Source organism: Theropithecus gelada, chromosome 9, assembly GCF_003255815.1.
Source record: "Theropithecus gelada isolate Dixy chromosome 9, Tgel_1.0, whole genome shotgun sequence".
Taxonomy (NCBI): Eukaryota; Metazoa; Chordata; class Mammalia; order Primates; family Cercopithecidae; genus Theropithecus; species Theropithecus gelada.
In genome coordinates this window covers 116148746-116276204 of record NC_037677.1, presented here as the reverse complement: position 1 = coordinate 116276204, position 127459 = coordinate 116148746, and the positions used below count along the sequence as shown (strand labels likewise).

Below are 127459 nucleotides of genomic sequence, written 5' to 3'. Positions count from 1 at the left end.
AAAAAAAAAAAAAAAAAAAAAAAAAAAAAAAAAAAAAAAAAAAAGAAGTTTAATTTTGCAGGGAGGAGAGAGATGGGGCAACAACAGGATAGAGTGGTGAGAACAACTTAAAGATATATATATATATATGGTTTTTTTGGTTTGTTTGTTTGTTTTTTGAGATGGAGCCTCACTCTGTCATCCAGGCTGGGGTGCAGTGGCGCGATCTCAGCTCACTGCAACCTCCGCCTCCCGGGTTCAAGTGATTCTCCTGCCTCAGCCTCGTGAGTCGCTGGGACTACAGGCGCCCACTACCATGTCTTGCTAAGTTTTGTACTTTTAGTAGAGATGGGGTTTCACCACATTGGTCAGGCTGGTCTTGAACTCCTGACCTCGTGATCCACCTGCCTTGGCCTCCCAAAGTGCTGGGATTCCAGGTGTGAGCCACCACGCCCGGCCTGTTAACTTAAAGATATGTTTATGTTGCTGGGGATAAATCAAGCGGAGAAGTTGGACACAAAAGAGAGCTGGGACAACTGAAAAATCAAGGTCTCAGAAGAGTGGATGGTGGGATCATCTTCGAACAGAGACTGTGAGCCCCATGTCATTGGCACCAATGCATTGGGCCCTCGGCCTCCCCAGGACAGGGTGGGTCTCCTCTCAGAGGCCTCTTCTTTTCTTACGTCCCTGGAAAGAGAGGAGCAACAGCAACTGCCGCCCTGTCTTCATCAACCCTGCCTTTCTAATCAGGCTGCTAGCAGCTTGGGTTGGATGCCTGATATTTCACTTCAAATGCCTCCCAGACTTGCTAAGTCACATCCAGGAGGCATTGACAGCTGTGTGTGATCACTTGTACTGAGACTCTTGAGCAGCACCCAGCTCTAACACAGAGCTTCAAAGGTGGAGCTGGTTATATTCTGGCTGTGTCTTCACTTTTAAGGCATACGACAGCCCCTCGTAACCTGACAGGCATGTTTCTCATTCCTTTTTTTATTTTTTATTTTTTGAGATGGAGTCTCACTCTGTTGCCCAGGCTGGGGTGCAGTGGTGTGATCTGGGCTCACTTCAAGCTCCACCTCCCGGGTTCACGCCATTCTCCTACTTTAGCCTCCCGTGTAGCTGGAACTACAGGAGTCAACCACCACCCCTGGCTAATTTTTTGTATTTTTAGTAGATACAGGGTTTCACCGTGTTAGCCAGGACGGTCTCGATCTCCTGACCTCGTGATCCGCCTGCCTTGGCCTCCCAAAGTGCTGGGATTACAGGCATGAGCCACCACGCCCAGCCAAAGCCACTGCACCTGGCCATTTCTCATTACTTCTTTGCAAACACTCTGCGCCCCAGCTCCTCCAGACAGCTCACTGTAGAACGGCTCCCCATTCCTTTTCAGTCTGCCCTACTAAAGATCCCTGAGCAATTTGCGGGGAAGGACTGAGTCTTGTTCATCGAGGTACATCAAACTCCTAGCACAGTGCCAGGTATAGAGTAGCATTCAGTAATACCTGGGGCATACAATTTTCCCTGAATGCACATCATGCTTTCGCACCTGCAGGCTTTTGTTCATGATACTCCTGCTCCCCAGAAGATCCTCTTCCCATTTCAGACTCTTAACTAGATTCTCCTAATCTACTGTCTCTCTCTCTCCCCTCCAGCACCTGATTACTCTTCATCTTCTTAGCCCGTTGTGCTCTGTCCTGAGTTACCCCAGCATACTGTATTCAAACTGCTGGTTTATTCGATTCACTGCCCTTACCCCCTTACCCCATTAGGCCTGAAGACAATGGATAGGCTTTACCCATCTTTATATTCCAGTCTGAAACTCACTGTGTTTCTTTTTCTTTTTCTTTTCTTTTTCTTTCTTTCTTTTTTTTTTTTTTTTTTTTTGAGGCAGGGTCTCACTCTATGACCCAGGCCGTGGAGTGCAGTGGCACAATCATGGCTCACTGCTGCAGCCTCGAACTCCTGGGCTCAAGTGATCCTCCTACCTCAGCCTCCCAAGTAGCTGGGACTACAGGCATGCACCATCATGCCCAGCTTTTTTATTTTGTATTTTCAGGGGAGACAAGGTCGCACCGTGTTTCCCAGGTTGGTCTCCTAGGCTCAAACGACCCTCCCACTTTGCCCTCCCAAAGTACTGGGATTACAGGCATGAACCACCGCGCCCGGCCTACTCTGTTTCTTAGCAGCAATTAGAATAATGTCGGCTGTATAGTAGGTATCAATATACCTGTGTAATCCACGTAGGACAGGCTTCTCTTCTGTGTCCTGGAGTACTTCTTGCTAAAATACAACGGGGAGAGATGGGACAGGAATTAAATCAGTCTCACTCTCAATTTTGAAACTGCCTCAGACCATAGGACTCTCTAAGTTTAGTGACACCTGGTGGCACCTCCATGGCAGGGGTGGAGGGCTACAGCTCTGCTGGAGACACGCACCCACTTGATCAGAAAGTGCTTACCACCCTTTTGGCCACCTTACTAGTCCCCACTGACTGCTAAGGAGTCCACAACGAACTTGCTATGGGAAAGGGGTCCCCAAGAGAGCGTTCTTGGATCTCTCACAAGAAAGAATTCAGGGTGAGTCTGCAGGGTAAAGTGAAAGCAAGTTTATTAAGAAAGTAAAGGAATATAAGAATGGCTACTGTGGTCAGGCGCAATGGCTCATGCCTGTAATCCCAGCACTTTGGGAGGCCAAGGCGGGGCGGATCATGAGGTCAGGAGTTTGAGACCAGCCTGACCAACATGGTGAAACCCCATCTCTACTAAAAATACAAAAATAAGCCGGGCGTGGTGGCGCACGCCTGTCATCCCAGCTACTCAGGAGGCTGAGGCAGAAGAATCACTTGAACCCAGGAGGCAGAGATTGCAGTGAGCCGAGATCGCGCCACTGCACTCCAGCCTGCATGAGAGCTGATTTGTCTCAAAACAAAACAAAATAAAACAAAGCCTGGGCGTGGTGGCTCACATCTGTAATCCCAGCACTTTGGGAAGCCGAGGCGGGTGGGTCACCTGAGGTCAGGAGTTCAAGACCAGCCTGACAAGTATGGTGAAACCCTGTCTCTACTAAAAATACAAGTTAGCCAGGCATGGTGGTGCGCGCCTGTAGTCCCAGCTACTCAGAAGGCTGAGGCAGGAGAATGGCATGAACCTGGGAGGCAGAGCTTGCAGTGAGCCGAGATCGCACCACTGTACTCCAGCCTGGGCAACAGAGTGAAATTCCATCTCAAAAAAAGAGAAAAAAGAAAGAAAAAACAATCAGCTACGGCAAAGACAGAGCAACCCCAAGGGCTGCTGGTTGTCCGTTTTTATGGTTATTTCTTGATGATATGCTGAACAAGCAGTGGATTATTCATGCCTCCCCTTTTGAGACCAAATAGGGCAATTTCCTGATGTTGCCCTGGCATTTGTAAACTGTCATGGTGCTGGTGGGAGCGTAGCAGTGAGGTCACTCTCATTGCCATCTTGGTTTTGGTGGGTTTTGGCTGGCTTCACTGCAGGCTGTTTTATCAGCAAGGTCTTTGTGACCTGTATCTTGTGTTGACCTCCCGTCTCATCCTGTGACTTAGAATGCCTAACCTTCCGGGAATGCAGCCGAGTAGGTTTCAGCCTCATTCTACCCAGCTCCTATTCAAGGTGGAGTTGCTCTGGTTCACATGCCTGATAGACTGGAGGTACAGGTAGATCTCACAGAGCAGCCAGTATAGTCTGGATGAAGGAACAAAGGAAACGACGCAGTTCCCTTGTACCATTCATGCTGAAGAGGTCTTATAGAATTAGGCCTCCAGAAAGAGGGGGCCCACAAAGACCCTCCCCTTCTCTCCATTTCTCCATCTGCTCTCAATACCCCTCTTCCTGCCAACCCCTCTTTCATGCAACTAGACCCGATACCTTTCTCTTTTCCTCCAGATACTTCTCTTCGCAGTTTACCGTTACCCTAACCTTGTTTTTTTCCTGCTTAGTCCAGCATTTCCTCAGAAATGTATCTTAACATCTCCCACTATGCTTGTGGATTTGTCTATTTCTCTTTTTATTTCTGTCAACTTTGTTATGTATTTTAAAGCTTTGTTCTTTATTAGGTGCTGCACATCATGTGTGAAAAATTATAGATATCACTTGAGGCCTTAGATGATAGTAAGATTTGTTTTTGCTTGTGGAAGGCAGTTGGGGTCTGGGCAGACACCCTTAATCCAGTGGTTTTCAACCACAGGTGATTTTCCCCACCATGGGACATTTGGCAATGTCTGGAGAAAGTTTGGTTGTCAGAATTCGGGGAAGGGGAGTTGCTACTGGCATCCAGTGGTTAAAGGCCGGGAATGGTAAACATTGCATAGGATGGTCCACTGATAATGTCAATATCAGTGTCAACAGCACTGAGGTTGAGAAAGCTTGCCCTAATCCAATTATCGGAGGTGTTTGAACCAGAGTAACTCCATCTTGAGTAGGGGCTGCGTAAAATAAGGCTGAGACCTGCTGGGCTGCATTCCTGGAAGGTCAGGCATTCTAAGTCACGGGATGAGATAGGAGGTCAGCAGAAGATACAGGTCATAAAGACCTTGCTAATAAACCAGGTTGCAGTAAAGAAGCCAGCTAAAACCCACCAAGGCCAAGATAGCAACAAGAGTGACCTCTGGTTGTCCTCACTGCCACACTCCCACTTGCGCCATGACAGTTTACAAAGGCCGTGACAACGTCAGGAAGTGACCCTATATGGTCTCAAAAGGGGAGGCATGAATAATCCACCCCTTGTTTAGCATATCATCAAGAAATAACCATAAACATGGGCAAGCGGCAGCCCTTGCGGCTGCTCTATGGAGTAGCCATTCTTTTACTCCTTTACTTTCCTAATGAACTTGCTTTCACTTTATTCTATGGACTCACCCTGAATTCTTTCTTGCTCCAGATCCAGGAACCTTCTCTTGTGGTCTGGATCAGGACCCCTTTCCTGTAACACAATCAAACGTTAAGCCAATGGGAAGCTGGGTTTCAGTTTTTGTGAGGGTTTCTCTATTTTCATTCCTATTCCTTCTAAAGAGTGAGGCCCTTTGGAAGTTGAAAGCTGGCGACGACTACTCGAGCTCTTCCTTCCTTAGCATCAGACTGCTGGGCGCTTCTCTGCCTCATGAAATAGGCAAATGCCTCAAAATTCAAAGCTCTGCTAACCCTTCTTTCCAGGACCTTGACCCGCAAATCCTCACCCCCTTGGTGGCTCACCTTCAAATATGTCTTGTTTGTGTTGCCAGCTTTTCTAGCTGCTCTGGATAGGAGAGCTGATCTGCCAATGTGCCTTTAGGGGAAACAGCAAGAGATTGCCTCTCAGTCTTTTCTTGAAAGCTTTCAAATGCAGGCTTTAGGCCTATTGTGACGCTAATACACTTTCCTCTGCCCTTACTTTGCCCATTCTGCATAGAGTGGGCAGCTCTAGTCCCCCAAGCATGAAAGAAGTTGGGTACTCCTGTTTCTGATCATTACTGCCACCAGGAAGAGCTATGGGGTGAGAAGGGGGTGGATTTCTCCCTAGTTATGTAAGAAACAAGCAGGTCTCACCCTTCATTTTTCCTTTCTCATACAAGGTAAAATGCTGCAGTCTCATACGAGGAAGCATATTTTTCCCGTTAACAGTATTTTGATCCTGCTCCTTAGGAAAGAATAAGCCTGGCATTAAAGTGCGGGGAGCGTTCACCTTCCCCCCACCCCAAAGTCTGGCTTACAGTGCTGGAAAACCAAGCAAATGGTGACTGGGCCGGATCACAAATGGATGCGGTCAGCTCCCGTTATTAGGATAGAATTCTAATCAGATTGTGGATCCGATTACCTCTGACTCATAAATCTCCCTCCTTTAGAAAACAGGGATGTCTCATTTACTGGAGGAATGACAGTGTGAATGGAGGCATGGTTGCGTTCTCACCAGCCAAGATAAACGCCAACCAGACCAGCACAGACATCCTGTACTCGCTTCCTTTACTTGGTTTTCAGATGAGGCCTTGGTGTATCACTGGTTTTGTAAGGAATACGAAATAATGACAGAAGTGATTCTTCAGGTGAGTCATTTTATTATAAAATGGAGCCCACAGTCAGGAACTGCTCCCTGAGACGGCAGGACAGGATTTCCCTGCGCGGGGAGTGAAAGCAGAAGGCGTAGTCACGATGCGCCCCCTACTGGTCAGCGAGGAGAAATCCCTCACCTCAGGTTTCAATTAGTGCGGATGAGTCCTGGTTTAAGAATCTCAGACCCGGCCGGGCGCGGTGGCTCACGCCTGTAATCCCAGCACTTTGGAAGGCCGAGGCGGGCGGATCACGAGGTCGGGAGATCGAGACCAGCCTGGCTGACACGCTGATCTACTAAAAATGCAAAAAATTAGCCGGGCGTGGCGGCGGGCACCTGTGGTCCCAGCTACTTGGGAGCCTGAGGCAGGAGAATGCCGTGAACCCGGGAGGCGGAGCTTGCAGTGAGCCGACATCACATCACTGCACTCCAGCCTGGGCGATTAGAGCGAGACTCCGTCTCAAAAAGAAAAAAAAGAACCTCAGACCTGAGGCCGGGCGCGGTGGCTCACACCTGTAGCCTCAGCACTTTGGGAGGCCGAGGTGGGTCGATCACTTGAGGTCACTTGAGGCCAGGAGTTTGAGACCAGCCTGGCCAACATGGTGAAACCCCGTCTCTGGTAAAATAACAAAAATTAGCTGGGCGTGGTGGTGCATGCCTGTAATTCCAGCTACTTGGGAGGCTGAGGCAGAGGAATCCCTTGAACCCGGGAGGCGGAGGTTACAGTGAGCCATCGCACTCCAAAGAATCACAGAACTGGCCTGGCGCGGTGGCTCACGCCTGTAATCTCAGCACTTTGGGAGGCCGAGGTGGGCGGATCACGAGGTCAGGAGGTGTAGACCAGCCTGACTAACATGGCAAAACCCCCTCTCTACCAAAAAATAAATATAAGAAAATTAGCTGGGCGTGGTGGTGTCCAACCACTGGGAAGGCTGAGGCAGGAGAATTGCTTGAACCGGGGAGGCCAACGGAGGTTGCAGTGAGCCTAAATCATGCCACTGCACTCCAGACTGGGTGACAGAGAGAAACCTTGTCTCAAAAAAAAAAAGAAAAAAAAAAGAAAAGAAAATTTACCGAGAATCCCAGAACTGAAGTGGAATTCCATGAATCCAATAGAATTACATTAAATTCCATGAGCTGGAATCCAATTCCATGAATGAAATTTCATGAATCCGATGGGATTCATGGAATTGCTAACACACGGTGAGATACTAAGGAGGTTAACACGAAGAGCCCCTGTCTCAGGACTCCAGCGCCTAATTTCACAGCCACAATCTGCTAAGGTCAGAGGTAGCCTTAACTTGTACTATACTCATAAATCAATCTCCCTGGAGATTTCAAACCTTCAAATTGCTTTCGTAAAGCCTTAACTCCTTCCAACCTGAGGAATTCGATTGAAAAAAAAAGCCTTAGCTCTAAAGAAAGATTTTGAGTTTCTCATTCCAGTGGACCACAAAAAAAAAAAAGAAAAAAAAAATCGCATTTGTGCAAAATCAACCATTTACATTTTATACTAATCAATAAGTAATTCTTGGGCCTTGTGCTTGTTTGTAAACACATGCCTTCTCTCTTTCATTCTAACCTGAAACTTCATCCTTATCTATTCTTGCAATGATTATTAAATGTAATTTTATTTTAAAACAATATATTTTCTTTTGTTAATTTCTTAGTTTTTTTTTCTTTTCTTTTCTATAGACAGAGCCTATGTCGCCCAGGCTGGAGTGCAGTGGCGCGATCTCGGCTCATTGCAACCTCTCCTTCCTGGGTTCAAGCTAGTCTCCTGCCTCAGCCTCCCAAGTAGCCGGGATTACAGGCTTGCGCCACGAAGCCTGGCTAGTATTTTTATTTATTTATTTATTTATTGTATTTTTAGTAGAGACGGGGTTTAGCCGTGTTGGCCAAGTTGGTCTCAAACTCCTGACCTCAAGTGATCCACCTGCCTCGGCCTCCCAAAGTGCTGGGATTACAGGCGCGAGTCACCGCACCTGACCTAATTTTTGAATTTCTATTGATACACTGTAGTTGTACTTATTGTGAGGATACATGTGATATTTTAATACATGTATACAATGCATAGGATCAAATCAGGGTAGCTGAGATATCCATCGCCTCTATGTATTTTCTTATATCTTGATCATTAGAGTGAAATATAAGGAACAAAACACTAAAATGGAGAAGTTACCATGTTTTTCATATTTTTAAATCCTAAGGGTTTGAAAGGTATATATTTGGGATAATGGACCTTTTTGTCTTTTTTTGTCTGGAGGAAATTTGTGACCCAATCATTAGTCAAAATTATCTCCAAAAAATGTTAATGAAACTGGACACCTTTTGGGGGACTTTTTTTTTTTTCTTTTGAGGCGGAGTCTCGCTCTGTCGCCCAGGCTGGAGTGCAGTGGCACGATCTGGGCTCAGAACCGCCTCCCGGGTTCCCGCCATTCTCCTGCCTCAGGCTCCCGAGTAGCTGGGACTACAGGACCCCGCCACCACGCCCGGCTAGTTTTTGTTATTGTTGTTGTTGTTGTTTGTATTTTTAGTAGAGACGGGGTTTCACCGTGTTAGCCAGGATGGTCTCAATCTCCTGACCTCGCGATTCGCCCGCCTCGGCCTCCCAAAGTGCTGGAATTACAGGCGTGAGCCACCGCGCCCGGCCGAAACATTTTTAAAATACGTCAGCTACTTCAATGTCAGAGGGTGGACAGAGTTGGCTGAGAACAGTCACATTTAGGCAAGAGTCTTGTGTGCACTCTTTTGGTTATGAAAATGTAGGGCAAGTAAGCACTCGTTGCCCTGAGTGAAAAGTGACAAAAACATTTTTTTAAAGGGTTGATGAAGCCTGTCCCTCCCTTAATACCTCTTGTTGGGCAAATTTCATTGTTGGACTGGGGCTCACGCCTGTAATTCCAGCACTTTGGGAGGCCAAGGCAGGCAGATGATCTGAGGTCAGGAGTTCGAGACCAGCCTGGGCAACATGGCGAAATACAAAAGTACTAAAAATACAAAAAAATACAAAAATTAGCCGGGCGTGGTGGCGGGTGCCTGTAATCCCAGCTACTTGGGATGCTAAGACGGGAGAATCACTTGAACCAGGGAGGTGGAGGTTGCTGTGAGCTGAGATTGCACCACTGTACTCCAACCTGGGCAACAAGAGTAAAATTCCATCTCAAAATAAATAAATAAATAATAAAAAATAAAAATTGAGAGACTTCACAGGAACAAATTTCTGGTCTTTCTGGAAAATTGGAAATCTCTTGTGACACTGGACCAAAGCCCCACATGACTATTGCTGCCTGGGGCTGAGCCTCAGTCTCTGGGTCTGCCCTCATCCTACATCCCACTTGTGACAGCTTGGCTCTGTCAATCCTCCACCTGGCTGGCCTTGTGAACTTTGAGATCGCACCTTGTGGAAGGCTTGTGCTGGGATAGAGCTGGCTCAGTGCTGGGGGATCCCTGAAGGGACCCCAGAATTTGAATTCCAGGTTCCTGGAGGATATCAGCTGAAGGCTCACCTTTCTGTGTGCCCTGTAGGCATAGATAAGTTTAGTGTTCAGGAGAAAGAGGGTACCAGAGCTCCAAGCTTGTTCCAGCGCTTTGGATCCATTTCCATCGGTTCTTACAGCTGCTCCTCAGACTCTAGCAGCCAAGATGGTGAAGCAAATTGAGAGCAAGTTTGCTTTTCAGGAAGCCTTGGAGGCTGCAAGTGATAAACTTGTCATAGTTGACTTCTCAGCCACGTGGTGTGGGCCTTGCAAAAAGATCAAGCTTTTCTTTCATTCCCTCTCTGAAAAGTATTCCAGCATGGTATTCTTTGAAGTACATGTGGCTGTCAGGATGTTGCTTCAGAAGTCAAATGCATGCCAATCTACCAGTGTTTGTTTGTTTGTTTGCTTGCTTGCTTGTTTTTGAGACAGAGTTTTCCTGTTGTCCCCCAGGCTGGAGTGCAATGCAAGATCACGGCTCACCGCAACCTCCACCTCCTGGGTTCAAGTGATTCTCCTGCTTCAGCCTGCCAAGTAGCTGGGATTACAGACATGCGCCACCAGGCCTGGCTAAGTTTTGTATTTTTAATAGAGAGGGGGTTTCTCCATGTTGGTCAGGCTGGTCTCGAACTCCTGACCTCAGGTGATCCACTCACCTCAGCCTCCCAAAGTGCTGGGATTACAGGTGTGAGCCACCGTGCCTGGCCCTTTCCAGTTTTTTTTTTTGGTTTTTTTGTTTTTTTTTTTTTTTGAGACGGAGTCTCGCTCTGTCGCCCAGGCTGGAGTGCTGTGGCCGGATCTCAGCTCACTGCAAGCTCCGCCTCCCGGGTTCCCGCCATTCTCCTGCCTCAGGCTCCCGAGTAGCTGGGACTACAGGCGCCCGCCACCTCGCCCGGCTAGTTTTTTGTATTTTTTAGTAGAGACGGGGTTTCACCGTGTTAGCCAGGATGGTCTCGATCTCCTGACCTCGTGATCCGCCCGTCTCGGCCTCCCAAAGTGCTGGGATTACAGGCTTGAGCCACCGCGCCCGGCCCCTTTCCAGTTTTTTAAGGGACAAAAGGTGGGTGAATTTTCTGCAGCTAATAAGGAAAAGCTTGAAGCCACCATTAATGAATTAGTCTAATCATGTTTTCTGAAAACATAACCAGCCATTGGCTATTTAAAACTTGTAATTATTTTTATTTACATAAAGTATAAAGTATAGAGACTATAAACCCAATTGCCATCTGGATGACAATAAAATATTAACTATACCCTTTTTTTTTTTTTTTTTTTGAGACAGAGTCTCACTCTGTCGCCCAGGCTGGAGTGCAGTGGCCGGATCTCAGCTCACTGCAAGCTCCACCTCCCGGGTTCATGCCATTCTCCTGCCTCAGCCTCCCGAGTAGCTGGGACTACAGACGCCCGCCACTGCGCCCGGCTAGTTTTTTGTATTTTTAGTAGAGACGGGGTTTCACCTTGTTAGCCAGGATGGTCTCAATATCCTGACCTCGTGATCCGCCCGCCTCGGCCTCCCAAAGTGCTGGGATTACAGGCTTGAGCCACCGCGCCCGGCCATTTCTACCCTTAAAAAGAAAAAAAAAGAGGGTACCAGAAACAGACCCAGAGATGACTGGGGTCTGGGAGGAGGAAGCTGGAGAACCAGTGAGTGTGAACAGTATGCGTCAGTCAGGGTTCCCCATAGAAACAAAATATACAGTGCTTGTGTGGTGGGGATGTGTATGTGTGTGTGGGTTTCATTTTTATTATAAATAGAGACTGGTTTTTGCCATGTTTCCCAAGCTGGTCTTGAACTCCTGGGCTCAAGCAATCCACTCTCCTCGGTCTCCCAAAGTGCTGGGATTACAGGCATGAGCCACCGCACCCAGCCATGTGTGTTGGGTTTTTTTTTTTTTTTTTTTTAAGAATTGGCTCACATGATTGTGGGGACAGACAAGTTGGAAAGTTGTAGGGTAGGGCAGGGCAGGGCATCAGGCTAGAAACTCAGCTGGGGCAGATGCTGTAGTCTTGAGGCAGAATTTCTTCTCCTCCGGGAGCAGTCAGCTGATGGTATATGTTAACGGAGTCTGCAGAATATGTGCTGAGCAGCATCTAGTGTTGGAGTTAAGTAGCTGGGTGCTATGGTCCAGCCAAGGTGCCGCCTGAAACACCCTCACATGGTGGGAAGAGCGCGGATGAGGAAGGAACCCTGGAGACCTTGATGTTGAAGAGAGGGCAAGGGAAGAGGGTGAGTCAGAGCCTGCTGGGGAGGAGAGCTGGAGACATTGCATAACACCGGTGACAGTGTGTCCACAGGAGTGGTTTCGGTAGGGGTGAGTGCAGGAATGGATGGCTGTGGGTGGATCAGGATGTGGGAGGTGAGGGGGCTTAGCTGACTCTCCACGACATGTGATCAGAAAGTCGGGATGGTGAGCCGGGGGCGGTGGGCCAGGCATGGTGGCTCACGACTGTAATCCCAGCACTATGGGAGGCCAAAGTGGGTGGATCACCTGAGGTCAGGAGTTCAAGACCAGCCTGGCCAACATGGTGAAACCCCATCTCTACTAAAAATACAAAATTTAGCTGAGCGTAGTGGCGCATGTCTATAATCCCAGCTACTCGGGAGGCTGAGGTGGGAGAATCGCTTGAACTTGGGAGGCGGAGGTTGCAGTGAGCTGAAATCGCACTACTTCACTCCAGCCTGGGCAACAGAGCAAGACCCTGTATCACCAAAAAAAAGTCAGGGCGGGGGTACAGTGAGGAGGAAGTGTTTCTTTTTGGTTTGTGCTTTCTGTAGGCTAAGGAGAAGAAAAGAGCCAGTGGAGAGAAAGAGATGAAGTGGAAGACAGTGAGTGAGGGGCTGGCAGGACGATTTTCCCTCTCCAAACCAGAGGAGACCTTCTTGCTCAGCCTCCACGCAGCCGGCCAGATCCTAGGGCAAAGCTCTGGCTAGAGAAGGCAAGGATAGGCAAGAGAATGTTTTAGAAAAAGACCCTTTCCATCTGGAATGCTTTTTCCAACCCCCTTCAGGCTGGCTTGCACCTTCAGGCTGGCTTCTAGTTGCACCAGGAACTCTGGGCCCACTTGTGAGGTACGGGGGTGACCTGTCCATCAGGAGGACCTGTGGCTGCCTCCTCATCCCTTCCACCAAGCACAGGATGACACCATTGCTGGCTTCTGCTGCCCTCTCTTGTGGTCCTGTACCTCCTCACCTGCTCAGGTGCTCCCCGGGGACTGATGTAGCTCTTCCTGGTCTCCACTGGTTCTTACTGGGTAGTGCCGGACAGTACCTTAGAGTACCAGGAAGGCAGGGACCTGGCCAAGTGCACATACACGAGCGGAGGAATTTTTACAAAGTGACAAAGTATAACGTGGGAATTACAGATCTTCCTTACATTTCTTTTGTTGTTTTTATTTTGAATTATGTATCGAGGGAAGCGCTACAATTTTTTCCATAGGTGGGTGTCTAGGGCTTCTCCAGCCCCGCTCTCAGCCCTCTGCACTCACACTTTTAGAGCCACAGGATGTGGAAGGGCACCAGAATCACAAAGGGTGGGTGTGCCTGCTGGAGCTTTTTTTGTGCTGCCTGAAAGTTCAAAACACGCTGAAACAGGGAAAGAAAGGTATTTGCCCAAGTGACTAAGACATGTTCCAGCATTTTCCCACAGGCTTCTGCACATCTCAAAATAACTGCAACCCTGGATCCTGTCTGTTGGCATTCGATTACATTTGTATAATGTTACAGACAGTGGGCCGGCCAGCCAGCCACACTCACACAGGGGCTTGCAGGACCGCACAGCCCATAATGGAACTCCATGCTATGCATCCTGGCTAGGCTGCCAAGGGAGAAATACCAAGGCAGAGACCACAACAGTAGCAAGTGCAGACCTGCCAGAAACATCCAGATCACCAAGAGGCAACTTGGGCAAGGCCCTCCTTTCACAGATGAGAGCAAAGGGCACAGAGAGAGGAAATAACTTACATAAATTAACTTAAATAAATTACATATCTGGGAATTATGAAAGGAAGTTGGTGAAAGAGTTGGTCCTAAACTCACATCTCCTAAAGATGGTATTTATTTGTGCAGGAGCATCAATTTAGCCTTAGAATCATAACATCTTAAGTGGAAGGGAGTTTTAAGCACCCCCTGGCCATCCAGGGTACCTCTGTGCCTGGGTCTGGACAACAACGTGGGAAGAAGGAAGTGTTGGAATGGACCTGCCACCCCTGTGGGGATTCACAGTCTTGCTGAGGAAATGACTCAGGGTGTTGAGAAAACAACTGGGTTTTGGCAAATGCACAGAAGGGTGCTGGGAGCTTTGGGAAGGGAGAGTCTGACAAGGAATGCATGGTCCAGGCCAGGAAACTTTCAACCCAAGGTGGGCCTCAGAGTGGGAAGATCTGGAGGCCAGGCATGGTGGCGCACATCTGTAATCCCAGCACTTTGGGAGGCCGAGGCGGGCAGATCACTTGAGGTCAGGAGACTAGCCTAGACTGGCCAACGTGGCAAAACCCCATCTCTACTAAAAATACAAAAATTAGGCAGGTATGGTGGTGCATGCCTATAATCCTGGCTGCTCAGGAGGCTGAGGCAGGAGAACTGCTTGAACCCAGGAGGCAGAGGTTTCAGTGAGCTGAGATTGCACCACTGCACTCCAGCCTGGGTGACAGAATGAGACTCTGTCTCAAAAAAAAAAAAAAAAAAAAAGGAGTGGGAAGATTTGGAAAAGCAGATGGGGGGGGGCCCGTGCAGGCATCGCAGGAAATAGCCCTGATGCTCGGTAGATGCTCAGTGGCTGTAGCCCCCCAATGCTTACAGGGGCCAAGACAGTTGAGTCACCAAGAGGGTGCAGCTAGCTCTATGCCCTGCTCCCCACACAAGGCCCAGGGGCCACCAACACAGGCCGGATAACTCCCGTCCTGATGCCCATGGCATGTTTCAATTTGGATGATTGAAAATATTCCAACCACATTAAAGAGCTACTTATTTGATGATGTTTAGTGATAAAAATACTATCAACCTAATTCAGTAACCATTCAAGCAGACTTAACGTCATATGAGGTCCACTGAGTCCCAAAAAGAAGTGGTCACATCAACTTTTTTGAGACCAAGCCTCACTCTGTTGCTCAGGCTGGAGTGTAGTAGCGTGATCTTGGCTCGCTGCAACCTCTGCCTCCCAGGTTCAAGCAATTCCCGTGCCTCAGTCCCCCGAGTAGCTGGGATTATAGGCGTGTGCCACCACGCCTGGCTAATTTTTGTATTTTTAGTAGAGGCGGGGTTTCACCACATTTGCCAGGCTGGTCTCGAACTCCTGACCTCAAGTAATCCACCCGCCTCGGCCTCCCAAAGTGCTGGGATTACAGGCATGAGCCACCGCACCCAGCCTGGTTCATTTTAAAAATAGTCCAGTAGGCTTTTGTTTTTTTCCTATTTACATGTTCCGAGTTTCTAGAATCAGTGGCATGTCGGCTTGTACTCCCCAAATGAGTTCACCCAGGAATGATGTTGGCAGATTCCCATGGGAATGACTTCAGCCTTCCTCAGCAGGCTAACAGTGGCAAGCACACCAGTGTGTATTTTTGTGCAGCATCGTCAGGCGCCAGTATTAAACTCCATACAGTCATGAGAAGTTCAGCTCGGGGGCTCTTAAGTCAGCACCTCACGGAGAGTTCCAAGGTCTCAGGCCTTTCTCTTTTCACTTTATTTGGCAAGCGGTTAAATAAATAAATAAAATAAAATAAAAAAGTAAAAAAATCCAGCAGATCTCCACGCTGTGGGGCTGTGGTCCCTCCCAAGCTTTAAAAAAAAAGAAAAAACCACTGACACAGCAAGAAGAATCTCCTTCTACCCAGGCCTGAGTTTTTCTGGTCCCTAACTCCAGAGGCTTCTAGGAACCCAATCCAGGAAGATAAATCTGGTCTCAGTTTGGTTTGGTGACTCACACAGTGTTAATAAAGATGACCCCAAGATTCTCAGAGCACATTTCCAACCCCCAGTGACCTAGACTCCAAGGAACACTTTGGCCAGCCTTGGGCAATAGTGGGAGCTGGCTTCCGTGAGCTTCCATTTTTAATTTTTGGAGACAGGGTCTCACTCTGTTGCCCAGGCTGGAGTGCAGTGGTGGGATCACAGCTCACGGCAGCCTTGATCTCTTAGACATCTCAGCCTCCCTGGTAGCTTGAGACTAAAGACGCATGCCACCACACCTAGCTAATTTGTTTTCTGTAGAGACAGGGTCTTGCTATGTTGCCCAGGCTGGTCTCAAACTCCTGGCCTCAAGGAATCCTCCTGCCATCGCCTCCCAAATTGCTGGGATAACAGGTGTGAGCCATTGCGCCAGGCCCTCTGGGCATTTTTGGATAGTCTCAGCCTCTTGGTGAGGCCTGAGGCCAGGTGGGCAGACATGCTACTTAAGGGGCACTTTGGCTGTTGGCTGCGTCGGTCTGAAGGGATGCAGCAGGCATATTCCCATTACCTGAGTTCACAGCCCTGAGTCTTCCCAGGTTCCTGTTGCAATCTGAGACTGAGAGGTGACCAAGACAATTTTCTCATGAGCCAGGCTATTGGAGACATCACAAAACCCAAAGCAGGCTTGTTAAATGCACCTGTCATTTATTCTGACTGAAACCAGGGACAGACAATCTCCATGTTGCTACTGCTTTCAAAGGTTTAGAAACCACAAAACCCATTTTCAGTTATATTACTTTATTTTCTTTTTTAAAATGTAGCATTAAAATCATCCAACATACAGATATTCCTATGGCTTCTGGCACATTTTACTCTCTCTAAAGTTAGGTATTTTAAATATGAGATGAAGAAAATCATCTCATTAAAATGGCAACATTTCTGATAAATGTGTTTCATATTTATGTGATGGGTAATTGACTCCCCATCGACCCCTTCAGTCCAGAGCTACAGAAGACAGCGCACAACCACAGCGAACAGGTGGAGGGTGCCCAAGGAGACAGGGCTCCAGAGTAACAAGCAACGGGGTTCAACTTCTGAAACAACAAGCAACTTCTTTATTTGTACAGAGTAAGAATATAGAAGAAAAGCTTCATTTTCCTTTTTAGCCCTTTTATTAGTGTTTTGCCTCCACCCAAGTTACTGCATACCAAGCAGCTAATAATAAAAACCAACTGACTTAAAGTCTCTGAAATGCATGCAACTTAAAATTCCCTAAAGCACACATCGGTTCTGAGTCTGATTTTTACGGGGCAGAAGCTACGGTGCTGTTGGGTTACCAGGGGTGTCTGTCGTGCTGCTGGGGTTTGAAGTTGCTGCTGCTGTGGCTTCTGGCTGCTGGGTTTCTGTGTGGGGATCTTCCCCATTTCCAGCATTTTTCTTGCCCTTGTCTGCTGCCACGGCACCCATCTCCATGATTGCCTGCAGTGGCTGATCGGCCTCAAGGTTGCTGGGCTGGAGTTCATAGACCTGGACTTGACCTGGGACATCAATGGCTTTCTGTTCAAGTTTTTCCAAGATGGTCTGAACCTTCCTGACACCGTCTCTCCTGGCCTGACGCACATCGGCTCGTCCCTCGGGGTCCACTGAATCCAGGGCCAGCAGCTCTTTGGTCAAATACTCTTCGATCATCAGGTACTTTTTGTCAGTCTTCTTGCCTTCAAAGTTGTCTACAGCCTGCTCCAGCCCCTGCACCTTCTCCAGGATGGCTTCCACTTTCAGCACTCCTGGATGTTTTGGGGGAGCCTCGGCTTCTCCTGGTTTTGGAGGTGTAGCTTCTACAGGGGCAGTGCTGGGGGCTGCCCTCTCTTCTGCAGCCACATTCTTGGGGGAAGAGGGGACAGCAGAAGGGCCAGGACTGGGAGAAGGACAAGGAACTGAAGCAGGGGGAACTTTTACCTCTACCTTCTCAGAGGGAGGTGGGGGCTTCTGGGAAACAGGTTTAGAATCCGCCTCTTTGCGGATCACTTGAATTGGGACGTGTCCAGGAGGGAGTTCTGGTCCAACTGGGCCTGGCTTACTTTCTGGTTTGTTTTCAGGCTGGGGAACAGGTGCAGATTCTCGATGGGTCATCGGCTGCTGAAAAAGAAAAAAGGACACAAAAAGATATTTTTAATAACTGACTGAAAGTCACAGAAATTGTAGCTAGTACAGATTAGAAAGAAAACTGAAAAATGGCTTTTAAAAAAAGTTTAATAGTATAAAAGATTTTCAAAGTCAATCAATGGCTGTTACAAAATAAAAACATGGTATTAATCATGTATGTAACTAAACCATTAGTCAGGCTTCCATTGATCACCCCGGGCTATTTGTCTGTTACCTCTCACTGAATTTCTCTGTAGATGGTATTCTTACGACAATGAAAAGAAACCTAACCCTACACAAAATCTTTAAAAATTAGCCAGGTGTGGGAGCTTGCACCTGTAGTCCCAGCTACTCAGAAGGCTGAGGTGGAAGAACCGCTTGAGCCCAGGAATCCAAGGCTGTAATGAGCCATCATTATGTCATTGCACTCCAGCCTGAGTGACAGAGCGAGATCCTGTCTCAAAAGAGGGAGGGAGGGAGGAAGGGAGGAAGGAAGGAGGGAAGGAGGGAGGGAAGGAGGGAGGAAAGAAGGAAAGAAGGGAGGGAGGGAGGGAGGGAAGGGAAGGACATAGCAAAAACTCATGCTGACTGCTGAACTAGGCTGACTCAGAGCAGACTCCTGAGTGACTCCAGCTCTCAGGTGATGCAGCCTTGCAGTCGCTGCCTCTGGTCCTCCTTCCTTACGCTGTGCAGACAGTCTGCTCACGATGTGATCTTCTCGTCTCCTGTTTTAGGAAAGATATGATCTTCTTTTTTTAAAACCATGACAGCCTAGTAGTTTCTGCCCAGACCAATATATTTTTTTAGAATTAGCCAAGATGCTCTAAATAGTTAACTCTAGAACAATTTTGCTTCCGGATAGCTGTGCTGTAGCCTAACATTCAGCAATGACATAGCACCTCTGTGCTAGCCTCTGGCTGCACAGATTTTCCTGTGACTGTAAACTACAGTCATACAGACATATAGAGTTTTTGGGGGGACGGGGTCTCACTCTGTTGCCCAGGCTGGAGTGCAGTGGGGTTATCACAGCTCACTGCAGCCTCAATCTTCTGGCCTCAGGTGATCCTCTCACCTTAGCTTCATGATTAGTTGGAACTACAGGCACATACCATCATGCCTGGCTAACTTTTGTATATTTTTTGTAGAGACAGGGTTTCGCCATGCTGCCTAGGCTGGTCTTGAATTTCTGAGCTCAAGCAATCTGCCCACCTTAGCCTCCCAAAGTGCTAGGATTATAGGTGTGAGCCACCATGCCTAGTAAACCATATATTTTTAAATGAGCTATGCTCAAAACAAAAATACATTGACTGTTTTTGGTTTTTTTTTTGAGGTAGAGCCTCGCTCTGTCACCCAGACTGGAGTGTGCAGTGGTGTGATCTCAGTTCACTGCAACCTCTGCCTCCTGGGTTCAAGGAATCCTCCCACCCCAGCCTCCCAAGTAGCTGGGATTACAGGCGCCCGCCACCATGCCCGGCTTTTTTTTTTTTTGTATTTTTAGTAGAGATGGGGTTTCATCATGTTGGCCAGGCTGGTCTTGAACTCCTGAGCTTAAGTGATGCACCCACCTCGGCCTCCCAAAGTGCTAGGATTACAGGTGTGAGCCACTGCGCTTGGCCTTATCTTGGCTCTTATTCACGTAAGTGAATATCCAAAACCTTTTTTAAAATCTCACCCTAATTTCATCAACTGGGAAATAACTAGACTATATTATTTCTAAACTATTCCCAGTTTACAACACTCAAGTCCACTATAATGTTCAGTGAGGTGAAATCCTGGAAAGCCTCCCGAAAGGGAACTTTGCATCAGCTCTAAAAGGGAGGTTACCACAAACATGGTTAATGGGGGTAAAAACAGGATGAGATAGTGTTTCACTGATTATGAGAAATACATGGGAATGATTTAGATAAAATATCCCTCTCTCTACAAATGGGCCCCTCCTAGGATTGCTGAATCCGAGCATGGATCTGGTGTGAGACGTAGCTGTCTACACCCCAGCAACCTCCTTTTCCATCAAATCTCTTTCGCCAATCCAGACATCCTCAGCTTTGGCCCTTACCACTCACAACCCAACCACATACCCCTCCCAGGGTCTGACAACAAGACGGCTGTGTAAGAAGTGACTTTAGAAACACTTTAGAGAGGGTGTTCCACGGCCTGTGCTCTTCAAAAACATCAAGGCTGTGAAAGTCAAGAAAGGCCGAGGAACTGTCTCAGACTGAGGGAAGACTAAAGAGAAGTTGCGTCTAAATGCAGTGCTCATGATCCTTGTTTCAATCCTGGAAGACATCCTGGAAGTGGGGACAAACTGCTATAAAAAAGATTAGAAAATGGGCTGTGCACTGGATAATAATGTTGTAAGAATGTTAAATTTCCTGAATCTTGTAAGTCTGCCACGGTTATGAATGAGAATGTCTTCCTCTTAGGAAACTATTTGCTATTCAGGGGAAAAGGGACATTACATCTACAAATAATTTTCAAACAGTTAAAACACATCACTAATACGAGAGAGAGAAGAAATGACAAGACGAATGCAGACATGTTGACAAACAGTGAACTGGATGAAGTGTATGTGGGACTCTGTATGATTCACACAACTCTTCTATCAGGTTGAAATTATTTCCAAATAAAAAAAAATTTTAAGAGGAGGGTGCTCTATTCCAGCGCCCTGGCCAGTGTGACCATTTGTAATAAAAGAATAACCCATGTTTGTTCACAAGGAGTTTTCCTCTTTAAAAACTGTAGCATTCAGCTGCTGGAGTTGCAGCCACAGGGGGCCCAGGGCTGCTGACTGTTCTGCTGCTAGGCTGCAAGCTGCTCACACTAAATGACATCCTCTTCCAGGAACCTGCACCTCGTGTCTCCACTGGAAGATAACCAGACCCCTGCCTACAACCTTCCCCAGGCCAGCACGGCTTCCAATCCGCCATAGCTGGCTGATGCCTCAGCCAGACCACATGGTACCTGATTACACAGGGAGGAGGGGCGTTAAGACATGGGCCCTGTGGTCAGGCTCAGCCCTAAGCTGAAGAGATAAAATGAACACTTCTGAAATACCCAGAATAATCACATGTTGAACTCATACAAGTTGGGAGTCTCTCATTAAGGGACTCATATGAGGCATCATGAGATGAGAAGGATGAGTAGGCTTCATGGAGGAGACAAAACTGGCTCATCCCTCGGAGGACGGAGAGAACCTGTACTGTGCAGGCATTTCAGGGAGCGGGTTCAGCATGGGCAAAGGCACAGGGGTGGGAATGAGCAGAATGGCCTGCAGAGTGGAGTGGGTAACTGAGCGGAAGGTGACGCGCTGCCTACGCCCAAGATGAGGCTGTGGCTGCAGTGTGGATGGGGGTGTGAAGAGCCCTGAAAGGGTGTGGTGGGCACTAAGGAACCTGGTCCCAGCTATGTAACTTCTTCCAAGCTGTTTCTTCTGCCCTAAGTCAGCCGCAATGCACAATGATCAGCCCAGCATAAGCTGCAGAGTACGGAGGGCCTGAGCAATTGTCCTGAATTTCTGTTAATACCTAGCAGTTTCTCAAATCTCACTTCCCTCCAGGTACACACATGTTAAATAGGCAGGGATAAAGGGGGAACCCAGGGAACCCCACGGAGTTCCTGCAGCCCTGGAGACATACCACCATAACCAGTCTGCTGACGACTAACTTCCCGTACCTGAGGCCTGTCGACCACGGTGTGCACACGGATGGGCGAGGGGGAGTGGAGTGGCGTGCTGCTCCTGGCTGGTGAGCCCTCCCGGCTCGATGCACTCTGGACAGGTGACCTGAATGGGGAAGCCGCCCGCAGGGGCCGGGGCTCCCAGTCATCCCCCTGGATCTTGTGGTATACAGGCTGGTGGGTCTGGTACTCCCCCTGCTGCGCTGGGTAGTGCGTCTTCTGGGCTTGGTGGAAGGAGGGCTGGGCTGCTGGCCGGGTAACGTTCTGCTCGTGTATCACCGGAATGGAGATGTACCCCCGTGGGAGCTGGTGACTGCCCAGGCTGCTCCTGCCGGAGGAAGGCAGGCTAGCCGAGGAGGATGAGGATGAGCAGTCGGAGGCAGCTGGAGACTGGGACCGCTGCAAGAGACACAGGGTAGAGGGCATGACCCCACGAATGAACCCCCTGCCGTGGCATCCTGACCATGCCTTCTGCTGTGCACCTCCTCAGGGCCATCCATATCGTAAGACCTCCTATCTGTAATTTTCAATTTTCAAAATGTGGGGTTAAGACTGGGAGCTTTGGCCGGGCGCGGTGGCTCAAGCCTGTAATCCCAGCACTTTGGGAGGCCAAGACTGGTGGATCACGAGGTCAGGAGATCGAGACCATCCTGGATAACACGGTAAAACCCCGTCTCTACTAAAAAATACAAAAAAAAACCTAGCCGGGCGAGGTGGCAGGCACCTGTAGTCCCAGCTACTCCAGAGGCTGAGGCAGGAGAATGGCGTAAGCCCGGAAGGCGGAGCTTGCAGTGAGCTGAGATCTGGCCACTGCACTCCAGCCTGGGCTACAGAGCGAGACTCCGTCTCAAAAAAAAAAGAAAAAAAAAAAAAAAGACTGGGAGCTTTGGGGCTGGGCGCGGTGGCTCACGCCTGTAATCCCAGCACTTTCGGAGGCCTAGGTGAGCAGACAACCTGAGATCAGGGGTTCAAGACCAGCCTGGTCAACATGGTGAAACCCCATCTCTACTAAAAATACAAAAATTAGCCGGGCGTGGTGGTGGGCGCCTGTAGTCCCAGCTACTCAGGAGGCTGACGCAGGAGAATTGCTTGAACCCAGGAGGCAGAGGTTGCAGTGAGCTGAGATCGCACCACTGCACTCCAGTCTGGGCGACAGAGAGATTCCATTTCAAAAAAAAACACACACACACAAAACAAAGACTGAAGGCTTTGGAGTCAAGGGGCCTATGTTCAAATTCCTAGTAATTCAATCATTTTCTAAGCTTCATTCAAAATATAGGAAGAGTGGGCCGGGTGCAGTGGCTCACGCCTATAATCCCAGCACTTTGGGAGGCCGAGGTGGGTGAATCACAACGTCAGGAGATAAAGACCATCCTGGCTAACACGGTGAAACCCCATCTCTACTAAAAATACAAAAAATGAGCCGGGGGTGGTGGTGCACGTCTGTCGTCCCAGCTACTTGGGAGGCTGAGGCAGGAGAATGGCTGAACCCGGGAGACGGAATTTGCAGTGAGTCGAGATCGTGCCACTGCACTCCAGCCTGGGCAACAGAGCGAGACTCTGTCTCAAAACAAAAACAAACAAACAAAAAAACAAAATATAGGAAGAGCACCCCCTCCCTCACCAGGCTGCTCTGAAGATGACGTCAGTCACCTGGGCATGTGCCTCAGCCCCAGGCCAGCACACAGGAAGCGCTCATACAGGGGATGCGTTGTCCCCATTACCCTTTCTCTGCCAATCTACAGAGAACTCAGCTGAGCAACTGGGAGCTGCAAGCATCCCCGTGTGGCCCAAGGCAGCTCAAGTCCCTTTCCCTGCTGGGCCACCTTCTATTCACCTCGAAATTGAGAGCATTTCCCTTTCTAAGTGCCTTGTTAGCTTAAACTTGCGAAGATGTCTCAGATTTACGTGTCACTTTGATTTCTTGCAGCAAAACCATTATAAATATAGGTATTACTTCTTTTTTTGTTGTTGTTGTTTTTGTTTTTCTGAGACAGTCTCGCTGTATCACCTAGGCTGGAGTGCAGTGGTGCGATCTGCAACCTCTGCCTCCTGGGTTCAAGCAATTCTCTGCCTCAACCTCCTGAGTAGCTGGGATTACAGGAATGTGCTACCCCACCTGGCTAATTTTTGCATATTTTGTAGAGACGAGGTTTCACCATGTTGGCCAGGCTAGTCTCAAATTCCTGGCCTCAAGTAATCCACCTGCCTCAGCCAGGTACTAGCTCTTTAAGAAAAGAAAAAAGCCTCTGCTATTCCACATTAACTGTAACTTTTCACTCTCAAGCAGGTGTGAAGCTGAACAGATTCAGAGGGAGCTGAGAGGCAAGTGTGACTCTGGGTGCAGATAGGACATGGGAGTTTGTGCCTAGGAACAACGCCGACACACACAAGGGGATGATCTACAGACAGGAAAATGAGAGGGCTTACTGCTCAGGAATCCTACTAGGAATGCCTCAAATCTCAGCTAAGAACCAGGTTAAATATTTTTTAGCTATTAATGCACAGAATCCATTGACATATCCCTGAGATGTTTGGCTTCAGGATTAAAATGCCGTCTTAAAGCAGTTGCCTTGCTGACTCCTTATTTCTTTTTAAACTGTGGTGCACAGTGAGGACAGGCATGGGGTCTCATTTTCCTATCAATATAGCTCCACCAGTGGTTAAGATTGATCCATAAGCATTGAACTGAACAAAACAGTACACAGTTATCTCTGTGTTTCTGAATAGAAAGCCCAGTGTGAATGAGGAGCACGGAAATTAGGAGCCAGAAGGCAGGCCAGGCTTCCGGTCCCAGCTCTGCTCCCTCCACCTGCGTGCATGTGGAGCAGGCAGGCTGTAGTGTGCCCTTCCGAGCTGTTCCTTAACTACAAAAAGAAGCCATGTGATTCCTGCCCTGCCCCACTGAAGAAAAGCCCTATGAGATGCTGGGGGATGACATGGGGCTATCACCCTGTCTTTGCTGGGTGACCTCTGATGCTGCAGGCCAGGCCTAGATGCCCTGCATGTGAACAGGTGCCTGGCCCAGGGCAGTGTCCTCGGGGACTGGGCCCGGCCTGGGAAGCACAGCAGCTCACTCCCCAGCAGGCCCGTGAGCCTGGCCTCTCCTTACCTCAGGTCCGTGAGAGGCTGGGGGCTGGGCTGCCGCCACTGCTGCCACCTGTCCACACTGTTTATCTGGCTGAGTGGTTTCTGGCATACCCCGCAGAGGTGACTGGGACCTCTGAGGAGCCGCTGGTGCCGCCTCAGTTCGGAATCGCTGCATCCCAGGCTGGGGATAGGCATGGAAAGGGTGCGCCTGCCGGTTCTCAGCGCCTTCATGGAGCACGGGAATGGGAATGTAGCCTGGTCGGAGCTGGGGATACACAGGGTGGCCTTCCCTAGCAGGTGGCAGTCTAGAGCCCTCCCGGGAAGGGCCATTGGCAGAGGATGGAGTCTCCTGAAATAAAAAGTGGAGAAACACAGGCTCGTTAGAAACCGGGAAGTGAACCCTCCTGGCGGAGAAAACAGTGTGGCACTTGGCACTGTGATCTTCCTGAGTGACTTGGGCCTCACAGCGTCAGCCAGCTCCCAGCCCCTGCACCCTCCAAACCCTCTACCCCTATAGAGCCTGCTGTCTGGCCAACAGTTTACGAACTAGGGGCATCAGGAGAAAGCCAAAAGTATCTGTTAAGCACAGGAAAGGTTCCAATTCCCCAAACTGGTAAGACAGGTTTCTTTTCTGGGTGAACGAGGGCAGCAGTGGGTGTAGGAGAGCCGCCCACGCCTGCATTTTCAGAGACCTGGATCAGAAGGTAAGCTCCAGGAGCAGGGGCCAGCTCCAACCTCTACATTACAGCAAGCATCTCTGTTTCTAAAAAGGCCCTCGCGTTTCCCAGCAACACAGAGCTTGTGCTGGGCCCAAACACAGGACACAGTTTGGGAATCTTTACAGAGAAGTGGGCTGGGGAGTGAGGGCTGCCTCCTCAGGTGTACTGTTAGAACAATCTGCAGGACGGGGAAGGACAGGGACGTAGAGGCAGCGCAGGGGGAGAGGAGCACCCAGGGTTAACTGTGCCGCCTGATGATGCCAACTGACAAAGATTCTCTGCTTGGCCAAACCTTAGGCTTCTGAAGCTTCTCCTAGGCCCATCTGTGCACTTCCTTGTAAAGTCAAGTTTTAGCAAAAGACACTGCTAAGACAGTTTAGCCAGAAGCCCCCTCCCCAGCCTCACTATCTGATCAGCTTCCTCAGCCTCCATCATCCCCAGGTGCTGTCTAATCACTCTGGCCTGTCTTCAGCAAGAATCCTGTTTGGTCAGCATAGCCAGAAACGCCCTTAGCCCTGATGCTTCCTCTTCTAATGTTCCATCCACTGACCCCCACACTGCTCCCTGACTATCAGTTCCCACGCGCCCGTGCTGTACGTGAAGTTGCACCCAGTCTCTCCCCACAATTGCGAGACCCCACTGCCGTGGTCCCTGTGCCTATCTTGATGGCCCTGAATAAATCTTCATGACTGTGCTTTAACAAGTATCACTGAAGAACTTTTTCTTCAACACAACAGAGCCTGCTTGGGCAAGGGGCAGTTGGAGTCCTTCTCTTATGCCCTCTCTTGAAGTTCTCCCTTCAGTGGCCTGGCTATTTTCAGACCCTTGAGAAGGCCAAGTTCCAGATGTACCGCAGGAAAGATCTTATTTCAGACAACAAGGCTGGCCAGTCACTCACTGGGCAGTGCCATCTCTCAGCAAGCTGGGGCTGCGCAACAGAAGTCCTAACAGTCCCCGAGCGCTGAGGGTCCTTTCCCAGGAGGGGAGCTACTGACATGTGTCACTTGCATATATCTGTGCAGGGCAACTCTTAAGAAGGGGAGTGATCTTTCCTGACAGCGGCAGCTCTCTGCACAGCAAACAAATGCCAAAGGCTAAGAATCTATGAGCTTTTAGGGGACAATCTCTACTGCTACAAAATCAATCAAAAGTTAAGGACAGATACTGAGGGCTGCTCTGCACTTTGAGTGAACAGACCATAAATTCTGTGATGTTTCTATTTGTGTGCAGGCGTGGGCACCAGGTGGCTGACCCGACCCTGGTTTAGCCCTTTCAGGCCCATCAACTGCCTCCCTCCTACTGAGACCCTGCCCTTGGAGGGCCTCCAGCACACAGGAAAGGCATGGGTGTCACTGTGTCCTTGGGGACATGGGCAGACAGGCATTCTCAGATTAGAACAGCCACGTGCTCAGGGCGGCGGCATTACATTAGCCTGCTTAACTCTCAGGTCACCCAAGAGCAGGAGCAGGTCCAGGCCTCACATTCAGAGCTGAATTCCTGCCGCGAGACGGCCCTGACAGGGAGCCAGTAAGAGGCGCTGAAGAAACCCTCTGCTACTCAGCGTTGAGTCATAACATGCCTGTGGGCATTGTGTCCACTCACTGAGGTCCTCCTCCCAGCCGAAATCGGGGCCTGCATTGGTCCTGCACTGTCATTTCTGCTGGCTGCCCAGGGGCTCATTGTTTCTTCCCAGCCATGCACAAAAGCCTCAACCATCTGCACACTCCACACAGCAGGGCCCAGCAGTGAGCAAACCCTCATCCGCCTCCTGCTCCTGGGCGAACATCCTGCCACCTGCTGAGTAGTCCTATGGGGTTATCAAACCAGCACGGCGCACTCCCTGCCAACAGGCGCTTAGAAGATGGGCTAAGGAGGCAGGAAACAAATAAGCAGCAGAATGACTTGGAAAGCACGGAGGCCCTGAGGGCTGGGGAAAGGCATGGGCCCTTCCAGGGTAGACGCTGCCCTAGGTGGGGTCTAAGTGTGATTCGTACCTCTATTCCTAACAGTTCTATGAGCTTGGGTAATTCTCTTACCTCTGTAAGCCTTCACTTCCTTTTCTAGAAAACGGAGCTAGCCAACACCTGCCTGGGAAATGTTGTGAGGTTTTATAAGGGCACATCAAGAGGAATGCCCGGAAGACTGGCAATAAATGTGAGTTTCTCCCTAAATAGGCATAAAATTATGCTCTTCAGACTCCAAAGTGTCAAAGGAATCAAAAGTGAAGGATAAGGCCAGGCGCGGTGGCTCAAGCCTGTAATTCCAGCACCTTGGGAGGCCAAGGCAGGCAGATCACCTGAGGTCAGGAGTTTGAGACCAGCCTAACCAACGTGGTGAAACCCCATCTCTACTAAAAATACAAAGATTAGCTGGGCATGGTGGTGGGCACCTGTAGTCCCCGCTATTCAGGAGGCTGAGGCAGGAGAATCGCTTGAACCCCGGAGGCAGAGGTTGCAGTGAGTTGAGATCGTGCCACTGCACTCCAGCCTGGGCAACAGAGCAAGACTTTGTCTCAAAAAGAAAAAAAAAAAGAAAAAGTAAAAGTGAAGTACAAAGTGAATCAATGTGCTAGAAACCAGAATGGTGGTCACCTCTGGAGGAGATGGTAATGGCTGGGAAGGGTCTCGAAAGAGCTTTCCGAGGTGATGGGAATATTCTCTTTTTCTGGGTGGTGGTAAATGCGTGTATAGCTATGTAAAACTCCATCAAACCCCCACACTGCCTACTCTGCCACATCCCACCCACACTCTCTGGTTTTAACTGGGAGAGCTGCTGATCCCAACCCCTTGTAGCCAGACCCTTCCAGGGTCTTCCAGACCCAAGACTCCCTTGAGGAGATGCAGCTCCTCCTGGGGGAAGCCCCTGGATCCAGAAGGCCCTGAGCCAGTCAGCCACGAGCTGAGCACCTCGTGCATCTTGCTGAGCACATCTGGCACCTCCATTGAAAGAGAAGGGGAAGAAGACAGGAGAGAGAGGAGGAAGGAAAAACAACTCTGTCTACACACAAGACGCCGACAGCAGAGACTGCTTGCTGGAAGCCAATATTCAACCTTTCCAGAGACATGGCTTAGTCCACGGGGAAGGAACGTGGTCACTGCAGGCAGGCGCAGTGGTGTCAGAAGAGCGGTGGGAAGCAGTGGCAAGGGGCAGGCTTGGGGGTCAGTGCTAAGCTGAGGGAGATCAGGCTGGAGGCCCAGGGGCCAGGCTGGAAGTGGGGGCTGAGGTTCACCCTTCTGAGTGTTCCAACCATCGCAGGAGATGCCTCAGCAAGACAGAGGGACTGGAAAGAAGCCAGGACATGCTGGGAAGTGAGGAGGGACGTCAGGGAGGAGAGTGAGGAGGTGAGCGCAAAGCAGGGCAGAGGGCCTTGAGGGGAAAGGGCATCCAGAAAGATGAGGGGCACATGGGGGGAAGGGGACCTCCACTGCATATGAGGTCCACTGAACAGGCCAAGCCTGCCGGCACAGCTGGAAAGCAGAGAAGGTCAGGACAGGCAAGGGCAGCCTGGCTGCTTCTCCAACAGTCCTGAGGTCTGTACTCCTGGGTCCAGGTGAATTAATGACCCATTTATGCCATTTAATAAAAAAAAATGTGTCTCCTTGTGAGCACTGCATCTAAAAGACATTCCAGGCTCCCTTCCACTCTGGTGGGGTTTTGTCCAAAAAAACAAAACAAAACAAAACAAAAAACCCAACCATTGCTTTAAATAAAAAACATATGAATTTCACAAAATAGGCAATTAAACACTTTTACGTGAATGAATAATTTCAACCAAAAATGAAACTCCCACCCGTAATGAGGTCTGTGCCACATTCTAATGCTCCCATCTACCATCATTAGGGTCACAACAGCAAATGCTTCCGTTTTTACTAAGTAAAAAACACTGCCTGGGCCAGGCATGGTGGCTCACACCTGTCATCTCAGCACTTTGGGAGGCTGAGGCGGGGGGGATCACCTGAGGTCAGGAGTTCGAGATCAGCCTGGCCAACATGGTGAAACCCTGTCTTCACTAAAAACAAAAAAATACAAAAGTTAGGCTAGGCGCGGTGGCTCACGCCTGTAATCCCAGCACTTTGGGAGGTCGAGGCGGGTGGATCACGAGGTCAGGAGATTGAGACCATCCTGGCTAACACGGTGAAACTCCGTCTTTACTAAAAATACAAAAAAAAAATTAGCTGGGCGTGGTGGCAGGCGCCTGTAGTCTAGGCTGAGGCAGGAGAATGGCATGAACCCAGGAGGCGGAGCTTGCAGTGAGCCGAAATCGCGCCACTGCACTCCAGCCTGGGCGACAGAGGGAGCCTCCATCTCCAAAAAAAAAAATTAGCTGGGTGGGGTGGCGGGTGCCTGTAATCCCAGTTACTCGGGAGACTGAGGCAGGAGAATCGCTTGAACCCGGGAGGCGGAGGTTGCAGTGAGCTGAGATCATGCCACTGCACTCTAGCCTGGGCTATAGGAGCGAAACTCTACCAAAAACAAACAAACAAACAAACAAAAAAACACGAAAAACAACAAACACCACCTAGAACTGCAAGAGTTAAATTGACCTTTCTCTTTTCTACAGTGTTTTCAACACAATCTAGCAAAGAGAGATATTTTGTAAATAGAAGAATCAAAAGAAAAAAATGTGTAATATTTACAATTCTCCTAGAATCTCACTAAAACATGTCTCTTCAATCTACTAAGTGTTGTCAACTTCAAGCACATCCAGATAATGGCTCTTGGTTATACCAGCATCTCTCACATAAGGCTCACTACGTGCCCCTTCATGATGCAAGCGGCAGCTCGGAATCTGCCTCCTCAGAGTTGGGGGGACAGCTCTGTGTGATCACGGGACAGGGACTGGGACGCAACCACAGTGACCAAGCAGATGACTGCTGATCCTCACGGCCACCTCGTCAGGGCCCGCCTGCAGCTCAGAGCTCATTATCCTTATCTCTGGCTAAAGACATCAGGAATACATATTATACAAAATCCAATTAGGAAAGAAGAGCCCAGGGGCTCAGTCCTGACTCTCACTGCTTATCTCACTATATTAATTTATAAAATGAATTGGTTAATTCTGCCCCCTTGTTTGTGCATTGCATTAAAAATCTGAGGCAAGTCTCAGGGTACCAAACAACTCCACGACATGGCCAAGATAGAGAGCAGGAAAAAATGACCCCAGATGAGCCAAAATGTGCCCTATTATATACAAGATATTATGATTAGAGAAAGCCTGAGGTCGGGTTCTGAGCCTTGGTGAGCTGTTGGGCTCCTTTGCTTAAGAGCAGGTCTAAACTGCACTACTGGTTTTTAGAAGCAACATGGGCGCCGAGGAACAGCAGGAGACCTGGGAAGAGGCTGCACTTGGTCCTAATGCTGGCTCTGCCCCTAAATACATGTGTTACGGAAGCGGCTCACATGCCCTCTGTGAACCTTAGTTTTCTCAGCTGCAAAATGAAGGGGAGGCCCAAAAATGTTCTAGATAGCAGTGGCTCTCCAGCACTTGGGGTATCGAAGCACCCAGGAAACGCAAAAATTACAGACTCTAAGCCAATCCAAGTAGGTCTGATTCCATAGGTGTGTGAGGAAGCCTGAAGGTCTGCACTGAGAAAAACAATGATCGAAAGTTCCTTTCAGCTCTGATACTCTGTGTGGCCTGATTTCCAAAGTCCCTTCAAGCTCTCAACAGCTATACAAAGCCCCCAAACAAGGAAAAGTTAATGTCACAGAAATCTAAAAACGACTACTCCTAACTACACTCAAATCATGTCAGAATTGCAGGAACTCAGAGCACCCCAAAGTTTCATGTCCCAGATGAAGAGGAGGGCCTGCCCAGGTACGGTGGTTCACGTCTGTAATCCCAGGACTTTGGGAGGCCGAGGTGACTTCACCTGAGGTCAGATCCAGTCCAGGAGTTTGAGATCAGCCTGTCCAAAATGGCAAAAACCCCATCTCTAGTAAAAATACAAAAATTAGCTGGCCATGGTGGCGCATGCCTGTAATCCCAGCTGCTCAGGAGGCTGATGCGCGAGAATCTTTTGAACCTGGGGGTGAGAGGTTGCAATGAGCCAAGATTGCACCACTGCACTCCAGCCTGGGCAACAGAGTGAGACTCTGTCTCAAAAAAACCAAAAACGAAAAAACAAAAAACAAAAGAAGGAGGTGGCTAACACCCAACCCTGTGCCCTAAAAGCGGGGTGGGAACGACAGCCCCTGGGCACCTGCGAGGTGTCTGCCTAGCCAGGCACACGCCGGGCACACGCAGGTTCACAAAAGAGCCGTGGAGGAGAATCCACCGTGACCCACCCACAACTGACTCCCTGTACACTGAGTGGCCACTGAACCCTGAAAATGGGCACCTTCTGTGAGCCCCAATCTTGGCTCCATAGTACAGTGCTCTTTAAAAAGTGGGTTCCACATCTACAAACCACAGCTTCCATCACTCTGGTCTGAATTAGGAGAAACAGTAACAAAGGCAACTCTTAGGGCTGTCTTGTAGCACTTCTGACTTGGCAGGTCTGGAGTATTAAGTAGGACACAGACTGTATTAACTGGGTTTTCAGGCCAGAAGAGCCTTCACGTGGGTCAGGTGAACACTTCAAAACTTCTAAAACAAAGAAAAAAAGATGGAAGAACACAGGAATCCTGGAACTCCCCATATGGGTAAGGCCTGGATCAAAATTAAGTGGCCTGGCTCGCCTCAGTCAGGCAGGAAACAAACAAAACACTTTCTTCCAAAGTGTAACTGGAGCTGGGTGTGGTAGCTCACGCCTGTAATCCCAGGACTTTGGGAGGCCGAGGTGGGCGAATCACCTGAGGTCAGGAGTTCGAGACCAGTTTTGAGGTCAGGAGTTCGAGACCAGTTTGGTCGACATGGTGAAACCCTGTCTCTACTAAAATTAAAAAAAAAAAAAAAAAAAAAAAAGTAGCCAGACAGGGTGGTGGGTGCCTGTAATCCCAGGTACTTGGGAGGATGAGGCAGGAGAATCGCTTGAACCCACAAGGCAGAGGTTGCAGTGAGCTGAGATCGTGCTTATTCCACAGATCACGCCATTGCACTCCAGCCTGGGCAAGAGAGTGAGGCTCTGAACTAAAACAAACAACGACCAAAACAAAAAACAAAGTGCAACCGGAGTCGAGCTTTAGCACCCTACCAAAGTTCTCTGCTTGCTATGATGGGATGCATGAATGAATTAAGTATTACTGCCCATTTGATACTGAAATAAACAATAAACAGCCATTCACATCCCTACAGCCAAAATCAAAATCCCTTCAGTCCCCACTGGATTGTAATATAGGGTCTCTCCCACTCCCCCAGCACTGTTTTGGGCACATAACAGACTTGGGGAAAATTCTGAATAATAAACTAAGTCCACATTCCACTTACAGCACACCTGAGGAGTTAGGCTTTGTCCAGAGACTCCTGGTAAGACAAGAGGTCTGTGCCAACCACATACCCTATAAATGATCACAAGTCACAGGCTACTGGAGGCTTTATCTAATACGCCTGTTACTAAAATATATATACATTTTATCCTGGGATAAACAGATGACTGTTCCTACGTGATTTCAATGGGAACAATTTTTTTTAGAAGATGAAACCAACATTGCTTCTCTTTGCAGCTGTGTCCAAATAAACAGGAATGAACCAGCATGAGCCTGGGTCTTCAAGTTGCCACCCTGGGTTCCAGTTCCTCCTTGACGCTTACCAGCTGTGTGACCATGGACAGGACTCCTTGCTACTAAGACTGCTTCCCCAGCTGTAAAGATCCCCACATTTCCCAGGGGTTTTTGCAAGAGTTAAGTGAAATAAGGTACAAGTCTTTGTAAACTCTGAGCTGCTCTGTGCCCTAAACAATTGGGTTTCTTTTTCTTTCTTTCTTTCTTTTTTTTTTTTTTTGAGACTGAGTCTCGCTCTGCCGCCCAGGCTGGAGTGCAATGGCACGATCTCAGCTCACTGCAGCCTCCGCCTCCCGAGTTCAAGCAATTCTCGTGCCTCAGCCTCCCCAGTAGCTGGGATTACAGGCATATGCCACCATGCCCAGCTAATTTTTGTTTTTGAGACGAGGATTCGCTCTTGTTGCCCAGACTAGAGTGCAATGGCATGATCTCGGCTCACCACAACCTCTGCCTCCCAGGTTCAAACGATTCTCCTGCCTCAGCCTCCTGAGTAGCTGAGATTACAGGCATGGGCCACCACGCCCAGCTAATTTTGTATTTTTAGTAGAGATGGGGTTTCACCATGTTGGCCAGGATGGTCTCGAACTCCTGATCTCAAGTGATCTTCCTGCCTCAGCCTCCCAAAGTGCTGGGATTACAGGTGTGAGCCACCGTGCCCAGCCACAATTGTGTTTCTTTATTCCACAAATAGTTATTGATGGACTCAGCTTTTCTTCAGCACTAGCTGGTTGGGCTTACTGTTTAAAAAGCCTAATTCTTTTTTAAAAAATATATTTATTTATTTATTTTAGAGACAAGGTCTCGCTATGGGGCCCAGGCTGCTCTGAACTCCTGCGCTCAAGTGATCTGCCTGCCTGGGCCTCCCAAAGTGCTCGGATTACAGGTGTGAGCCACCACACCCAGTTCAACAAAGCCTAATTTTTCAGTCCGTCTCACCAAGTTGGTAGTAAGATGGCCAGAATTAGAAGCCCCTTTATCTGAGAGTCTTAAGAGGACTAATTAGCAAGGATGTCACTTTCTCTGTTGAAGACTATACCTAAAGTTTCACAACCTGGAAGCAAACAGCCAAAGACAACTCTAGGGACCCGAGCCCTAAACTACCCGCCTCTCCAACAGGCCGGGCTGCTGGTCTGGGGAAGAGGCCTGCTCTGCAGACAAACTCCTGGCTGAGCAGGGCACCCAGGTGCACTGACTGTGGCTCCTTGACACACCTCCCTGAGGCCTAGAGAGAAAAGCCAGGCCAGGTTGGGGCACAGAAGGGTCTGCCTGGGAGCAGAACATCTGCTGGCATCTCCTCAACATCCTCGATGGCCCCTCACCAGGGCACACGTCAGTCATCCCCAGGCCAGGCACCATCCACAGCTGCTGGTATTTCCCCTGCTGGGGGCACTCAAGTCAGCATCCAGGCTCCCGGCAGCCCCAGCCCTGCAGCCTGTCTCACGGGTTCCATGTGGCGGAGGTAGGAACTGGAATGCGGCCCAAGGTCACACAAAAGTTAGCTTCAGGGCATGTGAGAAACTACCTACCTCTTCTTTAGGGAAAAAAAAAGAAAAGAAAAAGAGCAGAGCCACCTGCTTTAATCAATCCAAAGTCACAAATCATAGACGGAAAGTACCTGAAATTTCCATCTCAGGAAGCAAACCCTGAATTTAGACAGAGCCAAGGAGAGGGCCTCTCTCATCTGCTACATTTCCATGCTAAATGTAGTGGTCAGCCACCTGGCAAGTCCATCCTCCAGACAAGACCTACAAGTGTCTGTTAGGTCTCAGAGTACAGGACATCAGCAGATGTGTATTCTGTACAAAATACAATTTCCAAAAGAAAAACATCCTCAGTTCATCAGCCGCCGTGCAGGCAAGGGGACCCACTCTGATGGACAGTGAGACTCTTGAGTCCCAGGGGGGGCTCTGCTCCCACCTGCAGTGGCTTCTCAAGCATTTGGCCCATAGCAGCCACACCCACCAGAAGAGGGTGGTGGCACTTGGAAAACTCCTCCTTCCTTCCGTCTGCAGTGACATTTATACCTGAGAGCTGGGTCTAGACCAGCTGTGCAGGTAATCGGCCCCTCAGTAAGGTGGGCTGATGTCTCCCCTCACAGGCTGCACTCCTAGCTCCTGCCTGGTACTTTGGGGCTGCACAGACACGGCTGAGGGAGACCCTCCCCTTGAGGAGCTGGGGCAGAGTAAAGCCAGCGCTCTACACAGCACTGTGCAGGAAACAAGGCCCCAGCCTGTCTCGGGCAGAGGATGGGGAAATGCATCTACAGACACACGGGGCGGGGGCTGGCAGCCGGGTCAAGGCTCCGGAAGGCCCCACAGCTTCATCTGTTACTGTTCCTCTACATCCTCCACTCACAAGGGGCACGGGAAGCCCCAGGGAGGGCTCCGAGGGCCAGCTGGACACTAGTGGGGTGAGTCAGCTGCACTCCGTACAAAGGGGTAAGAAGAAGCCTTGCTTCTAAGAAACAAGACCCCTGGCCTGAGAGCTGAAAGGCCCACAGACAGCCAGGTCAGTCTGCTGTGTGGAGAGGTCACACGTCTATCCACAAACACACTTCCACTCCACAGAGCAGGCTGCAAATGTTTCCGGGGGTTCCACGCATGCATCAGTTCAGGTTTTGGGGAGTTCACCTCCCATGCACCATCTTCCTTGATTCTCCCAACCCTGCTGACAGGAGCATTGCTATGCCCACTTCACAGAAGGGGAGACTGACGCTCAGGGAGGGTAATGCTTTGCCTAAGATCTCTAGAACTCAGGTTTGTCTGATGGTAAGGCCAGGTAGATGCTAACCTTTCTGCTACTCCTGTCACAGCTGTACACTGTGACAATATCCATGCGTCACTAACGTCTCCAAAGCTTCACCTTCCCGGGGTAAAATGCAGCAGGAGAGAAAGGCTTGCATTTCGCCCAGCCACACTGGGCTGAGGCTCAGCCCTGGAACATTCAGTTCAAGTGTACTCTGGGTCAGGGAGCCAGCACTCCATGCTGAGTCATCGGGCCAGCCAGGCAGGGCACACGAGAGTGAGAGCACTCAGCTTAATTCTGAGTCACCACAGCCCCAAGACGGCAGGGACGCCCGGCATGGAGCGCTGTCAGAACCGGGGAAGACCCCGTCCAACCCAGGAAGGAGTGCAAACCCCGCTGGGATGCTGGGGGTCTGAACTGACCCTGAAAGGGTGGGCCAGCGAAGCGGATGGCTTTCCTTCTGCACATGGAGGCGCCTTCCCATTCTCCCACTGTGTGGATTTTTAAACGATCCATTCATTTATTCATTCATTCAATGTCAAGGAAGAATTTTTTTAAATAACTGAAAAAAATATATAATTCTACTTTAATAAACACTGACGAAGATACTTTAAAACAGGAAACGTTTGTTCTCCAACTGAATGCTAAGGAATTTTCCGTAGAAAGTCTCCCCAGTTCACTGGGGCATAGCCCTGTGCTGGGAGCTCTTGGATGGCTGAGCTGTTTACAGGCTCCTGACGCACAGAGCCGGCACTCTGCGATTCTAGGCTTTTCTGAATTGACAGTGAATAAGAAGCTTCACGTATGCTGTGTCTGATCTTACTGCCAGCCACAGGAAAAAAAATTTTAAGAGACTCCTTTCACAGTGCCAGGGGCTGCGCTCTGCGCAGCTATGGAAGCGGGGTCTGGCTGCTGCCAGCTACCAGCCTCTCCAGCCCTGCTGGAAGATGCTGTGTCATTGGGAGAAACAAAAAAGATCTTCTCCAGACCTGTAAGGATGAACTTAGGGAATCAATACTGAAGTCCTCTGTGCAGAGAAGGCCACTCACAAAGTGACGAAAAGGAGCAGGCCTCTGGGGACCTTTAGGAGCCCAGGACAACTCTGCAGTTCTTAGGAACCAATAGGAGGCTTCCCAGGACACACCTGCACCCTTTCCGAGCAGCTCTTCTGTAACTGCCTTCGCGCTCTGGGCAGGCCCGTGTTCTACCCTTCTCCGCAATCACTCTTGCGATCTTTTCTGAGCCTGTGGACCCTGCCAGGCATCAAGAGGCAGAGATGAAACACACAGACTCTGCCCCAGAACTCTTAACGGGGTGTGACCCCAAGGCAAAGCAGGAAAGTGCAGAGCTTAGGAAAAAACACTCAAATTAAAATAATATGGGGTCCAGAGGAGAGCCAGCCTGCTTCGGACCAGGGAGAGGCAGGACATGTTTTGTGGAGAACGGCCTCAAAGTGGGCAGACTTGTCCTCTATATGGCATTTAACACTGTGACTCGCACACTGTGGGCACCAGTGAATTTCAGATGGGGTGAAGGAGTGAGTAAAGTTAGTCGGGCCCATCTCCTAAATCCAGACCCAGGTTCAAGAAACAGGCCAACATTCCTGATTAACTGTACAAAGATGGACTCAAGGCTGTTTATCATCTCAAGCTGTGCCTAGGGAGTATAAAGCAGCCAGGCCCGCTAAAGGCAAGTCTGTCTGTCACCCCTTCAGGAACCCAGGTTGGGGGTAAAGCCACAGAAGTCTTTCTTTTTATCACAGGCCAGGCACACTGCCTCTCTAAGTCTGCTGTTCCATAAGTAAGACACTTCATAGTTTCTCCTTCAGAGAGCTGGTGAGGATTTAGAGATAAGGCTACCCAAAGCATCCACTCATATCTGGCACATATATATAAGTGTGTTGACAGACAGAAAAATACTACATTCATTCCTCTCTCCCCAAGTTCTTCCTAAGCTTTTGTAAGCTGCCTGGCTTCCTAAAAAGCAGCCAAGGTCCCAAAGATATATTCATCAAAATACGTGACAACTTAGTAACACCAGATATCTCATATGGTATCACATGTGCCACATGATGCATACAGATGAATCCTGCACCTGCAAAACGAGGGGCTCTGAAGCCTGCCTCAGAAGGCCAGCTGATGGGCATGGTGGCGCTCACCTCTAATCCCAGCTACTTGGGAGGCTGAGGCAGGAGAATCACTTGAACCCAGGAAGAGGAGGTTGCAATGAGCCAAGATTGCACCACTGTACTCCAGCCTGGGAGACAGAGTGTGACTCTGTCTCAGAAAAAACAAAAACAAAAAACAAAAAAAAAAACCAAGGAGGCCAGCTGAGTCTATGCTCTGAGGCAGAAGCAGATCAGGGGTGTGTACCTGATTCACAACAAAAGGGAGCCCGGGAGGGGCTGGAGAAGAACACCGTCAAGTGTGACACGGGGCTCACTCGTGTTCGTCAGTGCCAGAGGATCTCAAAGATCCTAATAAGCAAGGCCTTTGTCTTCACTTTCTTATGTAAGCTCTCTTAAACATTTAAGAGCAATATTAAAACAGCAAAACTTAAAGGAGAAAGAGTAGGTCTGGATGATGAATGGTTTTCTACTTTGGATGATAAACATCAGAACATCATTTTTAAATGTCAATATAAAGTAATAAACATGTAGAGTGGTTTATATAAGATGACTGTGTGTCATTCCAGAAACGAGGACAGGACTAAGCAAGCCTCATGGGTGGTATGAAGCTTTCTGACTCACAAGCAGCCCTGATAGCATCCAACAGTTAAGCCTTCCCAGCCCTGGCTAACGTCAAAGCTGCCGCAGGTACTGTGTGCAGGCTCCACCCTCATAAAGGGCAAATCTACCCTACAAAACGGGATAAATGATGTTCTCGGAGGTGCAGCTGGTTCTCATGTGAACAACACAGGCTGTTCTTTAGAGGGGAAAATGAAAGTCCTGGAGGAGCTGGGCTCCAAGGCACTGGCCATGCTCTTCATTCGCCCCCCAACAAATCACTTCCATGCAGTTGCACAGGAACTTGCTCAGACATAACTGCAACTTGCTGGAAATACGAAGGAGAGAATGGCCACTCACTTCCTGATTGTGCTCTGCCTCTGCTAAGAGGCATAACAGCTTGCAATCGATCTGGAAAGAGTAAAACGATCTCATCTTTAAGAAAATTCAGGAGGCTCTGCTGAACTTTAAGCAGAATAATGGGTCTCTCTATTTCAATCATAACTTGAAACATTTCCAGTGTTATCTGAAAGGATATTTCTACCTCCCTCTCACAGTGCCTGAGTATAATCTGTTAAATGATTATGGTGAGATTCTGCCAGGTGGGCAAGACAGAAAGAAAAGGCTCTGGCTTGCTTCTTCCTGGGGTCTGGGAGGGTCTCTGGACCACCTCCCCACTCTCGCACTGCCTGCCACCCTGCCAGACTTTGCACCGTGCTGTCTCTGCTCTCTTCCCATGTCACCCCCATATTCACACCTCCAGAAGCCCGGGTACCCAGGGAGTTTCCCCAGGAAGGAAAATGGAGGCTCGGGAAAATGCTCTGCAGGTTATTCAGGAGGCACTAAGCCGCAGCTCGTCCTCCCCAAAATGGGATCACTGGCCATCCGTGGCTCCCACTGCCAGTGCAGCAGAACCAGAACCACCAAAAAAGTTTTTTGGACTGAATAGTTTTCTGGGTCCTACACTGAGCAATTCAGATTTGAACATGGGGTTGGGGGCAGGGAGGTGATGAGACACAGCCTCAATCTGTGTTCTTAACAGTCCCTGGAGACTGCCAGGCTGGTAACCCACAAGATCCACAGAGCTAGAGCGGCCCCGCTCCATGAGGGAGAAAATCCCTCTCATCCCAAGGAGGCCTGGCGGGAACAGCTCTCCAGAATATCCAGCCTCTGTTGTGTTTATTCAGGGAGGAGCCTGGAGGAGTGGCTGCACCAGCACTGAATGCCAACCTCTGCCAAAAAGGGGCCTGTACTGGTATGAACTTGCCAAATTAGTGGGAAGCCCAAGTGTGCAGAAAATCAAACTCCAGGGAGACTGCAGGTGGGGAGGCCCAGCTGCTTAGAATGGGACTGGATGAAGCACAGCATCTTTGCTGGCAGCCATCCTGCTTCAGCAATGACAGAAGACACTTGCTTTCGCTCTGCCCCTCTGTGAAAACAGGGAGTTGTCCTAACCACTTCAGGAGAAGGCAGAGGATCAATTGCAAGACGGCAGTAGAAGACTAAATACAAAGGTCTAGTCTTTTCTTTCCATTTTCTTACTAACATGGTTAAATTTTAAACATCGTGAAGCTGAGTCCTCCCCCAAAGGAGATGTCGTCTCTGGAGCTCCTCATGCTCAATGAACAGCTTTTTACTGATTGACAGCATTTCCTCTTGAAAATGATGATGCTCACACGGGCCTCAGCTCAGCTCCTCCAAAGCCACCCTTTGTTTTATGCAAGGGCCCTTTTCTCATGATGCATTGAGAAGCCCATTCCAAATACAAAATGATATTCTAGGATTCTCCACTACATTTAGTCTCCAGCAAGGTGTAATTCACACAAGTGCAACCAGATATTGTGTGCGTCTAAGAACAGGGTTGAAAGCAATGAAGCACAAACAGCTAATGGGCTGAATGTGAGTTTTCTCCTTAAGTTTTGGTGCCATGCTGACAAGTCTCAAGTCATTCACTTCGTAAAGAGAACTCTTTTCTTGAGTTGATCACGTCCCATCATCAAAATCCAAGCAACCACAGCACAGAGGTCAGTGACCCAATAACTTGGTGGCCAGGAGGGCACAAAGATAATCAGGTATTCTAGCCTGCATGCTTCAGTTTCACAAAACATTCACTTCCAACTTCTAACAGACACACTACCTCTTACTAGGACTTTCCTGACATTAGTTCTCTCCCTGTAATTGGTACTAGCTGGATGACCTTCAAAGTCACACCTGAATTCTCTGGGTTTTTCAGAAAATAAGAGATCTTCTAACTAACTAAGAGATCTTCAAGGACCTTTCAACTTAAAAATTTTGACTATGAAATTTTCAAAGAAACCTTTCCAGCATCAGACTTCTGATGTAATAGTTCTTACTTTTTATTTATTGAGAAGAATAATGGCAGCTAAACCTGCTTTTCTTCTTTTAATAAGGTTTATGAAACTACAGCCTAACCCATGCACCAGGTGGGTACAGGAATATCTCAACTTGCTGGGTAAGTTTCATGCTGAGAACAAAGTGCTGGGAATGTCTATGTTCAAACTTGATCTTCACTCACAACAAAGGCTGCCAGCAGATACCACTGTCCCTATGTCCACAGGAAGAAGGCCTCAAAATAACAGTTGCAAACCACACTAAAGATCAGGTACATCCACGCAGACTCCTAAGAAAGGTGGTTTGAAATGAGTGTCAGTTTCACCCAAAAATGGGCTGAACAGACACACAAAAAGGTATATGCAACTGTGCCCACCCCAGCTAATTACAGCCTCTTGTATTAATTTTCAAGAATAAATATACAACTAATCTCTCGTAAATGTAAACTGCTGCCTGTACAGTGTCTCACTGTTGGGCACCGGAGTTTTATCAATATTGTTAAAACAAAAAGTGCATTAAAATGAAGGGAAATAATACAGGTCTTTCTTCTAAAATAATGGGTTACAAAGTATTTTTAATTTGGTGAGTTTTTAAATCTTCAAAATAATTTACCAGCTCTTTGCTGCTTTTATCTTGCCCAGACGGCAGTAACAATTACGCTTTAAGTATAACATATTTATTTTTAAAAACTTTTTATTTTGAAAGCTCAAATTTATATAAAATTGAACGAATAGTATAACTATGATTTTTGAAAATTAACAGACTCATTCCAAATTTACGTTTTCAAATTTCATGCTCTTGGGGATTAGGAATATCGTTGCATATATGTAAATGAGACATACTTCTGCTGTATTCCCAAGAGTATCATTACTCAGTTATTTGTGTACTGGTAACAAATTCTAAGTATTTTAATACCATAACAAGGCAGGAAGCGAATGCCATTATAAATATACACGTATCATTCTCTTTCTCTCCAGTGTGAGGCAATGTGGTAAGGCAATGGCCAACTGTAAGTCTCAGATCTCTAGTTTAGAAACTGCTGGGGAGAAGTGCACCCTCGTTTACATTTTACAAGTCATACTAGGATACATTCGTATTGAAAGCACTTTCAAACAATAATACAATTTTAATTTAAAATACACACACACACACACACACGCGCGCGCGCGCACATATATATGAATGTTTTGACACCAGCCTCCTGAGTCATTGGGTGCCTAAGATGGGACAGCAAACAAGATACCCCTCAACCAAGTTGGAGAACTTGAGCGGTAAAATTCCCCCCAAAAACCACCATCCGAGCTTGCGAGTGTCCTCCTCGAGTCCGCGGTCAGCGGGGTGCGCCGCGGGTCCCGGGACCGGAGGCCGAGCCGGCAGCAGGGGCCGCGGCGGGCCGGAGCCTCCGGAGCTGACCAGGCCGGCCGCTCCCTCCGAGCCCGGGAGCGCGAGGCCAGCGCCGGACACGCGGCCCTCCGCCCCGAGTCGAGCCGTGGACGGCACCGGACCCACTGCGGGGTCGCTTCCCGGGCGACCGGATCCCGGGGCCTCCTTTCGCCCCGACTCCTGTAAAGGGCGGGTCCGGAGCCGGGACTCGTCCGGGAGCACCGGGAGTGTGTGGCGGGGCGCGGAGCCGGTGTCCGCCTGCAAGGGGCCTTCGCCGACCACCGGGCCCCGCCGCCTGGCGTCCCCCCGGCCCAACCCACTCCCCGCCGCCTGCCGTCGAGGTGGCGCCGCCGACCAGGGCGGGCCGCGGGCCCAGCTCACCTTGGGGCCCTCAGAGGGCACGCGCGGGTCGTTCCACGTCGTGGTGCGGCTGTTGTGGTCCACGAAAAAGGGCCAGCCGGTCTGCGGGTCGATCTTGATCTCCCAGCCGGGGGGCAGGGGGTCGCGGTCACCGTTGCCGGACGCCACCTGCATCATGGGCGAGTGGGTGGCGGCGCTCATGCTGGGTCGGGGTCTGCCCGCCGGGGCGCGGGTGTGGGGCGCGGGCTCCGGGCGCCGAGTCTCTGGCCGGGCCGCCGCCGTGGGCCCCTCTCCGCCGCCGACGTGTCCGGGAAGCCGGCGCCGGGCACCTTTATGAATTAAAGGCGGGGGTGACGTGGCCAGAGAGGGGTGGAAGTGTCTGGAAATAGCCTCCTCGGTGCCAGAGGGGAAGGAGGCGATAAAGGGAGGTAGCAACTGGCCGGCTAGAAACTTCTGGTCCAGTCCAGAGAAGTTGGCCGCGGCCCGGGGTTGGACGCGGAGCTCCGCCCTGAGTCATCGGCTATAATCGCGACGGGCGGGGCTGAGGGGCCGGGGCGGGGCTGAGGGGCCGGGGCGGGGCCTCGGCCCGCTCGCCCCTCCCCCACCTTCTCCCGCCCCTCCCCCCGCCGTCTCGTGCGCGTGCCCGGGCCGGAGTCGCCGGGGGCGGGCGCGGGCGCGTCTTCGGGGTCCGCCTGCGGGTGGGGCTCCGGAGGAGCTGTACTGGGGGCTTACCCCGTGGCCCCGGGAGGGTTTCGGCTTTCGCACTCGCTCTCTCCCTCTCCTTTGCGCCGACTGAGTGTTCCTGGGGCTGGAGCCCGTGCTCCCCGTGCCTGCCGCCCCTCTTTCCTGTACAAAGCCATCTCGCCCACCCCCACCCCACCCCCACCCCCCAACCCCCCATATATGATAGCCGGGGACCATGAGGGCTGTCCCGGAGGAGCGCGGGGACGCTCATCTGACACCAGAAGGAAGCCAGGGAGAAAATGGAAGTTAGTGCAAACTCACCTGCCTTCCTTTGGAAACTTCAAGAAAAAAAGAGATTGTGTCAGCTGATGGCTTTTAGTCTCCTAGACTAAAAAGAAACTTTCGTTGCAGTGAACAGCTTTAAAGAAAAATCACATTTTCTTGGATTCGGATCTTTTTTATGGTAGAAGTTGGTTCTTGCTGTCTTACATCTTGACCCTCATTTGGGAAGTAAAGACCGAACCTAACCATGACATTTTTTGTTTGGTTTATTCAATTGCACTTGTAACCTGTCAAAGGAGAAAATTACAACACATTTAAAGATCTTTTCTGTTGTTGTTGTTGCTGATTCTGATTTTTTAACTTTTGTTGTTAGTTTAAAGATCTTAATTTTATTTGTGATTCTAGAATTGGGCAACACCTCCATTAAATTAGAATAAGTGCTCCCATGAGCTGAGCAGAAGAGGTTGATTTTATAGACAGAGAAGGGCTGAAGAAAGCAGAAACAAAGAACCAAGACTGGATTGGTTGTTTCAAAATTACTTTCCTTGTAAGGAGGGGACAGCGAGACAGAATCATAGAAAAATAACTGATGAGGGCTTGCCACCATGGCTCATGCCTGTAACCCCAGCACTTCGGAAGGCCAAAACTGGAGGACTTCTTGAGTCCAGGAGTTTGAGACCAGCCGGAACAATACAGTAAGACCCCCATCTCCACAAAAACAAAAAATAAGCCAGGTGCAGTGGCTTATGCCTGTAGTCCCAGCTGCTCAGGAGGCTGAGGTGGGAGGCTTATTTGAGCCCGGGAGTTTGAAGCTGCCATGAGCTGTGATTGTGCTTTTCATGCCAGCCTAAGCGACAGAGCAAGACCCTGTCTCTTTAAAAGAAAGAGAGAGAAATGACTGGTCACCACCAGGTTACATACATACAGATTACTATACAATTGACCCTTAACATGGGTTTGAACTGAGCAGGTCCACTTGTACATGGATGTTTTTCAATAAAAGTTACACCGAGTGTGCTTGCCTCTCCTGTCTCCCCTTCCATCTCCTCCACCTCTTCTGCTGCTGCCACCCCTGAGACAGCAGAATCAACCCCTCCTCTTCCTTCCCCTCCTCAGCCTCCACATGAAGATAATGAGGACGAAGATGTTTATGATGATCACTTCCACTTATTGAGTAGTAAATGTACATCTCTTCCTTATGATTTTCTTAATAACATGCTCTTTTCTCTAGCTTACTTTATTGCAAGAATACAGTGTATAATACATATAACATACAACATATGTGTTAATTGACCGTTCATGTTATTGGCAAGGCTTTCGGTCAACAGTAGGCTATTGGTAGTTTTGGGAGATTCAAAAGTATGCAGGGGCCGGGCATGGTGGCTCACACCTGTAATCCCAGCACTTTGGGATGCCAAGCGGTGGATCACTTGAGATCAGGAGTTTGACACCAGCCTGGCCAACATGGTGAAACCCCAACTCTGCTAAAAATGAGCCGGGAGTGGTGGTGGATGCCTGTAATCCAGCTGCTTGGGAGGCTGAGGCAGGAGAATCGCTTGAACCCAGGAGGCGGAGGTTGCAGTGAGTCCAAGATCATTCCACTGCACTCCAGCCTGGGCGACAGAGCCACACTCCAATTCAAAAACAAACAAACAAACAAACAAAAAAGTTTACAGGGATTTTCTTTTCTTTTCTTTTTTCTTTTTTTTTTTTTTTTGAGACAGAGTCTTGCTCTGTCTGCCAGACTAGAGTGCAGTGGCGCAATCTCAGCTCAGTGTAACCTCCACCTCCCAGGTTCAAGTGATTCTCCTGCCTCAGCCTCTCGAGTAGCTGGGATTACAGGTGTGTACCGCCACACCCAGCTAATTTTTGTATTTTTAGTAGAGACAGGGTTTTGCCATGTTGACCAGTCTGGTCTGAAACTCCTGGTCTCCAGTGATCCACCTGCCTCAGCTTCCCAAAGTGCTGGGATTACAGGCACGAGCCACCTCCCCCAGCTATGCAGGGATTTTCAACTGCACGCAGTTGGTGCCCCAACCACCTCCTGTCGCCCCCCAGCCCTCACCCCTCATTCGAAAGTAGCTTGTTTGGGAAATTAGACTATCATCTCTCCTGATGTCTCAGAAAGTCAGATTACAACTTGGTTTTGGTTTGGTGGTGTAGAACTTTAGCATGAGTGACTCCTTTCTGATTTTTAGTCGGGTCTGTTGAGGCCTAATGCAGGAGCTTAGTCCAAAACAGTGACCTCTTGTAACTTTTATTTAACAAACGTCAATGAGCACCTCAATTCCCCTGGGAAAGACAGACTGTGTTCCAGAAAGAGAGAATGTTTGGGAGGTGACATTTTAGATTTTTAGGCACCCTGACTCATTCCCTTCCCCAGAAACACTTTGAACTAATATTGGGCCTAGTTTTCAGCTCGGAATCAGAGAATATCCTCGAACCCCAGTTGATACCTCTGCCCTTTCCTGCCCTCAGATTACTCCTGGAGGAAATGCCAGAGAGGACTGCCTATCATTTCCAACGGAATGATTCTCACTTGTAAAAGTACGCTTATCGGCTCTGGAGTCCAATAACTCCGGCGGTGATTAGGCCTCTGGGACTGATGCAGGTCACCAAACATGTTAGAGACTGGTGTGTAAACCTGAATATCAATGCACTGATTTCCCATGGGAAATATTACTGTTGAAGGAACTAGACCCCCAAATTTCCTAGTCAGTGCCTGTCTTATGCTTCCTTATATCTGCAGCCCTGAACCCAGAGCCCATATTCAATAAATGTTGATGTTTATCAAAGATTGAATCCAGAGTGAAATTTTATTTATATCTTCTTCCTTGCTCACTTTGCTTTCCACTGCAGTTTATTTTTTTTTTTTTTTTTTTTTTTTTTTTTTTTTTTGAGACGGAGTCTCGCTCTGTCGCCCAGGCTGGAGTGCAGTGGCGCGATCTCGGCTCACTGCAAGCTCCACCTCCCGGGTTCACGCCATTCTCCCGCCTCAGCCTCCAAGTAGCTGGGACTACAGGCGCCCGCCACCACGCCCGGCTAGTTTTTTTGTATTTTTAGTAGAGACGGGGTTTCACCATGTTAGCCAGGATAGTCTCGATCTCCTGACCTCGTGATCCACCCGCCTCGGCCTCCCAAAGTGCTGGGATTACAGGCTTGAGCCACCGCGCCCGGCCCACTGCAGTTTAAATAACCACAGTTTAAATAAACACAGAGGCCAGGTGTGGTGGTTCATGCCTGTAATCCCAGCACTTTGGGAGGCAGAGGTGGGCGGATCACTTGAGGTAAGGAGTTCAAGACCAGCCTGGCCAACATAGAGAAACTCCGTCTGTACTAAAAATACAAAAATTAGTTGGGTGTGGTGGCAGGTGCCTATAATCCCAGGTAGTCAGGAGGCTGGGGCAGGAAAATCGCTGGAACCTGGGGGGCGGAGTTTGCAGTGAGCCGAGATCATGCCATTGCACTCCAGCCTAGGCAACAGAGTGAGACTGTGTCTCAATAAGCAAACAAACACTGAAAGTGGTGTTGGCCATTTTTCCCCTGAAAGAAGCAGCAGGGAGGAAGCAGGTTATTCTGGGACTAACATAGCTGCTTCTGACAGTTGCTCTGGAGGCTAAAGCAGCTCCATCTTGGATGCTCATCTGCCATGTTCACTTCTGACGAACCCCAGTTCCAGGAATGCCTCTAAAATTTCCATTTTCACATACTTACCCTTAGGTCAAAATAATGTTGGTGTTACTGTAAACACATACTTACTATAAATGCTGCCTGTGGCAAATTCTCTATGGTATACAAGCCCTTGGACTTGAGGGTAACAGTGCAGGGATCCGCCATCTTGTCTTGCAGCCATCCAGGACATGGCTTGTGTTTGTAAGTCCCTATTAAGTGTTTCTTTCTGAGAAATTGGATTTGTCCACCACTTTCTTCAGCTTCTCAGCTTCCTCAGCCTTTGGAGGTAGGTGTGCGTAGACCTGCTCATCACAGAACAGTTATCCTATACTAGGGACTTCCACAGGGCTTGTCTAAAACAGAGACACAAGTCTTGGAGAGCTGGCTGGAAGAAGCTGCTTCGAGCCACGTTGAATACCGAGCATAGTGTCTGGTCCTTGGTGGCTTTTTGTCTTCTCCAGGCCCTCGGACACTCCCTCTTTAGATCTCCTGGAGTTCATTTGCCCAGATCAGAAGTTTAAGCATAACCCTAAATTTCTTTTGCCCCTCACTATGTAATTATCCTTTTTTTTTTTTTTTTTTTTTTTTTTTTTTTGAGACTTGTTCTGTCTCCCAGGCCGGAGTGCAGTGGCGTGATCTCAGCTCACTGCAACCTCTGCCTTCCTGGCTCAGGCGATTCTCCTGCCTCAGCCGAGTAGCTGGGATTACAGGCACCCGCCACCATGCCCAGCTAATTTTTGCATTTTTAGTAGAGACAGGGTTTCACCATGTTGGCCAGGCTGGTCTTGAACTCCTGACCTTGGGTGATCCGCCTGCCTTGGCCTCCCAAAGTGCTGAGATTCCAGGTGTGAGCCACCACGCCTGGCCCATTTAATTATCCTTAAATCTGTGGATTCCACCTCCTAGATATTCCTTGATTGTGAACTCCTATCTGTCTTTAGTGCCACCAACCCGTCCAGGTCACCTTTGCCTGTTCTCTGGACCGTGACACGGCCTCCTGGTGGATCCCCCAGCCTCTAATCTTTGTGGATGTGTGTGTGTGTGTGTGTGTGTGTGTGTGTGTGTGTAAGCAGTTGGTCATGTAAACCAGCCTCTAATCTTGTTCATCTCCAATTCATTGCCCACATGGTAGCCAGGGCGATCTTTGAAGCACAAAACAGGCCTTGCCCCTTCTCTGCCTAGAATTCTTTAATGTCTCTCTGTTGACTCCACACTCCTTGGCTTGGTGTACACAAGACCTTTCTCCCCTCAGCCTGGTGTGCACTCTGGCTGGCCTTGCTGCACCACATCATGCAGGCACTGACACAACTTGCCCTTGCCTCTGCCCACCCTGCTTCCTCCACCTGGAGAGCCCTTCTCTCCAACACCCAGTGGCCTCCCACTCTCTTTGCCTGGCTGACCCCCCTTCATCATCAGGTACTATCTTTGGCATCACTCTTCTTCATCTTCCTGATCTGAGTCATGTGTCCCTTCTATTATGGCAAAAACTGTGATTACTTTTGCACCAACCCAATAGGTGCTCTGTAGAAAGTAAAAAGTTTCCTCTTCAAAGCTTCCCTTCTTGTTAAAGGATAAATCATAAATGTTAAAAATAATAGTTTATTTTAAAGACTAACTTCCTTCAAGCCTCCTTGCTTTGTGCTAATAACTCTTTGTTAAGCCTTGTCGTATGTAGCTATTAGATATAAAAGAATAAGTACAGTCGTCCAGGCGCGGTGGCTCACGCCTGTAATCCCAGCACTTTGGGAAGCCAAGGCAGGTGGATCACAAGGTCAGGAGATCAAGACCATCCTGGCTAACACGGTGAAAACCCGTCTGTACTGAAAATACAAAAACAAAATTAGCTGGGTGTGGTGGTAGGCGCCTGTAGTCCCAGCTACTCTGGAGGCTGAGGCAGGAGAATGGCATGAACCCGGGAGGCGGAGCTTGCAGTGAGCCAAGATCACGCCACTGCACTCCAGCCTGAGAGACAGAGCAAGACTCTGTCTCAGAAAAAAAAAGAGTAAGTACAGTCTATGTCCTTGTACTTTAACCAAGATGTTTGTGCTGGATGTACTCAAAGGCACGTTCCAGCTTGCAGCCTATGCCCCTTCCTTATTTAAAAATACTGTTACTTTTCTAAGTCCTTTCGCAAGCAACTTCATCATTTCCTTTGTTCTCTATTGCTTTCACCTATTTAAGAAAGTTTTAAATTATTAGCCAGTCGGATTTAATTTAGACTGTGAGGTCCCACTCCAGCCAATAGAGACAGGACACAGTAGCAGAGACAAACTGCATAAAGGATAAAAATTACTTCCCTCCTTTGTTCAAGTGTGCTCTTGCCATTGTTCCATTTGCAAGGAGCACCCTTTCCGCAAAAAGTAAAATTGCCTTGCTAAAAAAAACTTTTTGTCTAAATGCCAGTTTTTCCTTGCCATACCAGGGAACAAGCATTCTGTTTCTAAATAAACATTTTACTTATAACATGCTCCCTTATACATCCCGTGCCACCCTGTCAATTGCACTGCATTGCAATTGCTTGTCTGATGGTCTAATTTGTCCATGGATTGAGTTTCGTGAGGGCAGGAGCAGACTTGTCAATCACCACTGGGTCCCCAACCTCTAGCATGGTGCCTGACAGACAGTAGTTACTAAAGCAACAATAATTGTAATGGCTACCATTTATTGAACATTTACTGCATGCCAGGTACTGTGTGAAAGGCTTTGTTTGGATTACTGCATTTAATTTTTATGGGAGAGGCTGTGATGTGTGCTGCCCAGATCCACTTTCAGGGATGAAGGACTTATTCCACCTACTGTTGGGGATGCTGTAGGAAGCCCAGTCTCAGCTTTATGGGGACTGATGCAGCTGAAGAAAACTGCCTCGCCCAAGATCACACAACCCTCCAGGGACAACCTGCATCCAGTGACTGATCTACTGAGGAGGGCCTTAGAGGCTCAGTCCCTTTGGTCCAACTCAGGATAGGGCTAACGGGCTACCCCGGCTCCAGAGCGCCCTCTGGGGTTGACTGCTGCTTTCTTTGGGACTGCATCACAGCTCAGCTTCTCCCTCTGTGCAGTCCTGCTTCCTGTGTTGCTCCTAGGAGAATTCCGTAATAAAGTCCAGCTTGCTGCCTCTCATAGTCAGCTTCCTGAGGAACCAAGCCTGGAACAATCCTCTTAGCAGCCTTCTAGATAGGCGTTATTATGATTCTCCTTTTACAGATGAAGCAACTAAGGTTTGGAGACATTAACACAAGACTCTTGATTTGTGGAGGCGGGATTTGAATTGCGGCAGTTGACGCTGGATCCCACGCTATTAACCAGGCACTCAAACATGATAAGTGAATCAATGGCTTAATCCCACTTGTCACCAAGGGAAAAAATGTAAAAAGCTAGAATTGAGAAACAACGCTTTGTGCAAATGACTTTTTCTCAATGCTGAGGAAACAGGAGCCGCAGCTGACTGCTGTGGAAGATTGTAAATCAGCCCTATCAATGCTGTGCCCAGGCCTGGCTGACTCATAGCACAGGTCACAGACAGAGGACTCGAGCCCAGCTATAATGGTGAGTTTTAAATGAAAACGTCAACCACAAGATTTCAGCGTCTGGATGATTTAATCCATTTCTAATGGAACACAAGAGCCAGCCTAGGAGAACAGCCAGTTCTCCCTGATCTGTGCAAAATGCTGGTCATCCCAGGTCATTTTCGTTTGCCTTTGGGATGCTGTGAGAGATCAGCACGTGCAGTCATGCACACCTTCACTAGCCATGACCTCTCAGGGAGGCCCTTCCACTAGGGGCAGCCTAAATAAAAGGAGGCCAGGGCCATCTGGATGGAAGCCATGGCCTCTCTCTAATGTCCTGATGGTCAAGTGCATTGGGAGAGAAGGGCTACAGGCAGTAGATATTAGCACCGAGGGGGATACAAGACATCCGGCTTGGTTATACTGTGCAGACTTCTATGATAAGCTCTATAAATAGGCCCTGCTGGAGGTGGAGGGGGAAATCAATATGGCTTCACTGCAGAGTTTAGATTGCAGCACTAACTTTGCATCTGTTATTAAAAGTTAAAGTCTGTGCCTGCTTGGGCCCAGTCACCCTGTGCTCTCTGACCCTGTGTGGCAGGTATATCCTGGAACAAGCATCTAGGCCTTTAATCATAAACCATCCTGTTTAGCTATTTAACTCTCTACGTTCTTCCCTGAAAGAATGGCAGGAACCGTGGTACTGGGGACTCTAGCATCAAAAGCTAATTATTTTTTACTTTTTAGTTTTTGAGGTGGAGTCTCACTCTGTTGCCCAGGCTGGAGTGCAGTGGTGGGATCTCAGCTCACTGCAACCTCTGCCTCCTGAGTAGCTGGGATTATGGGTGTGTGGCACCACACTGGCTAATTTTTGTATTTTTAGTAGGGATGGGGTTTCACCATGTTTGCCAGGCTAGTCTCGAACTGCTGACCTCAAGTGATCCACCTGCCTTGGCCTCCCAAAGTGTTGGAATTACGGGCGAGAGTAATGGCACTCAGGTTTTGTTTTTTTTTTTTAAATATCAGGTGCTGTCCTGATCTCATTTATCTACCCAGCAACTCTAGGAAGCACAGGCTTTTATTAAACCCATTGCGTGGTTGAGGAAACAGGCTTGGAGATGTTGAATAACTTGCCTGAACTCACATAGCTAACCAGCAGGTAAAACAAGGATTTGAAGCCAGGTCTGGCTGATTCTGCAACCTGTATTTAACCACAAGGCAAAACAGCCCTCCACCTCTTGCTGCCTCTCTTTTTCAGGTGAGTCCTAGCTGAACAGCTGAATTGCATTGAATAGTATCACCGCAAGTTCACCCACAACCTCGGAATGTGACCTTACTTTGCAGATGTGATCAAATTAAGATGAGGTCATACTAGATTAGAGTGGGCCTTAATCTAATGACTGGTGTCCTCATAACAAGAGGTCACCAGTTCATAACTGTAATCCCAGGACTTTGGGAGGCCAAGGCAGACAGATCCCTGGAGTCCAGGAGTTTGAGAGCAGCCTGGGCAACATGTCGAAATCCTGTCTCTACAAAATAAGCAAACATTAGCTGGGCGTGGTGGTGCAAGCCCGTAGTCCCAGCTACTTGGGAGGCTGAGGTGGGAGGATAGCTTGAGTCCGGGAGGCAGAGGTTGCAGTGGGCCAGTATCATGCCACTGCCCTCCAGCTTGGGAGACACAGCGAGACCTATGCCTCAAAAACAAAATAAAAAGAGGGGCCGGGCACGATGGCTTATGCCTGTAATCCCAGCACTTTGGGAGGCCAAGGTGGGTGGATCATTTGAGGTCAGGAGTTCCAGACCAGCCTGACCAGCATGGTGAAACCCGATCTCTACTAAAAATACAAAAAAAAATTAGCCAGGTGTGGTGGCGCATGCCTGTAATCCCAGCTACTGGGGAGGCTGAGGCAGGAGAATCGCTTGAACCCTGGAGGTGCAGGTTGCAGTGAGCCTTGATCACGCCACTACACTTCAGCCTGGGCAACAGAGGAAGACTCTGTCTCAAAAATCAATAAATAAATAATAAGTAAATAAAAATAAAAAGAGGGAAATGTTGATACAGAGACACAGACATACAGGAAGAGGACCATGTGACAATGAAGGCAGAGATCGGAGCAATGCACCTGTAAGCCAAGGAGCACCAAGGATTGTCCGCAACCTCCAGAAGCTGAAAGAGGCAGGTAGGATTCTCGTCTAGAGTCTTCCAGAGACAACATGGCCCTGCTGCCTCCTTCATTCCTGACTTCTTTAAGGTCAGGTTTCAATTCTATCACCCTGACTAAACATAAATGAATGGATAGCTTGTCAAGCAAGAAAACCAATAAATAATGATACGAATGTAGGAGGGAAGTGAAAAATGTCTGGTTAACCATTTGTTTATTCACTCCACCAAGCATTTGATGCCAGTCTCTGGGATTACAATGATGGATGAAACAGGCTCAGCCTCTCTGCTCAGGAGTTAACGATTTTGTGGATTCAAGAACCCTGTGTACAGTTAAATTACATTACAACGTGGTAAATGCTGTTGCAGAGATACAGATAAAATGATGCGGGAGCCGAAAGGGCAGAGCAACTAACTCAGCCTAGTGAATCTGGGACGGCTTCAGGGAGACATTTGTGTTGAAAGAATTTTAAATCAATAATCAGTAATATACACACGATACAGAACTCCAGGTGCCAAAGGAGACTGCATTAGTTCACTAGGTCTGCTGGGACAAAGTACCACGAAATGAGTGGCTTAGAACAACAGACATGCATTGTCTCAGGTCTGGACTCTAGAAGTCCAAGCCAAGGTGTCAGCAAGGTTGGTGCCTTCTAAGGGCTGCAAGGGAAAACGCTGTTCCATGCCTCTCACCTAGCTTCTAGTAGTTTGCTGGGCATCATCCCAATCTGCTTTCATTTTCACATGGCATTCTCCCTGTACGCCTGCCTGGGTCCAAATTCCTCTTTTTTTTTTTTTTTTTTTTTTTTTGAGACAGAGTCTCACTCTGTCACCCAGGCTGGAGTGCAGTGGCGCGATCTCAGCTCACTGCAACCTCCGCCTCCCGCATTCAAGCAATTCTTGTGCCTCAGCCTCCCCAGTAGCTGGGATTACAGGCACCTGCCACCATGCCCGGCTAATTTTTGTATTTTTAGTAGAGACAGAATTTTGCCATATTGACCAGGCTGGTCTCAAACCCCTGACCTCAGGTGATCCACCCGCCTTGGCCTCCAGAAGTGTTGGAATTACAGGCATGAGCCACCATACCCGCTGCCTCTTTTTCTTTCTTATATAGAGATGGGGTCTCACTGTGTTACCCAAGTTGGTCTTGAACTCCTAGGCTCAACTGATTATCCTGTCTCAGCCTCCCAAAGTGCTAAGATTACAGGCATGAGCCACCGCACCTAACCTCAAATTCTCCCTTTTCAACAAGGACATTAGGGGCCCACCCTACTCCAGCATGACCTCATCTTAACTAATTACATCTGCAATGACACTATTTCCAAATACACTCACATTTTGAGGTCCTGAGGTAGGACTTCAACATATAACTTGGCGGGGGTGGGTGGCAGGGGTGGGGGAGGTTCACAGTTTACCCCGTAATGGGTACTCGGTGAAAAATAAACCTCCCGGCCAGACTTGGTGGCTCACACCTGTAATCCCTGCACTTTGCGAGGCTGAGGTGGGCTGATCACCTGAGGTCAGGAGTTCAAGACCAGCCTGCCCAACATGGTGAAACCTCATCTCTACTAAAAATACAAAAAAAAAAAAAAAAAAAAAAATTAGCCTGGCTTGGTGGCAGGCACCTGTAATCCCAGCTCCTTGGGAGGCTGAGGCAGGAGAATCACTTGAACCCAGGAGGCTGAGGCAGGAGAATCACTTGAACCCAGGAGGCTGAGGCAGAAGAATCACTTGAACCCAGGATCTTGCAGTGAGCCAAGATCATGCTACTGCACTCCAGCTTGGGTGACAGAGCAAGACTCTGTCTCCAAAAAAAAAAAAAAGAAAAGAAAAGAAAAGATAAAAGAAAGAGAAAGAAAAAGAAAAAGAAACTTCCTTTCCTCTACAGCTTCCCAGTTCCCTGCTCTAGAGGCAACGCCTCCAGCTTACTGAGTGTATTTCCAGGGGTCTCCCATTCATTTACCAACATATATGTGCACATTCTTCCTACTTGTAAAATGACAGCCATGTACATTGGCATTTGCCTTCCTCTTTTTGCTTAACAATGTTCCTGTGAAATTTTCCAAATCACTCCACACAGAGCCTCTTTACTCCTTTAAGTGACTGTACAGTACTTTCTAATTTATTGAACTGGTCTCCCATTAATAGATACTTAGTTTCCAATCTTCTGTTATTACAAACAATGCTGCAGAGTGTGTGTGTGTGTATATATATACGTGTGTGTGTGTATATATATATACGTGTGTGTGTATATATATGTGTGTATATATATACGTGTGTGTATATATACACGTGTGTATATATATACGTGTGTGTATATGTGTGTGTGTGTGTGTGTGTGTATAGAGAGAGAGAGAGGCAGACAGGGTCTCACTCTGTCACCCAGGCTGGAGTGCAGTGGCATGATCTCGGCTTACTGCAACCTCCACCTCCTGGGTTCAAGTGATTCTCGTGCCTCAGCCTCCCAAGTAGCTGGGATTACAGCATACACCACCATGCCTGGCTCATTTTTTTTTTGTATTTTTAGTAGAGATGGGTTTCGCCATTGGCCAGGCTGGTCTCAAGCTCCTGACCTCAAATGATCCACCTGCCTCAGCCTCCCAAAGTGCTGGGACTACAGGCATGAGCCACCACGCCTGGCCTGCAATGTATTTTCTTGTGCACAGGTCATTTTGCATGAAAATACGAGTAGATCTATCAATACCTGGAAGTGGAAGTGCTCCGTCATCAGGCCAATGCATTTTAAAATTTAAGTTATTTTGCCAAATTTGTCTCCAAGGAGGTCAGAGGAGGTCAGCCTCGTACCAGCAGTGTTCGGAGTGCACGTTCCCCATGATTTTTTTTTTTTTGCCACAGAACAATAGACACCTTTATTCCATGGGCAAAGACAGAAAGGATGAGGATTTATTTGCCTTTCGGGGCCTTGATTTTCCTGAGACAGAGCTCCAACTCCTTGCCCTCTGGCACATAGCCATGGGCTCGGCCACACTGTCCCGGCCTTCATGTGATGCATGCAAGAAGCTTGCCCTGCTGGAACTTCTCCTGGAGTCTCCTCCAGGAGACTGCTGATTTTGGCATTCTTTTCCCTTTCATCGTATTTCTTCTGAATTTTTTTAGATCGTTTTTTGTTTAAAGTCTTTTCTTCCTCAGGAGTCAGCTTGGCTCCCTTCTTGCAGCCCAGGGGCAGCGCACAGTGGGACTCATATCACTGGCAGTATGGTGTGCTGTCGGTGAGCATGAAGCCGTTCTTCACCAGGGTCTTGGCACAGGCCAGCTTGTTATTGGATGCATTGTAGACAACATCAATGATCCTTGTTTTGCGACTACAACACTCTGAACCCCAGGAGAAATTCCCCATGTCCAGCCTCAGGGCACCACATTTCTTGTTACCTCCCCGCGCACGGACTGTGTGGATGCGGTGGGGGCCAATCTTGGTGTTGGCAGCCAGACACCCCAACTCATATTTATGCTTCTTGTGGTAGGGCTTTCTCTTGTCCCCAGTCTTGTGGCACTTGTGCCAGTTGTCCCGAGAGATGCCCATTGCTCAGTGCTGGCTGGAAAGAAGCTCCACGATCTTGCCAGACTGTGTTAGCTAATGTTCTGATCTTTGCCAATCTGATATATCCCCCTTATGCTTTTAATTTGAATTTCTATTATGTTGAGTGTAATTGAGCATCTTTTCTTTTTTTTTTTCTTTTTTTTTTGAGACAGAGTTTTACTCTTGTTGCCCAGGCTGGAGTGCAGGGGTGCGATCTTGGCTCACTGCAACCTCTGCCTTCCGGTTTCAAGCGATTCTCCTGCCTCAGCCTCCCATGTAGCCTGGGATTACAGGCACCCACCACCACTCCCAGCTCATTTTTGTATTTTTACCAGAAACGGGATTTTGCCATGTTGATCAGGCTGGTCTCAAACTCCTGACCTCATGATCCGCCTGCCTCGGCCTCCCAGAGCGCTGGGATTATAGGTGTGAGCCACCACGCCCGGCCCTCTTCAGGGATTTCTTGAACACCTCCTGACAATAATCCTTCAGCTAGGCTCCATGGAAGGTTTCAAAGACATGGAAGAGCTGATCCATGCCTTCTAAAATGGTAGACTCTAGTTGGGGCGTTAAGGCTTCTGCGATAGTTAATTTTATGTGTCCAATTGGCCACAGTACCTAGATATTTGGTCAAACATTACACTGGATGTTTCTGTGAGGACATTTTCTGGATGGCATTTATTGACTCTTTTTTTTTTTTTTTTTTTTTTTTGAGACAGGGTCTTGCTCTGTCATCCAGACTGGAGTGCAATGGTGTGATCTTGGCTCACTGCAACCTCTGCCTGCTGGGTTCAATCAATCCTCCCACCTCAGCCTCCCAAGTAGCTGAGACTACAAGCATGCGCCACCATGTCTGGCTGATTTTTGTGTTATTATTATTTTTTTTTTTTGTAGTGATGGAGTTTCACCATGTTGGCCCAGGCTGGTCTCAGACTCTGAGTTCAAGCCATCCACCTGCCTTGAACCTCTCAAAATGCTGGAATTGCAGACATGAGCCACCGTGCCCAGCCCAAGATTGACATTTAAATCCATGGACTTTGATTCCAATGAAGGATTTATGAAGGGGGAAAAAAATCTGTGGACTTTAAGTAAAGCAGATTGACCTCCATAATATGGGTGGGCCTCATCCCATCAGTTGAAGGTCTTTAACAGAACAAAGACGAACCTCCCCTGGTAAGAAGTTCTGCCAGCAGACTGCCCCTGCCCCTTCCCTAAATCACTAGTTTGCCCACCAACCCTGCAGACTTTGGATTTGCACCTCCATAATCTCGTGAATCAAGTCCTTACAATAGATTTCTCTATTTACACATCCTCTTGGTTCTTTTTCTCTGGGAAACCCAGGCTAATATAACTCCTAATGAATTGCATGATCTTCGTGGTGATACCTGACATTACCCAAAGGAAGCCTCCAATCAGAGAGACCTTGAACAGGAACTGGAGATTTCAGCAAGATTCCAAAGCAAAGTCGAGTTTGACTAGACGGAGGAAGAAGGAAGTGCCTTCTGGGTAGGGAAACACATTTGTAAGAGCAAACATATGGAGCTAGGCCCAAGCAGGAGACCAATCTTGGGGTCACAGGTGCTCTGTTACCTTCCCCATAGCAGCTGCCACAGTTGCACCTGGACACTTGTTAGTGGCAGTATATGTTCAATGTCTATCTCTCTCCTTAGGCCATAAGCTGGTATTTGGGGCACATATACATTCCTCGTGCCTACCTAGTTCCATTCTTAATACAAGTTGGTGTTGATTAAATATTATGAAATGAATGAATTCACTTTGCCTTCCTGCTGAATTATAGTCAATGGCAGAATTAATTCCCTACCCTTTTCCAAAAGGTGTCACAAAATTGGCAATGATGGTTATGAGAATTGCTTTTTCCTAATGGGGAGTCAATTTTATTATTTTCCATTTCAAAATACATCCTTGTAAACAATTCAGATAATGCATAAAAATACAAAAAAGAATATCTGTAATCTCATTGCCCAGAGATGAGTTGAGAAATGAAATAACATTAAATTGCCACTGACTGTAAAATGTGGTGTATTGTTATTGCCACATTATCAGATCTGTCCTTGCTCCTGAACTGAGACCCTCATATTTATTGAGTGTGCTTGCTGTGCGTTAGCCAGTGTGTAGGATCTGAAATACAAAGGTAAATAAGGCAAGCATAGGGTATTCCTGGCTTCTGGAAGTGTCTAGTTAGTTATCTAGGCCAGGTAGGCATGGTGGCTCGTGCCTGTAATCCCAGTGCTCTGGAAGGCTGAGGCAGGAGAATTGCTTGAATCCAGGAGTTCAAGACCATCCTGGGCAATATAGTGAGACCTCATCTCTATAAAAAATCTTTTAGGCCAGGCACAGTGGCTCATGCCTGTAATCCCAGCACTTTGGGAGGCCAAGGTAGGTGGATGACCTGAGGTCAGGAGTTCGAGACCTGTCTGACCAATATGGTGAAACCCCATCTCTACTAAGAAATACAAAAATTAGCCAGGCATGGTGGCGGGCGCCTATAATCCCAGCTACTTGGGAGGCTGAAGCAGGAGAATCGCTTGAACCCAGGAGATGGAGGTTGCAGTGAGCCGAGATCATGCCATTGTACTCCAGCCTGGGCAACAGAGCAAGACTCCGTCTTGAAAAAAAAAAAAAGGGGGGCCAGGCACGGTGGCTCACACCTGTAATCCCAGCACTTTGGGAGGTCAAGGCAGGTGGATCACAAGGTCAGGAGATCAAGGCCATCCTGGCTAACATGGTGAAACCCTGTCTCTACTAAAAATACAAAAAATTAGCCAGGCATGGTGGCATGTGTCTGTAGTCCCAGCTACTTGGGAGGCTGTCTCAAAAAAAAAAAAAAAAAAACTTAAAAAAAATTAGCTGAGTGTGATGGTGCACAGCAGTAGCCCCAGCTACTCAGGAGCTGAGGTGGGAGGATGGCTTGAGCCCGAGAAGTGGAGGCTGCAGTCAGCCAAGATTGCACCACTGCACTCCAGCCTGGGTGACAGAGCAAGGCCCTGTCTCAAAAAAAGAGAAAATTTCCTGGAATCAAAGCTTTTTACGGACTCTGGTGTTTCTGTGTCATCTCTTGGCTGCTGGACACAGGCTCTTTTTGCTGTGCTTGAAAACACGTTTTTCTTTTCCCAAGCTGTGGTGAACAAACCCCTCAGAATATTTCCCCAAAGCCATTTCCATTTGATAGAAAATGTGTTGTTAGAGTTTTGAAGGATTCTTTTCATTACTTCCCCTGGGTCCCTCTGGAAACCTGGCCTCAGTTTAATGATTTTCTTGGTTGTTGTTGTGTCTAAAGATCACATTCTCCTACCAGGGAGCAGCTGTTTACCCTGACAGACCAAACTGGTTTAACTTTATTACTTTTCACTAATAAAAAGAAACATTGTTCTTAGTAAGTAGAAAGAATATTTAACACCATTTTCCTTATTTATGTTTGGTTTGTTTGTTTGTTTCTTTGTTTGTTTGTTTTCTAGAGACAGGGTCTCAATCTGTTGCCCATCCTGGAGTGCAGTGGTGGAATCATAACTCACTATACCTTGACCTCCTGTGCTCAAATAATCCTCCTGCCTCAGCCTCGAGTAGCTTGGACTGCAGGCGTGCACCACCACATCCAGTTGATTTTCTTATTTTTCATAGAGATGAGGTCTCACTATGTTGCTCAAGCTGGTCTCAAACTCCTGGCCTCAAGCAATAGTCCTGCCTCAGCCTCCCAAAGTGTTGGGATTACAGGCATGAGGTACCATACTCAGCCTTGTATCTTGATTTTTTAAATGTTAATAATTTTTAAGTACATAAACGATATATAAAACATATGCTTGTTAGAAAATGTATTTAAAATTTTAGGCCAGGCGCGGTGGCTCACGCCTGTAATCCCAGCACTGTGGGAGGCCAATGTGGGTGGATCACCGGAGGTCAGGAGTTCAAGACCAGCCTGGCCAACATGGTGAAACCCCATCTCTACTAAAAATACAAAACAATTTGCTAGGCATGGTGGCACACACCTGTAATCCCAGCTACTTGGGAAGCTGAGGCAGGAGAATCGCTTGAACCCAGGAGGCAGAGGTTGCAGTGAGCCGAGATCATGCCATTGCACTCCAGCCTGGGTGACAGCAAGACTTTGTCTCAAAAATTAAAAAATAAAAAATAAAATATTAAACAATTGAATAAAGGAAGCTTATCATCCAACAAGTCTTGGTCTGGCCTTTTTGTTGCTTTCTTTTTATTTTATTTTGTTTTTATTTTTTTTTTCATTGTCAATATTCAATATGATGTTGCTTTCTTTTGTTGTTGTTGTTGTTTTTGTTTTTTCGAGACAGAGTCTCACTGTGCCACCCAGGCTGGAATGCAGCAGTGAGATCTCAGCTCACTGCAACCTCTGCCTCCAGGTTCAAGTGATTGTCCTGTCTCAGTCTCCCAAGTAGCTGGAAGTACAGGTGTGTGCCACCACAACTGGCTAATTGTTGTATTTTGGGTAGAGATGGGGTTTCACCATGTTGGCCAGGCTGGTCTTTAATTCCTGACTTCAAGTGATCCACCTGCCTTGGCCTCCCAAATTGCTGGGATTATAGGCATGAGCCACCACGCTCGGCCCTTTTTGGGGTTGTTCTTACAGGGTATAGGCATGGAGCTTAATGCACTTTCACCTGGGGAAAACTTGTTATGATTTTCCAAAGTTCCTCTGTTCCAGATTAATTTCATTCAAAACCTGTGGATTACAGCTGGGTGAGGTGGCTCGTGCCTGTAATCCCAGCACTTTGGGAGACCGAGGTGGAAGGATCTCCTGAGGTCAGAAGTTTGACACCAGCCTGGCCAACATGGTGAAACCCCGTCTCAACTAAAAATACAAAAAAATCAGCCAGGCATGGCGGCGGGCGCCTGTAGTCCCAGCTACTCGGGAGACTGAGGTAGGAGAATAGCTTGAACCCCGGAGGCGGAGGTTGCAGTGAACCAAGATCGCGCCACTACACTCCAGCCTGGGCGACAGAGCAAGACTCCGTCTCAAAAAACAAAAACAAAAACAAAAACAAAACCTGTTGATTACTCATCCAGCTATTGTGTACTGTTGATTGGCCACAGGATGCCAAGACCTACTCTTGAACTGGAGTGGCAATCTTTGCCCTGGAGGACTCTATACCTGGTGAAGCAGCCCGTGCCCTCAGGGTTAGGACTGGTAGCCCCAGGACTATTTCAGGCCTCAACACTAGGCTGGTAAAGGCACATTTTGAAAACTGGGGATAGCGTTTGCTAGTTAGTGGCAGCTCACTGTATGTGCAAATGGCAGGCAGGTCCAAACGCAAAGACCAAGGTGTGCTTGTGCTGGACTCAGTCGCCAACACGATGTGGGAGAGGAGGCCAGTAATATGGTTCTTTCTCTTTTTTTGCCTTTATTGTTAACATTAAGGGCAGAGCTAGATTCTGCAGTTAGAATTTTAGAAAATGTATTGCTTTCTCTCTAGTTACAAAAGCAATTTATATATACTCTATCAAAGTTGAATGGCTGGATGTGGCAGCGCACACCTGTAACACCAACACTTTGGGAGGCCAAGGCAGGAGGATTGCTTGAGTCCAGGAGTTTGAGACCAGCCTGGGCAACCTAGGGGGAGATCCTATATTTACATAAAATAAAATTTTTGAAAAATTAGCCAGTTGGCCAGGCACGGTTGCTCACACCTATAATTCCAATACTCTGGGAGGCCAAGGTGGGCAGATCACCTGAGGTCAGGAGTTCAAGACCAGCCTGACCAATGTGGTGAAACCCCGTCTCTACTAAAAATGCAAAAAAATTAGCCAGGCGTGGTGGCACATGCCTGCTACTCAGAAGGCTGAGGTGGGAGAATCACTTGAACCTGGGAGGCGGTGGTTGCAGTGAACTGAGATCACACCACTGCACTCCAGCCTAGGTGACAGAGCAAGATTCCATCTCAAAAAAAAAAAAAAAAAAAATCAGCCAGGCATGGTGGCATGCACCTGTAGTCCCAGCTACTTGGGAGGCTGAGGCAGGAGGATCACTTAAGCCTGGGAATTCGAGGCTGCAGTAAGCCCTGATGGTGCCACTGCACTCCAGCCTTCATAACAGAGCAAGACCCTGTCTCAAATAAATAAACAAAAATTAGAAAATACAGCAGTCACAAACAAATGAAAATCTCACAAATGGGTGGGAACTCTTAAGGAGACACAACTAAGGTTGATATTGGGAAGAACTTGCTAACAAGTAGGAGTGAGCTCCTGGTCACCGGCCGTATTAACGGAGCAGAAGACTGGATTGTCTCAACCTCTACAAGGACTTGGGGCTCTGATTTTTGTGACGGGGGTGCCTATCCTCAGCCTACTGGGTTCTAAACAGCATGTCCCTTTGCCCCCATAGAGCAAGAAAGGGCAGAGTGAAGCAAGGCTGTGCAGAATGGTGTTTGCAGAGTGGGTTATAGGCCTCAGGCTGGGAATGCCACTATTTATTCATTCATTCGTTCATCCATCCACCCAATCTTTAAGTATTTATTGAGTGCCTACTGTGGGCTGGACACCACACCAAACTCTGGGGATGTTCTGTGAACAAAACAAACTCTGACACTGAAATTATACAGATGATAATTTTGGTGCAATTGTTAACACTAAGAAGGAATAGAATAAGATGCCTTGAGAAATTAAATACGGAGGGAACCCTCCAAGTCGGGAGGTCGGGAAGGCATCTTGAGGAGTCATATGTAAGCTGAAGCTTGTTGGATGAGTGGGAGTTAGCTGGGCAGGAAGAGTGTGGGGAGAAACGACGCCACTGCAGGTGTGAAGGTCTGTGCTAAGGGACCTTCAGGGAATGAGACAAGGCCATTGAGAGAGGCACATGCTGAATAGGGCTCTGGCTGATGAAGTAGGCGAGGCCCGGGGAGCCTCTATAGGGATGCGAGGATTTATCCCAAGAGTAATAGGAATCGCTTGCATTTTTTTTTTTTTTTTTTTTTTTTGAGATGGAGTCTCACTCTGTCACCCAGGCTGGAGTGCAGTGGTGCGATTTCAGTTCACTGCAATCTCCGCCTCCCGGGTTCAAGCGATTCTCTTGCCTCAGCCTCCTGAGTAGCTGGGATTACAGGTGCCCACCACTACGCCTGGCTAATTTTTGTATTTTTAGTAGAGACGGGGTTTCGCCATGTTGGCCAGGCTGGTCTTGAACTCCTGACCTCAGGTGATCTGCCTGCCTGGGCCTCCCAAAGTGCTGGGATTATAGGGGTGAGCCACTGCGCCCGGCCCACTTGCAGAATTTTAAGCAGAGGAGTGGCGTGATCAGGTTTGTGTTTTTAAAAAATCATTTGGCTGCCATGTGGAGAATGCCTTGCAGGAGGGTAACATTGGCAGCAGACTCCAGGTTCCCATATAAGTTCAAAGGCCAGAGGGCAAGGCAGAGGGGAAAAAAAGGTCAACATGAACATTTCAGGGAGAGATGATGTGGCTGGGGCAAGAATAGGTTTGATTGAATATATATTAGTGCCAGGCACTGTGCTCAGCGATTTACCTGCATGATCTCCTTCAATCCTCACAAACACCTATGAAATAGGTACTATTATGATTGTTGTTTTATAGGGACCACTGAGGCTCAGAGATGTTAAGAAACTTGCCCAAGATCACACAGCTGGTGAATGGAGAGCCAGGATTTGAACTCCTGGGGTTAATTACCACTCATAACAGCATGCCCCTTGGGCTCAGTTATCACCCATACTGGACAGAATCAGATCAACTCAAACTATACTTCAGAGTAAGAAGCAACAGGCCAGGTGCCATAGCTCACGCTTGTAATCCTAGCACTTTGGAAGGCTGAGTCGGCAGATTGCTTGATCCCAGGAGTTCGAGACCAGCCTAGGTAACATAGCAAGACCCCCATCTCTACAAAAAACACAAACATTAGCCAGGCAGGATGGCATGCACCTGTAGTCCCAGCTTCTCAGGATGCTGAGGTGGGAGGATCACCTGAGCCCAGGAAGTTGAGGCTGCAGTGAGTGCTGAACTCCAGCCTGGGTGACAAAGCAAGACCCTGTCTCAAAAAAGAAAAGAAAAGAAAAGAAAAGCAACAGAACTTGGTGCTAAATGATTAGTTCTCCCTAGTATCGTTGGGACAGCTATTTCAAAGTGAAAATTTGTTGTAGGTATACCTTAACAAGAGGAAAGTTGCAGATCAGTAAATTTACACTAAAGTAATAATAATAATAGCAAACATTTACACAGCACTTTCTCTGCACTATGTAAAGTTCTTCTAAGAGGTTAATCCTTAGAGGATTCACTTAATCCTCTCAAGAGCCCTAAGAGGGAGGTGTTATTGGTATCATCCCCATTACACAGACAAGGAAACTGAGGTACGTAGAGCTCAAGGAACTTGCCCAATGTCACACAGTAGCAAGTCTCACAGGGGTATATAAGCCCCGGCAGGCTGGCTGGCTGCAGAGGGCGGCCTTTTAACCACAGGCCATGCAGGTTCCACGGGCTCCTGCAATGTAATGGTCCTCCTACCTGAGGCCAGACCTCACCAGAGGAACTCATTTCTCTGAGTACAAGAGCCCAGGAGTGGCTGTGTGTGGTGGCTCACGCCTGTAATCCCAGCACTTTGGGAGGCCAAGGTGGGCAGATCACTTGAGGCCAGGAGTTCGAGACCAGCCTCGCCAACATGGTGAAACCCTGTCTCTACTAAAATATAAAAGTTAGCCGGGCGTGATGGTATGTGCCTGTAATCCCAGCTATTCAGGTGACTGAAGCACGAGAATCACTTGAACTCGGGCAGCAGAGGTTGCAGTGAGCCAAGATTGTGCCGCTGCACTCCACCCTGGGAGACAGTGAGACTCCACCTCAAAGGAAAAAAAAAAAAAAAGCCCAGGAGCTTGGTTTTTCCTCTGAAGTCACTCTACAAACATGGTCAGCAACATATAAAATTAGCCTTAGGAATTTTTTTTTTTTTTTTTTTTTTTTTTTTTTTGAGATAGCGTCTCGCTTAGTCACCCAGGCTGGACTGCAGTGGTGAGATCACAGCTCATGTGTTCAAGCCATCCTCCCACCTCAGCCTCTCAAGTAGCTGGGCCCACAAGTGTACATCACCATGCCTGGCTAATATTTTTATTTTTTTGTAGAGACAGGATTTCACTATGTTTCCCAGTCTGGTCTCAAACTCCTGGGCTCAAGGAATCTTCCTGCCTTGGCCCCCCAGAGTGCTGGGATTACAGCTATGAGTGCCCATGTCCAGCCCCACCTGAGAACATTTAAATCATAAACCTTCCAGACTGGCGTACTCAGCCTTCACTCTCTTAGGTAGAAATCCCGAGTCTGCTGTAAGCTGCTCTTTGGAATGGCCTGAACGGAAAAAAGGGGTTTCTTTTCCAGATGTTGTTTTCTGAATTGGCTGGGTAGGTATTTGTAGGACGATGAGGGGTTATTTGATAAGGAGTCCACAGGGAGAGTTTTCTCAGGCTTCCGATGAAATATTTTCTTTATGCAGATGTGACCAGCTTGGTGCTTAATAAAGCTTTGCTTAATTTGGATGCCTGTGGAATTATACTTAGAGCGATTGCTATTCAAGGGACCCAGTGGAGGGGCGGCTGTTAGTTCCTCACAAGCTCAGATGTCTTTTTGTAATAGAGAATACAGCTTTTCAAAAAAAATCACAGGCAGCACCTCATGAACTGGACTCTGAAGAGGGGAGGACGCTCGGGTGCCTCCGTGGATCCGGCCTCCCTTCTGAGTTGCTGTCACCCCTGGAGCCATCCACGGTGGTCGTTCCTGTTTCAGATCCTTAGAGGCCTCCCCACTGCTCTTGGGTAGAGCCCAAGCTGTTTGCTGGTCCCACCAAGCTCATCACAGCATCACCCTTCCAGCCCTGCCAGCTTTCCTCCCAGCTGTCCTGCTCCTCAGTCCCACCTACAGTGTCTCACCTCCCGCCAAAATACCCTGTGCAGGTTCCTTCCTGCCAGAAATGCCGTTCTCCCTTCTCTTCATCTGGTAAACTCCAGCTCATCCTTCAAGGCCCTGGCAGAAGTTTCTTGGGGAGACTTCTCCATGGACCCCAGGTAGAGGGAATCAACACCCATAGTGCCATGAGTGATCTAGTACAGCCTTATCATGCACAAATTGTTTGGTTATGGCCTCGCTAAACAGAGAGGCCAGGGATCAATTTATTGTCTTCAATTTTCTTTCTTTTTTTTTTTTTTTTTTTGAGACAGAGTCTTGCTCTGTCACCCAGGCTGGAGTGCAGTGGCACGATCTCAGCTCACTGCAGCTTTTGCCTCTTGGGTTCAAGCGATTCTCCTGCCTCAGTCGCCCGAGTAGCTGGGATTACAGGCACACACCACCATGCCTGGATAATTTTTGTATTTTAGTAGAGATAGAGTTTCACCATGTTGGCCAGGCTGACCTCGAACTCCTGATCCACTTGCCTTGACCTCCCAAAGTGCTAGGAATTCAAGTATGAGCCACCACGCACCCCGCCTGTTTTTCTTTCTTTGCCCTATCTGTGGCCCCTCCACCCAGCACGATGCCTGGTGAGCAGTAGCCATATGGGGGAGGCCACACTTCCCAAGCTGTGTCCACCTATTATTTCATCTTAGCAAGACTGTCCTGACCACAGCCCTGGGGTAAGGTGCCATGTTTTGGACCATGTGAACCTTGCTTCCCCTATGCCTGGGCTTAGAGTGGATCCTTGGAAGCCAACCCATAGGCTGGCATGTGACCTGTGATGACCTGAGAAAAAAAAGATGAACCATCAGATTCTGCTTTTAGGCGTGTGAACTAAGAGACAAGGGAAGAACTGGCAGGAGAAGAGAGAAGGGGTGTGGCTGAGTCACATGAAGAGGAAGGAACAGGAGGAGTGAAGACGTGGGGATGGCTGCCACTGTAGTGCCTTGAGCTGCTCTGGCTCCCGGGATGCCCTCCAGCTCTTGTCTCTGGGAAGCCTGGCTGGGCTGTAGCTACCGTTCTTGATTTCTGAGATCAGTTCCCTTTTGTGGTAGCCGGCCTCCAAGATGGTCCCATGACCATCGCCTTCTGGTATTGTAGCCTCCCACACTGAATAAGGTAGACTGGCATGACCAATAGGATATTCCAGACGAGATGGTTGTGACTTCCAAGACAAATCATAAAAGATACTGCAGATTCTGCTGTGGTCGTTGAATCACTGCCTCTGAGGAAAGCCAGTCACCATGTTGTGAAGACACTCAAGCAGCCTTGTGGAGAGGCCACATCCAGGAGGAGCTGAGGCCCTCACCGACAATCAGCACCAGCTTACCACGCGTGTGCGTGAGCCACTGTGGAAGTGGATCCTCCCGCCCCAGTCAAGCTAAAACCACTCAGCAAGCTGCTCCCAAATTCCTGACCCACAGAAACTCTGTGAGATGATGTTTGCTGTTTCCTGCAGCTAACTTTTGGAGTAAAGTATTAGGCAGCAATAGATAACTAATATACTTTTTTGTTTCTTTTCAACAAAAATTCTTTGTATTTGCTTGTGTATAAGCACTTGCTAGTTGCTTACTGCTGACGTGTGGTTGGAGGCCCGACTACATACTAGGGGCAGTTTATGCCCTGGAATTAGCAGCTGCTCCACTAGAAGCATAGAAGAAGAAATCCCTCTCTCTCTCTCTCTCTCTCTATATATATATATATATATACACACACACACACAATATATATATATAGTATACTATATATATAAAATACATGTATATTATATAAACCAGTAACACATTACCTAGCTTTGCTGTGTTACCATTTTTTATTTATTTATTTTTTTTTGAGATGGGGTCTCAGTCTGTTGCCCAGGCTGGAGTGCAGTGGTGCGATCTCGGCTCGCTGTGACCTCCGCCTCCTGGGTTCAAGCGATTCTCCTGCCTCAGCCTCCCAAGTAGCTGGGATTACAGGCATGTGCTACCACGCACAGCTAGCTTTTTTATATTTTTAGTAGAGATGGAGTTTCACCATGTTGGCAAGGCTTGTCTCAAACTCCTGACCTCAAGTGATCCACCTGTCTTGGCCTCCCAAAGTGCTGAGATTACAGGTGTGAGTGACTGTGCCTGGCTGTATGTTAACATTTTTTTTTTTTTTTTTTTTTTGAGATGAAGTCTCACTCTGTCACCCAGGCCAGAGTACAGTGGCATGATCTTGGCTCACTGCAACCTCCCTTCCCGGGTTCAAGCAATTCTCTGCCTCAGCCTCCTAAGTAGCTGGGATTACAGGCACCTGCCACCACATCCGACTAATTTTTATACTTTTAGTAGAGACAGGGTTTCACTATCTTGGCCAGGCTGGTCTTGAACTCCTAACCTTGTGATCCATCTGCCTCGGCCTCCCAAAGTGCTGGGATTACAGGCGTGAACCACAGCGCCTGGCCCTATGTCACACATCTCATTTGACCCTCTTAGCAACTGACATAGATATATTATTCTAGATCTCAGATATAGTTACAGCTACAGATTATCTTTATCTTGAGAACTTTTGCATTAATGCCTAGATAAAGCATATTTTGCAGTTTTTTTCACTTAAATATAGGATCAATATGTTCATTTATGCAACAAATATTTACTGAGTTCCTACCATGTATAAGAAATGTGAAGACATAGAAAGGAAGCAAACATTAATCTTGCCTTCAGGGAATTTATAATCTAGTAGGAGCATTAAAACATGTACATAAATATCACCTCTGTTGTGAGGCTATAGAAAAAAAAACCAAGATATACAGAAATAACTAAAACTATGCAGAAACTTCTAAAGCTCTAACCCCTGGGACTGGGCAGTGGCCTTGTCCTGGGTGTTGTACTAAAAGCTTGTTGTTTTTTTTTTTTTGGAGATGGAGTTTCACTTTTGTCACCCAGACTGGAGTCCAGTGGTGCAATCTCAGCTCACTGCAACCTCCGCCTCCTGGGTTCAAGTGATTCTCCTCCTCAGCTTCCCGAGTAGCTGGGATTACAGGCATGCACCACCACGCTTGGCTAATTTTTTATGTCTTTTTAGTAGAGAGGGGTTTTCATCATGTTGGCCAGGCTGGTCTTGAACTCCTGACCTTGTGATCCACCCACCTCGGCCTCCCAAAGTGTTGGGATTACAGATGTGAGCCACGGCGCCCAGCCCATAATCCCCATTTTACAGATAAAGAAATGGAGGCTGGGAGATATTCATTAAGCCATTCCCATGCTTTTAACTGTATCACTCTATTATCTGCAAAAAAGATAGTAAAGAAAGGCAAAGATTGGTGTCCATGTATTTTCTGTTTTTTAGTATCGTACTTTATTAAATACAAAAATATGCCACAAAGCCGGGCGCGGTGGCTCACGCCTGTAATCCCAGCACTTTGGGAGGCTGAGGCGGGTGGATCACAAGGTCAGGAGATCGAGACCACGGTGAAACCCCGTCTCTACTAAAAATACAAAAAATTAGCAGGGCGAGGTGGCGGGCGCCTGTAGTCCCAGCTACTCGGGAGGCTGAGGCAGGAGAATGGCGTGAACCCGGGAGGCGGAGCTTGCAGTGAGCCGAGATCGCGCCACTGCACTCCAGCCTGGGCGACACAGCGAGACTCCGTCTCAAAAAAAAAAAAAAAAAAAAGCCACAAAATGTATTTGGTGACGACTACCAGAAAAGTACAAAATCATTTAATAACTGGTTTTCTACACTTTGATTTGTCAAGAAACTCATAAGTAAATGGAAGGTATCTAATAAGTACTTACTGCAGTTACTTACTGGAGTGAACAGTTTTGAGAACAAGAAGAAAACCTGGCCGGGCGCGGTGGCTCAAGCCTGTAATCCCAGCACTTTGGGAGGCCGAGACGGGTGGATCACCAGGTCAGGAGTTTGAGACCAGCCTGGCTAACACGGTGAAACCCCGTCTCTACTAAAAAATACAAAAAACTAGCCGGGCGAGGTGGCGGGCGCCTGTAGTCCCAGCTACTTGGGAGGCTGAGGCAGGAGAATGGCGTGAACCCGGGAGGCGGAGCTTGCAGTGAGCTGAGATCTGGCCACTACACTCCAGCCTGGGCGACAGAGCGAGACTCCGTCTCAAAAAAAAAAAAAAAAAAGAAAAAAAAAGAAAACCTGTAACTCTGAAAATGGTTTTTTGTTTCTTTCTTTTTTTTTTTTTTTTTTTTGAGAATGGGTCTCTCTCTGTTGCCTAGGCTGGAATGCAGTGGCGCGATCTTGGCTCACTGCAACCTCCACCTCCCAGGTTCAAGCAATTCTCCTGCCTCAGCCTCCCGGGTAGCTGAGACTACAGGCATGCACCAGCACACCCTGCAAATTTTTTTATTTTTAGTAGAGATGAGTTTTCACCATGTTGGCCAGGCCGGTCTCGAACTCCTGACCTCAGGCAATCTGCCTGTCTTGGCCTCCCAAAGCACTGGGATTACAGGCATGAGCCACTGCACCCGGCCTGAAAATTATTTTACATCCCATTCATAGATCTCTTCAAAAGGTCTACTTTAAAAATAAATCACATAAAGAATTGTTTAGACTTGTTTGATGATGCCTCAACTTCAGAACATTTGCAAAGAAATCACAGGTAAAAGCAATCATCTCAATACAATTAAATGTTAGTTTAAAAAAAAGTTTCCTTTAAAACAGTGGTTCCCAAAATTTAGCATGCGTCAGAATCTCCTGAGGGAAGCTTGTTAAAATATAGAATGCTGGCCTCCTCCCCAGAGTTTGCTACAAGTTTGCAGGTGGTTCTGATGCTGGTGTGGGCACAACACTTTGAGAAGCACTGCTTTAAGACTTAGTCTGTAGAATTCAAACTAATAAGCAGTGCCCATATGCCTTTGCTTTTTCTAATAGTAAATAAATAAAAGAACATTTCAGGTAGCTCCATCAAACTTGAAGTCTTTAGACCCTTGAAATGTTCTACTGAAATAGAACATATAATTTATTAATCTTGGCTCACAGTCGTTCCCATGAGTTCAAAAGACAGAACTACAGGACAGTCCTGAATAATCTATGACTACATGAAAACATTTATTTACACGTCCTCTACAAAATGTATTAACAAAACACATAGCAACTATTAGGGTACACGGACTTTGTTTCTATTTTCGCCATGCTTCTTCTCTGTAGGAAATCCAATATGAAATTATAAAGAGTACTGTACTGAAGTCTGGGCGCGGTGGCTCACGCCTGTAATACCAGCACATCGGGAGGCCGAGGTGGGTGGATCACCTGAGGTCAGGAGTTCAAGACCAGCCTGGCCAACATGGTGAAACCTCATCTCTACTAAAATATAAAAATTAGCCAGGCACCGTGGCGGACGCCTGTAATCCCAGCTACTTGGGAGGCTGAGGCAGGAGAATCGCTTGAACCTGGGAGGCGGAGGTTGCAGTGAGCCAAGATCGCATCACTGCACTCCAGCCTGGGGGACAGAGTGAGACTCCGTCTCAAAAAAAAGAAAGAAAAAAAAAGTACTGTACTCAGAATGAGAACTTCATCTATCAATACACACATAAATAACAGTGAATTGTCATACTCGAGACTCAGATTCAAGAACGTCTTCATCAGGGGAGCAGTCATATTCCACAAAATATATTGGTCCATCTTCATTTCTAATCATATACTGTAATGAAAGGAAGCCTTGGTTATCTGTCCGAATAGATACCTGACAAGACAGGACTAATGCCTTTGTAGAGGGTTTCAGTAAGTAAATCTTGTATCTGTTGACTTGGGTCTGATGATAATGAAATGCTTCCATCAAATCAGAATCTTTGGGGCAGTCAAGGTGGGAACTTCCTACATTTCCAAAAGTAGATAACCTGAAACAAGGCTTGTCAGGAGACATGGTAATTTGTAGGACCTCACTCGTCATATCCAATTCAGAAAAAGCTTCATGGAGCCCCTCTGACTGCAGAATTTTATCAGTAACGTTGGTGCTGTAGAAATTAAAGTCCAGGTCCCTTCAGGCTCCTGTGTGTTGATTTTGCAGACTGCCGCCGCTCCTCCTTCCTCCAGGAACAGCATCAAAGGGCCGCCATAACTTGCTAACACATCCGAAGTGCAGTTCAAGTCTCTGGCATAGGACTTGATCCAAAAATAGATAAACAGTCTAAAAGGACAATTAAATTAATTCGAAAAGCAACAGACTCTTCCTGAACTTTAAGCTCTTGAAATATTCCAGCCTGAATAAAAGCATTTGCTTGCACACATTTTGCATTTTCCATTGTTACTTTGATTCCATTTTTAGTTGCGAAATGTGTGCCACATTTTCGGAAATGACTAGCTTTTAAGATAGTGGAGAGATTCCTAACGTTGTCAAGGCTGGCCACAAGGCTGTACTGATCATTCTCGTCTTGGATCTGTTGGGTCAGGAGGGGCATCGCCCACTGCACATTCAGCCCTGAGGGATGCTCCTGGGGCCTGCTCCTGAAGATCGCAAAACACCTTTGCAGAGGGGTCTGGACGCTGGAGAGCCCCTCCCGGCAAATTCCCTGAGGAGGGGCAAGAGCTCCAGGAAACCACAGAGGAAGTGAAGCAGCTCCTGCCACTCTTCGGATCAGCCTTCCACCTCCCGTTCAAGCATTTTCTTGTAAAGATAATGAAGAGTTAGTTCATCCAAAGATAATGATCAAATTAGTGGAGGGCCTCTTGAAAACAATCTGTTCTAAACTGAAGTCAACTGGGTTCTAGCCACAAGTTGCTTTTACTACTCCTCCCCTCAGACAGTTGGTGGTTTTTGCCAGAGAAGCCCCACTGTTCTCTGTTGGTGCAGTCATTTTTGCACGACTCACCAGGCAGTTTTTAGCACAATTTAGAAACACCAGGGATAGCAGGATTACTAATCATGCTGTCTGCTGATGTAAACTCTATTTGGATACAATAATGTTTTTTAAATAACCTCAAATACAATTACCACCCTGAGGATGGGGCTGGTTGAATGACTACAGAAATATCATTCAGATAGTTCATTAACTAATTACAGAGCAGCACAAACAGAGCCTGCTGCCAGGGAGGAGCCATGGGGATGATTCACAGGGCTGAGCTCAGGGGCCAGAGCGATGTTCAGTTCTTTTCTGGTGCTGGCATCACAAGGTGGCACTCTTGACTGAGACAGAGAGGCTCTTTCCTCCTCTCCTGTCTCTCTAGCATCTGTGGGAAGGTGCTACGGGAGGCACAGAAATACATGCCAGGGTCACACGGCTTCAAAAAGCTCTCTTCCTTTCCCTCATCACTCACTGCACGTGTAACTGAAGACAAAGTCTCAGGCCGGGTGCGGTAGCTCCCGTCTGTAATCTCAGCACTTTGGAAGGCCAAGGCGGGTGGATCACCTGAGGTCAGGGGTCAAGACCAGCCTGGCCAACATGGTGAAACCTCATCTCTACTAAAATACAAAAATTAGCCAGGCATGGTGGCGGGCGCCTATAGCCCCAGCTACTCGGGAGGCTGAGGCAGGAGAATTGCTTGAACCCGGGAGGTGGAGGTTGCAGTGAGCCAAGACTGTGCCACTGCACTCCAGCATGGGTGACACAGCGAGACTCGGTCTCAGAAAAAAAAACAAAAAAACAAAGTCTCAGAGAGCTCTGGGCAGGCAGGTTGCTGATCGCCTATTTAGTTACTGAAGCTGTTGTCTTTTGCTTTCTTGAGGGGTTTGAGCACTGCATGGAAGAAACGTTTATTAGGGACAAATGGGCCCCACTGCCGTGCTGCCTGGGAGCACTTGCCAGAGGATCTTGGGTCTTCACTACACAGGACAGGAATGACCACCCGCCAGCTGGGCTGGTTGTAGTGCCAGCACATGGTGGGGTTAAAAAAAATCATTTAAAGTTATAGAAGTGTTTGCAAAGCATATGGGAGCCCTGCTACTTTGGGCAAGCCTCTCTTTGAATCTTGGTTTCTTCAAATGTAAATGGGGTTAGTAGTAGTGGTATCCACCTCAAAGAGTTATTGGGTCAAACGATATAAAAAATGTGAAGTGCTTAGTATAATGTTTGGCAAGAAGCCAGGGCTCAGTAAATGTGTAGGCCCTTCTTCTCATTGTCATTTGGCTTCATGTGCACTTACATATGGCCTTCAGAGGAGAACAGATTCAGATCTCTGTTCCTTAGCCCCAAGCATGCACCTGTCAGCATTCAGGCCCATGGTTATTTGGCCAGCCTTGTAATGATACTAAAGACTGACTATTCAGAATGTTTCTTCTGAACTTTCAAAATCAATGACAGTTGCACACTATCTCCTTTGGAGCAAATGTCCCCCCAGCAGACCCTCTCCCCACCTTGTTTTGAAAAAAAGCATTATTTAAGGGAACTATAACTGAGTTGGCTGGCTGTACTACTTTATTTTTCTATTTCCCTCCAAAGTGAATGCCAGACATTTCTAGGCCAAAGACAGGATTAACATTTCTCAGCCTAGTAAACACACCCATCTGGATTCAACACGGGGAGCACCAGCACTCCAACCGTTTCCTGTAATCGGCTTGAAGGATCCAGGGTATAAGCTTGAAAATTAAATTCTAGAAGTGATATTTCCATCCTGGAAGCTGTTTCAATTACAGCTTCTTGCAGATGAACCTCAGATAAGCGGCAAACTTACAAGTCCTGGCGCGGATGTAATGAGTCTGCATGATGGGAACCTGGCCATGCTACAAGGAAGAGGCTGCCTGGAGGCTGAGAACACAATCACTGGACAGAACGACAAACCTGCACTGAGCACCTGTGGCGCTGCAGACATCCGGTGAGACTCTGAGAACAACAGGGAGCCAAACGTGGGCCCCATCCTCAGAGACTTTTGGTCCAGTGGAGAAGATGTATTACCAGGCCATTTCTATGTAATCGGCTAGGATGGTGCTCAACCCTGGTGCTGTGAAAACATTAGCCCAGCTTGGGGTTGAGGAAGTGATCCCTGAGCTGAATCTCCATAATTAAGTAACAGTCAGTTGTGTGCAGTAAGGTGGAAAGGATATTTGAAGCAGGGGTAAGAGCAAGCAGAGACCCAATAATATGGAACAGGTGTGTGTGTGTGTGTGCGTGCGTGTCCATGCATGTGTATCTGAGTCTAGCCAGCCCAGTATTCAAGAACAAGAAAGGGAGTACCCAGGGATTAGCTGGGTATACCTTTGTCCTTCACCATCATTTTTAGCATCAGAAAGTCCTTCAGAAACTGCCCCAAAATCTTGGGTTCAAGACACCAGATTTCTTTTTTTTTTTTTTTTTGAGATGGAGTTTCACTCTTGTTGCCCAGGCTGGAGTGCAATGGTGCAATCTTGGCTCACTGCAACCTCCGCCTCCCGGGTTCAAGCGATTCTCCTGCCTCCGCCTCCCTAGTAGCTGGGATTACAGGCATGTGCCACCACGCCTGGCTAATTTTGTATTTTTAGTAGAGACGGGGTTTCTCCATGTTGGTCAGGCTGGTCTCGAACTCCTGACCTCAGGTGATCCGCCCACCTCGGCCTCCCAAAGTTCTGGGATTACAGGCATGAGCCACTGGACCCGGCAAGACACCAGAGTTCTAGGGTGTAAGATTCAGAGCCCAGTGAGTCTTCCCAAGGTTTGCAGAGGTCAATCTTTTGCACTTCTAATCTTTAGATTATAGTGGGGTTGCAGTATTACTAATAGAATTAGGGTTCAGTAGGTGTCCAAACAGCCAGTCCATGGAAGCTGAGGAACCTGAGCCCAGAGGGAAACTTCAGGACACACAGCAATCAATCCTGGAACGTCTCTGAGTTTCAGGGCAGTTTTGGAGGTCATTAGGGAGGTAGCAGTGGGCTGATCTGATAACAGATGCCACCTTACTGACTGTTCTTCCAGTGTGAAAATGACTTGGGAGCACAACGGAGGCTCCTTTTGAAGGCTGGTCCATGAAGCAGAAGCCTCTGTTCTTTTTTCTTTTTCAGAGACAGGATCTTGCTCTGTCACCCAGGTTGGAGTGCAGTGGTATGATTGCAGCTCACTGAGGCCTTGAACTCCGCAGCTCCTGTGATCTTTCTGCCTCAGCCTCCTGAGTAGCTGGGACTACAGACATGTACCACCACACTCAGCCAATTTCTTTTTTTTTTTTTTTTTTTGAGACGGAGTCTTGCTCTGTAGCCCGGGCTGGAGTGCAGTGGCCGGATCTCGGCTCACTGCAAGCTCCGCCTCCCAGTTTTACGCCATTCTCCTGCCTCAGCCTCCCGAGTAGCTGGGACTACAGGTGCCCGCCACCTCGCCCCTCTAGTTTTTTGTATTTTTTTTTTAGTAGAGACGGGGTTTCACCGTGTTAGCCAGGATGGTCTCGATCTCCTGACCTCGTGATCTGCCCGTCTCGGCCTCCCAAAGTGCTGGGATTACAGGCTGTTCATTTTTTATATGTTGCACAGTATATTATTCCTTTTTTACACTATTGATAAAAACATACCTGAGACTGGGAAGAAAAGGGGGTTTAATTTGACTTACAGTTTCACATGGCTGGGTTGGTCTCATAATCATGGCGGAGGGCGAAGGGCACTTCTTACATGGCAGCAGCAAGAGAGAATGAGGAAGAAGCAAATGCGGAAACCGCTGATCAAACCATCAGATCTCGTGAGACTTATTCACTGTCATGAGAACAGCACCGAAAAGACAAGCCTCCATGATTCAATTACCTCCCCCTGGGTCTCTCCCACAACACATGGGAATTCTGGGAGGTACAGTTGAAGTTGAGATTTGAATGGGGACACAGTCAAGTCATATCACACAGTTTGGGTGAAGGATGCTTAATAAGGGAGGGTGCGACATGCAAAAACTGTGACATCTGGCTGCCATCAGCTCCTCCGCCAGCGCCCCAGCATGGGAATTAGTGGAGCGCCAGACAGTCCTGAGTTCAAGTCAGTCCTAACCTTGCAGTTGTTTGTGAGACTTATACCACTTAATTTCACAAAGTGCCAAATTCCTTGCTGTTTAAATGGGGACAGTCAAGCTTATGGGTAGTTGTGGGTGTCAAATGAATGTACATATGAGGTCTGGCATCACAATGAGTATTTTAATGGATTTTATCCAGATGCCTCCAGATGCTGTTGGATAAAAGGTTCAGCTAACAACTGACCTTGATTTTTCTGGTTACTTGGGGGTCAGTGTTGCCCTTCAGTTTGGAGGCTCCCCTTAGTGTCACCATGGTGGACAGTGGGGTCAGCCCATCCATAATTACACTCAGAAAACCAGAGGCAGCAGTACCTGAGGGCCTCCAACTTGACCTTTCCTACTCCTGCTTCTACTGAGCTCTGCCTATGAGGCTTCTCAACCACCTCTCAACACCAAACTGTGAGAAAAAGGGCGCCTGCCTAGAAGTGACACAACTTGAGTTTCTTCTTCTTCTTCTTTTTTTTTTTTTTTTTGTGAGACAGGATCTTGCTCTGTTGCCCAGGCTGGAATGCAGTGGCATTATCACAACTTGCCGCAGCCTCCATCTCCCAGGCTCAAGTGATCCTCCCATCTCATTCACCTCAGTAGCTGGGACAACAGGTGTGTGCCACCACATCCACCTAATTTTTCATTTTTTGTAAAGACAGAGTCTCACCATGTTGCCCAGGCTTGTCTCAAACTGCTGAACTCAAGTGAAGCTCCTGCTTCAGCCTCCCAAAGTGCTGGGGTTATAGGCGTGAGCCACTGGCCCACTGTACCTAGCACAACCTGGGTTTTCATTCGCTGCTACAATAGAACTTGGCACTGAACACTTCTATTGCCCCTCTTGGTTTCAAAAATCCCAGAAGAGGGGAAGATTTTAAAATATTTAATAGTGTTATTTTTATTTTAGAAGTAATGCAGATTCATTTAAAAAAGGAAAACCCACCACGAATAGTATAGAATGCTGAAAGTGAGTCACTTGACTTCTCCTGGCCTCAGTTTCCTAATCTATAAATGGAAGATAATAGTAATACCTTCCTGGCCGGGCGCGGTGGCTCAAGCCTGTAATCCCAGCACTTTGGGAGGCCGAGACGGGCGGATCACGAGGTCGGGAGATCGAGACCATCCTGGCTAACACGGTGAAACCCCGTCTCTACTAAAAAAATACAAAAAACTAGCCGGGCGAGGTGGCGGGCGCCTGTAGTCCCAGCTACTCGGGAGGCTGAGGCAGGAGAATGGCGTGAACCCGGGAGGCGGAGCTTGCAGTGAGCTGAGATCCGGCCACTGCACTCCAGCCTGGGCAACAGAGCGAGACTCTGTCTAAAAAAAAAAAAAAAAAAAAAAACCTTCCTCTCGGGGTTATTATGTAGATTAAGTGGAGGGTAGGAAAGGCACTTGGTGCAATGCCTGGCACAGAACAAACATCTGATATATGTTAGCGACTACCATTATAGCGATTGTACATCCAGAGATGACTTAGAGTCTCTTTCCAAAAATAACCCATGTTTACAACAAACACATTTGCACAGAACACTCATAAACAGAGAGATGTTATACTTAATGCTCTGCAACTTGCTGTTTTCACTTAACAATAATCTTGAGCATGTTAATGCCTATTAATTCCCCATAGTCTTAAAATAACTGGGCAGTATTTTGTTGAATGGATATACCGTAATTTATATGACCAAAGGGGAACATTTAAAATACATAATAATTACATATTTGCTCAGAGGTTTTATAGTTGAAAATACAGGCAAACAACCATTTGAATAACTCAAACACATTTTCAAAATTTACAAATGTTACAAACTGGACCCACGTTATGTACAAATAGCACTGCTGAGAGACAGACTGGAACCTCGAATCAAAAGCACCATGGGCCAAAATGGACAAATCTAATGGGGCAGGTTAAAAGCAGTATAAGTTACTATACTTATTCCAGATTCATTTGGAACAGAATGGAACATTAAAGGAGGTGTAATAGTTGTTTGTTCAAGCTCTTAACTACAATATAAAGGGACCAGTAATTTCACTATTATATTTTCCAACTGGCTTCCCAGCACCTCAAATTCAATCTGTGTCCTGCTGTGCAGAGGTTTTGAAATGCGCCAAGTTTTAATTGAAGTGGAAGTGCATGAAACCAGAGTTAATACCAGGAGCAACAGGGAGTCGAATTTATGGAGGTGAACTGTTGCTAGCTCTGCATTTCCACTCCTTTTGGCTGCTGGGGTCAGTTGAAATTGTGACTGTAGACTGGATGGTTGGGAGCTGAGCCCCACTGGGTCACAGGTACAGCTGTGGTAATTCTGCCTGGCTTTGGGTTTTCACAAAGAGGCATGCTACAGGGTCCAGCGGCCTAGGCCGAATAGCACCTGGCATGCCTTTCACCGGTTACTATGATGCCTACTGGATGCACCAGGTACTGTGCTGGGACCTAGAGGTACAATGGACAACAGGAGACTGGTGGAGCTTAGATTTTAGTTGGGGAGACTGACACAAACAAGCAAGCAAACAAAATAGATAGAGCTTATGTATGTGTCCATTTTCACACTGCTATGAAGACACTACCTGAGACTGGGTAATTTACAAACAAAAAAGTTTAACTGACTCACAGTTCCGCATGGCTGGGGAAGCTTACAATCATGGCAGATTGTAATGATTGATCCTCCCATCTCATTCACCTCAGTAGCTGGGACAACAGATGTGTACCACCACACCCAACTAATTTTTTTATTTTTTTGTAAAGACAGAGTCTCACCATGTTGCCCGGGCTTGTCTCAAACTGCTGAACTCAAGTGAAGCTCCTGCTTCAGCCCCCCAAAGTGCTGGGGTTACAGGCGTGAGCCACTGGCCCACTTCAGCACTTCAGATGTGTTGAAGGGAAAGCAGACACATCTTACTATGGCAAAGCAGGAGAGAGAGCTCAGGGGAAAATGCCACTTTTTTTTTCTTCTTTGAGACGGAGTTTCTTTCTTGTTGCCCAGGCTGGAGTGCAACAGCACGATCTTCTCTAACCATAACCTCCGCCTCCAAGGTTCAAGCGATTCTCCTGCCTCAGCCTCCCCAGCAGCTGGGATTACAGGCATGCACCACCATGCCCGGCTAATTGGGAAACTGCCACTTTTAAAACCATCAGATCTCATGAGAAGTCCCTCACTATCACGAGAACAGCAAGGAGGAAACCACCCCCATGATCCAATCACCTCCCACCAGGTTCCTCCCTTGACATGTGAGAATTACAGTTCGAGATGAGATTTGGGTGGGGACACAGAGCCAAACCATGTCAGTTTATAATTAGCACTGTGAAAGAAATAACCAGTGATGAAATAGAGAGTAACAAGGGGAATAAGGGGAATCCACTTCCCATAGGAGATGAGGAAGGTGACCGCTGAGCAGTGACTTGATAGATGAGAACAGCCCAGCTCTGGGAAAGGAAAGCAGAAAGAACAAGGGCAAAGGCTTTGGGGTGGGAAAGAGCTTTGTATATTTGATGAACTGGGAAAAAAAAAAAACCCGGGAGGCTAAATCAGAGTGGAGAAAAGGAGAAGAAACTAAGGCAATAGGCCATATCCTGCAGGGTTGTGTAGACCACAGCAAGGAGTTTGGATTTCATTCTGAATGCTATGGGAGGCCACAGAAGACATTAAGAAAACAGTGGCATAGCCTGATTCCTATTTTTTCAAAAGGATCACTTGACTGCTGTGTGGAGAATGCATTGAAAGGAGGGAGACCAATGGAGAAGACTGCAGTTTCCCTTGCAAAAGATGATGCTGGTGGAGGCAGAGGCTGCAGCAGCAGATGTACAGCTGTTATCAGTCGCCTCCGGCAGGGCAGAGCCTTCGGTAGGCTTCTCTGGTAGGCTCCAGGACACAAAGGTTCTCCAGGGGTTCCCAACTAACTCACTCCCCAATGATCTCTCAGGCAACTGCCCGGTGCAGAGGCAAATGTCTGGTGCAATAGGGGTTATGGGACACATTAAGACAGACACCTGTCTCACTGGAGAGAACAAACATCCCCACATGAGGAATTAAATTATAAAATGCCAGGCCTCCGGCATTGGTGACCAAGAGCACTAGAGTTAGAGGAAGCAGAGATGACTTGTCATCACTGCCGACACCTGTCTTTGGAACCCTTGGCAAAACTATGAACTCTGTATAATCACCTGGTATAGGAAAGGTCTATACCACCTTTCTTTTCCCCAGCCAGGAATACAGACCAATGCCATCTCCCACACTGAATATACCCAGACCCCTTTGGCAGCTTTAGCTACCCCCAACACACATCTGTTTTTGTTTGTTTGTTTGTTTGTTTTGAGACAGAGCCTGGCTCTGTCGCCCAGGCTGGAGTGCAGTGGCGCAATCTCTGCTCACTGCAACCTCTACCTCCCAGGTTCAAGCAATCCCCCTGCCTCAGCCTCCCGAGTAGCTGGGATTACAGGCGCCCCCCACCTGTAATCCCAGCTACCATGCCTAGCTGATTTTTGTATTTTTAGTAGAGGCGGGGTTCCATCATGTTGGCCAGGCTCAAGACCACCAGGCTGGTCTGGAACTCCTGACCTCAAGTGATCTGCCTGTCTCGGCCTCCCAAACTGCTGGGATGACAGCCATGAGCCACCGTGTCTGGCCTACACCTGCTTTTTAAAGAGGTGCTAAAACCCAAATGGATTTTTTTTTTTTTAAAGACAGAATCTCCCTCTGTCGCCCAGGCTGGAGTACAGTGGCATGATCTCTACTCACCACAACCTCCACCTCCCAGGTTCAAGCGATTCTCCCACCTCAGCCTCCAGAGTAGCTGGGATTACAGGCATGTGCCACCACATCCAGTCCCAAATGGATTTTTAATGTTTGGCCTATGGTAGAATAGATATTTAAGGTCCAGCTCTACCTGGTGATTTTTGCCAGCAACCCTCTGATGCAGGAGAACAGAACGCCTACATCACAGGCTCGGGACTAAACAAGTGCTATGTAAATTCAGAGAAGACAAACCCCTGGACAAAGCACCTTGGAGAGGCAGGCCTGGGGCTGAGCTTTGACATATGTTTTAGAAGCTGGATTTGAGGATGCAGGGCATCCAACACATGAAAAAAAACCGCACACACACACACTCAGGAGTGTTCAGGAAACAGTACTGGATCAACCTGGATGGAGTCAGAAGCTTATGTCTTTCACAAGGGGAAAAGGGGTAGAGCTGTGGTATCAAAAAAATAAAAAATCACCTGGGCACAGTGGCTCAAGCCTGTAATCCCAGCACTTTGGGAGGCCGAGGCAGGTGGATCATGAGGTCAGGAGATTGAGACCATCCTGGCTAACACAGTGAAACCCCGTCTCTACTAAAAATACAAAAAAATTAGCTGGGCGTAGTGGTGGGCACCTGTAATCCCAGCTACCTGGGAGACTGAGGCAGGAGAATGGCATGAACCTGGGAGGCAGAGCTTGCAGTGAGCCGAGATCGTGCCACTGCACTCTAGCCCGGGTGACAGAGCAATAGCAATACTCTGTCTCAAAATAAATAAATAAATAAATGAATAAATAAATGCCAGTGTGATTATTTGAAATATAGGTGGTTGGGGGCACCAGGCACAATGGCTTGCACCTATAATCTCACTACTTTGGGACGCTGAGATGGGAGAATCACTTGAGCCCAGAAGTTCAAGACCAGCCTCAGCAACGTAGCAAGACCCTGTCTCTACAAAGAATTTTTAAAAATTAGCCAAGCATGGTGGCATGTGCCTATAATCCCAGCTACCTGGGGGGCTGAGGTAAGAGGATTGACTGAGACTGCAGTGAGCTATGATTATGTCACTGCACTCCAGCCTGGGGAACAGAATAGGACCTGTCTCAAAAAAAAAAAAAAAAAAAAAAAAGGCTAGGTGTGATGACCCACACCTGTAATCCCAGCACTTTGGGAGGCTGAGGCAGGTGGATCATTTGAGGTCAGGAGTTTGAGACCAGCCTGGCCAACATGGTGAAACCCCATCTGTACTAAAAATACAAGAAAAATTAGCCAGGCATGGTAGCAGGTACCTGTAATCCCAGCTACTCAGGAGGCTGAGGTAGGAGAATTGCTTAAACTGGGGAGGCAGAGGTTGCAGAAAGCCCATATTGCACCATTGCACACCAGCCTGGGTGACACAGTGAGACTCTGTCTCAAAAAAAAAAAAAAAAAAAAAGAAAAGAAAAAAGAAAAAGAAAGAAAGAAATATATGTGGTGGGTAGGGAGCCATTCCACTGTTAAGCAGGGTGTGACTTTTCTCTCGGATTGTTTTGAAGACCTTCTCTTTGTCTTTGATGTTCTCTGGCTTTACTATATTGTGTTGGGTGTGGATTTCTTTTTATCTATTTCACCTAGTATGTATTTTTATTCCTATTGTTATGGGCTGAATTGAGAATTGTGTTCCCCTCCCACCACCAAATTCACCTATTGAAGTCCTAACCCCATGGCCTCAGAATGTGGTTGCATTTGGAGGTAGGGTCTTTAAAGAGGTAATTAGATTAAATGAGGTCAGTAGGCTGAGTCCTAATCCAACATGACTGGTGTCCTTATAGAAAGAGATTAAGGCACAAACCTACACAGAGGGGAGAACACGTGAAGACACAGGGAGAAGACGGCCACCTGCAAGCCAAGGAGAGAGATTCAGAAGAAACCAACCCTGCTGACACCCTGACCTGAGACTTCTAGACTCCCGAGTGGTAGGAAAATTAATTTCTGTTGTTCAAGCCACCTAGTCTGTGGTGCTTTGTTAGTTCAGTGCTGGCAAATGGATACCCTGATATCTAAGGATGCATGTCTTTTACATTCTGGAAAATTCTCAGCTGTTTCTCTTTGGCTATATTTCCTCTTCAGCTGTTTGGCTCTTGTTCTTTTTCTCTGCCCTCTCCTAGCCTGCAATCTAATGAATATTAAACGTATTCTCTCCTCCCTGCCCCGTGACCTCTTCTGTGTTTCCCACCTCCTTCCTGTCCCCATTGCAGGCAGGGCGATTTCTTCAGACCTCTCCTCCAGTTCACTCATCTTCTCAATATCTGCATCAAATTTGGTGTTTGTTTGTTTGTTTAAACAATTGTTTTACATTTTTAAAGTTTCGTTTCTTTTTCAAATCTTACCTTTGGCCAAGTGAAATGGCTATGCCTAATTCCAGCACTTTGGGAGGCTGAGGTGGGAGGATTACTTGAGGCCAGGAGTTTGAGACCACCCTGGGCAATACGGTGAAATTCCCCATAGCTATAGAAAATTAGCCAGGTGGTTGGGTGCGGTGGCTGACACCTGTAATCCCAGCGCTTTGAGAGTCTGAGGCAGGCAGATCATCTGAGGTCAGGAGTTTGAGACCAGCCTGACCATGGTGAAACCCCATCTCTACTAAAAATACAAACAAATTAGCTGGGTGTGGTAGCGCCTGCCTATAGTCCCAGCTACTTGGGAGACTGAGGCAGAATTACTTGAACCCAGGAAGCAAAGATTGCAGTGAACCAAGATCACGCCATTGCACTCCAGCCTGGGCAACAGAACGAGATTCTGTCTCAAAAGAAAATAAAAAGTGTTCATGTAATTAAAGAATAAATACAATTGTTTGGGCATAACGGCTCATGCCTGTAATTCCAGCACTTTGGGAAGCCAAGGGCAGAAGGACTGCAGGCAGTTTGAGACCAGCTTGGGTAACATGGCAAGACCCCCATCTCTGAAAAAAAAAAAAAAAATAGCTGGGCGTGGTGACACGCACCTGTAATCCCAGCTACTGGAGGGCTGAGATGGGAGGATCACCTGAGCCAAGGAGGTGAAGATTGCAGAGAGCCATGATTGTACCACTGCACTCCAGCTTGGGCATCAGAGCGAGACCCTGTCTCAAAATAAATAAATATAATTGCGATAAAGTAGTATTTTAAATAAGAAAATAATAGAAGCACAAACTCAGAACCTCTGGTGGCGAAACAGAAGAGAGAGAAGGAACATATAGATATCAAGTGTGGGTGATACATTCATTCTTAGGTTGGGTGGTGAATTCCTAAGAATTCAATTTATTCTTGACAATGTCATATGTTTTATATGTATATATATAATGAGTAACATATTACATCTTGTTTTGAAACAGCATTTTGTTTAGGGGAATCAGAAAGGCCCATATTCAGTTAGACACAGTGGCTCATGCCTGTAATCCCAGCACTTTGGGAGGCTGAGGTGGGCAGTTCACTTGAGGTCAGAAGTTTGAGACCAGCCTGGCCATCATGGTGAAACCCCGTCTCTACTAAAAATACAAAAATTAGCTGGGTGTGGTGGCTCACACCTGTAGTCCCAGCTACATGGGAGGCGGAGATAGGAGAATCACTTGAACCCAGGAGGCAGAGGTTGCAGTGAGCCAAGATTGTGCCATTGCATTCCAGCCTGGGTGACAAGAGTGAAACTCCATCTCAAAGAATAAAAAGAAAGAAAGAGAAAGAAAGAAAGGAAGGGACATATTCTACCTCTGGCCAATCACATCTACCTAGACCTAGTTCCAAAGCAGGCAATGGAGGGTAAATGGAAGGCCAGCCAAGGGATTGTGGAATGTTCCTCCAAACCCTACTGGAGAGAGTGGATAGGCTGGGCTGGACCCACAGCTGCCCGCTGTGCCTGAGTTGATCAAGCTGTGAGGACTGTGTACAGGTTCCAAGGTTGAGGGTTTACTTCCCTGATGCTCAGATTTGAGTCTCAGATGCTGGTCTGTGATATGGGACAAGTCAGTTTTACAGGGATCCGCCATCGTTTGGAAGAATGGATGCAGAGAGCAAGACCAAGAACAACACATCCCCTGGAGCCAAGGCAGAGCTGGTGCAGGTCTTGGGAGGAGAAGGGAGAAGGAGGACGCTCACTCTCGAGCGAGGGTGCCGGCTGCCCTTCAGTGTTCCTGTGAGGTGGCATCAGGGGATCCAGGGAGGAGAGCCACACCCTCATCCGAGGTCCCTTTTACTCAGTAACTGTCAGGTGGCCAGTGTAGCCCACTTCAGAGGAACTCCCCTTAACTTGAAATCAGGCATAGAGTGGGAGGAGGACAGGAAAGGGCCCTGTATTCCTGCTCCTGGAGGACAGCCTGCTTCAAACAAAGCAGTTCCCGTTTAACATTTTAAAAATCAAATTAACACAGTTCCTGGAGCCTATAATACATGCTTCCTTACTTCCTTTCCCTTCCCCTCAAGGAGCCTACCTTCTCTAGGATGAAGAGCTTACCTAAACTTTTTGATCACGACGGGTGTTGAGGTGCCCTTATTCCCTGCTGGGCCAGTAGGCTGGAGGCTGTCTCCTTAGGGACAGAGCTCCCTCTGCTGGCTCACCCGTCACAGCCTTCAGGATGCAGAACAGAGCCCGTCCCCCAGCAACATCAGCTTCAAATAATTGTCATCATAACCTGTGACTATCTGCTTCTCATAGAGGACAAATGTCTGTTGATATGTAGCTTAATAGTGATAATATGGAGTATGGCAAAGGCGGGAGAGTCAGCCAGGGCCCGGTGCAGCAGTGACCTTTGGCGTGCTTCTTAATTTCCTTGAGCCTCACTCTTCTTGTCTTTAAAGAGGATATAATGGATCCGTATTATCATTCAGGGTACAGTGAGGAAAACAGAAATTATGCTACAGATGCTCCTCAGCTTATGGGTTTATCGGGATGCTCCACCTCCCGATAAACCCATTGAACATTGAACATATGCTATATAGGAATTCAACTTTCAGTATTTTCGACTGGGTTTATCTCATATAACCCCATTGTAAGCTGAGGTGTGTCCTGAATGCTATTGCTTTTGCATCATCATAAAGTCGAAGAATCATAAGTAGGGCACTGTGTGTAGTTGTTTTTTTGTTTTGTTTTGTTTGTTTGTTTTTTTGAGATGGAGTCTCGCTCTGTCGCTAGGCTGGAGTACAGTGGCGCAATCTCGGCTTACGGCAACCTCCACCTCCTGGGTTCAAGCGATTCTTGTGCCTCAGCCTCCCAGGTAGCTAGGATTACAGGCATGCGCCACCACACCCAGATAATTTTTGTATTTTTCGTGGAGATGGGATTTCACCATGTTGGCCAGGATGGTCTCAAATTCCTGACCTCAGGTGATCTGCCTGCCTTGGCCTTCCAAAGTGCTGGGATTACAGATGTGAGCCGCCGCACGCGGCCGTGTAGTTTATATAACAGACAGAATGAGTGGGAAACCGTTGAACATATGTTGGGGGACTGGGGAAACAAATGGGTATTTGGGGGTTACAGAGAACAACTACAGGAAGACTGGATGACTCAGAGTGCAGTTTTTGCCATGGGTGCAGAGGGGAAAGGAAGGAATGAGGTCCTGAGAACAGTTTTTTCCTGTCCCAAAGGAGATAATAGTGACCCCCAATGGGCAGAAAGGAAGGCTCAGAGGGACTTACCTGGATCTGATAGGTTGGGCCTGTGAGGGAGGCCTCACACTCTACCCCTCTTGAGGAGCTACGAGGGTGTGTATACAGATTGCTGTGCTCCTTACACAGTGTGTAAGGAGAGGAGCGACCTTACATTAGTTTGTTCTGACGCTGCTAAAAAAGACATACCCAAGACTGGGTAATTTATAAAGGAAAGAGGTTTAATGGACTCACAGTTCCACATGGCTGGGGAGGCCTCACAATCACGGCAGAAGGCGAATGAAGGGCAAAGTCACATCTTACATGTGGCAGGCAAGAGAACTTGTGCAGGGGAACTCCCGTTTATAAAACCATCAGATCTCGTGAGACATATTAACTATCACGAGAAGAATATGGGGGAAACCATGATCTAATTATCTCCACCTGGCCCTGCCCTTGACACATAGGGATTATTACAATTCAAGGTTTGGGTGGGGACACAGAGCCAGACCACAGCAGAGCTACACGTCCATCTCAAAAGCCGGGAAGAGCCTCGTCTAGCAGGACACAGACAGCACACTCAGACTGGGGAACTGAAAAGAATGTAATCAAGGGTCTATTTACCAAAGTGCAGGCAGGCCAGCAACAAGGGAGGGCTGGCCCAGCACTCTGAGATTAGTAAGAGCTGGAGCTGTTAACTACCACTCTTAGTTACATCACATATTCCATGGTGTGAACAATACATAAGACTGTTTCTGGTTTTATGCTATTATGGATCGTGTTGCTGTGAACATTAAATATTTATTTTACTAATCCCTTTCCTGAAAATCTTTTGTTATCACTATTGTCTACAGGATAAAACTCAGTATGACTTATTTGGCTGCATCCTATAGATTGCTAAATATTATTCCATTGTTTAGATGATGTACCACAGTCACTTTTTGTTTTTGTTTTTGTTTTTCTGAGACAGGGCCTCACTCTGTCTCCCAGGCTGGAGAGCAGTGGCGTGATATGGTTCACTGCAGTTGCAACCTTCCCAGCTCAAACAATTCTCCTACCTCAGCCTCCTGAGCAACCGGGACCACAGCCAAGTGCCAATACACCTGGCTGATTTTTTTTTCTTTTTCTTTTTCTTTTTCCTTTTCTTTTTCTTTTTCTTTTCTTTTCTTTTTTTTTTTTTTTTTTTTTTGAGACGGGGTCTTGCTCTGTCACCCAGGCTGGAGTGCCGTGGCCGGATCTCAGCTCACTGCAAGCTCCGCCTCCTGGGTTCACGCCATTCTCCTGCCTCAGCCTCCCGAGTAGCTGGGACTACAGGCGCCCGCCACTTCGCCCGGCTAGTTTTTTGTATTTTTTAGTAGAGACGGGGTTTCACCGGGTTAGCCAGGATGGTCTCGATCTCCTGACCTTGTGATCCGCCCGTCTCGGCCTCCCAAAGTGCTGGGATTACAGGCTTGAGCCACCGCGCCCGGCTTTTTTTTTTTTTTGAGATGGAGTCTCGCTCTGTCACCCAGGCTGGAGTGCAGTGGCACGATCTCGGCTCACTGCAAGCTCCACCTCCTGGGTTCCCACCATTCTCCTGCCTCAGCCTCCTGAGTAGCTGGGACTACAGGCGCCCGCCACCACACCCGGCTAATTCTTTTGCATTTTTAGTAGAGACGGAGTTTCACCGTGTTAGCCAGGATGGTCTGGATCTGACCTCATGATCCGCCCACCTCGGCCTCCCAAAGTGCTGGGATTACAGGCGCGAGCCACTGTGCCCAGCCTTTTCTTTTTCTATAGAGACAGGGAAGGGAAGGACCTTCCTAGAACATGGTGAGCTGTATAATGGCGGCTGCAGGGGCTGTGACATGGGTGCCCTGCCAGCCCACTGTGGCCACCCAGCAGGCAGGAAGCTGGGGGAATAAATACTGTCCTCTCTCTTTTCCCTCCTTCTTGCCAGTACTCGAACAGCCAGGTTACATAGAAAATACTTACGCTAAAAAAAAAAAAAAAAATGCTTGTTGTTTTTCCACAATTCAGATTGAATTGGGAGTCCTGTGTCTCTCTGGCAAGCCTAGCCAGTCCTCCTCATTGGCTGGACCCAGACAGAAGCCACAGCATGAGAGAACCTATAGGTGCAGCCAAATAAGTCACATTGAGTTTTATTCTACAGGCGATAGAGATAATCAAAGATTTTCAGGAAAGGGATTAATAAAATAAATACTTTATTATACTTTATGTAATATTCACAGCATCATTTTTTTTTTTTTTTTTTTTTGAGGCGGAGTCTTCACTCTGTCCCCCAGGCTGGAGTGCAGTGGCACCATCTCGGCTCACTGCAAGCTCCGTCTCCCGGGTTCGCGCCATTCTCCTGCCTCAGCCTCCCGAGTAGCTGGGACTACAGGCGCCCGCCACCGCGCCCGGCTAATTTTTTTTTGTATTTTAGTAGAGACGGGGTTTCACCTTGTTAGCCAGGATGGTCTCGATCTCCTGACCTCGTGATCCGCCCGCCTCGGCCTCCCAAAGTGCAGGGATTACAGGCGTGAGCCACCGCGCCCGGCCTATTCACAGCATCATTATTCATAATAGCATGAAACTGGAAATAATCCGATGTACTTAGAACCACAGCCACATGCAATAACATGAATTTTTTTATTGTTTTTATTATTTATCAAGAAGGAAGAGACATTTTTTTTTAAAGATGGGATCTTGCTCTGTTGCCCGGTGATATGGGTTGGTTGTGTCCCCACCCAAAATCGCATCTAGAACTGTAATCCCCACAATCCCCACATGTCAAGGGCGGGACCAGGTGGAGGTATCTGGATCATGGGGGCGGTTTCCCCATGCTGTTCTAGTGATAGTGAGTGAGTCTCAGAAGATCTGATGGTTTTATAAGCATCTGGCATTTCCCCGCTGACTCTTATCCTCTCTCCTGCTGTCCTGGGAAGAGATGCCTTCCGCCATGGTTGTAAGTTTCCTGAGGCCTCCCTAGCCATGCGGAACTGTGAGTCAATTAAACTTCTTTTCTTTAAAAATTACTCAGTCTCTCTGGGCATGGTTGTTCACGCCTATAATACCAGAACGTTGGGAGGCCGAGGCGAGTGGGTCACCTGAGGTCAGGAGTTTGAGACCAGCCTGGCCAACATGGCGAAACCCCATCTCTACTAAAAATACAAAAATTAGCTGGGTGTGGTGGCTTACACCTGTAGTCCCAGCTACTTGGAAGGCTGAGGCAGGAGAATGTCGTGAACCCAGGAGGCGGAGGTTGCAGTGAGCCGAGATCGTGCCACTGCACTCCATCCTGGGTGACAGAGCAAGACTCTGTCTCAGGAAAAAACAAACAGAAAAACCACCAGAGTTCCATCCATAAGTTACCCAAACAAATCACCTTTTAGCAACAAACTGGATTTGTCTGCCTTGTTCTTTGGTATCTCTGCTCCGTCTGTGTTCGGGGGTCACTTTGAATATACAGTCGCCTTCATGGAACAGTTGTTTGTTTTTCATTAAAACATGAATGAAGTTAAAAAAGGGCCACACATGGACTAATGATGACAGTATGTTGCAATCCAAGGATTGTGATAAAACCAATTTTGTGCACCTGCAGTCCATTTTTTTTTAAGGGAAAAGGAGAGAAAGACTAGTGGCAATATGGATTCTATTTTGGAATGGGAAGAGAATAATGGCATGGCCAAGCGTGGTGGCTCATGCCTGTAATCTCAGCACTTTGGGAGGTGGAGGTGGGAGGAACACTTGAGGTCAGGAGTTCGAGACTGGCCTGGCCAACACGGTGGAACCCCATCTCTACTAAAAATACAAAAATAAGCTAGGTGTGGTGACATGCGCCTGTAGTCCCAGTTACTCGGGAGGCTGAAGCAGGAGAATCACTCAAGCTCAGGAAATGGAGGTTGCAGTGAGCCAAGATTGCACCACTGCACTCCAGCCTGGGCAACAGAGTGAGACCCCTGTCACAGAAAAAAAAAAAAAAAAGAATAATGGCATGAAGAACCAGGAAAGAAAGGCATTCCAATAATCAGTGAAAATTATAGACCAGTAGATCAGGGTAGTAAAAGTAAAGATGGAGAGTGGACAGATTTATCTGACAAACGAGAGGGGACATGGGCAGGACTTTGTGATGAAATGAATGTAGGGAAGAAGGCAGATGGTGGAGACGGCTGGTATTTCTAGTTTGTGAGAATGATGTCTCATTCATCAATCTAGGGAATGCCTGGGCAGAACTTTGAGGGGGCTAAACAGCCCAGGGGGACTATTCAAAATTCAAGTATGGAGCTCAAGAAATGGAGAGAAAGGCCAGCCGCGGTGGCTCACGCCTGTAATCGCAGCACTTTGGGAGGGCGAGGCAGGCAGATTACAAGGTCAGGAGATCGAGACCATCCTGGCTAACACGGTGAAACCCTGTCTCTACTGAAAATACAAAAAAAAATTAGCTGGGCGTGGTGGCGGGTGCCTGTAGTCCCAGCTACTCGGGAGGCTGAGGCAGGAGAATGGTGTGAACCTGGGAGGTGGAGCTTGCAGTGAGCTGAGATGGTGCCATTGCACTCCAGCCTGGGCGACACAGGGAGACTTTGTCTCAAAATAATAATAATAATAATAATAATAATAAAAATAAAAGAAATGGAGAGATAAAGACTAGAGAACAATTTGTGTGTAATACTGATATCCACTCTGTCCCTGTACCAGACCCTGGACCAAGCATATTATTCCACTGAATTTTTACAACAATCCTATGATGCCATTATATATGTGACAGAGGAGGAGACTGACTGACTAAAGAAACACTGAACCGTATTTCTTAAGCTGAAGGGTCCGGGTGAGATCAGAAACTCTTAGGTTTGTAATGGTGCCAGTTGGCAAGGTTACCCAATTTTTCTCTGGCAGTTCTTGACAGCCAGTGCAAAGGAGTGAACAACAACAACAACAACAAGAAACCCTAAAAACTAAGGTTAGGGATTTGTGGTAAAGGATAAGGAGGTGAGAAACCAAGGTAGCCAGTGAGAGTTTCTTTTTTTTTTTTTTTTTTTTGTTTGTTTGAGACAGAGTTTTGCTCTGTCACCCAGGCTGGAGTGCAGTGGCACGATCTTGGCTCACTGCAACCTCTGCTTCCCAGATTCAAGTGATTCTCCCCTTCTCAACCTCCCAAGTGGCTGGGATTACATGTATGCACCACCATGCCCAGTTAATTTTTGTATTTGTAGTAGAGATGGGGTTTCGCCATATTGGCCAGGCTGATCCTAAACTCCTAACCTCGGGTGATCCACCTGCCTCAGCCTCTCGAAGTGCTGAGATTACAAAGTGCTGAGATTACAGGCATGAGCCACTGTGCCCAGCCCAGTGAGATTTTCTTTTTTTTTTTTTTTTTTTTTTTTTGAGACGGAGTCTCGCTCAGTCGCCCAGGCTGGAGTGCAGTGGCCGATCTCGGCTCACTGCAAGCTGCGCCTCCCGGGTTCACGCCATTCTCCTGTCTCAGCCTGTCAAGTAGCTGGGACTACAGGTGCCTGCCGCCACGCCCGGCTAATTTTTTGCATTTTTAGTAGAGACAGGGGTTCACCGTGTGAGCCAGGATGGTCTCGATCTCCTGACCTCGTGATCCGCCCGCCTCGGCCTCCCAAAGTGCTGGGATTACAGGCTTGAGCCACCGCGCAGGGTCGAGAGTTTTTTGACTGATGATGCTGTTAGGTTCCTGGTCTAACAGACTGAAATCAGAGAGCAGTTGAAGGACCATAGGAAGGAGCCCATTAAGACCTTTTAAGGATTTAGCAGATTTCCAGTCCCCGATCATCACAGACCACAGATGTGGGGATTCTGCTTGTCACGTAGATCAGAAATTTGTGATTTTTCTAAACCATTCAAAACGACTTGAATACTACAGCCTCTGACAGCAGAAGCTGAGACTGCTATAGGCTGTGCTTCCAACATGTCTATGATGCTCACTTTTCTTATTTAAAATTTAGACCCGCCTTTCGCCATTTGTGTTTCAGTTGCCTGAGTTTTTGAAAGGGGGGCCAGCATGAAGCACGGTATGACAGGAGGAGTTAGTTTTCCCACCAATGCAGCCATGTTGACACTTCTCCTTTTTTTAGATTACTTTTAATTTTATCAGGTCTATGTACCTAGTTTAAAGAATCAAGTAGGCCGGGCGCGGTGGCTCAAGCCTGTAATCCCAGCACTTTGGGAGGCTGAGACGGGCGGATCACGAGGTCAGGAGATCGAGACCATCCTGGCTAACACGGTGAAACCCCGTCTCTACTAAGAAATACAAAAAACTAGCCGGGCGAGGTGGCGGGCGCCTGTAGTCCCAGCTACTCGGGAGCCTGAGGCCGGAGAATGGCTTGAACCCGGGAGGCGGAGCTTGCAGTGAGCTGAGATCCGGCCACTGCACTCCAGCCTGGGCTACAGAGCGAGACTCCGTCTCAAAAAAAAAAAAAAAAAAAAAAAAGAATCAAGTAGATCTATAGGGCTTTGTTAGGGGAACCAGAAATTCTTTTCCTGGAACCTCTTCCATTTCCTGTTTCCTGTTCCCTAGAGTAATCTACTCTCAACTATTTTTCTTTTCTTTTTTTTTTTTTGAGACGGGGTTCTAACTATGTTGCCCAGGCTGGAGCGCAGTGGCATGATCATGGCTCCCTGCGCCCTCAAACTCTTGGGCTCAAATGATCCTCCCACCTCAACCTCCTGAGTAGCTGGGACTACAGGCACATGCCATTGTGCCCAGCTAATTTTTTTTTTTTCATTATTATCTGTAGAGACCAGGTCTCACTATGTTACTCAGGCTGGTCTTGAACTCCTGGGCTCAAGTAATACTCCAGCCTTGACCTCCCAAAGTGCTGGGATGATAGGCTTGAGCCATGCTGCCTGGCTACTACTCTCAACTCTTAACTGGATTTTTAGTGTACATCTTCCTATCTTTAAATAATTGCCACAACTTGATTTCTCAACCTTAGGTATTATTGACTTCCCATCATAAAAGACAAGAATTTCTCTCTCTCTCATTCCTCATCTACCACACGAACTCACACTCCTTGTCCACCCATCCTCCAGTGTGTGCCACTTTACAATTTTGATTAGCTCAATGGTCCATGCGTGTTTTTTTTGTTTTTGTTTTTGAAACAAGAGTCTCACTCTGCCGCCCAGGATGGAGTGCAGTGGCATGATCTGGGCTCACTTCAACCTCCACCTCCTGAGTTCAAGAGATTCTCGTGCCTCAGTCTCCCGAGTAGCTGGGATTACAAGCGCCCACCACCATGCATGGCTAATTTTAGTATTTTTAGCAGAGACAGGTTTTTGCCATGTTGGCCAGGCTGGCCTCAAACTCCTGACCTCAAGTGATTGGCCTGCCCTGGCCTCGTGTGTATGTTATTATGACTCTGTAAGTGCTATCCACAGCTAAGCCAAATAATGCAACACAATTACTTTTCCTTTCCTATATAACTTTCATCTTAAAGAGTTAGTAAACTTCGGCTGGGGGCGGTGGCTCACACCTGTAATCCCAGCACTTTGGGAGGCCGAGGTGGGCAGATCACAAGGTCAGGAGATCAAGACCATCCTGGTCAACACGGTGAAACCCCATCTCTACTAAAAAAAATACAAAAAATTAGCTGGGCGTGGTGGTGGGCGCCTGTAGTCTCAGCTACTCAGGAGGCTGAGGCAGGAGAATGGTGTGAACCTGGGAAGTGGAGCTTGCAGTGAGCTGAGATCCGGCCACTGCACTCCAGCCGGGGCGACGGAGCAAGACTCTGTCTCAAAAAAAAAAAAAAAAAAAAAGGCCGGGCACAGTGGCTCACGCCTGTAATCCCAGCACTTTGGGAGGCCGAGGTGGGTGGATCACCAGCGAGACTCCGCCTCCAAAAAAAAAAACTCCAAGGGACCAAGAATAGCCAGGACACTTCTAAAGAAGAGCAAGAAGGAGACATACCCTACCAGGATGAGAACTTATTATGAAGCTATAGTTTGGTATTGCCACAGGCATAGACAAGTTGGCCAATGGACTAGAACAGAGTCCATAATAATAATAAACTCAGTATATATGAAACTCTGGTATCCCTCATGGCTATGAAGCTGTGCTGCTCAGACCTCCCTCCAAGAGAACCTGTTGCAAGGAGTGTAGTTAGTGGACAGCCTCCAAGTGCTGCGTCTTCATGTCCATGGCAGTATTCAGGTGACTACTCTCCCACAGCAGGCTCTCCCAGAACTGCTTTCAGCCAATGACTGATATTGTGGAGGTAACTGGAGCTAGAATCTGTGGGACTCCTCTAGGGGGCAGTCTTTGCTCTGGGCTCCCCACTGGGCTAGCCAGGGCTTTCTCAAAGCCACACCAAGTCTGAGACAACTCCCATTCAGCCCTCCTTCCTGCCTTCTCTCTTTTCACAGGTGTCCAACCTGACCTATGGGCATCCTGACTATTCCATTTCCCTCCTCCTTTCATTTCTTTACAAGATTTTCCTTCAGTCCATCTCTTACACATCTAATTTCTTGTGATCTTCTTCTTAAAGGACTCAAATTGCACAATAACACAGGAAGCATGTTATATCAACTTAGTAGAGGGTGTTCCATAGAGCTTGAAAATAATGCTTATCCATATAGAGAAAATTTAAATTGGATCCCTACCCTACACATATGCAAAATTTAACTCCAGGTAGATTAATGACTCAAAATATCAAAGTTTTATTTTATTTTTTGAGACGGGGTCTCATTCTGTCACCCAGGCTGGAGGGCAGTGGTGTGATCTGGGCTCACTGCAACCTCCACCTCCCAGGTTCAAGCAATTCTCGTGCCTCAGTCTCCTGGGTAGCTGGGACTACAGGTGTGTGCCACCATGCCTGGCTAATGTTTATATTTTCAGTAGAGATGGAGTTTTGCCATGCTGGCCAGGCTGGTCTTGAACTCCTGATCTCAAGTGATCCATCTGCCTCAGCCTCCCAAAGTACTGGGATTACAGGTGTGAGCCATCACACCCAGCTCAAAGTTGCATTTTTTTATTTATATATTTTTTATCCTCCTGGGCTCCCTGAAAATATCAAAGTTTTAAAACTCTTAGTTTCTATGGATGAGTATATTTTATAATGTATAATTTAGACCTTGAGGTAGGGAAACATTTCTTAAACAAAGACACACATACACTCAAGATAAAGAGACCTGACCATTTTAAAATTAAAAGCTTTTGTTCATCAAAACCATTTTATTTTCTGTATTTATTTTGAGATGGAGTCTTGCTCTGTCACCCAGGCTGGAGTGCAGTGGAGCGATCTTGGCTCACTGTAACCTCTGCCTCCCAGGTTCAAGCAATTCTCCCACCTCAGCCCCCAAGTAGCTGGGATTACAGGCACATGCCACCACTCCTGGCTGAGTTTTGTAGAGACGGGGTTTCACCATATTGGCCAGGCTGGTCTTGAACTCCTGACCTCAGGTGATCCACCTGCCTCAGCCTCCCAAAGTGCTGGGATTACAGGTGTGAGCCACCATGCCTGGCATCAAAAGCATTTTAAAAAGAGAGGGACAAGTTACAAGCTAGGAGAAGATATTTGTAATATACATATGTAACAAAGAATTAGCATCAAAAATTCCTAAAAATCGAGAAAAGCACATATAACCTAATAGAAAAATAGGCAAAAGATATCAACGGGCATGTTTCAGAAGAGGAAACACATATGGTTAACAGAATATGAAGAGATGTTCAACTTTATTAAGTAAAAATTAAGACCACATTGAGCTAATACTTCGATTGTCAGACTACAAAACTAAGTATTGAAGAAAATGTGAATCTGCTCACAGAGCCTCCTAAACGATGCTGATGGGAATACAAATTTGTGTATTCACTTTGGGAAAAATGTTTGACGTTACCCACCAAAATTGAGTGTTCATATACCCTGTTACCTGACAATTTCACTTTTAGGTATAGATCCGAATAGATCAAACAAAAGCTCTTGCACTCCCTGGTGGTCTAATGGCTGAGGGGTGAAAGGCTCTTCCACATCTATCACAGGAGACACGTACAAGAATGTTCACAGCTGGCCGGGCGCGGTGGCTCACGCCTGTAATCCCAGCACTTTGGGAGGCCGAGGTGGGTGGATCACCTGAGGTCAGGAGTTCGAGACCACCCTGGCCAACATGGTGAAACCTTGTCTCTACTAAAAATACAAAAATTAGCTGGGTGTGGTGATGGGCGCCTGTAATCCCAGCTACTCAGGAGGCTGAGGCAGGAGAATAGCTTGAATGCGGGAGGCGGAGGTTGCAGTGAGCCGAGATTGTACTACTGCACTCCAGCCTGGATGACAGAGCAAGACTCCATCTCAAAAATAAAAATAATAAAATAAAAAAAGAAAGAAAGGTTAAAAAGAAAAAGAATGTTCATAGCAGCATTATCCACAGTAGTAAAAACCTGGAAGCAACCCAAATATCCATTAATGAGAAATCAGACAAATGCAGTATATTTACACACTGGAATATCATATAATAGTCTAAATGAATGAATGATATCCATAAAACATGGCTGAATCTTACGTATGGTACATTAAATGAAAAGCAGTCTCAAAAGATTACAAGGACATAATTTTTTCCTTTGTAATAGACTTTACTTTTTAGAACAGTTTTAGGTTTATAGAAGAATTGTGCATGAAGTACAGAGTTCCCATGTGCCCTCTCCATTACAAACATGGTTTCCCCTGTTATTACCGTTTTATATTAGTGCTAACAAGTGTATCAATTGATAATTGATACATAGACTTCAGTTAATCATAATGTATCAATATTGGTTCATCAATTCCAACAAATGTACAACTGAGGAACCACTATTGATACATTATGATTAACTGAAGTCCATAGTTTACATTAGGACTCACTTTATGTGGCACAGTTCTATGGGTTTTGACAAATGAATAAGGTCATGTATCCACTGTTAGAGTCCCATAGTGAATAATTTCACTACCAGTAAAAATGCCCTGTGCTTCACCTAATCATCCCTCTCCTTCCCGGATCCCCTGGCAACCACTGAGTTTTGCCTTTTCCAGAGTGTCATATAGTTACAGTTGTAGAGTATACAGCCTTTTCCAACGGGCTTCTCTTGCGATATACATTTAACATTCCTCCATGTCTTTGTGTAGCTTGATAGCTGTATTAGTCTGTTTTCACAGTGCTGATAAAGACATATGCCAGACTGGGAAGAAAAAGAGGTTTAATCGCACTTAGAGCTCCACATGGCTGGGAAAGCCTCAGAATCATGGCAGCAGCAAGAGAAAATGAGGAAGATGCAAAAGCGGAAACCCCTGGTAAAACTACCAGATCTCGTGAGACTTATTCATTACCACATGAACAGTATGGGGGGACTGCCCCCATGATTCAAATTATCTCGCCCCCCAGGTCTCTCCCACAGCATGTGGTAATTATGAGAGAACAATTTAAGATGAGATCGGGTGTGGATACAGAGCCAAACCATATCAATAGCTCTTTTTAAAAAAATCATTAAACAATATTTCATTGCATGGATGTACCACCTTGTAGGACAGTTTATCCATTCACTTATGTCAAGGACATTTTAGTTGTTTTCAATTTGGGATGATTACAAACAAAGCTGCTGTAAACATTGGTGGACAGGTTGTTTTCAGCTCATTTGGGTAAGTACCTAGGTATTATGTTTAGTTTTGTAAGGAACTGACAAACTGTCCTCCAAAGGGGCTATAACATTTTGCAGTCCTACCCACAAAGAATGACAGTTCCTGTTGCTTTACATACTCATCAGCACTTGGTGGTGTTAGTGCTTTGGATTTTAACCATAACAATTTCACTACCAGTAAACATGCCCATTTTAACCATTCTAGTGTGTAGTGGGCATATTCTTTTTATTAAGTTAAAAAACAACTCAAATATACATGTATATACATATGATTTTTAGGACTATATACATGTGGAATAAAACCTTGTAGAAGGAAACCAAGAAATAGTAAAGACAGGATTCAGAAAGATGGTTACCCCAAGCGAAGGCAGGGGTGTGTGTTAGTGTGTGTAGGAGGCATGGCATAGACACAGATATAAACTCGTGTCATTATAACTTTTGAGTGTGGTGGGTTTGTGGCTACAATTAAACTAAATTAATAAAGGTGGGTGAGGTAAACTGAATAATTGTCCACCAAAGATTTCTATGTCCTAATTCCCAGAATTTGGGAATGTTATGCTAAAAGAGACTTTGCAGATGTGATTAAGAACCTTGAGATGAGATCATCTTGGCCCAAAGTAATCACAGAAGGTTCTTGTAAATGAAAAGGGGTGGCAGGAGAATCACAGTCAAGACAGACGATGTAAGCACAGAAACAGAGAGGAGAGAAGATACTATGCTTCTTTCCTTGAAGATGGAGGATGGGGCCAAGAGCCGAGGAAAGCAGGCAGCCTTTGGAAGCTGGAAAAGGCAAGGAACCAGACCTGCCAACACCTTGATTTTAGTCCAGTGTAACTGATTTTGGACTTCTGACTTCCAGAATTGTAAGATAATAAATTCTTGTTGTTTTAAGTATCTAAATTTGCAGTAATTTGTTACAGCATCAACAGGAAACTATGACAGTGGGCCAGGCATGGGTTAATGAATTGGATTATAATTAAATACAGTTCTACACCTAGGTCCAATTAAAAAAATAGACAAAACCTTTGAGTGGCTCCTCACTGCCTGGAAGAGAAAGCTCAAATTCCTCAGCATGAAACAGATTCCTGACAACACAGTTCTACAAGGTCCCCTCTAGCTTGAGTTCCCTCCTCCCAACCCCAACCCATACATTTTAGCCATGGGTCCTGGCATCTGAGCCCTTTTATTGGTCCCGTGGACTCTCATGCGGCTCAACTCCTTTGCCGTGTCTCTATGAAGTCTTTCAGGTTGAAATTTCCTCCCCTGAAAATTGACAACATAAGGGCTTGCTGCATGGTTGATTCGGCTTTCAAGATTAGGACACAGTGGCACGTACAGGCACCGCCACTTGCAGAGGTCGACATGCACTTAGTACATGTTGGCAGAAGCAACTCTTAAGCTATTACTAACAGGGACAGTTAAGTTCTGGCAATGGACTGAAAGATCTTTCTTCATCGCCACTCTTCACTAAGCTACAAGACCAAGTACTTTCTCCTGAAGGTACTTAGAGGAGGAAAAAAGCACACCAGGAACTGTTGTAGGGGGTGAGAAGACAAATTCTACAGGGCTGCAGAGCTAGTGTGAACATGGTTTCCCTCATCTTCATCCAAAACTGCGTTCCTAGCCCACATGACTGATGTCTGTGCACGTCTCTGCCCAGTGATTTTTTTTTTCAACTCCAAGAATACGGGGGGAGTTGGGCAAGTTATTATAATAGAGGACTGCTCTTCTTGCCCCATTATCCGATGAGATACTGGATAGGGAAGCCTCTGAAACTTGTAAAGCAATTTGCAAGCAGGCCACCTGCTTGTATTTAACAAACAGGCTAGAAATACCTATGTGTGGGGAAAACGCGTCCCAAAACACCCCAGCCCCTCCGGGTCCCCGCCAGCCCAGCCTCTCTCCTGACTGTCGCGCGAAGCGGCGGTTGACTAATCAGCCGTTCTGATGAACACAGGAGGGCCGGACGGGCCTGCTGGCTCGGACACCACGCGGAGGCAGAGCGCTCCCTGAGCCGCAGTTGAAGAAACCGCTCTCGGGCTGGACGAAGGCGGAGCAGCAGCTCAGACTGGGCCAACAGAAGAGCCTTACAATGCCTGGAGCAGTCCGAGGACAGCCCCCGGCGCGAGGCACTCTGGGACTTGTAGTTCGCTTCCCAGACAGCGCTTTTTCCCACTTGGTCTCCCCGCCTTTCAATGTCGCTTTTATTCTTCCCTTCACCTCCCAGCCCGCCGACTTCCTGGTCGTCGCACGTCCTCACGTATGACTACACTACCCAGAAGTCTCCTCTTCGTGTCCCAGCGCGGGCGGTCGCCGGCGGTTCCTCTGGACTACAGGTTCCAGCAGTCCTATGCAGAAGTGCTTCCCTTTCTCATTTCCAGGACCACAATTCCCAGAGACTTCGGCTTCACGGCGTTTCTCTTTTTGCCCGATCTCTCCTGGAGCTGGCTGGGCTTCGGCCGGCCAGAGGCCCACAGCGACGACGTGATCCGTCGTGAGCGGGTCCCAGAGTTTCCTCGGCGGCCCTTTTTTCTCTCCCCTCGGTCGTCCCCCTTGCCGGCTGTCGCGGCTGGCCTGAGCAGTGACCTGGCGGGTCGCGCCTGCGCTCTGCCCTGTTTCCTGCCTGGCTGGTGGCGGCGGCCATTTTGTTCATCCTCCTCCTCCTCCTGCTCCTCCTGGTTGGAGCGCAGTGTCCGGAGCGGGCTGGGGGGAGAGAGCCCGAGAGCAGGGTTCGGTACCTTTTCCTCTGTCCCCAGCCGGTGCCCAGAGCCCCCCTCCCCTTCCTCCCCACCCCCTCCCCTCCCCAGCCCTGCCCTCCCCCTTGTCCCGGGATCGCTCCGTCGCACCCACCATGATGGAAGACGACGGGCAGCCCCGGACTCTGTGAGTACCCGAGACGAGGGGTGCCAGGCGCCAAGAGGCCCGGGCACCGCGGGACGCTAAGGGAGGGAGCAGGAGAGACTGGGTCGAAGCCGGGACTCTAGGCGGCTCCCTGACCAGGGCGGCGTGGACGCGAAGTGCATTCCTCATCTGTCCCCTTTTCCTTGGGAAGGAAATCCTCCCTTCCCCCAAACACAGTCACTTCCTGGGGTCTGGGGCTTGTCTCGACCTTGTTCTCTGGCGCCCTTCTTTGCATGCCCTCCCTAGGCCGGGTTTCTGCACGGCTGAGGCTGTCAGGCCCAGGAGAACTCCTGCACCCCCTGCGCGTTGGGCACCCTGGGCTGGGCCTGGAGCTGCCGGTGCCCACGGGGAAAGGGCCTGGCGGGGGTGGGATTGGGGGTGGGCCCCGCGGGCCCCGAGAAATTAGTACTCACCCCTTACACGTTCTCAGCTCTAGTCGCTCCCGGCTCTTCTCCCCAGCTAAGCTCTCGGAGGAAGCAGGACACTCTTTTACCACTCAAGCCCCTTCTCTCTTTATGCCCCACGTGCCCCCGCCCACGCTGTCAGAAACACCCGCCTAGCGCCCGCTACTTTTGAAGTGCATAAGGGATACCTTTTGCTGCCCGAGCATCTTTCCCTTCTTGGATAAAGAAGTTTACTTTGAGCGCTCCCTACGCTAAACTGACAACCAGTTGTTAAACTCCTTTTGCTCTCTAGGTGTTGCCTCTTCCTAATCTGTTTGTGCGTCGAAACCTTCAGAGTTGGCTAAAATTATGTCTTCATCCGCTATTTGATGTGTGTCTTCTGAACGCTTTTTCTCCTCTCTCGCTGTTGCTTTTTACCTGAAGCCCAATCTAATGAATGAATTCTATCTTACAACCACTTAATTCTGGTTTCCTTCCTTTCCCAATGAAGAGTGATGACTCAGCATTTGCATTCCTTTCTGAGTAGTGTGGCACTCCTTTCTTCTGCATCTTTTTGTTTGTTTGTTTTTTAAGTCTGACTAGTTTTTAATTAAATGTTTAAGTTGGGCACCCTAATTTCCCGGCCTTTCCAGGTTCAGCACTCCTACCTTGAGTACCAAGGAGTCAGATCGCTGCTTTGTTTCTCTTGCCTCTCCTGGTATTGATAGGATCATAGTCCACTTGGCTCTGCTGTCTGATGGGGAAATTACTTTTTGGGGAATAGATAAGGTGGATGGGCACTCGAGAAGTTTGACTAGCTTCACATGTCTTCACTCCTACCAAAGAAAGGATGCTCAGTAAAGAAGACAGATGTTCAATATTGATAGAGATTTCTTTGTGTGTGGCCTTGTACAGGAATAAATGTGTTCTCTAACGTCTCACTAAAGAATCCATCCCGTTTTGAGAATCTGAGGCCTACTGAAGCACATCAAATGCTTCAATGAAATGCTTGTTTAGTAGAACGTCTTTGTGTTTTGTGTTGCCTTCCATTTCTGCCTTCTCTCCCTAGAAGAAAGAATTGGGACACACTTAAAATTTGTCCTTCAGGCCAGGCGCGGTGGCTCACACCTGTAATCCCAGCACTTTGGGAGGCCGAGGCGGGCAGATCACGAGGTCAAGAGATCGAGACTATCCTGGCCAACATGGTGAAACTACGTCTCTACTAAAAATACAAAAATTAGCTGGGCGTGGTGGTGCGCGCCTGTAGTCTCTGCTACTCAGGAGGCTGAGGCAGGAGAATCGCTTGAACCCTGGAGGTGGAGGTTGCGGTGAGCCAAGATCGCACCACTGCACTCCAGACCGGCGACAGAGCGAGACTCTGTCTAAACAATTAAAAAAAAAAAAGAAAGAAAGAAATTTGTCCTTCAACATCTGTTGAAGCCAAGACTTGGTGTTGAGTTACAGTGTGTACTTTGATATAAGCATCTGGGAAAGCTAGACTTAAAGACTAGCTAACATGTATTTAACAAAGATAAAAGTTACATCGTATCTAAAAATCTGAAGTGTCATCATCACACACTGAATGATTGATAAATACTCATGGTAGGGGTCTCATTTACTGTATCTGTCTGTTCCTTACCAAGAGGAATGTCTGGTTTTGTAGTGCTCAAGAATGTGCTTTTTTGATGTCTTTTATTTATCTTTGCATCTGCCTTGTCTTCATCCCTATCAGAGTTTCTCCTTGAGACTAATAAGCTAACTTCTTTGTCACTTATTTCCTTCCTCTACCTTCTCTAATCTCTTGTTCTTTCTTTGAAACAGTTAAGTTGTCTATGTTTACAGTTCTCTAAAACTGTGACATGTGTTCATATGAATAAATAGACATCTTAAGCTCTGTTGTTTTGTATGTCAGTACGTGTTTACTATTCTGTCTTCCTTTTTACTTCTCCCACCCTTTCCCATGGGGACTTTTTCTTTTTCTTTCTTTTTTTTTTTTTTTTTTTTTAAGAGAAGGACTACTACATCTTCCTAGGTCTTATCCCTGCAGCACTTAGTTCACTGCCTGGAACATAAGAGGTACTCAGTGTTTCTACAATGATTGTACTTCTTTCATTAAATTAGTATTAAGTTCTTTTTTAAAAGTCCTGGTTGAACTAAGATTGTAGGCAGACATTACTGTCACACGTGGTGCAGTCTGTTGACTTTTATATATTTTTTAAAACCTTCAAATGTAAAATCTTGAGATAAAAACAAATGTTTCACAATTGGGATTTTTATTAGAGTTTAATACAAATAATGCATAGTAGTTTTTCCAAGAGTACGTTTTACATATTCTCAAAGGGTTCTATTAGATATAAGTAACATGATGAAAACTTTGAACATGATTTTAGACGTTGGTATCTAGTAGGGTTTTATTTTGTTTATGGAGATCTTATATTTTACATTGTGAGCTATGGATTAGGTTTTTCAAGTGGCCAGTATGTTTTAAAAGAATGTGTTCTTAACAAAGCTTATCTTAAATTGTTTCCTTAAGATGCCTGTGTGTTACTAGTGAGGTTTTTTTCCTGCAGACACACACAAGCTAAGACATATGGTTCTATCTTCAGAAAACAATATGGTGTTTAGAGCCTAGGTAGGTCTTTAAATATTCATTACCTACAGTATTACTAATTTATTTGATGGTATTTAAAGTGGCATAGAATTGCTTTGATGTTGAGCCTAAATTTCTATTTGTCATATAGTTGCTTTAAAGGTCTGTTTTCTGATGTTCTTCATTCTCATTTGACATTTATTTTGGGGTATTATGCATTGAGTAACTTGTGATCTAAAAAAACAAACAAGATCATGCTGTGTAATACTGGTGTTGGAACTGGACTGTCTGACACCTGCCTTGTGGGACACACGTTTCAGGCTTGGGTTGTGTGTAGCTTTGTAGTGCAGTGATTTGATCCATGGTATATCTGAATCTACAATATGACACTAAATTGTAATAGTGTTTTATTGTAGCTTATTTTCTTCGTTTATCTGATGCACCAAAATTGCTAGGAATTCATGTAATACCATGTTATGCAATCCCTTCCTTTAAGGCAATTCTTTCTTCCTGGAAATAAGCTAATGATTTAGAGTATAATCTGAATAAGAGCAAAGCAGAAGAAAATTCTATAAAATATTACAAAATTGACTGGCTATACCATGGATTTGTCTATACTGTTGCTATAATCAAGCCCCTCATTCAAATTCAACTTAATCATATTCTTTGTTTCTTTAAAGTAAGAGTGAGTGTGTGTGTGTGTGTGTGTGTGTAAATGTGAATATCTCATATATATAGTTGGTCAATTTAGTTGTACCTCCTGCAACTCTCTTCCATCATACCTTCTTTCTAAAATGAAATACTGTACTGACGAACAATTAATTAGAGATCTACTGAAGAATATTATTGCAAAATCTCTTCTTGTATAGGACTTGTCAAGAACAAAAGCAGAACTGTTACGGAAATTTAGGTATAGTGTTTTGTGTGAAAATGCTGATAATTTCAGCCTTGGTAGGGCTACTCTTTTCAGAGTGAGAGCACATTCAGTGTTGAAAAGTGTCATTAGTCTTCTGAAAGGCATGATATTCTTAACTTAAAATTCTGCCCAGTCAGACACAAGTAGTAGTTTGGCAATGTGAACTTCTGCCTACTGTGAAAGTTTCTAGCCTCAAATTGGATTTTAACCCTGATGCTAGGGATAAAGGTGTCATTTTCAGTTTTTAATGCTTCAGTTCCTACAGTTCCTGTTCTTAGAAGACAAAATAGACTCTAAGGTATGCCTCTTTTAAATTTTTTCCTAATCATTCTGGTATTTCCTAAGTGTTTACTCTTTGAATTGACCTCTCAATACAAAAATTGGAGCCATTTGTCTTTTTTCTGTTATTTCGTATATGTTCTTTAGGTAGAAATTATATATTTAAAGACTTGGAACTTTAGGTTGACTACTTCATAACCAGAGCAGAAAGAAAGTGAAGTGTAGAAGCTGTAATTTGGAAAGAATAAAGATATCATTTCAATGAACTACCAAGAGATGATCTTACTAGGTCAGGCATTGAACTTTGTCTTAAATATTTTTGTTAGTATTCACTTTGGGACAGATTATTTTATGATAATGTAAAGGTACTTAAAACAGAATAGAACAGTACTTTAAAAGCTATACAATAATGTCTCAAGTGTTATGATGCATAAAGGCAAATGTAAATGAAAAAGCAATCTGAAATTTGGGTACAAGAACTCAGTAAAAGAAAAGGCAGTCTGAAATTTGGGTAAAGTTTAGGTGAAATTATATAATGAATCATGGCCTTTTAATCCTGGTAAATTAAGATATTGTGTGTGTTGTTATGGAAGGCCTTTCATGTTAGTTTTTGAAATTGAGTTTGCTGCTTAACACTTAACTTTGAGTGAAGATAATTTGAAAAATAGGAAACCTTAACACTGGATCTTTTAATAAATATTTCATGACATTCTAAACTTAGATATTAACATTTTCATCTTTGCCTTCAGTGCTAGAAATGTAAATTAATGTATCTAAATATGCCTCTAGAAATTCTTTAAGATCTGTAACTGACAGGAAATAGGTTGACTTGGAATAAGGATTTATTTTTGTTTTTCAGATGAAGTTTCGCTCTTGTTATCCAGGCTGGAGTGCAATGGCATGATCTCAGCCCACTGCAACCTCCGCCTCCCGGATTCAAGCGATTCTCCTGCGTCAGCCTCTCCCAAGTAGCTGGGATTGCAGGCGCCTGCCACCACGCCTGGCTAATTTTTTGTATTTTTAGTAGAGACGGGGTTTCACCATGTTGGCCAGGCTGGTCTTGAACTCCTGACCTCAAGTGATCCACTCTGCCATGGCTTCCCAGAGTGTTAGGATTACAGGTGTGAGCCACCGCACCTGGCGGAATAAAGATCTTATTAAGCAGTGACAGCTTTTATTGTGACTATTAGATACAGAAGGTAACTAATGCCCATACAGTTTTTCCTGAAGAAATCGATGTTTATACAGTAATGGAAATAGAAAACTATTTAAAATGTGTTATATTAAAGTGATAATTCTATTTTAATTTTATTATTAGCTAGCTTCAATACGTGAAATTGAGTTTTATCCATCCGTCTTTTCTCTTAGAAATGAGCCAACTAGCCTTTTAGGCAAGGAACCTAATGTTTAGAAGCTCAAGATCGCTTGTTCGTTTTTCTTTCTTTTTTTGGAGATGGAGTCTCACTGTGTCCCCCGGGCTGGAGTGCAGTGATGAGATCTTGGCTCACTGCAACCTCCGCCTCCCAGGTTCAAGCGATTCTCCTACCTCAGCCTCCCGAGTAGCTGGGATTATAGGTGTGCGCCACCACACCCGGCTAATTTTTGTATTTTTAGTAGAGATGGGGTTTCACCATGTTGGTCAGGCTGGTCTCAAACTCCTGACCTCATGATCCGCCCGCCTTAGCCTCCCAAAGTGCTGGGATTACAGGCATGAGCCACCGTGCCCGGTCAATTGTTCATTTTTCTTACAGGTAGGTCTACTCTGTACAAAAAGAAATCATTTCAGAGATACAGGCTTACAAACGCCTACGAGTTAAGAAGGGGCAAGCAGTCTATGGCTGGCTCATAACCCAATAACCTTTTACTCCTGCTGGAAAAAGTGTGTCACTACATTTGCCTGCTGATGGATCGGCTCTTTAATTAGGAGGAAAAGGTGGCACAGTGAACGTAAACCAGTTTGTCACTTGTTTAGTCCTCTATTTAAGTAATATTGGATGTGTGTTTCAATTTTAGAGCAGGTACACTAAGGTTATTAGTACTCATTGCAATAAAATTCTTAACTGGAAAATTGCTACTAATTCTTAATTGGATCTTTTCAGTTTTTTACTTAACCTAAACTTTCTCAGTCTATTTTTCCCTTTGAGTATTCCATTTTAAAGCATATTGTGTATTTAATGTGGCAACTATGTTGCAAGTCTTATTTTGGTCTTAATACTCAGTTTCCAGATGTAATATATTACAAGTAGAAAAAGAAATTTACTTTCCAGAATGAACTTTGTTAAATTTTACAGATATTGTTTGGTTTATGAGGTTGTTCATAATGGATGCGAATTTGAGGAATTATGCATAGAATACCAGAAAGACTTAAGTGTTTGGCAATTTATTGAGATAAATTAAGATAAATCGATAGAACAAGACATAAACCAAGGTGGTCATCTCTGCGTGGTGAAGTAGCATTTTTTTCTTTTCTTTTTTAAACTTTCCTGTATTTAAAATCTTTTACACAAAACACATACATTCAATTTGTAATTAGAAAAAAAAAACCCAAATTTTTAAGTGTCCATAGTCAAAAATATACCTGGATTTGTCTTAATTTTTCTCTGAATTTCTTAAGAAATCTTTGTATTTGCTTTTTTATCTACATTAAGATACATTTTGTTGGCTGGGCATGGTGGCTCACTCCTGTAAATCCCAGCATTTTGGGAGGCCCAGGCGGGTGGATCACTTGAGGTCAGGAGTTTGAGACTAGCCAGGCCAACATGGTGAAACCCCGTCTCTACTAAAAATACAAAAATTAGACGGGCGTGGTGGTGGGCGCCTGTAGTCCCAGCTACCTGGGAGGCTGAGGCAGGAGAATTGCTTGAACCTGGGAGGAGGAGGTTGCAGTGAGCCAAGATTGCACCACTGCACTCCAGCCTGGGCGACAGAGTGAGACTCCATCTCAAAAAAATGCATATATATTTTGTTGATTCTGATGCATTTTAGACTAGGAAATTTTATATTTTTCCCTGCTCTCCTAAAATGAAGTAGTGAAGACATCATTGCAAGTAACCTTACTTAGCCAAAAACAAAACAACAAAAACCCTCCACCCTCTGTATGTTTTACTATAACTTTACTCTAATTCTGTTCTTTGTTCATGTAATTGCTTTGGTTGGGAGTCTAAGATAAACTCACTTTATGTTTAATATCCTATTACAATCAGGTGTTTTAATGAATTAGTATTTGTTGTATTTGTGTGTGTGTGTGTGTGTGTGTGTGTGTGCTATAAATTATTTTTAATTAGAAATTGTAGTTATCTTGAGACCGGTTTAAAATTTTAACAATTAGAATAAGATGAGAAAATTATATCCAGGATACAGAATAATAATGCCATTGGGGTATACAAGATCACATTGATTTGTTTTTTAAATGTCTTTCAGAGTGGTATTTTAGTGGCCTAAGAACAATTGTTATTTTCCTAAATAAGGGTTAATCTTACTTTCATAGGATCAGGTTTAATTGGAGAAATTTTATTGAAAACAGAGGAAGTTAAAGTGAAATAAAAGGTGGCCGGGTGCGATGGCTCACACCTGTAATTCTAGCACTTTGGGAGGCCAAGGCGGACCGATCACCTGAGGTCAGGTGTTCGAGACCTGCCTGACCAATATGATGAAACCCCGTCTCTGCTAAGAACACAAAAATTAGTCAGGCATGGTGGCATGCACCTGTAATCCCAGCTACTCGGGAGACTGAGACAGGAAAATTGTTTGAATCTGGGAGGCGGAGGTTGCAGTGAGCTGAGATCATGCCATTGCACTCCAGCCTGGGCAGGCAGCAAGAGCAAAACTCCGGCCGGGCGCGGTGGCTCAAGCCTGTAATCCCAGCGCTTTGGGAGGCCGAGACAGGCGGATCACAAGGTCAGGAGATCGAGACCATCCTGGCTAACACGGTGAAACCCCGTCTCTACTAAAAAATACAAAAATCTAGCCGGGCGAGGTGGCGGGCACCTGTAGTCCCAGTTACTCAGGAGGCTGAGGCAGGAGAATGGTGTGAACCCGGGAGGCGGAGCTTGCAGTGAGCTGAGATCCGGCCACTGCACTCCAGCCTGGGCGACAGAGCGAGACTCCGTCTCAAAAAAAAAAAAAAAAAGAAAAAGAAAAGGTGATGAATTAAATAACACATTAGAGCCAGAGCTAAAGGAAAAATTGCTGATAACGTATTTTTTTCTTGTGCAGATACGTAGGTAACCTTTCCAGAGATGTGACAGAAGTCCTTATACTTCAGTTGTTCAGTCAGATTGGACCCTGTAAAAGCTGTAAAATGATAACAGAGGTAAGATCTTCCCAGTTCCATGTGCTGACAATTAGCATGATGGGTTGATTAGCATGATTTTAAAATTGCGTTATAAGCCTCAAGTTATTCTGGTGGAGAGATTTGTGTTGTGTTGACTTATTACTTTGCTTTGGCTCACAAACTAGGCTTAGGATAGAGTTTTATTTGAGAGGGCAAAGTTTCTGTGCTGTTAATCTCAAACGGTCATTCTTTGTGGTGTGGTTATCTTGAAGTGATTCTGCTTTTAGAACACTATTAGAGCTCATTTCAGAGTGGTGAAAAACTGGAAAGTATTTCATACAATTCCAATAAGAATGTTAACGATTTGGACAGTATATGTTCGTGTGCGAGAACACGAGGTTATATGTGTAGTGTGCAGGACTGTTTGTCTCTTGTGTCTGTAGCAAATACTTAACCTTTTTATGCTTTCCTGCTAAGACTGTAGCAGCACCCGATGAGTCATGTTTTAGGCTTTTTTTCCTTGTCTTTTCGTTCATTGATCAGCTTTTTTTTTTTTTTTTTTTCTTTTTGTCTGTTTACTCTGTACTAGATACTGCAGTAAGTGCTAGAGATCCACTGGTGAATAAAGATAATTCCTTGTCCCATAGAATGTTACAGTTTAGTAGGGAGACAAAGGAGTTAGCAGGCACTTAGGATATAGGATAATAAAGGCTCGGCCGGGTGCGGTGGCTCAAGCCTGTAATCCTAGCACTTTGGGAGGCCGAGACGGGCGGATCACGAGGTCAGGAGATCGAGACCATCCTGGCTAACACGGTGAAACCCCGTCTCTACTAAAAAATACAAAAAACTAGCCGGGCGAGGTGGCTGGCGCCTGTAGTCCCAGCTACTCGGGAGGCTGAGGCAGGAGAATAGCGTAAACCCGGGAGGCGGAGCTTGCAGTGAGCTGAGATCCGGCCACTGCACTCCAGTCTGGGCGACAGAGCGAGACTCCGTCTCAAAAAAAAAAAAAAAAAAAAAAAAAAAAAAAAAAGGATAATAAAGGCTCCAGAAGCAGACAACTTAAAGTGCTGTGGGAGCAAATGGGTATCCAGCGCAGCCTGAGATCAGCGAGTGGCTTGTTGGAGGAGTCACTGCCTAGGCAGAAACCTTAAAAGGATAGTAGTACATATTGGCTAGAAAGGAATTGAGGGAAGAAGGGATTCCAAATAAAGGGAACTTTGATCCAGGTTGGTAGGGAGAGCAGGAGTGCTTAGGGCAGAGAGGGAAAAATAGAACCTGTAGCATTGTTGTAGTTAAAAATGGGATTAGTCAGAAGAGATGGCAGGAGTGTATGGAAAGGGCTAGAAACTGTGCTGAGAAGTAAGTTTGGTACTGAAACGGAGAGCTGTTAAAAACCTTTAAAGTGCTTTGGCCTTTTGATTATCTTTCCCAACTAATGACAGTCATCATTTTGTTCTGGTGTATTATATTTTTCTTTCCTGCCTTTAATTATTTGTGCTTTCATCGATCAAAAATTTCCTTTGCACTAGGCACTATACAAGGTACTGGAGATATAATGGAGAGACAGCCAAATGAGTTCCCCAAGCAAATGGGGATGTAAGCCATGAAGAGAATAAAACCGAGTTCTGTGATGGCTAGGTGATGAGAGATGTCACCTCTTTGAGCTGAGACGAGTAACAAGATGGTGCTATCTATGGTAACAGCTGGAGGCAGAGGAAACAGCAAATACAAAAGTCTTGAGTTGGTAATGAACTTGTGTTTGTGGAATCAAAGGCTGATTACTAGAGTCTGGTGAGGGATGGAGGGAAATGAGTCTAACTAACAGCAGGATTCAGAATCACAGGGCATTATGGGCCATGACATAGTTTGGGTTTTACTCTGGTTGCAGTGGCAGACCAGTGGAGGGGCTTAAGCAGGGGGATGAGGTGCCAAGATTTGTATTTTTAAGCTTACTACTCTTTGTAGAGAATGTCTGTTATATGGAGAATAGATTATAGTGGGCAAGAGCAGAAGGAGAAAAACCATCTGGATTTGCTTCACTAGTCTAGGTAAGAGATGATGGAGGCTTATTCTCAAACGTGCTAGCCGAAGTCAAGATAAGGACAGAGGTTGATAGATTTGGAATATATTTTGGAGGTAGAATTGATAGGACTAGGTTGGCTGTGGGACATAGGGAAAGGAAGATATCGGGAAATACCCTAAGATTCATGTTAATGCAGTTGCATAGGTGGTAATGCTATTTATTTGCTAAAATGGGGGTGACGTGTTGGATGTCACCACAGGGAGTGGTGTTAATCGGGAATTGTGTTTTGGCAATGTTAGATTTAAGACATGAGTTAGACATTGAAGTGGACGTTAGATTAGGCAGTTGGATAAAGTAGTTTGGAATTCTGGAGAGACCAATGCTGAAGCTTGCAGTGGTATTTGAAGCCATGGGACTAGGTGAGTTCACAGAGAGAGAATGATGGTGAAGAAGAGCACAGAGGCCATAAGTTCTGAGCCCTGGACCAGCTCAACATTTAGAGTTTGCATAAAGGAAGAAAGATCCTATGGTGAGGAAACAGGAAAACCTGAGTGTGGTAGGATACAGAGAAGAGAATGTTTAAAGGAGGATGGTGGTCAGCTGTAGTGAATTCTGCTTGGAAGTAAAGATTAGGATGGAAAAGGGATCACAGATGCAGCAGAGAGGTCATTGTTGAGCTCTACATGCAGTTTCAGTGGCATGGTTGGCTTAGAAGCCGACAGAAGTAGGTTTAGGAGAGAACGCGTTGTGAGAAAGTGGGGAAAGAGTCACTAGAAAATTTTTGAGAAACATTTGATAAAGATTTATTTTAACAGTATTTTTTAAAACCGCATGTATACATATAGCTATTTGAAGGGTAGAGGGACTCGAAATGAATTTTCATAACTTCCGTATTCTAGAACTCTTAGATTTGAACTTGTAAAGTCTCATATTTCTCTGTCTTGACATTTATGTCATCCAACAAAAATTGGTGACAACACTAAATAAGGTAGGGACATAATTGATTTCTTTTTTTTTTTAAGAGACAGGGTCTGACTCTGTCGTCCAGGCCGGAGTGCAGTGGTGCCATCATGGCTCACTGCAGCCTCCAACTCCTGGGTTCAAGCGATCCTCCCACCTCAGTCTCCCAAGTAGCTGGGACAACACCACGACACTTAGTTCATTTTTAAATGTTTTTGTAGAGATTAGTTTCACCATGTTACCCAGGCTGGTCTTGAACTCCTAGGCTCAAGTGATCCTCCTACCTCATCCTGCTAAAGTGCTGAGATTATAGGCATGAGCCACTGCACCCAGCCATAATTGATTTTTTTTTTTTTGAGACGGAGTCTCGCTGTGTTGCCCAGGCTGGAGTGCAATGGCATGATCTCGGCTCACCACAGCCTCGGCCTCCTGGGTTCAAGTGATTCTCCTGCCTTAGCCTCCTGAGTGAGACTACAGGTGCGTGCCACCAAGCCCCGCTAATTTTTTTTTTTTTGTATTTTTAGCAGAGACTGAGTTTCACCATGTTGGCCAGGATGGTCTTGATCTTCTGACCTTGTGAACCGCCCACCTCGGCCTCCCAAAGTGCTGGGGTTACAGGCAGGAGCACTTTTTTTGTGTTTTTTTTTTTGAGACAGATTCTGGCTCTGTCGCCCAGGCTGGAGTGCAATGGCACAATCTTGGCTCACTGCAACCTCTGCCTTCCAGGTTTAAACGATTCTTCTGCCTCAGCCTCCTGAGTAGCTGGGATTATAGACATCCACCACCAAACCCGGCTGATTTTTGGAATTTTTGGTAGAGATGGGGTCTCACTGTGTTGGTCAGGCTGGTCTCGAACTCCTGACCTCAAGTCATCCAGCTGCCTCAGCCTCCCAAAGTGCTGGGATTACAGGTGTGAGCCACTGTGCCCAGCCCATAATTGATTTTTAGGATGTCCCTTGGTGGTGTAAATAAGAAGCTTCCAAAGGGTATAAACTCTAATACAGAGTATCTAGCAGCTATTTATTTTTCTTTCATAAATTTCATTTCAGTATGTGAGAAATCCTTTTTCCCCATAGTTTTATGATTTTTTTTACTTTGGATTTGTTATCATAGATTCTAGCTTTCCTTATACAATACAAATATGTATTATTGATTCTAAGTCAAATTTTTTTAGAGTTTTATTATCTCTGATAGTTGGGATGTGACTTAGAAATAAATGGTGTCTTAAATTAGGTGAAATGCAGTGTGATGTGAATATATGAAGTATGTGATATCAATGAATATATGTGTATATGTACATGCACGTGCATACATTGATTGGGAGCTGGCCTGCTATTAGATAGATTTGAAATTGGTGTTCACGAGTAGACTAGTTTCCTAAAGTGTATGGGATTGTCATAGATCTACCATTGGACCCCTGTATGTTTTGCTGTGATTATCAATGTTTTCCTTCGAGATCATTGGGGCAAAAGAGATAGGAGTGAAAGGAAAACTCAACTGGCACAATTTTAGCCTCTTATTTATTTTGATGTCCTTTCTTCAGTGAATATTTATGGTAAATGTAATAACTCTTTTACAAGAAGAATTTACATGTGTGTTTTAATTTGAAGTCTTCCCCCATTTCCTTTCTTTACCTCTTAAGAACAGCATTCACGTGGCTACAACAGTAGGATTTTGTATGAGAGCCCATAGTTTTGTTGTCAGTATTAACGATCCCACTTTTTTTCCCTCAAGGAAATGCCTTCTGGTTCCTTTGCCACTGTTGTTTAGACGTCTTATTTTGGATTTTTCTTCTAAAACTTTCCTGGAATGAAAAACTGTGGTTGTTGAAAAGATCTTTATTTTATCTGGTATATTTATCCCTTGTAAGTCCAACTAGAATTCCACATTTTAAATATTATTCTTATAGGGCATTTTACATTGAATAATGATAACTGTTTGTAGCCTTACATAAAAATATATACTTGTACAGTTGTGCAGCTCTTCAGTATAGGTTGCAGTTTCATAGAAATTCGTTTCCAGTTTGGTTGTCAGGTGAGAATGTTGCTATAGCTTGGGTAGTACTACTTTCTTCACATCTTTATAAATGTGTTTTAGGTAACTACTGTCAAGCATAGGGTTGCAGAACATATTTAATATAGATTTTTTATATGGTGTTTTTATTATGTAAAATTGTAGCTTTGTCTTGGAATATTTTATTCAGATACATTTTCAGAACCTCTTTTCCTGATCACCGCTGTTGTTTCTCTGATCTTTGGAAGACCAAATTCAAAGTATATAGAATCTTCAGTACATTAGACTATTTTGGAAGGTAGGGAATTCATTTCAGTCGCTGGTTGTAAAGCTTAAATTTTCCTGTTTTTATTTTCATTCTTTCCATATCCAGAAAAGAAATCAATAAAATTCAGTCTTTGTAGCAGTATAGAATTCCATCATTTGTAGTATTGATCCTAATTTTGATCAGGAGTAGTTTATAAAGTTGGTTCATTCTGTATTTCTGTATCCTGGGATACCACTTACAGAGGATTATGATGCATAAGTAGAACATATTTTAAAAATAATGTTGGAGAAGGAAAGCAATGGTAAGGAGTGGTCCTCATCAGATCTGAGTTTGAGGTTTTGTTTGGTTTAATATAAGCTTCTATTTTATATTTAACAGACTTCACCAGAATTCTTTATTTTCATTTAATACTGATGCTCATGATTCTACAACTGCTTTTATAGTTCCGTTTGAGTTCAGTAGTATTCTGAGGTGCAAAGTCAGGTTTAGCTTTAAATCTTATTTTAAAAGTGTTAGGCTTTCATAAGCTTATGCAGTCTCACCTTGTACATTCCTAGCTGTCAGTAATGTTTTTTCCTGGATTTTCTTCTCAGCAACCCGATAGCAGAAGGGTCAACTCTTCTGTTGGATTTTCTGTTTTGCAGCATACAAGCAATGACCCATATTGCTTTGTGGAATTTTATGAACACAGAGATGCAGCTGCTGCATTAGCTGCTATGAATGGGAGAAAAATTTTGGGAAAGGTAAGATAATAGGATGATGGCACCTTATGAGTACATATATTTGCATGTCAAACTAGTTTGTATTCTTTCTAGGCAAATTTTTGAACAGATACTCGGCTGCTGAGTGATGGTTTTGTTTTATTCAGCTTAGTGCTTTTACAAAAATAACCCTGCTTGATAAATGATTTGATAAGTGGTAAGTGTTGTAACTCATGACATGCCTAATAATTTTATTAAATATAATCTTTATTTTTAGGAGGTCAAAGTAAACTGGGCAACCACACCAAGTAGCCAGAAAAAAGATACTTCCAGTAAGTACTCCTGCTGCATTTTACTGTGGAAGAGTTCTGAAATTATCCAGGAAGCATTACCAGCTTAAATAGGGTTTTTTTCCCTCCTCTAGAGTTGCCTTAAAAAGGTTTTAGTGGCTGACTTCTTAAGTATTTGATTACCAAATGCTCTGATTTCAGATCACTTCCATGTGTTTGTTGGGGATTTGAGTCCAGAAATTACAACAGAAGATATCAAATCAGCATTTGCCCCCTTTGGTAAAATATCGTAAGTATCATAATCAGTACTACACTCAGTTGTGATAGGCAGAATTGTATATGATTAACTTATAATTGAATTAAGATTTTCTTTCTCTAGTTAGTATGGTTTTGTTTTGTTTTGTTATTTTTTATTTATTTATTTTGGTTTGTTTTGAGTAGTGGATGTTGTTGAAAATGTTAATGTCATTTCAGTGTCTTGGGGTCTCGTTTTCATCTAATCCTGTGTATAATATGTTAAAAAAATTTAAGTGATTCTGTTTGTTATCTTTGAAGCAGATGTTTGAATGGTAAAACTTATAAAGTCTAGCTTTTTTGTCATGTGTTTTCAAAATTTGGTGGTTTAGGATAATGAGTTAATCAAAAGTAAATGTGATTTATACTGTGTAAGAGTTGAATAACTTTTATAGGAGGAATTTATAAATGGGAGAGTAGGTAAATCCTTGAATATATTGTGATTAAATTGGAAATGTTCATGTTTTATTATGATAAATGTGTTTTTGATATTTTAGCTGTAAGTGAAAAGTACTGTTATACTATTAAAATGTTTCAATGTATGAGTCATAAATGTGGGTTTAATTAGTAGATGTTTTTTGTTAGTGATATTTGATTCTACTAGTTAAGAGGCAAATGTGGTTTGATTTTTAACAACATTTATGCTCAGATTTTACTGTTGTTACTTGGTTAAAAAAAATATATTGGAAAACTAAAAATGATTATGAATTGTAGAAAATGTTTATCATAATTTATCTTTCTGATTAAAATCAGTTTATTTTGTATATTTCCTGTAGATTTAAATTAAACATCTTAGTACTACTTTACAGGAAAGTGTTTCAACTAAGAACAACAATATTTTCTCTATTCAATTTGTTGTTCTATAGATTTAATTTATTTAAAAGATTTAATTCTTAACTTTCTGTTTTGATATTTGCTTTGCTTTTTAATCTAAATGTGGTAAGTAGTACTATTTTAAAAATCAATATAAAAATAATACAGGTTGCTGTTTTTCAATCTTTATTTATACCTGAGACCTGCAGTTTTTCTTAAGTCCAAGTCACAATTAAAAGTAATAGCATTCTGGTTATTTTGCAGAATTGCTCATAAGAATGGACAGGATCTTGAAGGCTAACTGCAAGGAACTGTGCACACTGGAACTCAGTTGTAGATTTTTTTTCTCATTTCTATTTATTCTTATTATACATTATTTATATATACATATTTTAGTATTTACATTTTAACATTCTATATTCAGTGGAGTTCTATATTTCCAATCATTTAACTTACTCACTAAAATTTCTGTGTAAATTTGTTGTTTTCGTACTGGTGTGCTTAGCATTGTTGTTAGTTTTTTATTCTCCTTTCTTAAATTTCTGAAAATGTCAATTTTTCAAAATTTACAGCTGCCCAAACTCCAAAATGATGGTAGAGAATTGACCAAGAAAAATAAAGAAATCTGTTAACAGGCCATGTATGCCTTTTTAATTCCTATTTTTTCCTCTTTTTCAATTTTTTAATATTTCATATATTTTGTATCACTAGGCAGAAGACATTTAACTATTTAGAGATTGCATGGTAAAGTAGTTAGTATTGTTACAGTAATTTATAGAATCAGTAAACCTTAGAGGACACTAGTAAATAGAATATTAGAAAGGGAAACTGTTGTTCCTATTAATCTTCAAATTTGAGCATTTAGTTTAGAAAGCACAGGCTATTTGATTAGGTTGCATGTTTATTACATGTTTTTGTCCTACTGCTTTTTTCTAACAGGTAAAGAAGCATTAGGGAGAGTTCAGGAATGGTTGTAGTTAATTAGGGCTAACTGGAATTTTATTTTAAAAATGCTCACAATACAGTGTGTGTGGTTCCTTTTAGTTTTTATTTTGAGGGTGGCTCTTACTTCCCTCATTTAGCTGTGCTTCTTTTCACAGGGATGCCCGGGTAGTTAAAGACATGGCAACTGGAAAATCCAAAGGCTATGGTTTTGTATCTTTTTATAACAAACTGGTACGTTCTTCCATCTCAATTTATATTTTTTAATACTAAATTCAGTCATTAGTTACTTAATGTATTGAATCTGAAACTTGAATATACTTGAATGTTAACTGCAAACACAACTTTTATGTAATGTTATGTATGTTTTAATAATAGAATATAATTTCATTCTTTCATAAACTCGAAAATAAATAGCTAGAAAAAGAATGATTATACTATAAGGAAGATTATTAAAATTGTGTTTGTACATTGGTAAAGGTCAGATGGATTTAGAAGTAAAGCCCAAGTCTAGGACAGATGAGCTAATCTGAGAATTTAGAGAGTAGATAAATTATATTCAGTTTTAACCGTGAAAATCTCAGTTTTAACTCTTCCTTTTAAATTACTATTGATACTCTTATATGACTGGGATGTTAGTGACTACAGCAAATTATATAAATAAAAATTTAAGCAATTCATCTTGATTTTTGCATATATTCTTTGTAAAAGAGGTACCAAAGTAAGCATTTGTGTTAACTATAACATTAAATAATAAAGTGGGCTTTGATTTTAAAGCAGTTTCAATAACTTAAATCACCTTTTTTTTTTTTTTTTGAGATAGTCTCACTCTGTTGCCCAGGCTGGAGTCCAGTGGCACCGTCTCAGCCCACTGCAACCTCCGCCTCCCGAGTTCAAGCAATTCTGCTGCCTCAGCCTCCGGAGTAGCTGGGATTACAGGCGTGTGCCACTAAACCCAGCTAATTTTTATATTTTTAGTAGAGACATGGTTTCACTTGTGTTGGCCAGGCTAGTCTCAAACTCCTGACCTCAAGTGATCCTCCTTCCTGCCTTGGCCTCCCAAAGTGCTGGGATTACAGGTCATCTACATTTTATTGAAGTGGTAAGATAAAGGGCCAGAGTATCTGTTTTTGCTTAGATTGAATCACTCAAGTTCAAATCATTTTCTAGTTGGTAATAGTTCAGTTTTGTTTTGTTTAGGATGTTTAGTGAATTCATCTACTGATTTGTATTGGATCCAGCAGTGCCGATGCTTTATTTAATCGTGCTGAGTCTTATTTATCACTATTTTCTTTGTGATTGTGCTTTCTTTCTTTTTTATCCATAGGATGCAGAAAATGCGATTGTGCATATGGGAGGTCAGTGGTTGGGTGGTCGTCAAATCCGAACCAACTGGGCCACACGTAAACCACCTGCACCTAAAAGTACACAAGAAAGTAAGATATATCCACTGTATGTGTTAAAATTATAGATTCTTCACAAAATCATGTATCATGTATTCATCTAGTCTCAATTTCTGATTTATTTATTTAAGAGACAGGATCTGGCTCTGTTGCCCAGGCTGGTGTGCAGTGGTGTGATCTTGGCTCACTGTGGCCTGAAAGTCCTGGGTATAAGTGATCCTTTCACCTCAGCCTCCTGAGTAACTGGGACTACAGGGACATGCCACCATGCCCAGCTTATTTTTAAATTTTTAATAGAGACAGGGTCTGGTTATGTTGTCCAGGCTGGACTTAGTATTTAATTAGTGTTGCAAGACACTAATTTCATTTTATGTTTCATTATCTGAAAATAATTGGGCTATGATATAAGTATTTTTGGAGCTGTGAATCACCTGATTTTATAGATCAAGTCTGTGTCAAATCATAGCATCAATAAAAATTATATTTTCTCCTCCCATTGAGGTATATCTTTTTTTTTTTTTTTTTTTTTTAAGGCGGAGTCTCGCTCTGTCACCCAGTCTGGAGTGCAGTGGTGTGATCTCGGTTCACTGCAACCTTTGCCTCCCAGGTTCAAGCGATTCTCCTGCCTCAGCCTCCTGAGTGGCTGGGATCACAGGCGTGTGCCACCACACCCAGCCAATTTTTGTATTTTTAGTAGAGATAGGGTTTCACCGTATTGGTCAGGCTGGTCTCGAGCTCTTGACCTCGTGATCCACCCACCTCAGTCTCCCAAAGTGCTGGGATTATAGGTGTGAGCCACTGCACCCTGCCTTAATTTTTGAATTTTTAGTAGAGACAGGGTTTCGTCATGATGGCCAGGCTGGTGTCGAACTCCTGACCTCACGTGATCCACCCACCTCAGCCTCCTAGAGTGCTGGGATTACAGGCGTGAGCCACTGCGCCCAGCCTGAGGCATATCTTAATAGTATATAGTAATTAACAAAAGACAGTTTTATAGTACCATATAACAGTCAACGTTTTTGTTTTGTTTCTGCATACAGACAACACTAAGCAGTTGAGATTTGAAGATGTAGTAAACCAGTCAAGTCCAAAAAATTGTACTGTGTACTGTGGAGGAATTGCGTCTGGGTTAACAGGTACAATGTTTGGCTTTCTAATCACCTCTGAGGAGCTTCATCACTATTATGAATTTCATGATACACATCAGCCATGTTTTATTTGTATGTTTTGTTTTATAGATCAGCTTATGAGACAGACATTCTCACCATTTGGACAAATTATGGAAATAAGAGTTTTCCCAGAAAAGGGCTATTCATTTGTCAGGTAACACTCTACTTGAAATATCATTATTACTCTGACATTTGATTCATTCTTTTCACTTACGTTCCCCAGTGTATCAGTGTCTGTTATTTTAGTGCTTCTTTGCAATATAGAAGTTTAAGCTACCTACTTAATGTACTTTAGAAAAAAGTACCAACTTGCAGGTATAAACTGATGAGTCTCCATATTACTTACTGTGTTAGGTTCTTAAAAAATAAAAAACAAAACCTATCATTTTTCTTTCTTAGATTTTCAACCCATGAAAGTGCAGCCCATGCCATTGTTTCGGTGAACGGTACTACGATTGAAGGACATGTGGTTAAATGCTATTGGGGTAAAGAATCTCCTGATATGACTAAAAACTTCCAACAGGTAATTCGATTTTTCATAGCACCTTTTAAGGTTTCCATCTTACATATCACATAAAAAGCTTTGGAAACTCTGTAAAATAAACAATAAAATAAAGCATATAGCTACTTTCAGTTGATTGTATTTCAAAATTGATTATTTGCGGTATTAACTGAATCTTAATACTTTCTTTTCACAGGTGTCACCACCCCAATAAACTTAGACAATGATAAATAACAGAGTCCTATTCACATAAGGGTGCTTACTTAGTTTTTCTCTTCCTTGTCTCCCACTCTTTCTTCATATACGGTGTTTCTTACGTGTTCCCTAAAACAATAATTTGCTTTTTCCTAGGTCGACTATAGTCAGTGGGGCCAATGGAGCCAAGTGTATGGAAACCCACAACAGTATGGACAGTATATGGCAAATGGGTGGCAAGTACCGCCTTATGGAGTATACGGGCAACCATGGAATCAACAAGGATTTGGAGTAGAGTAAGTTGTTTGGGTTATTCCAGTATAGAAACATATGGTTCTGAAAAAATAAATAAAAGTGTGTTTTCCTAAGGAGAATCTATTTTAATTATATACATTGAGCTATTTGGCATTATGAGCATTATAGAAACAAATCTAACAAAATATGATTTATGAGGCTAAGGAATTACTTCTCATTACCTAGGTAGAAAGGAGGGATTGGGATAACATTTAGTGTGTCCTCTATGATCCCTGTAAGCAGTTGGTAGAATTTGATTTACATTTGTGATATACTTTTATTTATTTTTGCATGTGAAAGATCTTTGTCCAGGTATATGCAGAAGTTTGATGGTTTTATGCCTATGTGGTATGTGTGAGAAATCTGAGGTTTGTGTGATACAAAGTAACTGCCTTTTTTTTTTTTTTTTTCCTTTTTGTTGATAAGAGTGGGTTCCTCCTTTGTAATTCCCCCACCCAGGGCCAGCCCATACCTTTATTTTCTGATTTCTTCCTTTGAGAGTCTTTCCAACATGAACTTGTGTTTTTAAAATTTGTTATGTAATAGATGATGATGTATTTTTAAAAAATTAGTTTGCAGATACTCCTTAGACATCATTGTGCTAAGTTGTGGTTGTCTTAAAAATATCGAAGACTAATACATATATCATTTATTTCTTTGATCTATTTGTTGTAGGTGTGTTGATTTCTGGTTTTCTATTCTGTGATTAGGCTCTGCTTGATTTTTGTGTAAATACATACGTGATTTTTTCTTTCTTGTGTTTGCTGAAGATTTTTTTTTTTCTTCCAAGTCAATCACCTTCTGCTGCTTGGATGGGTGGATTTGGTGCTCAGCCTCCCCAAGGACAAGCTCCTCCCCCTGTAATACCTCCTCCTAACCAAGCTGGATATGGTATGGCAAGTTACCAAACACAGTGAGCCGGGACTCTTAAAAAAAATTGTAATTCACGATAGGCTTCGATTTCCTGTGACACTCTGAAGACATGAAAGTAGACATCGGAAAATGAAAATATTTATTTTAAAAATTGAAATGTTTGGAACCTTTAGCACAGATTTGCTTTGGTGAAGGACACATGTCTTCTAGTTCTGCCTTTTTAAGTTTTTGTTCATGATGGATATGAACATGATTTTTCTTTGTGTACAAAAACTAAAATAAAGTCAATAAAGACAATTCTGACTACAAATTTTGATATAGGAAAAATGGCTAATACATTTTGATTCTTAGATACTATTCCATTTTTATCTTGCTGTTCAGTATTTTAACTCACTGTGTTTTTAAAAGAGCAAAAAAGGGAGGATCGTGAAAACCTGGGAATCACATATAAGTTCATCCTGAATCTTGATACTCCCCTCCCCTTCCCTGAGGTGGACCACATTTGAAGTCAGCAGAGAAAAAGTGTGATATTCAGAAGAAATGCGTGATTTTGGAGTCGCTTTGGAGGAAATATTTTCTTTCTCTATGCCTAAAGAAACTGAAGCCAGACTGAAGTTTTGCACCCTAAAAAAGGAACAGCATTGTTTGAGTTACTTGAGCAAATGTCGGTGGTCCACGTTAAACATATTTTTAAAACTTCCAAAAGTGTCGATTATTAAAATTGTAGTATATTACATTTCATTTTGGGGGGAAATTCCAAGTATGGTGTTTGTATTAAAGTCAGACAGTCATACTTGTGCTTTTACATGAAGTTTAAATGATACACATTGTAAATATTCAATAACTACAGTGTTTAAAAAGCATGCTTCAACATAGAAGTAGCAGCAATGTAATTATTTGAAGTAACACTTAACACACTCCACTGCATTGAATGCAGTGGATTGATCAGAATGTTAAGACTGACATTTCCAAGGTTGGCTACTATGTAAAATTAAAATTACACAAATTGTGCAGAAAAAGCCTTAATTTTAATTTCATACAAATCTTTGATGCATTAGTATGTTCTAAAATGTCACTGGGAATTAGTTTTGTTTTTTTGTTTTGTTTTGTTTTTTGCTTTACATTACTTGGTATGTAAATACCTTGATTAAAACCTTATAAACCAATTTCAAGGTTACTATAAGTTGTATAGTACAAGTGTTTTTTAAAAATCTTGGGGTGTTTTTAAAAATTAAGATATATTTTGCCCAATAATTTTTTTAACAAGATTGCTAAAAACATCTTATTTAGACACTTCAATGTACCAATTTATAATTGGATATTCAGTTTAAATAGTACACAGAGTTGTGGCTTTTATTTTCAATTAATTTTTTCCTTGTGGGCAGTGTGCATGGTATCAAAAGCCTGAGCAGAGGCTTAAGTTGTATGTGTGCAGAGTTTGTAAAGGAATCAGTTGGAAGATGCAGAAGACTGAGGTTTGCTTTTAAGGTATTTTTCAGGCTGTGTGGGTAAAATTTGCCTCAAATTTCTATCAAACAGGAATGTAAAATAGATAAAATCCTATGTATTTGAATTGTCAGAGCTAGGGAGTGCAAATGTCTTGGCAATGTATTCAAAATACTGGCCTGGGCACCAAAGAGTGCCTTTTACAGTTACGTAGTAAGATGCAATTGGTACCCACAAATTACTGTTTTCTAAACATTTGAAGTCTTACAATTAGCTTTAAAATAATGATGATTTTATAAATTGGTGATCACAATAATTTTGGTATTACTTTCCTCCTTTTCCCACTTAGCAATATAGCCAAATGTATTCAACATAAAAATTCATAGGGTCTAAAGTTTATAGTTGGGCCAAATTTTTTTATGGCACCTTAGTTTTTAGTAAAACATAATGGTCATCTATTACACTCTTCTGTTATAAAACATACCCTTATTTCTTTTGTTTATAGTATCTTTGAGGAATGTTTTTGGAAAAGTTAATTTATATTTTATAGGGAGAACACTCAATAAATTATGTTAACTGTGCCCCCGAGTTAAAAATTTTATGAATATATGTGAAACTTGAACAGCTGAAGACTTTTTTTAATTGATAAAATTAAAAATGCTCAGTATGCCTGTTTTGGTCTGCCAGTAAATTAAGTAGCTTATTGAGATAACTAACAGCTAAATATAGCTGTAGTGTTTCCTGACTGTATATTCTATGATTTAATAAAAATTATCCAGACTAGTTATATTGCCACAGTAAACATGTGACTGAAGTGTCCTTCATCTTAATCTGAAAGAGGGCAAAATTTCATGATCAGTTAATGGAAGTTATTTCATATTAAGTTTTTTTTTTGTTTTTTTTTTTTAGACGGAGTCTTGCCTTGTCACCAGGCTGGACTACAGTGGCAAGAACTTGGCTCACTGCAGCCTCCGCTTCCCAGGTTCAAGTGATTCTCCTGCCTCAGCCTCCTGAGTAGCTAGGATTATAGTCATGTGCCACCATGCCCAGCTAATTTTTTTGTATTTTTAGTAGAGATGGAGTTTCACCCTGTTGGCCAGGATGGTCTCAATCTCCTGACCTTGTGATCCGCCCGCCTCAGTCTCCCAAAGTGCTGGGATTACAGGCGTGAGCCACAGCGTCCGGCCCTTTTTTTTTTTTTGAGGCGGCGGCTTGCTCTGTTGCCAGGCTGGAATGCAGTGGTGCCATCTCAGCTCACTGCAACCTCCGCCTCCCGGGTTTAAGCGATTCTTCTGCCTCAGCCTTCCAAGTAGATGGGACTACAGATGCATGCCACCATGTCTGGCTAATTTTTGTATTTTTAGTAGAGACAGGGTTTCACCATGTTGGCCAGGATGGTCTCAATCTTCTGACCTCATTATCCACCCGCCTTGGCCTCCCAAGGTGCTGGGATTACAGGCGTGAGCCACTGCACCCGGCCATTAAGTGGTTTTTAAAATACAAAGCTACTTATCCAAATGAAATGTACCATTTAAAAACTATGACTGGGCCGGGCGCAGTGGCTCAGCCTGACCAACATGGTAAAACCCCATCTCCACTAAAAATACAAAATTACAGGCGTGGTGACCCGTGCCTGTAATCCCAGCTACTCAGGAGGCTGAGGCAGGATAACCGCTTGAACCCAGGAGGCGGAGGTTGCAGTGAGCCAAGATTGCGCTATTGCACTCCAGCCTGGGAAATCGAGCGAGACTCAGTCTCAAAAGAAAACAAAAAGTGCAACTGTAGCCGGCCATGGTGGTTCACACCTGTAATCCCAGCACTTTGGGAGGCCGAGGCGGGTGATGGATCACCTAAGGTCAGGAGTTCGAGACCAGCCTGGCCAACATGGTAAAACCTCATCTCTACTACAAATAAAAAAGTTAGCTGGATGTGTTGGTGAGCACCTGTAGTCCCAGCGACTTGGGAGGCTGAGGCAGGAGAATTGCTTGAACCTGGGAGGTGGAGGTTGCAGTGAGCTGAAATTGCACCACTGCACTCCAGCCTGGGCGACAGAGTGAGACTACATTTCAAAAAATAATTAAAAGTACGGCTGTTAACTTGACCCAATGCTATCTTGATCCAATTTAAGCCTAAGAATCGTTGCTTCCCACCCCGTTCATCAAAAACATCAGCAGAGATTTTTTTGGCATGCAAGGAAATGTTTCTTATTTCATAATTATTTTGAGATTTATTTTGGTGATGTGTTTCTGACTGCCATATTCTTTGTTCTAATAATTTCTCTACTAGTATTTCCACCCCCTTCCCCCGTGCCATTCCCACTTGATTTTTATGTCTGCTGGCAGTGAGAGGCTAAAATGGCCAACTTAAGCCAAAGCTGTAAACAACAGTTGAAGTAAGTCTTTCAATAAAGACTAGACTATATGATAAGTGGCTTTTTCTTATTGTCGTTTATTACATAATTATTCTTCCAGGCTGCCATGAAATAAGCAACTAGGTTTTAAGTTTTCAGGAAGTTATGTGGAATATGTATGTAGTCAGGACCTATTTCCATGTTCTTTGTAAGTGTTAATATGTCCATTAGCTTTGTTGAATTAAAATTTAATCTCTGGATATGAAGGAGTAGAAATTTGCATCCTTCTAAAAATGCATGCTCTATTTCATATTAATATGGTTAAATTCATTAATTTGGAGTTCTCAGATATGGGAACTAATTTTACTGTCTAGGTTACTCTTTGGTAGTATCTATGAGTAAAGATTATGCTTGACAAAAATAATTTAATAAATGTTTTAGATACTTTACTAGTATGTCCAAATTAAATTTTCCCCATTAAAAGTTAGCATTTGGGCCGGGCGCGGTGGCTCAAGCCTGTAATCCCAGCACTTTGGGAGGCTGAGACGGGCGGATCACAAGGTCAGGAGATCGAGACCATCCTGGCTAACACGGTGAAACCCCATCTCTACTAAAAAATACAAAAAACTAGCCGGGCGAGGTGGCGGGCGCCTGTGGTCCCAGCTACTCCGGAGGCTGAGGCAGGAGAAGGGCGTAAACCCGGGAGGCGGAGCTTGCAGTGAGCTGAGATCCGGCCACTGCACTCCAGCCTGGGCGACAGAGCCAGACTCAGTCTCCAAAAAAAAAAAAAA

At 45.7% G+C, this 127459-nt stretch overlaps 2 protein-coding genes and 3 pseudogenes across 11 annotated transcripts; 2 read left to right on the top strand and 3 right to left on the bottom strand.

Annotated features, from left to right (window-relative positions):
- Positions 1–9666: 9666 nt before the first annotated feature.
- Positions 9667–10668, top strand: LOC112632026 (annotated as a pseudogene).
- A 5505-nt stretch (positions 10669–16173) lies between these two features.
- Positions 16174–42795, bottom strand: BAG3 (BCL2 associated athanogene 3). Of its 2 annotated transcripts, none has more exons than XM_025396970.1 (4): positions 42262–42795; positions 24317–24643; positions 21202–21603; positions 16174–17523 (listed from the first exon to the last, which is right to left on the bottom strand). In XM_025396970.1, the coding sequence occupies exons 1-4, from the start codon at positions 42439–42441 to the stop codon at positions 16705–16707; spliced, it is 1728 nt and encodes a 575-aa protein (XP_025252755.1). In that variant the 5' UTR covers positions 42442–42795; the 3' UTR covers positions 16174–16704. The 2 variants fall into 2 exon arrangements, with proteins under 2 accessions (XP_025252755.1, XP_025252756.1); XM_025396971.1 differs by having other exon boundaries at positions 16485–17520.
- A 12654-nt stretch (positions 42796–55449) lies between these two features.
- LOC112632063 lies at positions 55450–56086 on the bottom strand (annotated as a pseudogene).
- A 15451-nt stretch (positions 56087–71537) lies between these two features.
- Positions 71538–72387, bottom strand: LOC112631080 (annotated as a pseudogene).
- A 28690-nt stretch (positions 72388–101077) lies between these two features.
- TIAL1 (TIA1 cytotoxic granule associated RNA binding protein like 1) lies at positions 101078–125120 on the top strand. Of its 9 annotated transcripts, none has more exons than XM_025396553.1 (13): positions 101078–101673; positions 104645–104706; positions 110075–110171; positions 115990–116139; positions 116375–116429; positions 116589–116676; positions 118595–118670; positions 119764–119872; positions 120880–120975; positions 121078–121162; positions 121408–121531; positions 121862–122001; positions 122770–125120. In XM_025396553.1, exons 3-13 carry the CDS (start codon positions 110160–110162, stop codon positions 122861–122863), a joined length of 1029 nt encoding a protein of 342 aa, XP_025252338.1. In that variant the 5' UTR covers positions 101078–101673; positions 104645–104706; positions 110075–110159; the 3' UTR covers positions 122864–125120. The 9 variants fall into 9 exon arrangements, with proteins under 9 accessions (XP_025252338.1, XP_025252340.1, XP_025252341.1 ...); XM_025396555.1 differs by lacking the exon at positions 104645–104706 and adding an exon at positions 118067–118134 and having other exon boundaries at positions 116041–116139; positions 122790–123891; XM_025396556.1 differs by lacking the exon at positions 104645–104706 and adding an exon at positions 117759–118134 and having other exon boundaries at positions 116041–116139; positions 122790–123891.
- Positions 125121–127459: the final 2339 nt, after the last annotated feature.

Excerpts from the sequence above, each read along its gene's own strand:
- BAG3 (XM_025396970.1), bottom strand. The coding sequence starts at position 42,441 with ATGAGCGCCGCCACCCACTCGCCCATGATGCAGGTGGCGTCCGGCAAC. Across the intron at positions 21,604-24,316 it reads CAGCCTCTCACGGACCTGAG|CGGTCCCAGTCTCCAGCTGC; the intron begins GTAAGGAGAGGC and ends TGTCTCTTGCAG. Across the intron at positions 17,524-21,201 it reads CCGTGGTCGACAGGCCTCAG|CAGCCGATGACCCATCGAGA; the intron begins GTACGGGAAGTT and ends TTTCTTTTTCAG.
- TIAL1 (XM_025396549.1), top strand. The coding sequence starts at position 101,642 with ATGATGGAAGACGACGGGCAGCCCCGGACTCT. Across the intron at positions 118,671-119,763 it reads TATCTTTTTATAACAAACTG|GATGCAGAAAATGCGATTGT; the intron begins GTACGTTCTTCC and ends TTTTATCCATAG. Across the intron at positions 122,002-122,789 it reads CAACAAGGATTTGGAGTAGA|TCAATCACCTTCTGCTGCTT; the intron begins GTAAGTTGTTTG and ends TTTTCTTCCAAG.